This window comes from Fistularia commersonii, chromosome 10 (genome assembly GCF_037954325.1).
Source record: "Fistularia commersonii isolate RoL2024-O1a breed Wild chromosome 10, RoL_Fcom_v1.0, whole genome shotgun sequence".
Lineage (NCBI taxonomy): Eukaryota > Metazoa > Chordata > Actinopteri > Syngnathiformes > Fistulariidae > Fistularia > Fistularia commersonii.
Window position 1 is genome coordinate 15433640 of NC_141293.1, and position 109394 is coordinate 15543033.

A 109394-nucleotide genomic window follows, 5' to 3' on the forward strand; every position below is an offset into this window, starting at 1 on the left:
TTCTCGACCTAGTCATTTAATTTTCAGCACATTAGTAATGTGGCTCATCATATTGTTACCGAAACACACATTGCACTTTACATTTTGTATTGTTATGTGTAATGTTCCTGCCTTCTTATTGTTTGTGTGCACGTACATGTCAATAAATGTAATATAATCCTGACCGATTCTTGCGATAGCAGTTCTTCGCTTTTGCCACAAGGAGGTGTCATTAAATTGTATATTTTGGTGATTTTTTTTTCTCTTTTTTTTTGTCAATTTATGTTTTTGTATTTTATATTTTTTTATGTTTTTCGGACGTGCATGTTTGCTCGTAGGGGGAAAAGATAATATATTTCGTAACATATCAACGACTGATGGTTCTGACAGCTGCAGGGCTTTTAAAGAAAAAAAAAAAAGAAAAAAATCAGCAGAAGTATTTTAGGGACTTTAGGCACCACACACCTCAGTGCAAATAGGAAAGTCCCAAATTGACCCTGGTAATCAAACTCTCGCTGAGGCTGCAGATAGAAGATTAAATGACATGGTCTGATTTTAACTGCTTTTTTTTTGGTTGTTTTATCTTTTTTTTTTTTTTTTTTTTTTTTTTTTAATTTCACGCTGGGGGAGGTGCCTACGTAGCCTACTTTTAGACAGATAGATAGATAGATAGATAGATAGATAGATAGATAGATAGATAGATAGATAGATAGATAGATAGATAGATAGATAGATAGATAGATAGATAGATAGATAGAATCCCACGGTGAGATCTAAAAGGGACATTCCAGGTTTACGTGCGTTCACAACAAAAGACTTCATGTTTTTTTTTATCTCACTAGAATAAGTGACCCCACTAAACACACACTCACACACACTCACACACACACACACACACACACACACACACACACACACACACACACACACACACACACACACACACACATCAGCTTAAGAGATATAATTTAAAAGGTAGATGTTGTTCAAAATATAACTATTTAAAGGCTTCAGGAGTGAGTTTTGTGAGTGATTTTTTTTTTTAAAGTCATCAACATCATCATCATTCGTATTCCTTCCTCGCTCGCTCTCGGTGACGTGCACGAAAAGTCAAATGTTTTGAGAAAGCATGCAAAAATAAAAATAAAAAAGTCTCTGGTTTGAAGGGAAATCCCCGCGGGATGGATTCCACGCAGGCGCGGCGGCTGCTGCGGTCAACAGGTGAGGCTTGCTCCTCTTCCTCCTCACGCACAAAAGCCGAAAAGTGCACAGGGTGGGGGCAATCGTGCATGTGGGCGTGCTTGTGATTTCTCAAAGATGGGATTCGCTCGCAGTTGCGCAATTTCGGATTGAGCGGAGCGCCACTGAGCGCGCAGTCCCGCAAAGAAACCCGCGCACCCACGCACCTGAGAGCACCACCGAGCCGACCCCAATCCCGCACGCTTTTCTCCACACCCACACCCACACCCACACCCACCCGCGCCGGTTCATGCCGAGGTTCACGGCCATGGACGGTGACCGCCAGTCGGTCGCCACGGCGCCGCTGGATCTGAGCACCACCAAACGCGGGAGCGCCGGTTCAAGGAGCGCGGAGTGCGGCGGCTGCGTGCGGGACGGACAGATGATGACGGGCTGCTGCCCCGCACCTCCGGCGTGCACGGAGACGGACGCTTTGGGCAGACGCTGCGAACCCGCTCGGAACCGGCCGCAGGACAAATCCTCCTCCAGGCTGCCTTTCAGGAAACGACCGATCCCCTTGGAGCCGGAGACCCGGACGCAACCGGCGGCTTCCCCGGGAGACGGAGGCGGAGGGGGCGGCCAGCCGCCGGGGGACGTGCCGTTGCGGGAGAGGATGCCCGGTCGCTCGGACGATCGGAGCATCGGTGCGCCCTCGGTAAAGCGGACGCGCACGGACTCGGAGCCCGCACACGGAACCGACAAGTATCCCGCTCGGTTCCCGCACTCTGTCACTTACGGTAAGCGTCATCGGAACCCGTTTCACACTCTGATAACTTTCCACCTTTACTTTTTTCCACTTCCAGTACGAAGGATTTGGACCATTTCATTGTTATTTCGACCAATTACCAATTATGCTCACAACTAATTGTGTTATTACGCTGTAATAACAACTAATTGCGTTATAACGTTGTAATAACTATGTCATTACTATTACTATACCCCCCACCGTGTGCAGGTGCCTGTCAGGGTTTCTGTTGAGTCACTGAGAAAATGTGTAGTCAGCTTTTTTCACTTACTCATGAAAACCGTCATTGGGTCAACTCATAACTCTCTCTCACACACACACACACACCCACATATACACACTCACAGAGGCACTTCCGCGTTACAGGCGTTATCTGCTTCCTCTTCCAGGTCCCTGCCCGGTGTACGGTTCGCCGTGGGAGACCCACGGCTCCGCTCTCCACCCGAGCCTGTTTGCAAGCATCTCCATGGCAACGCGTCAGGATGAGGACGGAGACACGTAGGTTCCTTGTTATTTAAGTCTCAGTGTTGGGGGTTTGCTGACCTACAATGAAATCAGCCACATCCTCTCTTAACCAAACCTGCTGCTGTAATGACTTAGCAGGTCAAATTACTGTGATATTAGTTAATTACTGTGTCATAAACTGCAAAAAAAAACTCTCACATCTCAAATTAAATCAGGAATCATCATCATCAGGATCAATGGGATGCTTTGCCCACAGTTCCCATGGGAACTGTTTTAATTTATGCTTTTTCTGAGCCACTTCGGAGTTTTAACTGCACGGAAAAACGTACCAATCCAGGGATTTTTGGGAAATAAGTGACATGCAGGCGTTGTAGGTTTGAAAAGACTGTATCTCACAAACGCTGCAGGAAACGCAATGGCAAAAGCATGAAACATGTCATATATGACAAAGACACACTTGCATCGCAGAAGTTGTTCAAGTTTTCTCAGACTTTGAAAAAACAGATAACATTAAAAGTAACTAAAGCAGTAGTTTTGTCATCACTTTTCTGATTTCATCAAGATCTGAGAAGTGTTAAGACGTCGTTTCCGTAGAGCCAATGCCATTGGCTTCAGATTCACATGGCATCATCTGAACGTGAGAAAAACAGTTTGTTAGAGAGCGCGTTTGTTTGAGATGAAAATAAGAAACTGTCTTCAAACATTTATTGATATTTTTTTTTGTCCCTGTTCGATTTTACAATATCAGTCAGCATTTTATTCAACATGTTTTTTCTGATATTTAAGCCTCTCTTTTATTGTTTTTTAATTAAAAAAAATGGTAAAATGCTGAAAAAATACAGTAATTATGATTATTTTCAGGTAAATAAAATAATGACCCCCCCTCAAAAGAAAAAAAAAAAAGTGTAAATGTGGTGCGTGCAATGAAAATACTTCTCGGTCCCCGACCCGAAAGTTCCTAGACATTTGGAAAGTACTTCATGGGACTTTTTGTGTCAATCAACAAGCCTGGTTCCTCAAAAAAGAAAAAAATAAGACAAACAGTTCTGGGAAACATCCCTTGTGTCGAAATGCACCTCTAGTGACTATAAGGTGCGATAATAAGTGTGAAAGTAGAACAAATGACTCGGTTGAATGGCTCCGGACCATTTCCTGGAGGATTTTTTTTTCAGCTTATTTCGCCGAACTGCTTAGACCTGGCGAAGTCACACGGACTTTTGACTTGACTGCAATAGTGAATTTCTCAACATAGACAGAGACTTGCAAAAGTACATGGTGACGAACAGATCAATTTTGCTATTTTGAGCTTTCCTAAAATACCCACTCCAAGACGCGAATGGAATTTTGATACTCACGCTAAACCGTACGATGCCTTTGGCAAACATGTCGGTTTGGTTTTTCCACCTTCTCCCATCTGTCATTGCTGTCATTGTCCTCTAGTGGACCAGCAGCCGTGAACAGGCCATAAAAATTTAAAACCAGTACGACTCCCAATAGCTCCATAAATTATATGTCACATTTTTCAATGAGCCACTTTAATCCGCCGAGAAGGAGATTTACAGTTTAACCTCTTTGATGGCATTGGCATACTCATTTTACTTAATGTGTATTATGTATTCTAGTAAGTTTCAATACTTTTGGCTCCTAAATAAGTTTTTTTTTTTTTTTGAACATTTATTAGAACAGGTTCCTTGACAGAATCACACACATTCTTACAAAACCTCATAACAAGATACACATTATACAATATTCTTTATAGGTCACTTATTTCCTCACTAGCAAGTGAAAAATAAAATAAAAAAAAAAAAAAAAAAAAAAGAAAGAAAACAAAAAAAAAAAAGGAAAAGAAAAAAAACAAAAACCAAAAAAAACAAAAACAAAAACAAAAAAAAATAAAATAAAATAAATAAGTATTTTGATGATTGTCAGGTGCGATATGGCCCCTTCTCCTGATAAGGCAAATTCCATCTCAGAAACATTGCTACGATCAGGCCTGGCTTGTCATGAAGGAGCGCCAAGATCTTAATCAATGCAGTTGTGACGCAGGGTTTGGATCATTGCAATGGTATTTTATCCAGTAGCTGATGCAGCACGAGTGCATTTTAACAAATTTCACTCCGGTGGCTCTCTGTTTGTGTGAGAGCAGACCGCAAGGTGTTTCTCCTCAAACAGTCAGCGACATTTTCCCATCAGGTCGTGTGTTTCTGGCTGGTTATTGCGCTCCGAGGGTTTATCTCCAAGGAAAAAAAAAAACTTTAGTGAGAATCCATTTCTTTTTGCGCACCAACTCCGTGGAACGGTCTGCCTCTCAGCATAACGCGGGCCTGTTCTGTTTTCATTTGTAAAGCAAAACTTTAAAAAAAACTTTGGATTCCAACAGGGGGCCTTTCCGTGTGGATTTTAATGTTTTAACCCTGTCTGTGTCGCTTTTCTCCAATGTCCTCCTGCCGTCAGATACCCAGCGATACAGTAGGCAGGCAGGACAGGCCAAATGGTGGATGATTGATTGAATATATTTATTATTATTATCTTTATTATTATTATAATTATTATTATAATTACAATTATTGTTATTATTATTATTATTATTATCATTATTATTATAATTACAATTATTATTATTATTATCATTATTATTATTATCACTATCTTCGTCATGACCCCAGGCGAGTCAGTATGTTTTTTTTTTTATTTTATTCAACCATTATATCCTCTGACTGACAAAGTTGTGTAAGCATGCCCTGCCCCGCTTGGGATTATTTTGCAACGTAAGTGTTTTGCGAGACGGAATGCGGACAGATTCATGAGATGCTCCTGGCTCGGTTCCGTAGCTTGGATACAGTAGCTACTGTTAGAAAGACTGAGCTCTGTACTGTTGATTCTGTTAAACCAGGATAATATCGGGTTTACCAGGTATTATGTTGTATTATTATAATACAACATGGATTGATGAAGATGACCTTGTTACTATAGTTAAAACTGACATCAATATATGTTTAAGTATACAAATGTGCAAAACATATTTTTCAAAGCTATCAAACGTGTCAACATTGGCTGCACATGTACAAACTAAAACATCGAAATTGTCTCGTGTCTTTGTCAGTGATAACAAAAATAGTATTTATTATATGATAATTAGATCAGTATTATGAGTACTTTCACTCTGGCATGCTTTAAGAAGATAATACTTTTGTACTATGAACTATCCAGACCTTCACTCATGGCAGTATTTCAAGGAGCTGAATATTTCCTTCATCAGTGCACGTGCATCTAAGCTGAGTCGTAGCTACTTTGCATTTGCCTGTTACGGTATGCTGAATTTCATGTGACCTCTCTTTTCACAGGCGGGGGCTGGTTCTGTCATTTTGGGGTGGGCGGGGTGGCTTTCAGCGCCCTCAAGGGTAATGTGACCGAGAACACTGCTTGTCCGAGATTGGGAATGGCAATTTTTTTGCATTCATAAAATTTGCATCCGAACAAAATCACACCTCTGAAGACTGGCATTTTTTTTTGCGAAGTCACAAGCCGTGTGACACTGAGCCACCAAAACTTTCTACCCACACATGGCCATAAAAGGATTTTGAGTTTTGAAAGCCACTTCAAAAGTGCTCTCATTAAAACAGGAAATTAAAAATGCATCACATTCGATCTCTCATCGTCTTAAAAATTCATTTATTTTGCATCTTACATATCTGACGTGCATTTGCAGACGAAAAACCTGAATTTATTAGTCGCAATCAGCCATGCAAAAAATATGCAAAGATATTTTTTTCTCAACAACTTTCGGCTTTGCGGTCGCTTGAAATGTGGTGTGAATTCAGCAGTGAAATGTTCTCAGTCCCCCCCTTGTCGCACTTTTACCATGCAGCCAACAGTGTTACCGTATGCCCGAATTCACTGTTGCGTCAATCCGGGGTTCATCTTCGGTTCTCAGCGCCTCTGAAGCCCCTCAGTTTCGGGAAAAACAGTGCGGCTCAGTGTAAAACATGCTTGTGGTTTTTCTCAGGTGTCTGTCTCCATTCTTCTCTGTGTTTTTAAATGAATGGGCTAAAAAAACCCAAACATCCGCTACCCACTTCCTCTTTCACTGTTCTCTGTCGATTGGTCCAATCGCTCTGCACCAACCTTTGTACCTTTGACTCCTCGAGTTCCATTTCCACCTGCATGTCACCCGTCTGCGTGTCATTTTTAGAAATATTAGCCAAAAGTACAGGTCAAGCTCATGAATTAATCCTGAAAGACGACAAGAAAATTCCAATCCCTTTCAATTGTACCCTCATGTTAGTTTTCCCAGCCACTACTATGTTGACCAGCTAGCGGCTGAATTAGCGGCTGAATTATTCCCATATATATATATATATATGCACTGCTCAAAAAAATAAAGGGAACACTTAAAAAACACATCCTAGATCTAAATGAATGAAATATTCTTATGAAATACTTTGCTCTTTACACAGTTGAATGTGCTGACAACAAAATCACACAAAAATGATCAATGGAAATCAATTGTATCAACCCATGGAGGTCTGGATAAGAATCACACTCAAAATTAAAGTGTAAAAACAAACTCCAGGCTGATCCAACTTTGATGTAATGTCCTTAAAACAAGTCAAAATGAATCTGTGTTGCTTCCTGAGTGGACACTATGATTTCACAGAAGTGTGATTGCCTTGGAGTTACATTGTGTTGTTCAAGTGTTCCCTTTATTCTTTTGAGCAGTATATATATATATACATATACATTATCATTTTCAGCACTTTGGCATTTGCGTCTGTTTAAGTCTAAGCCAAATGCTTGAAATTAAGCTAGAAGTTCCAAAAAAAAAAAAAAAAGAACATAGTTGCGATTTGCAAAGGTGTGGTATCAGGAGGGGGGGTACGTCACCATTCACGTCACATTCTTGTTGCCCGGCGACCGTCGTACAGCTTCATCTGCAGTAAATGCAACAGGGACGAATTTAAACCTCTTCCCTTTCATTTGGTATGATGTTTTTGAACAGTTTTGCTTATAAATCATCTATTGGCCTCTCAGTCCTCCTTGGGGTCTTGACCTCCGGTTTTGGAAACCACCGCTTGGCTGGTTCCGTTCACCTAGATTAGGGCTCCAAAATAAAGATTTACTGATCCCATACTTGCATCAAGTTGAATGGCATCATTTGGAACCAGATATATTTTCTAAATATGAGAGCCCTTTAACCTTTACACACTGGTCTTTGCTGGCTGTTTAGATAAAGGCGCCAGCAGTGACAGGATGGATGAATGCCATATATGAAAAAAAAAATTACATTTTTATGAATGGCATTGAATAATTAAGACCAGTCACAGAGTAACTAAGAGCACATGTTATTTGATTGAGTTCATTCCTGGTTTGATTCCTGCGCTCTTCCAAGCCTGTCAAAGTGTTGTTGAGCAAGACACTGAAACCCAAACTGCTCCCCTGGCGCCGCTAACTGGCAGCCTTCTGCTCATGGTTCATCCATGATAGCTTCAATGCAGTGGCCAAATTTCGCTGATGTTGTGCTGCGTGGATTACGGAACGTGACGGATAAAGGGATTTCTATCTTCTATTCCATTTCTAAATACACAAACACTGATGGCGGCAGAGCAGTCATGCAAGGCGCTAACCAGACCACCAGGTGCAACTGGGGTCTCGGTGTCTTGCCTAAGTACACTTTGGCATGGATGGATCCGCCAACCATCTGATTTTACGGACACCTGGTCTGCTAACTCAGAGAGGATGAAAAGTGATTTGGGGGAGATGTAGAGCTGAGTGTCATCCACGTAACAATGAAAGCTGAGGTCATGTTTAAGGAATCTGCAGCTGAGATGAAGCAGGTAAATGATGAGTAGAAGTGGCCCCAGAACTGAGCCCTGGGGCACACCAGCAGGGCCAAATAAGGAATGGGAAGAGTGGGATTTAAGTTGGATGAACAGGGTGATGGGAGTGTGGCTGAAGCTGATCTGTTAATGAGAATAACGTGAAGAATCATGAAAAACGGGACGTTATGGTAAACGTTTGCCTTTACGTTGAATGTGAGAGTTGTATCTCAGGCGTGTACATTTCAGGACACATCATCGGTAATGCGCCATTGAATCATTGTGTGTTTCGGCTTTTCAAAACTGGCTTCCCTCATCAAAGGTGGCCGGCGACAGGGTGATCACTCCTGAGCTTGTGTCCCGTGCCCAAACTTGAGAATTGCCTGGTTGTATAAATGGCTCAGCCCACAGGACTATGCAAGGCAGGGAACTTGCTCCTCTCTGAGTCAAGCTTCAGAGCTGATCGCATACCCGGTTCGTCCTCGCCGTCGAGGGTTCTGGACTGGGTTCCCGAGTGGGGGATGTGGTGGTGGGTGGGTTTAGTGAGCGGGTCATGTTGAGGCTCTTTGATCCCAGCAAGGGTCTTTTCGCACGGTCCATATCCACTGGCTGCTTCTTTTGGCCACTTCAGCGAATGATCTAATTGTCTGTCGTAGAGCCTGTCCACGGATGCCAAGGTCTGTCATAAGCCTGGCGGTGGAAGAAGCCACAAAACCTTCGCATCCCACTTTAACCCGATAGATTTTCACAATCCGTCCTCGTTGTTATGCAGCTGCTACCAGATCTTTGTAGCGCAGTTTCTTGCGCTAGTAGGCCTCTACTGTTGAGCTCTCTCATGGGACCGTGATGTAAACAGACTTCAGTGACAGAGACCCGAGAACCAGGCCTGGTCCAAGGAAGACAGCTGCAATCTCAGGTGGAAAGATTAGTTACTGGGTAATATCAACTAGCATCTTCCTGTTCCGGGCCATCACTAGTTGGCCAACTTCTGGTTTGGTAAGGGGATGGTGAGTCTTTTTCAGTGATGGAATCGGCTGCTCACAGGGGCAAGGATTCGGTGGTAGGCCTCCCGCGCTCAAGAAATAAGGACACTTTGGCATGCAAAGAGGAAAAGCCGTGAATCGAGGATGAGGATGGTGAGAAAGCCACAGTTGGCTGCCATCTGAAGGTAACCGGTAACTTTTAGCCGAACTGTTTTCTGTACCATGAAGGGAATGGAAACCAGGAACTGTTTGTAGAGGCTGTCATGACGGACAGGTGTGAAGTTGGAGCCGACAAACTTTGCAAATAACTTAGAAATTAAAGGGTGATTGGAGACGGTCAGAGAGGGGAATGGGAAGAGGGCTTTAGAGACAGCAGTTACTTCAGAGGCAAGTTAGTAGTGGAGGACAGAGATTTTGGAAGTGAGGATGAGAATGAGGCAATTACAAAAGTCTGGAAGCCTGTAAATATTGTTAAACAGAGAAAAAAAAAAGTCACATGGAGTTAGATTCATTGGAGGAGATTAAACCGGAGGAGTCCGTGGATTCTGCTGAGGAAATGCATTCGTTATACGTAAAACACAATACGGTCATTGTACAGTTCTTTGTGTACGGTGATTCCTGTTTTCTTTCTTTGGCTTCGAGCTTTGAGGAGACGTACAGTGGGTGCAAACCAGAGGAAGCAGACGGATCGGTGTTTGAGCGCTGCAAATGGATTGGGAAGATCACTGAGGCTGTCATTGTGGTGAGAAACCAGTTTGAGAGGCTGTGGATGTGAGGGAGGTCATTTACGGCAGATGAGAAGTTGTCAAGGCTGGTATGTTTTCCTCAGTATGATATTGCAAGGAGTGCTGGATCCATGATAAAGGAGAGTTGGCTTTGCAGTCAAAGGGTTTGACACCTTCATGAATCTTATTCCGGACGCTCCCTTCATGAGTCGCCACAGGAAATCAACTCCCCCCACCTAACCCCATTCTCTGTATCCTATCTGACCAACTAACTTCAGATCCTCTCGCTCTGCCTCTGAATGTGAATTCCTCCTCTCCTTCTCCGGCCCATAGTTGCCTCCCCGGCATCATCCCAGAATTCCAAGTCTCTACTCTCAGACCCAGACTCTTGCCTTTTCTCTTCTCTCTGCCTCTGAATATATCTTTTTTCTCTTCTGTTTTGACCCACAGTTGCCCAATTTCCACCGGTACCCTGTTTGTCCAACTAGACGCCTGGGGGTCAAATCTGGTGGGATTATCTTCGGCCTGCAGGATAATATTTAATTACTATTACTATTACAACTACTATTAGCGCTGGCCCGCCGATATGTCGCAAGCACCATTAATACTACAAGTCCCACAATGCACTACGAGTGCTGTGGCAGGCCAATCGAGTGCCAGATAGAGCGAGTCCCACATGCTCATCAGCTGGCCTTGCTGAGTCACCTGTTGTCAACTGTCAGCCACCCCTCCCTCCCCCAAAAATGGCTAAACAAAAAGTGGACTTTGAAAACAGGTGGTTTCACGACAGGTGGGAGGCAGAGTGTATGTCCGTGGAGTGAGCAGCGACACTTCTGATACTGCGCAGCTGTCGATTTTTATCTGTGTGGACTCAGATCTGTGCATAACAGAGGAACTTTTGGGGTTAAGATCAATGCATGGCACAACTATGGGAAAGGACATCTTTGAAGCGGTATGCGAATAAATGAAAAATGGCCTGCCTTGGGATAACTTTGTGGCACTGACCGCAATGTGTGTTCAAAAGAGTGAACTGGTAGTAATTACTAGTGATATTTCTCAGGAAAAGCTGCTCTAAGCGTCCCATTCTCATCCCAATGTGTCAACCGTCTGACAAATATTAACGGCTTCCTTTTGCATAACTTACCGACACATTAGGGACCCCTCTCTTGTCATTTTTCGATGAACCTGAAGCGTCATGTCTACATCGACACTTGAATTTCTCTCCAAGCCTATCAAAAATTTAAGCGGCTCGTATTATGCACATGTTTTTGTTCCAAAGGAAAAATTGTGGTCCTCCACTGACGTGACACCCGAGGAGAAGGGGTGCCTAATGCGCCAGTATGTGACTCATGGGAATGTGGTGTCAAAAAAAAAAAAAAAAAAAATTGACGTTTCTCCGGGTTTGTCGAAAAATTATGAAAGGGAGGCGTCTGATGCGTCGGTATGTGACGCCGAGGGAAGTTTCACCATTCGTCAGGCGGTTTACACATCGGAATGAGAATGTGTTGCTTATAACGTCATAAATTCTGTAAACAGATTTTTCTTGTATTTAATGTTTATATGCAAGATCTTTTAAGCTCGGGGTTCTGACTGTGACTAAAGAGCTGTAATTTGTTTTGTTTTTGTACTTTTTTCTTTCTACCAAAAGGTGTGTCGGATTTTTCTTCAAAGGAAATTCTTTTTTGGCTGCGGAAAAATATTTTCATTCGAAATGACCCTGGAACTGCTGCAGATAGAGCCATGTTGCAAATAATTTTTAATTTATTACTTATGATGTTTTTTTAATCGGCAATAATTTAAAAGCTTTTATAATTTCAGGATCAATATGTGCAATAAGTTCACCTCAATAAGTTTTGCGATAAACATGAACCACTGCAAGCCTCGACTTGTACCGACTTTAAATTTTTGGCTTGCTGTGTATTTGAGTTTGACACCCCTGCTGAAAGGTATCGGCACCAGTAGCGGTCGTTGTTAGCCCAGGCCTTGATTATTAAGTTTGATCGCCATATTTAGTAAATTTACACAGTAAATCTATCCGTAGACAGGGAAATAGAATAAAATAAACATTTAATCTTATTAGAAATACATTGGTGCTTGAAAGTCTAAGAACGTTTTCAAGTTTCTGGTATTTTTGCATGAATGTGACATAAAGCATTGTCTGATTGCAAACAAGTCCTTGAAGTAGATAAAGAAAACCAGGCTAAACAAACAAGACAAAAATATGATATTGGTTGTGTGTTTATAGGGCAACCGATCTGATTACATGTCTACTACATATCTACTGCATGTGGAGAAAGAAAGGGAACCATGCTCTCAGTTCATTGTGTGACTTCCCAAAACCACAAAAACTGTATTCCGTACAGAACGGCTTCGACTTCTGGATTTCGGTGGGATTCCTCACATGAGCCGCTCGCGTCAAGTCTTCCCACTCCCACCACATTTCAAAAAGTTCTATTTTGAATTTGTCCATCTACAAAACATTCCTCTAGTGTCCTTCTGGTTTGTCCACATGGTCTTTAGCAAATGTTAGACACAATGTTTTCCTGTGAGAACAGTGGCTTTCTCGTTGCTACACCAGTGCTTGATAGTCTTCTAGGTCACGAGGACAAAGGCAGAGCAGAGGACTAAGTGGTGGAAGCTGAAAAGGGAGGAGTGTTGTATGGTTTTCAGGGAGGAGTTGGGAAAGGCTCTGGGTGGTAAGGGAGAGCTTCCAGATGATTGGACAACTACAGCTAATGTTATCAGGGAGACAGGTAGGAGAGCACTTGGTGTGTCATTTGGAAGGAAAGTAGATAAGGTGACTTGGTAGTGGAATAAGGAAGTGAAGGAGAATATACAGAGAAAGAGCTTAGCAAAGAACAAGTGAGACACTGAGAGGACTGAGAAGAACAGACAGGAATACAGGGAGATAGAGCGTAAGGTTAAGATAGGGGTAGCAAAAGCAAAACGAAGGGCGTACGATGACTTGTATGCTCGGTTTGACAGTAAGGAGGGAGAGAATGATCTATACAGGTTGGCAAAACAGAAATAAAGATGGAAAGGATGTGCAACAGGCCGGGGTGATTGAGGATAGAGAGGGAAATGTATTGACAGATGCTAGAAGAGTGATGGGAAGATGGAAAGAGTCCTTTGACGAGCTGATGAATGTTGAAAATGAAAGAGAGGCAAGGGTAGAAGAGGTGACTATGGTAGACCACAAAGTAGCAGAGATTGGTAAAAGTGAAGTGAGGAAGGCATTGAAGAGGATGAGGGGTGGAAAGGCAGTTGGTCCTGATGACATATCTGCGGAGGTGTGGAAGTGTCTAGGAGAGGCAGCGGTAGAGTTTCTGACTAGATTATTCATCGGGTTCTTAGAGAGAGAGAAGATGCCTGAAGAGTGGAGACGAAGTGTGATGGTGCCCATTTTCAAGAATAAGGGGGGTATGTAGAATAGCGGCATCTAAAGAGGGATAAAGCTGATGAGCCAGACAATGAAGTTATGGGAATGAGTAGTGGAAACTAGACTGAGAGCAGAAGACAGCTTTTGTGAACAGCAGTATGGCTTCATGCCTAGAAAGCGTACTACAGATGCAGTATTTGCGTTGAGAATGCTATAGAAAAGTATAGAGAAGGCCAGAGGGAGTCGCATTGTGTTTTTGTAGACCTAGAAAAAGCATATGACAGGGTGCCGAGAGAGGAACTCGGGTATTGTATGAGGAAGTCTGGAGTGGCAGAGAAGTATATTGAACTGGTGCAGGACATGTATGCTAGCTGTGAGACAGTGGTACAGTGTGCTGTAGGGGTAACAGAGAAGTTTCAAGGTGGAGGTGGGACTCCATCAGGGATCAGCTCTAAGCCCCTTCTTGTTTGCAGTGGTGATGGACAGGCTGACAGATGAGGTTAGACAGGAATCTCCATGGACTATGATGTTTGCAGATGACATTGTGATCTGTAGTGAGAGCAGAGAACAGGTTGAGGAAAATCTAGAGAGGTGAAGGTATGCGCCGGAAAGGAGAGGAATGACAGAGTATACATGTGTGAATAAGAGGAAACCGGGTGGAACATGGGGCTGGTATCGAGAAGTTTGAGGATTTCAGGTATTTGGGATCAATAGTCCAGAGCAACAGAGAGTGTGGAAAAGAGGTGAAGAGACGGATTCAAGCTGGTTGGAATGGGTGGAGAAAAGTGTCAGGGGTGCTACAGTCATGGCCAAAAGTTGTGAGAAAAGTTGTGCCATTTGTATGTGATCTGTCTGACTGTGGATTGGCAGAGTCTAAATTCTTTCTAGATGGTCTTGTAATCCTTTTCCAGCTTCACGGGCATCGGCAACTCTTTTTCAGAGGTCCTCGAGGTCAAATGGTACGCAACCACCAATGTGTTGCCTGTGTGCTCAGACTCTGCTGGATTCCTGCTATTTAGATAAAACATGGCCTCCTCCATCCTTATAGTCATTCCACCAAAACAGCAGACTGTGGTTTTACCTTTAAAATATATAATCCCAAGGATTAATTTATTTTTGCCACACACAATTTTTTTTTTTTTAATTATTATTTTCAATAAATCCATGACCAATTCCAATTATTTTTTTTTCATATTTATCAGGATTTTCTTTGTCTAATTTTAGGACTTGTTTGGAAATCAGAGGATGTTTTAAGTCACATTCACAGAAAAACACAGAAAATTTTAATGTGTTCACAAACAAAATAGATATATTTCAGAGACTGTTGCCTCTTTTATTTTTTTAAACCGCGGTACGTCTGCTTCCACTTTTATTTACTTTTCACACGTTCGTGTGACACAAGTCTTTCAGCTGGTTCACAAACCACAAGGCATGCTCTGTCTGATCATTCCCTTTCCTCCTCGCCAAACAAGACACCACATATGTTGCATATGCTGCACTCACACACTTTTTTTAAACACACACACACATACACACACACACACACACACACTCACACACTCGCTGTGACAGCCTGTCAAAGGATGGGAGTCCTGTCTGCGTCACTGCCTCGAGCCTGAGGCGGAGTTGTGGTCTGCCCCACTTCCAGACTTCCAGGAACTGGAAACTACAGTGTTTCATGTAAATAGAAAGGGATAGCGCGCGCGAGAGAGAAAGAGTAGATTGTGAGAGATAGACAATGAAAGATGGACTTGAACCGCATGCAACAGTTTATTTCCCATCAGAACTCAGGGGTGACTGTTCACCGCACCTTTGGGAAAGATCCAGAGTTTTGGACCCTTTTACTGTGAACCCAAGAGGTTTTTATAGGTCAGTTTGGCACCTACATAACATGTTCTGAGGGATTGATATCATCTGCAGTTTTATGCTTTTTCAGGCAGGAAATTGCAGTGTCTAACAACTACTTGGATTAGTTTCAAAGGAAGTGTTTGTGTCGCATTAGGACTGTCTTTTTTTTTTTTTTTTTTTTTTTTTTCTCGTCCGGGGCTCTGTGCGTAAACGTTGTTTCACGTTTTTCTCAAGAACAGTCATGGTGACACCGGAGGGTTGAGGCTGGGAGAAAAGCCCCAATCAAAAACCAACAAAAAGATAGAAGGGACTGAAGGCTGCTTCTGTTGCTGACAACAGGAAGTGACATAAAAAAAGGAAATTATAAAAAAAAAAAAAAAAACGAAAACTCTTACTGGAAGCGTCCTCTAGCAGCTCAAAAAAAGTGAAAATTGCTATATGGTTCACTAAAACCCTCCCCTTCACACACACACACACACACACACACACACACACACACTGCTCTGTTTCCTGCCCTTCCCTGTCCTAAACTTTGGCCGGGTTTAGTACTTTCATTTCACATATACAACACAGATAGTCATTTCCCTTATAATCTTGATAAGGGTGCAATAATAGCAGTGAGTCATCTGAGAAAGCCAACATTTAACTTGTATTCTAATCTATATGTTTTTTCTTTCTCACCATTTAAATGCTTTACTTCATTATTTATAGCTCCAGAAATTCTAGCAGCATTTTTTTTTTTTTTTACAAAAAACAACCTAATATGAACAGATATTTACAAATACATCAGTAAATAACTTCCAAAGGGCCTGAATGGGATCCAAGTTTTAAGACGAAAAAGAAGCTTGTTTGAGACTATTTTTCAGTTTTTCAACATCATTCGGCCTGATCTTTAGAAGAAGTCTCACTTCACTACAGTTTCTTTGAAATTTGTTGCAAAAGACGGGATTATGTCTTTTGGAGTATTTAGCAGAAAAAAAGAGAATTTTGATGGAATATAGTTCTGAGCCTGGCTTTTGTGTTTATGTGTGTGTGTGTGTGTGTGTGTGTTTGTGTGTGTGTGTCACGTAAGCTTATGTTGATAGTGAATCATTCATTCAGTTGTCAGAGAGCCAAGAATCTGATTGTACCGGTGATGTGGTTTTACAGCCTCTGGCTACGATGCATGGCGTAACCTCGGCCTTGGTCACAGCGGGGAGGCCAGTATCGTTTTGAAATACGGCAGATTTTTTTTTCCTGCAATGTTTCTCTCTGAGTTGACTCCACGTCCATCTTCCGTCTCTTTCTTTACAGAGCTCTGCATATAGCAGTGGTGCAGGGGAGGTTAGCTGTTGTCTACAACCTGATCTATATCCTGCAATGGACTCCAAACAGCCTTAATATCTACAACAACCTACGCCAGGTGAAAAAATTCACGTGATGATAATGTTTTATGCAAGGAATGTGGAAATGCAGCAAAAGTCAAGGCGAATGTTGAGAATTTGCATGAAAATTACTACATATCTGTTCACATATGCGTGTACTGCACATATGCATTTGTGCCAGATCTATATAACATGGGACAAATTCACATGAAAAGGCTCCAAATTCATGTGCACCGATTGCAAATTCATGTGAAGGCTTTCAAAATCCTGTGAAACCAAAGAAAAAATGTCAAATCAGTCAAAATCTCCAGAAAATGTCCCAAACTTATGTTTGAAATGTTTCAAATTCATGAAAAAAATTGTCCGCATTTATCTATATAAGTTTTTCATTTATATGTTACAGATCTGCAACATGACAAATGCATGAGAATGCTCCAAATTTATGTGAAACTGTTACAAATGTACATGAAATCTTCCCAAATTGTTGCAAATTATGTTAAGAAGTTACTAATTCACTTGGCAAAGTCTCAATCTCAATATGAAAGAGTCCCATGGAAATGTAGAAAAACCATATGAGGCTGTTGAAAATAATTTGGGAAAGTCAGAAATTCATATGGAAATCTCTGCGATTCATATAAAAATGGTACTACTTCAAATAAAAATCCTCCAAAACTGTGTTAGAATGTTGTGTATACACGTGAAAATGCTTAAATATGTGATATGTGCTTATATATGTGATATGTGCATAACTCTTGTAAATTCACATGAAATCTGCAGAAATCATGTAAAACTGATTCAAATCTTGTGAAACATTCAGTCCTCATGAAAAAGAGTTCTCAATTCATGTTTGAAATGTTTCAAATTCATGACAAATTTTGCTTCATTAAGTTCATGGTCCAGATCTATAAGACATTTAATGAATGCTAATAAGAATGTACCAAATTCATGGTAAACTGTTGCAAATAACATGAAAAAAAACACAGATTTGTAAAAAAAAATCCAAATTCAACATGAAAATGTTGCATATACAAATAAAAATGTAAAAAAAAACCTATAAGAAACCATGAAATAGTATGAGGAAGTCAAAAATTCACATGGAAATCTCTCAAACAAACCCTCCTAAGAGAGGGTTGAAATGTTAGAAAGTTGCATGTACATGTGAAAATGACTCAATATCATGGGAAACTGATGTAAATTATGTGAAAAAAATGTCCCAAATTCATGTTCGAAATGTTTCAACGCCATTGAAAGATCTACTGCATTATTTAAAAATGTTGCTTGTTCACATGAAATCTTCCAAAATAATGTCAAACTGTTGCAAATCATGTGAAAAAGTTCTCATGAAAATGTATAAAACCATATGACACCATAAAAACGTGCAGAAAGTCCGAAATTCACATGGGCATCTCTAAGATTCACAAGAAAACATTATTTGTGCTACTTCACATAACAACCCACCAAATCTATATTAGGATGTTGCATATACTCATTAAAATGAACGGCATTTATGTGAAGCCGTTGAAAATTCACATGATATTTTCTAAAATCACTCGAAAGAAAAGCAAATCATGTGAAATCACATTCTTGTTTGAAATTTTTCAAATTCATGGAAAAAAATCTCTTTTATCATGTGAAAATGTTGCTTATTCACATGTTCAAGATCTACTGTGTAAATCGAGAACAATTCACACGAGAATGCTCCAAATTCAAATGAAACTGTTGCAAAATCACATGAAATCTTCCAAACTCATGTGAAACTGATGCGACCCATACAAATTGCAAATTGTATGGAAGCGGTCAAATTTCCTCCAGAAATTGTTCCAATTTCACATGAACCTGTTGCTTGTGCACATGAAATCTTCCAAGATGATGGAAAACTGTTACAAATCATGTGCGCAAGTCATATGTTTACATGGGGATGTTGCAAATTCACATAAAAATGTTCTAAATTTTAGATGAAAACGTTGCAGAAACAGCTTAAAATGTAGAAAAACCACATGACACCATAAAATTGTGAGGAAAAAGTCACTTAGAAATCTTATGTTTACATGTAAAAATGTTACTTCTTCACATAAAAACCTTCCTAAACCATGTGAGGAAATTGAAGCTTCCCTGAAAGGAAGAACCCAAGATCTGAACAGTTAGGATTTACTGCAAGGTGAAAGGGAAGAGGGCCAAAAAAATGACTGCAACAGGGGGTTAAAAAAACCAAACAAAAACAAGCAGACTTGTTTTCTTAAGTGAGCAGGAGCTGCTCCAGGCTGTTACTTTAGATGTCCAGCATAAACCTCATGTTACAACGCATTATGTGACGCTTTCATAGCGCGGCAGGTTCGGTTTACAAGAAATGACACCAGCGCTATCTCCCTCGCCGAAGACGCGTGCTCAACCCTTCCCTCACCGCGCATCACGGCCACGCGTGGTTATTACCGAAAGGGAAGTCGTTCTTCAGGCCCGGCTCTCGTTGATGTCATTTGCCAACCAGAAAGTGTGGTTTTTCATTTGAGCTCTACAATAGACTCGACTCTTAAAGAAAAATGCTGGGAAGTTCTCAAGTCGAGTCCAGGCTTCATGTGCGGTTTTTGGCATCAGGAGCATTTTGACTCGAGCGTTACTATAAGTGGCTGATCGATACACACGCAAGGTAATGCCTGTGTGTGTGTGGTGCAAATTCAGACTCAGGTACAAATTTGTGCATAAATAAATACATTTTTTTCTGATATATATTTATATATGTATGTATAACCAATCGGTAATATGTATCCGTGCACAAATTTGCATCTGAATTTCATGGCCCATCTGCATCTGTGTCCCTGCAGCGCCACGGCAATGCACACAGATGGCCGTGCACGAATCAGCTGGTGATAACAGTCTCTCACAGAGTCATGCGCACACACACACACACACACACACATACCCACACATACACATATACAGAGCACAAACATTTTCTGTGCATGCATGTGTGTGTGTGTGTGTATTTCTGTGTGTTGGCATGCATCGTGTGCATCTGTGCGTGTTTTCCGCGCACATTCGTATCCTCGTTCCGAGAAGTCACATGACCACTCCCTCCCCCCCCCCCGCCGTCGCGTGTTCCCTCGCTGTTTCACAACATACCTGAGGTTCACAGGGTAGTTTTGAGGGACTTTCCCTAGCTGCACGTCTCCTTCCGTGCGCGTGCGTGTCTCTTGACAGTTTTTTTTTTTTTGAATACTCTATATGAAGAATAGGTTAGGGGTCAGAGGTCCTCACTGCGTACTCACTGTTACGTCATTGGTTTAACTGTTGATGACGTAAGTATAACGTCAGTACATTTGAGCAACACTACTTGTTTCTCCCACTAGTGTCTCGAATTATGTTTTTACCGGCCTTTTAGCCACGTCCAGACCCCGCAGCCTCCTCTCCTCCTCTCCTCTCCTCTCCTTTCGGTCCCATCTATTCACCTCCCTCCTCGCCAATCCACTCATTTTGCAGGAATGCAGAAGCACAGGGCCAGAGCCAGGGGGAAGCGAAGGGATTTTCCCTTATTATCCTCTTTTCCCTGGACTCCCCTCCCGCGGCTTCCGTTTGCCCCCCTAAACCGTAATAAAAAAAAACACATGAGTGTGCACGCTTCCTCTTATCTGTATTTTTTTTTCTTTTTTCAAAATGTTTTACTTTCCCCGAAATCTTTGACAGGATGTCAGAAGTAATCTGTAAAACCGAAGGGGTCTACTTTCAAGGCACTATCCGTTCCTAGCAAATCCGTGAAAACTAATAGTGGGTTCTCAGTCAAAAATTTCAGATGTTTCATAATAAGAATAAGAATAAGAACAACTTTATTTATCCCGAAGGAAATTGTTGTGCCAGAGTTTCAAGTAAAACATAAAAATAATAAATAATGGCAGGAAATTGTATAAACAGTATAAAAAAGTGGGGAGAATAAGAAATACAAATAAAACTATAAAGTGTCTCAGTAACAAGTCAAGGCTATAAAGTGTCTTATGGTCTTAAGTACCAGGTGAAAGATAAGGAGTGCACAAGAGTATGAAAAAATATAGCATATGCAGCTGTTATAAAATGAAATATTGCACAGTTATGAATGGTGTTACTGGTTATCTTAACAGTGGTAAATGCAAATGAGAAGGGGGTATGACTTGTAGTATGTTCATGCTTGTGAGTTTGTTGAGGAGTGTGCTTGTGTGTGTGTATGAGTAGGCATGTGTGTGTGTGTGTGTGTGACTCACAGGATTCAGGGAAACAGAGGCCAACAGTTGCGTTAATTTGATAAATTCCATAAATACAGTCTCGGTATCCTGTCAGCATTTTTCTTTATTACCGTAACCCAGTGCCTAGAAACTCATTTGGTCATGTCTCGTCACACTGGAGTTTATAATGATCCAGGAAACACACAAAGTAATCCACCGCAGGTGAAACTGGCATGTATTATTTCCCTTTTAATGTTATTTTTTTTTCTATTAGTTGAGCAACTCAAAGACAAACTAAAATGTCCAGATGAAAGGTTTCCCCTTCCTGCTTTATTTAAACAACCAGTTGCTGGTGTTCTTACTGCTCAGAGTTCATAAAGTTATCAACAGGGTGACTTCACCCGAAGGAATATCCCGGATTGCGAAAGCAAGTTTCATTCTGAAAACAGTGTATTTATCCCACCAACCACCTGGATGCCGTTTTTGTTGTTCCTGTCACTTTAGACTGTGTGTCAGAAGCGACTCTCTCTACCATATTAAATGAATCACAAGGTGCCCCAACAAGTCAGGCCCATGTCAATGGCGTTCACTATCTAAAACAAAAATGATTTTTCAAGGTCCTTGTTTTGTTACCTTTTCTCCTTTCAACCTGTGAAAAAAGATGAGGGGTGGAAGGATGGATGTTGGGGATATTTTCATCTGAAATTATTTGGAAACAGGACAAACCAATGTTCTTTATTAATGCTTGAGAACAATCTAATACCTTTCCAGTGTCTTCAAGTAAATAGATGGCCAAATCCCCAATTCTTGGGTTTTAAGAAATGAAATATAATGTGTCAGTTGATTAAAGGGATGCGTCGGGGGTGTTTTTAAGGCCGAGTTGGCTTTTCTTTGTTTCCACTGAACACAATCAGCTGGCTATCGGTCTCTTAATTATGGCTTAAAAGTGACCATCGGAGACATATTGCTTATTTTTTTCTAGCTCTTCACAAAAATGATGGTTTAATGAAGCCCGAAAGGGTGTCCTGACCAAGAGATTTGATATTTGGCTGAAAAAAAAAAAAGACCCTTCATCTGAGCATGTTAATGTTAGTCATATTTGCATTGGGACAACAAGTACCACTGATCTCAAATGTTGTGATTTATTCCAAGACAGTTGAATTTGGTGTGTTTTTTTCATCCCTCTTACCTCAATGTTGTCTTGTCCCCCATTCTTTTTTCCAGACTGCTCTTCATCTGGCCGTGATAACCCAGCAGGCAACCATGGTGCAGACCTTGATGAGCGCAGGAGCTGACCCATCTATCCTCGATCGGAATGGCCAGACCGCTCTGCACCTATGCTGCGAATACAACCAACGTGATTGCATGGCCGTGGTGCTCTCCTCACCCTTATCCCACCCTTGTCTGGAAATAAAAAACTACCAGGGTGAGCCTATAATGGATAACATGCGAGATGTTTATGGCTGGAACTACCCAGATGAATTTTTTTAAAGACGTAATCAACAGCTACAACATTCAAGATCCACTAACTACTTTCCCATTGAAATTACATACAGTAAGCTGAGATACAATTGTCCATCATGTAGATAAAATGGGATTAAACATTTACAGAAAAGCACATTATGCCAAATGGTAAAATTAAAATGAACAGTTGAGAAAGCCGCATTATTTTAAAGACGTCCAAATAAAAACTGGGCTTTTTTTTTTTTATTTTTATTTTTTTATCCTGACATCCAGGTCTGGGCTCTCTGCATCTGGCTGTGTTTCGGGGTCAGAAGGATTTGGCTCAAATGCTGCTGGATGCAGGAGCAGATATCAATGCCATGGTCAGTTTTGCAACTTTCCTGACTCATTGTCATTTTTTTACATTCACTGTCTGCGGCTGCTGATTTTTCCTGTGGTACTTTTCATTTGTCCGATCAGGACATCAAAAGTGGCCACACTCCTCTGATGCATGCAGTGGAGAACAAAAGGGCAGACATGGTTCACTTCCTTATTGAGGTAAATAAAGTGTATGGGGAAAAACTGGGAGGAGGGAAGGATTGTGACGTAGCTCAGTTGACAGGTCTTGATGGTTTTATCAGTATATCAGCTGGTCAGTCACTCTTTAAACAAAATTTTTACCTCAGTCAACCCTTCCCTTCTGTTAAAGTCAACCGATTCCTCCTCTTAACAGGGACACACCGACTAGAATGCCATTTAACCCGATTTAGGATTTAGCCAGTTGTGCCACTCAAAATGATCCAAAATGATCTACGGAGCATCGACAACTTGAACAGAAGATTTAGAAACAACATCCCATTGCCTTGCCAACCTGTGACTTGAAACTCCATTGTGATTGATAATTTACTCAGTATGTTTTCCCCACACAAACTGCATTGTGTTATTTTTTTTTTTCCCCTTTCTGAGAAATTGTGGTTTCACAAAGCCCCACCCAGCACGGTCGATTCCTGCTTTGTTTTAGCTCGTAGTTATCTAAACACGTTGCACGTGTGGCCTCGGAGACGGAGACAGACAATCACAAGACAGCAAGAAGCCTGCCGCTTCGGGCTCAAGGCCGATGCGCCACGCATCATTTCCCATTCTCCGTTCAGCTTTGAGCCTACTGACTGTACTGTGTCCAAGCCCGCTGCAGAAAATTGATTATTCCGCAGAACAAACGCTGGGAGACTTGTCTGCTCAAAGCTCTCTGTTCTTTGTGACAGAGATATTACCAACCTGGGGTAGTCTCACCACTGGGAACTACTGCTTTACAGCTAGTGCCGGGGGGTTGACAGTGACTGGCATCAAAAATCGCAACACATCATGTCTAGTGTGCATGTGATGCGCATTGATCTCAGATGTGGAAGAGATGCACAGACAGCCCTGTGAAAACTACAGTGGCAAACACCGAACGGACGCACCCAATCCTTTTCAGCTTTTATTGATAGATAGAAAAAAGGATTATGTTGTTTTTTTCATGAAAGTCCACCACGTAAGTCGAATTTGGACATTTTCAGTCAGCCCGTATTTGTGGAAGCTCAAATGGTAACGCTTAACAATACATTTTGAGACTTGTTAAAACGAAAGCCTGTCATGTTTCTATCAAAGATTGCTCTCGGTGTGTCCATCGATATTTGGAAATAAGGAGTTTCATTTTACTTCCTGCCTTTTTGCGTCATCTGTGAGTTAATTGTCCTCTTCCGCTACAGAACGGCTGCGATGTCAACAGCCTGTCGTACAGCAGGAACACGGCCCTGCACTACGCATGTGGCCGCGGACAGGTGGACACGGTGCGGCTGTTGCTGAAGAACGGAGCTGACACCAGCATCAAGAACTACCACAACGACACACCGGTGATGGTAGCCAAAAATAAGAAGGTGAGTGAGGACAGAAGTGGCTGATTTTGCCTTTCCATTTTAATTGGGAGGGACTTGCAATTCGAAGGAAAGTTGTGAGTCATAAAGACTTTCTGTGATGATCCAAACTTACTACATGCCGCTGCGATCATATGACGAGTACCTGAGTCATAATGACTCAAATCCATTTCAAAATCTATGCTGCTGAGATTTGCTCTGGAAAAGTTGGAGGAGACGGTTGGAGCTGGACATGTATGTGTCTCTCCTTCCATCTAGAGGCCAGACCTAAATGGTGCACTGTGTCTTGTTCATCTGTATCAAACTTTCCTCCGGACCTTGTAGCCGATGAAAAAGAACATTACTTTAAGGCATGAACTATTCCTTTTTTTCCAGATAGCAGATGTTTTACGAGGGCGAGGGCCCAAGCACATAAGGTTTCAGGAGCAGTCGTGTGTGTCAGGCTCAACGTCTGGTAGCAAGTGGTTGGAAAACAGTGAGTTTGTGACAAAATTCCCATATCGGTACACCCAGTTAGGAATCGGACAGCTTTTCATTTGAATTCTGTTCTTCTGTTTTAGGATCCCCATCTCCCTGCCATAGTCGAGATTGTTCACCTGCAACAACACAACACACCCCTCACCCCTGCAGTTCCCAGTCTCCATCTGTATTTCAGTTTTACTAGCACAGAATGATTGTAAAATTGCAAATACCTCTGCAAAGCCAACAAACACTGGGACATAATGGACACTCGGGAGAAGCCAGCTGGAGTAGCAAGAGCCAGGGCTCTTCTACTTCCTATACGAAACAGCATTACCTGTCGTCTCTCCGCCTTGAGGCCTTGTGTCTGGACTTGCAACCTCTCTGCTGACAGGTCTTGTGACGTTTTCACTTCCACTTGCTGCCGCCGCAGCGGGACAACGCTGTCGGATGGACTCTCTGCAGGCATCGATAAGGACTGAACCAGCAGAACTGTTTGGATGCTGCCAAAATATTGCAGTCAATGATAGACATGGAGCTAAGTAGTGGATTCATTATGATGCCAAATGGTCATAGAGAGCCAGCCATTTGGAAAGGCCACTTAGCAGCGGTCGTTTCAACATGATAGACAGAAGACGGTATGTCTAACCTGCTTGTAAGAAGACGGGACTTTAAAAACTAATAGTTTGCAAAGTACAAACTGCAAAGTACTGCAAAGCACAAGATATGGCTAGCTATGCAAAGTACAAGATATTGGCATTTTCAGCGCGTATGTACCATCAAGGCACATGTGATGTGAATTACATTTGTTTGTCATTATGTTATTGTCAAAAGTATTTCATATTTTTTTATATAAAAAGTGATAAACGAACTATTGTTCTGTTTTAGTGGACCGGAGAGAGTATGGGAACTGGGAAGAGGTGGTGGTTTTTCACAGCGGTACTTTCATTCGCCGGTTAACTTGCACGTTTGAAAGCAGGGCTTTGATTGGTCAGTTTCAGGTCCCCCCGGCAACCAACCAGCGTAAAAACGAGCGCGCGGCCATGTTGAATTGTCAATAATTTGTAAGAAAGAGACAAAAGCGTATAAACTCTGTGGATTTTTCGGAAAGCCGACGACTATCGCAATTCGACCAAGAAATAAAGCAAAAATAAAGCGCTTAGATACTCCTTTACCGACGCCACTACGCAGGGACGGACTTTTGATGAATTTAACACACTGAAGGTAAGCTAATGGAGTAACTTCCAGTAGGATAGCGTTTAACTCCCGATGAATTCGTACAACGGTTATGCTAAAATCTGCGTGCTAAAATGTCGAACGGACCATTTGGATAAATTTCTGCATAATAATTTCAAGTCGAGAAGACGAGGGCATGAGACTGGGATGGGCTTTCGGGTACACCCCAAACCGGGGTCTGCCCAATAAACAGACACAAGACGCGAGTTGACCGTTAGCGTGAGTTTTGCTAACTTAGCTGAGGGGTCAGAGCCACGTTGCTTACACATAAAGTGAAAACAATTCATACTTTAGGGCGTTCAAAGGGCGTTGCTTCAGTGTATTAGCATACAACAAGTTCAATGGGATTTTACTCCTACCGTACTGGTTACAAAAAAAAAGTTGTTTATGAAAATGCTGAGTTAAATAAACAGCGTTTAGTTAGAACGGGCACTTTGTGTCAGGGTGATGGGGAGTTGGAGTTAGCATTTTATGTGCAAACATTTGACATAGCAGCAATCACAGAGGGAGTTTGCTGCAATAAAATGCTTATTCTAATTTCAGCATAAAACTTTACAACCGGGACGTTAACAAGCCTTTTTCCTGTGTGTGTGTGTTAACTCAAACCATCGAATCCAAAGCGCACAATACAATTGGCGATGAATGTGATCATTCTCCTGGCACCTAATAAGAGTGTCAAATTAGAGTGAAATTAGGCACTACTTCTCACCGTTTAGCATGATTTTACTGAAATTAAATTAATCCAAAAATTCCAATGCCTCTTATGTTGTATTCATTTTGAAAAGAATGCGAAAAACACGTTGGACTGCTTTTCTGGTAATTTAAACCCCTCTCCAATAGGCGTTTGCAATTTGGCTACACTTTGCCAGAAGCATGATTTAAACATTGTTTCAGGATATATTTAGCCTTCTTTGTTATGTTAAGTTCTCATTTGCCCCACTTTTTTTGAACCGCTTCCAGGCACAGATACATTACAATTTCTGTCTTTTTGATGACAGGTAGCCTGGACTCAGCTATTTCGAAAGCATTTTGCATCTCGTCTATTTCAAAGAGAGGAGAAAAAGGGAACCTGGAAGAAGACTTTTGCATACAGTAAAAGAGGACAGGGTCTTTATCAGTGACATTTACAGGGCATTTTAGTGGGGATTTCTCAGTGTTGAGGAAAAATTGGAGACTGATAAAGGATTATATTTTGCCACGGGACTGTTTCAATGTTCAGACATCCTCAGACACACAGAATTACCATTACCAAAATAATAATAATAATAGCGAAAGATATTTTGAATACAGGATCAAAAGGTGTGTCGTTCGTTTATCCATTCATATGAATGTTAATTTCTCCCTTTTTTGGGAGGAGTTTTTTGTAAATAATAGATTTCACAGGCAGGTTCTTCTTTTCAAGAGGTCTGAATATCAGATTTTGTACACACTGCATTCTAAAAAAAAAAGACAAGAGGCAGTGAAGAACTGATATATATATATAATTTTTTTTTAAATTTTTTTTTGTCCAGGATTTAGGGTTTATTATTCAGTGTAAGAAACAGACCTATCACTTCCTTTTAAGGGAATTGTCAGGTTGTATTTTTTTGTTTTTTAACCCAAAACCATGGATATAGCAAGAACTGCTAACTCAGCCCTATTGATCGGACTGAACAAGCCACCCAACGGGCAGCTCCAAGGCCAGACCAAGCTGGCCACCCAACAAACGGGACCCCTTGCAACTGTGCAGCAGCCCAATAGCCCCCAGAAAAAAAACACCATTCCTCAAAGCAGTGGTGGCATCAAGTAAGACACAGCTTACCCTTGCTTCTCTGCAACTCAGCCCATTGCCATGTTTATCTCTTACAAATTGGTTAGATAATGGCTGAATTAGATTCTATCTTAGTCTGTGGTGTAAAGTCTCAGAAAGTGAAAATGTTTGTATTTCTTCATCAAAAAAAATCAAACAGATTTATTTTTTACCGCAGGAAATTGAAGTGCCAGCATGTTCAAAATTTTAGTTGCCAAAAAAAAGCAGAAAAAGGACATCAATTTTGAATCAAATACAGGCCGAATAAAGATAAAAAATGACAATATTCAGCTTGATAAAAGCAGGGAACGACCTGAATGACGATGAAATATTTCAGCCTGAGACTTGCATATACCCACCTATCAGGACATTTGAAAATAAAAGTATATCTGCATCTGCTTTTAGTAATTTGGCTGTTTTGTAGGATTAAATGCAGCTATTTGGAAATTGTTCCTTTAAAAAAAGACTGTCAGGTTTGTGCAACCTGACTTTGCAAGTTCACACCTCAGGTTTGGTGATGACTGGAAACAGTGCCTCGAGCTTCCGGTGAAAGACAACAGGATCAAAACCACGGTAAGGTCAATTCTAGCAACAGCTTATTATTGTCTCAGTTAATCTGGCCATGTATGTATTCCAAAGCTTAAAACGCTGTTCCAAATGTGTCGAAGAATTTGATTCAACTTTGTTCTTTGCTAGAGTTTGTATCATCAAGGGTTGCGGGGATCCTAGCAAATGGCCACCAGCTGTACTTCTGTGTATCTTTTTTAGGATGTTACGTCTACTAAGGGAAATGAATTTGAGGACTACTGCCTGAAGCGGGAACTCCTCATGGGCATATTTGAAATGGGATGGGAGAAACCCTCACCTATTCAGGTGAATTCTACAATGCCTGATGCAGCACTCCACGTTTGAGATCATGGAAAGCACACTTGACCTTTCATGGCCTTTCTGTGTTCCCATGACACTTTTTATTTCATGTTTTCCACTTGAGAATATTAACTATATATAATTGCTATTCTATTTTTAAGATTTATACTAATTAAAATCTGGTTAGTTGGTCTGGCACAGATCTATAGGTTGTCTTGTCGAATCCTCACTTTTTTACTTGTTTATATCTACTTTTGAATATTCTGTCCTGTAAAGTCAAATGTTTACATGTTGTGTTTATTAGACTTTCCTCTATGCCAACAGGAGGAGAGTATCCCCATTACTTTATCAGGCAGAGATATCCTGGCTCGGGCCAAGAATGGTACAGGGAAAAGCGGCGCCTACCTCATTCCCGTCCTGGAGCGGATCGTCCTCAAAAAGGATCATATTCAGGGTGTGTTTGTACTCTTGCTCCAGGAAAGTTATAAAAAGAACCAGGAGTGGCCTGGCCACCTGGTGCTTGTAAAAGAAGCACCTATTGATTCATTGTCTCTTAAGCGAAAGTAGCAAGTTGCTACATGTCGTGTCCACAGGCACTTGAATGCCTTTGGCTTGATGATTTTTACCAAAAGCAAAGCAGACCTGTATTACAAGTTGAGAGATTTGTATGTGCAAAAACAAATAAAGCCACGAGGAAGGTGGAGCCATCAATGTGCTGGACATAGCAAATTCCAAAAGGTAGAAGTGTGGTTACTTGGATGCTTTTTTTTTTTTTTTTTTTTTTTTAAAGAAAAATACATGTCTAAAATAACTAACATTATCTCTTTTCCAAATTTTAACAGCATTATGAATTGCTCTGTTTATGGGGGCTTTTATCTTGATTTTTCTTTGACTACCTGAATATTATTTTGCAACTTTTTTTTTTCCTGTCCCTAGTCTTACTTGTTCCCATTTTGCATGCCTCCCTCTTTCTCCTTCTGTGTTTGCCTAATCATTGTTACCCCTTCTTACATCCTCATTTATGCCTGCATTCTTCCTTTGTCATTATTGTCTTTTCCTCTGTCATTTCACACAGTCATTCTCTTCCTTCATCTGGTGTTCCATCACTTGTCTGTCTCACCCATCTATCTTCCTTTTCTCTTGCGCTGGTAGCACCCCCCACTCCCTCCATATTTCTTTCATCCTCACCCTGATCATATTGTCTTCACCCTTTTGTATCTCACACAGACCCCCATCCCTTTTCTCTTTCTGTTTTTTTAACCATTGATGCTTATTGTTTGTCTGCAAACCTTTTCATCTTGTCGCTCTGTACTTGTATGCTGAGTGACAAGTCACATGCTTCATAATGGGAAGGTCTGGTGTCCAAATGTTGTCCTGTTCCACCACAATGCTGTGTACAGTATAAAGTAGTTTGTCTTGAGTAGAATTAGTAAAGTAGTATTTCATAAACAAAGTTAGCACAGTAATTTTTAGTTTTCAATCCGAAATCAGTTTTTTCAGCGAAAGGAGGCTGAAATGTCACATTATGGAGTCCCCCCCCTCCCCCCAACTATGGAACATGACAAATTTGCACACTTTTGTGAATATCCTAGCATTGGGTCATATATTCTTTGAGTAACAGGACAGTAGAATATCTATGTAGTTAGTATGCGCCATCTGGTGTTTGCAATTAAGTATTGCAGGAAAAACACCCTGAAATGGATACTACAAATTATGACAGCATTGTTGCTAATGTAAACGCCTGGCAAGGAGAGTTAAGCAATGCTACTTTGCACATGCTTTGTGTATAGTGCCTTGAGGGGAACCCCTTAAATAAAATTCTACAGCCCTGGTCCGTTTTGTGGCCCAGAAGGCTGTTGGACTTAAAAGATATTGCTCCTGTACCAAATGAGCTCATTCTCACACCTGCCTTGTCGGTCTTTCTGCAGCTATAGTTGTGGTGCCAACGAGGGAGCTGGCCCTGCAGGTGAGCCAAATCAGTATTCAGCTCAGCAAGCACCTCGGAGGGGTCAAAGTCATGGCAACCACAGGTGGCACCAACCTACGGGACGATATCATGCGTCTTGATGAGCTCGGTACGTTAAATTCCACTTCTATTTAACAGTTCTCCCCACCTTTTAATAAGTCATCTTTAAAAAAAAAATAAGTAAAAGGTATTTCTCTATTAGTCTCACAGCATGAATGTTTGTGCTGTACCAGCAGCTTAGTGGACAGGCAAAAATTAAGCAAAAACAACAGCAGAAAAACTATGAAAGATAAGTAATATGTAGACCAAAAAAAAAACAATATCCATTCATTTAATATGTATAGTTATGTAGGGATTATGAATATGTTTGGGGATTTTCTGTGTCATGTGAATAACTGCTTTGGAAACCACTGAAGTGGTTTATAAGTTCCTTACCCTTTGAGAGATAGTTGCAAGATCACCAGTCGCATTTTCCAGTCGGCATGACTGAGGCAAAGCCAGTGTGAGTACAAAGCTGCACAGCAGACATAAATCCACAGCCCTGCATGCATGTAGAAAAACTGATCTCTGAGCAACGCTGGCTGTGTATAACACCATGAAAACATGGACTATCCAACAATTAAAAAGAGAGCTGCACGAGAGAATACTGGCTAATTCATTTTTTTTCCTGTCTCTTTTTAAAACCCACCGAGACGTGAATTCAAACCTCTCCCAATACTTCCAAACTTGACTTTGTGGGGAAACTCTTTACATGAGCACTCAACTGTAGTGAATGAAATACCGCTAATACAGCTTAACCTTGGCCCAAGTTGTATCGAACAAATGAGCTGTCTTGCATCCTTGTACCTCTGAATGTGTTTTATATCCACTTGTATTGCAACAGTGCATTTGATAATCGCTACGCCAGGCAGATTACTAGATCTGATCAAGAAAGGTGTGGCAAAAGTGGAGAACACACAAATGTTGGTGATGGATGAGGTGGGTCTTGGTTTTCATGAGATACTGAACTTTAGAACTCTCCTCCATGGACGTCTTTTCAACACTTTATTTTAAATCCCTCCTTTCAGGCAGATAAGCTCCTGTCCCAGGATTTTCTAGTCCTTCTTGAAGATATCATTAGTTTCTTGCCAAAGTCTCGTCAGATTCTGCTTTATTCCGCCACTTTCCCCATCAGCGTACAAAAGTTCATGGTGAGTACTCCCTCGTTTTGACTTCTCAAACCAATAGGAACCAGAGAACCTTTATTGCACTAAACTGAACATGCTCTCCGCCCAGACCAAGCACTTACAGAAGCCTTATGAGATCAACCTGATGGAAGAGCTGACATTGAAGGGAATCACACAGTACTACGCCTATGTGACAGAAAGACAGAAAGTCCACTGTCTCAACACCCTCTTCTCCAAGGTAAGCATATTAGTCTTTCAGCAAGAGTAGTTCTCAAAATAGTCCAGCTTATATTTCATTCTAGGAACTCCCTTTCTCCAGGGGAACCATGTTAGTTTTGCATTTGCACCGGCAGTAAGGGACTACAGTAGAGACTGGTATAATGCAAGCATCTGCAACGTGTGTGATGGTATATGACGTTAACACAGCATTCATGTTCTAAATGACGGGGATAATAACCATGGATTATCAAAATGGTTATGTTTTTTTTTTTTCTCTACCACTTCAGTGTGAAAACTGCCATGAGCCAACTCTGTACTTATTTAGGCAAAAATGTTGGTTCTGCTGACCTTTAAGGCCCTTAAAACCCCTCTGTGGTTCATCAGGACAGAAGAGCTTGAACCTCTTATTGGTCAATTTCTTGCTGGTTCTGTCCATTGTCACAAGAAAACAGCTGACCACACTGCAAGAAGTATCTGGCAATAGGCATGGCATAAGAGCCCCACCAATCACCTAGGCCATTGAAGCACCTGTTGAACTGCAAAAAGACCTGCCTTGGAGGAGAAGCTAAAATGCCTCAAGGAACTGAGACCATGGCCCCTGGTTCCTCTGCTGTTTGAATGCATGAAAAAACAGCCTAGTACCTGAAAAAGTTCTAGTAGCTGCAAAAAGTTCCTAATGTGTGAAAGGGGCTATAATTGGGACCAAAATGAACAGTACTGCTACCTGAATGATGGTAGATTAGCAGGGGTTTTCATTTGTTTAAAATATGTATATTACTGTGGTGGGGATAGAGCAACCACAAACCCATGTCTTTTCTTCAATGCTGGAACTGATCTGAAACTGTTCTCATTTAGAACAAAAATGGCAGGCATTTCAGAATGTTCATTTACCAGCAAGGATTATAGGATAAACATACTAAATAATTCTAGAATTTGTCCTTCAGGAGACTGGCAGACTTTATAAGCCCTGGTCTAAATGCTTGATTTAGTCTCATTACTTAGTTTATTGATTTGCATAATCCATGCTCGTCAAAAGGAAAACTGGACTGGAAGATTTACAAGGAGAAAGGAGGCGGGGGGGTTCCAAACACATCTGGAAAGTTAATCTCCACTATATTTACTCTTCTCCCTAAGCTCCAGATCAACCAGTCAATCATCTTTTGTAAGTCCACCCAGAGGGTTGAGCTCCTGGCTAAGAAAATCACCCAGCTGGGCTACTCATGCTTCTACATTCACGCAAAGATGATGCAGGAGTACAGGAACCGTGTGTTCCATGACTTCAGGAACGGACTATGCCGAAACCTCGTGTGCACCGGTGAGGCAGCTGACTCGCGTGTCTCCATTTGATAGACCAATTCGCAGGTTTGGCTAACGTCCATGCTCTCCCCTAGACCTGTTCACTCGAGGAATCGACATCCAGGCCGTCAATGTGGTCATCAATTTTGACTTCCCGAAAAGCGCAGAGACGTACTTGCACCGCATCGGAAGATCAGGTGATGATCATACCCGCATCTAAACTCTTAGTATGTGGCACTTTAAACTCACCAAACAGCGCATTTCTGGCATAACTACATTTCATCACAGACATAATGTGGCATAGTGTGTGCAGTTTTCAGATCACCAAAAAGAATTCAAAGGAAACAGTGCCATTAGATCACTCACTCCATAATTCAAACCACGTCAGTTGACATTTCATTTTTATTTATTTTATGGTGAACTAATAGTTTTCCTACTTGACCCAAATATTGTTGCTAGTAACACTAAATATATTATGGGGTGGTGTGGCTCAGGGTTCGATTCCTGTGCTCCTCCAAGACTCTCCAAATGTTGTTTGGCAAGACACTGAACACCTGCACTGCTCAGTAGCTACCTTCTGGTCATCTAGCTCATCCGTGCCTGGTCGAATTTCACTGACGTTCTGCGGTATATATAACTGAACAAAGGTCTTTCTTTTGCTTATCTCACTCAGGGCGTTTTGGTCATCTGGGCCTGGCCGTCAATCTGATCACGTCCGATGACCGTTTCAGCCTGAAGAGTATTGAGGATCAGCTCATGACTGACATCAAGCCCATTCCAAGCTGCATTGATAAGAGTCTCTACGTTGCAGAGTTCCACTCAGTCAACCCCGAAGACAACGATGACCGCACAAAAAAAGACCCGGGAGCAGCCTGAAGGGATGGTCAGTCCTCGTGGTTTCACACAGTGTTACCCATTAAAAAGATTCGACTAAGCCATCAGCATATTTAATTTACGGTTTTTGTAACTGCATATTAATTTGGGCATCCTCACTCCTTTTGCAATCATTCTATGTGATCATGCCCTGCAACCATGACCTTTATGCATCTAAAATAAGAGTAAGAAATAAGAGTAAATAAGTAATAATAATAATTATTTAATAAGTAAATAAGAGTAAGAAAGACCCACATGCATGAGACATCTGATGTACTGAATGCTGACAACAGGTGGAAAACCAGTGTATTCACGCTCCATCACACTGATCAGCGGTATGCTTGTACCAGCCAAGCAGCACAAGAGAGCGCAGTTGCTCCACCGATGGATTTGCCACTCATTAATGGATAATGAAGAGCTGTGGAGCCCCAGACTCAAAGCTGACTAAGATTTACTTCTGGTCTTTAAAAAAAGAAAAGAGAAAAAAAAGTTGGGATTAAGCTCAGATGGTGTAACTCGTGCAACAGAAAGGCAAGACTTGCAACGTAAGCCATGTTTGTGCAGCTGGGCCCCTGGAATTAAGGGCGTCTTTGCTCTTTTTCTCCCCACTTACCTCCACCGATAACACATCCACACATTCAGTCACCTGTTTTTAACTCCGGAGGTCAGCGCTCAGCTCTCTGTGCTTGACAGGATTTAAAGTTCTTTGTGAAGGAGAGGCAAGTCTTAGTCTAGCATTTACATTAAGAATAAACCGTCGCTTCATGAACCCTATTTTCGGTTCACCTACAAGGAAATGAGCTGAGATCTTACTACCTGTACATTCAGCTCCCCTTTGTTGTACATACTGTATTATAACACAAACATACTTATCAGAAACATTGCAGATACTATGAACTTCCCCCAGTGGACAGTATTCTCCCTCAAGACAATTAAGTAGGGTTGTGCAGGATTTAAAGGTGAAGAGTTTACGCTGTCCTCTTCAATCAACACACCTCACTAGGTGGCTGTAAGTCATTAAGTGCTTTTTTTTTCCCCTTCTTTCTCCTTAACATTTGTTTTTCAGGAGAACGCCTGGCAGTCGTCACAAAAAAAGTTGCCAACACATTGCACAAGATGAAGGTTTTGGTTTCCCCAACTTTGTTCCTGGTCCAGTTTCCCAGTTTTTGGAGTTGGGGAGAGGGGGGAGGTCATCGTCAGATACAGCCCAAACACAACTCGCTGAATTGATGTCTACTCTGATCAGTTTGGAAAAAAACAACCTATGTTCCTGTCTATTGTAACAATATCTGGAAAAGTTTTTTTTTTTTTTTTGTTTTTTTTTCACTGTACTGATGTATGAATTAAAATGTGATCCCACAGGTGGGTTTTAAAAGGTAAAGCCCAGCTCACATCACGCTGGACACAAAGACCCTACCGATATGGCCTTTTCCCACGGACACTTCAAGGGTTGAAGAGGCTGCCCTCTCTTTCACTCAAACCTGGCCTTGGTCAGAAATAGCAATGAGCTATTGTCCACAGTTCTCAGCTCTGGAGATACAGATTACAAATTTCTCCACCCACCTCTCACGTACATAAATGTAGATGTCCTTTAAGGCCATTTACGGATATTGAATTGGTTAGTGACGGTTTCTCCTATGATGCTCCAGCATAAGAAACTATTGTATGCCACTGAACTGCATTAATAATTTAAAGCTAAGCATCATGGTAGTGATGCTACGGTTTTCTTTATCTGGGTCTTTAAAGCCAACAACAACAAGCTCAGGGGCTGTTGTTAGCACTGTTTCGTTCACTGTACTTTCTGTGCCCCCCTCCCAGTGCCTAATCTGAAGCCAAAGCGCAAATTCACCCATACCCACCTATGTGAACTATCCTCCGAAAGGGCTTACAGCTTGGTTTTTTTTTTTTTTTTTTTTAAACCACCACCACCCCAATGCCATTCTATATGTTTGCACTGTGAATATGACCAGCTAGAAGCTCTCAAACAAACTCCTTGACCAACAATTCACCAAAAAGAGAAAACTCAACACTAGCTGTTCAGGTTCTCACGTCAACAGGCTCTGCATGTCTGCACACAGGATCCACAATTCTTTTTGTGTTCGCTTTTGAACCCAACCTCCATGTCACTGTCGTCAGAGAACCCTTTACCTTCATGAACAGGTGTTTTGTGTAAATATTTTTCCCTCTTTTTGTGTCAAGTTTGTTAATGCTAAGTTCTTCAAAAAAATAAAGGACAACTAATGATGATTTCAGCTCTCTTGTCTCTGGCCATGTATCCAGCTTTATTTCTATTCAAGATGAAAAGAAAGATCAGATTGGTTTCGTTACCTCTGAAATCGCTATAATGGAGACGCTAATCCACACTGATTCTATACACGAACACCTGGAAACCCCACACAAAACAGCCAGGTCCTTTTTGCAGACTTCTGCTTTTAAAACCTTGCAACCTTACTGGTGCAGAAGCTGATGACCCGTTTCCACCTCATCCACCGGCTCACCCAATGAATTATCAGCTTCCTCACCAACAGATCCCAGGGGGTTCTGGCGAACAACATCCTCTCCAACTCCACCAATTCAACGCAAGGCTGCATTCGGACTCCCTTGCTCTTCGTCCTCTATACTGATGACAGCAGGTCCATCCAACAGGACCTACCTGGTGAGGCACTCTGTCAACACTGTCCTCCCGTCCCTATTGTCTGGTCCTGCACTCCACCACAGCTCAGTCCTCCAGGACTTTGCACTGTGGTGCAAATCCTCCTTCCTGAAGCTGAATGTGAGAAAGACCAAGAAAATGGTCATCACCTTCTCAAGGCGATAACCTCCACCATACAGGGAGCCTGTGGAAACAGTGAAGAAGTACAGATACCTGGGCACTGTCTTTGAGAACCTCCTGAAGTTCTAACACTGAGATCATCAGGAAATGTCACCAACGACTGTACCTACTCAGGAAGCTGAGGTCATTTGAGGTTAGCAGCACGATCTTAACCATGTTCTATCATGCCCTCATTGAGAATGTAATGACCTCCTTAAGCTGCTGGTTCCATTCCATCACCTAAAACGACAGGAATCGCCTGGAGCGCACCACCTTGGTTTGCTCCAAAATGATCGGCCAACCCCCCCAGACCTCTTTCCTGCTTCATTGCCGGTCAAATATTAAAATCAGCCAAAGAGGTCCTTGCAGACCAGTCCCACATCTTACACCCGGCTTTTGAGTGTCTCTGCTCCGGGCGCAGACTCCACTTCCCCGCCTGCAAAACCCAGAGAAGAAGGGCAACCTTTGTCCCCAAAGCTGTACAACTCCTGAATTCCCATCAACCCTGCAAACCCTTCATCGCCACACCTTATCAATGATGCAGAGTGAGTGGAACTAGAAGTGGAACTATAGTAATTTATTTATACACGTGTATATAACCTCTATATACATACATATACAGTAGGGCAAAAAGTATTTAGTCAGCTACCATTGTGCAAGTTCTCCCACTTGAAAAGATTAGGGAGGCCTACAATTTTCATCATAGGTACACTTCAACTATGAGAGACTGAATGGGGAGAAAAAAATCCAGAAAATCACATTGTCTGATTTTTAAAGTATTTATTTGCAAGTTATGATGGAAAATAAGTATTTGGTCACCTACAAACAAGCATGATTTCTAGCTCTCACAGACCCGTAACTCCTTTTGTAAGAGGCGCCTTAATCCTCCACACGTTACCTGTATTAATGGCACAATGTTTGTACTGGTTATCGGAATAAAAGATGCAATTTGTTCACAATTTTTATGCTGCTACCTCATGTGCCCCCAAATTGTCCTTCGGGGACAAATAAAGTTTTTCTGATTCTAATTTTTTCTCATAACATTCAAGGGTCTTGCTCACACAGTAGTTACCTGTTGGTAAGTATTGATTATTGATTATAGTGTTCATACTCTATAGTCATACTAATTAAAGTGACCAACGGGGGATTTATAGTAAAAACGAATGTTTCGTGTTTTTCGTAATCCTATTCCGCCGATTTATAAACTACCGATGCGTCCAAAATAGAAGTACCCTTGGAATGTCATTCAGTAGATTGAATGAACCAACTGATGACCCCGGTGGCGCGTCATCAAAAGTGGGTGGGTCCACGTGTAAAATAGACCAATGGGATTGACAGTAATTTCTACATTAGCCAATGGTCGAACGGCAAAAGGGGCGGTGGGCGGGTAGTTGTCAATTACGGTCACGGACGGCACCGTGAACTTTGCCGGTGTTGATTCAACTATCCCGGACCCAGCCCGTCATCGTGAGTAAAACCCCGATAAATCGTACGAATTTGATGAATACGTGAAGCGGGAGTAAATAGCCGCATCTGCCGCGTCCCCACGCTTCCCTACGTTCATGTGGGCACGTCTCGTGCTCGAGTCCACATGGCTAGCTAGCTAGCTAGCGAAATTTGCTCGCATTAGCCTTTCCTGGTTTGCTAGCGAACACTTGGGGCGGCTGACTCACCCTCTATATCTCTTACAGCGAGCCGAATATGTCAGGGCGGTATTGTGTTAGCCTTTTTAATTCCTACCGCTACAAACTCGACCTCCCTTCATTACGCTAAACTTGGGCCTTCCATGCAGCCGGTGCCGACCAGGACCGGCACCTCAAGTCAAAGATAGCCGGTCTCCTGCAAGTGCGGCTAACATTCCATAGCTAAGTGCGAGTCCTTGAGGTTTCCAGAGTATTTTGACATAAACCCATACGGAATAAAAATAATGTATTTTAACTTCAATCAATATGTCTTTTCCCCCCCAAAGACTAAATGAAGTCTTTCACTGATAAAAGTTGCCATAATTGTCACATACGTTCAATGTAGATAAATGGGGAAGGACAGGACGATATGTCTACGCATACCGTTTCAGAGAGACACATTTTAAACAAAATTAATCATGCAGGATGTCGGCGTTTCCATTTTTAAATTTCCAGTTATCCCAGGTCATCCCCATCGCCCCCTGCCATATTCAAGTGTCCCCAATCAAACGAGGAAGAAGGATGTGTGAATTCTTGGTTTTTTTATTAAAAGAACACTAATTACCCGTAGATGAACAATAAAATGACCTGAAAATCAGTCGGGCTTCCACAACGAGGAAAGCATACAAGCACACAAACCTGCAAAACCTGTGGTGAAGCCAGCCAACAACAGATTTTCAAACACGTTCATAAGAAATAGCCTGAAGATTTTTAAGAACAGTGAACTGGAAATTTACATAAAAACGAACTATACGTGAAAGTCTGCAGGGCTTCATGCGGCAGGAACTGATGTAGAAAAGCAAGAAGAAGCGAACTGCAAAAATGCAGAGAGTATTTGCAAAACATTACTGTAGAATTACCTACAAAATTGAAGAAGGAAAAAGAAAAATCTGTAAAATGATCAGAATTCACAAAAGAGAAATTGTAAATCATTATCTGGTCATAAAAAGTAATTACTCAGAAAAATCAGAAAGGGTCTCCCAGCTTTAAATGGACATTTATATGAAAATAATAAAAGAAGAAAGATTCACATTAGTAAGTGGTTTCAAGAATCTGGTGAGGTTGTTTTAGGATGTGGAATTATTGTAACTTTGTTGAAAAAGGATGGATCATTGGTCAGTGTGGGTCAGTGTGTGAGTGGCCTCAACTTTATTTTGAAAGGTCCGATCAGTGTGGCTGTGATAGATTGACTTAACCCAGTTTGAATTGTTGAAGGTTTTCTGAAAATTTCACGACTATTTCGGTTAATGTAATAGCACAACTCACGTGAACAGAAGTTGACTAAATGTCCGCCGTCTTTTTTGCCGATTTTGAGATGAACATTAACTTTTCCAGTTCACAATGTATTAATTAACACTCTGAATCTTATACAGTCTGTAAGTATGGGCAGTGTGTTGGCTGCCGCCTCCCCCAGTCCGGCATCGGCCGCAGCCGGAGGCAGTCAAGCGGTGCCTGGGTTGGTGCCGGTCCCTCCAGGGTTCACCATGCCCTCAGTGTCTTCCGTCCCTCCGTCCGAGCAGCAGTCGACAGATGCGGGATCCTCGCTCCCGAACCCAGGCACCTATGAGGAGTGCCACCGCAAATGCAAAGGTAGCAATAGTGTAAAGGCAACATCCTATTATTACACAGTATGAACAACACTGCTCTCTTTTTTTACACCCTATAAAACCCTATCTCAAATTCAGGTTGTTGTTTTTTTTCTATCAGTTAGAAAGGAGAATATTATATCTTAAATATCTTAAATTAATTTTCTGTTTTGTATTTACCTTGATCATATCTACTAAACGTTAATTCAATCTCAAAATCGTAACACCCTAAATTCCTTGCATTTATGAAAGATGCAAAAATTATGCAAAAATATAAAGAAATCCAAAATAAACTTTCTAAACTCAACATGATTTGGATGGATTTCTTTCTTTCTTTCTTTCTCAACACACACACACACACACACACACACACACACACACACACACACACACACACACACACACACACACAACTTGCACCCTGAGCACCAACATGTGAACATTGTTTAATAAATCTTTTCATTTTGTGTGGACCCTTAAGGAGAAGCAAGGCTAAGGAAATGAAGCTGAAGCTACAGGTTTGGTGATCCCTTGCGTTGCGTCAGAATAACGCCCCCCTTTCTCTCCTGCTTTCAGAGGTATTCCCCCTGCAGATGGAAGGAGTGCGGCTCATGGTTAACAAGGGCTTGAGTAACCACTTCCAGGTCAGCCATACCATTACCCTCAGCACTCTTGGAGACTCCGGATATCGCTTTGGCTCCACCTACGTAGGCAGCAAACAGACCGGACCAGCAGAGGTAAAAAACCATTACAAACACACCATTCTGAACCACATGGGAAAATGTTATATACATGCCAACAGTGTGTCCCTGCCACCTTACAAACATAAATTCCTATTTATAACCAGAGTCAAAAATAGCTTACCACAGTTTACTTGGCAAGGTAATTGAGAAAAGATAATGTAAGATATACTATTACTTGATTGATTAGTTACATAATTTAAGACTATTGTATACCATTTCCACTGCAGTTTGTGCAGGGCTGTTCAAAATAATCACCATCTGATCTGCACTGATATATCTGTGGGTTCCTGTTTGGAGCTGCATATTCAAAGGCCCCTGAAAGCCTTGTCATTCATTTATTTATCTATTTAATTTTTTATTTATCTATTTAATTTTGCCCTCTTGCTCTGTACTGACATCGCTGTCTTTCATTGATCTCATTAATGGTGACGATGTCTCTTTAAGATATGTGGATCAAATGCTGACGTGTGTGTGTGTGTGTGTGTGTGTGTGTGTGTGTGTGTGTGTGTGTGTGTGTGTGTGTGTGTGTGTGTGTGTGCGTGTGCGTGTGCGTGTGCGCGCGTGCGCGCGTGCGTGCGTGCGTGCGCGTGTGTGTGCGTTTCCCAGTCATTCCCTGTCATGGTGGGAGACATGGACAACACAGGTAGCCTCAACGCCCAGATCATCCACCAACTCACAACCGCTGTTCGCTCCAAAGTAGCCATCCAGGTGTGTTCAGCAGTAGTCTTTTTTTTTTTTTTTTTTTTTTACATGTCGGTGTGTACATTATTTTTCAGTTTATTGACACAAAGGGTTCTCATGTCGTATGTCTTCATATTTCAGACTCAGCAGCATAAGTTTGTGAACTGGCAGTGTGACATGGAGTACCGTGGCGAGGACTTCACTTCCGCGGTGACAGTTGGAAACCCAGATATACTTGTTGGTTCTGGTATGATTTTTTTTTTCTGTCCTGAATCAGTATACGCCAATTTTTGACTATTGAGCCCTAGTTTGGTGTCAATATGAGATAGTTGGTTACCTCCATTTGAAGCCATAAGAAACATATTCCAACACCCCAAAACACTTCTAAGTACAAGTTGTGACTCTTTCAGCTGGAAATATAGCTGTAATTTTCCTGACAAAGGGCAGTTTCATGCTGCGCCCCAGTCAGGAGAAGGTTCACATGGGGAAAAAACACCATGTGTTCCAAAATATAACAATCTTCATCATCATATCAAAACACTGGGTGACAAGCAAGCAATTTTTGTAAATGGTTGTTTTCTAGGCTTGTTAAGACCAGTCGCTGTAAGATAAATCAATTCTTGTAAGAAGTCTAAGTTTTAGTACTGGCTTGCTAGCTGTTGTGGTTTGAAAGAATTATATCACAAAGTACACTTTGTGCTGTTCTCCCTCAGGCATTCTGGTTGCCCACTATCTCCAGTCCATCACACCATCGCTAGCGCTGGGCGGCGAGCTCGTGTACCACAGGAGGCCGGGCGAAGAGGGTGCCGTCACCTCCCTCCTGGGCAGGTACACAGGTAAACATATGCCCTGTACCTCACTTCATACCTCGCATTCAAATGTTATACCCTATTACTCAGCTGCCAGCTTCCCAAATGTTCAATGTGTATCACGAAGTGTATCATATCCGGGTTCTTTGTCGTGAAGGTGGATCTGGGCCAGTGATGCGGGCTAAGTTCTCAAGCAAGATTGTCGAAGAGAGAGTCTTGTATGCGAACGAACTGTTGCTGGGTATAAATCTGAGGAGTAAAGATTCACAAGTGTAATAGTGCACAAAAACATGGAAGCGCCAGTCAGTGGGCACGGAGGGAGGGCATTTCATAAAAAAATATTTTTTTAACAAACTTTGCAAGGCTTTTAGCGCTTCAATTAGTATGAAAATAAATACCACAAATTCAGCAACACTGACCCTGAAGAAAAATGAGACACATGTACCGAATCATTTTTTTGGAGCAGGAAAATTTGTGGTGGTCAGGACTTTGGCTTCAGAGAATTAAAGTCCTGGGTCTAAGGTAGACTGAGTTGTTTTTGTGACAAATTCGCAGGTGTGGGCTCTCGTCGGGCTCCTCTGTCTTCCATAAACAGTTGGTAGGCTCCCCAGCCTTTTTTTTTTTGTGCCACGGACCTAGAACAGGTGGGCTACGGACCCAGTTGTAACACCAGGAAAGCAAAAAAAAATAAGAGTTCAACATAAATTTACTGAGGCTCATGGCAGCGGGTGAAAAGATCAAAACAGCAGAATGCAGATGAAGCAGGAAGCAGGGGAGTCGAACACAGGCATGGTTTACTACTGTTAGGAGAGGTGGGAAGATGCGGGGGCTCTGGATGTCCATTGAGAGAGAAGGGGGGTTCCCGAAATCCAGTGGGAGAGCGCGGGGGATCCTGCAGTCCAATTGGAGAGCGTGGAGGTTCTTGAAATCCAGCAAAAGAGCGCGGGGCCCCTCAAGTTGATTGGAGAGTGCAGGGGCTCCTGAAGAGAGAGACAGTGCAGAGACAGGCCGGATCAGTTCCGCCAGGTCTCTAATGGCAAGCAAAGCGCTCGCAAAGGAAGGAAATACAGCTTGGCAACTAGTGGGATTGGAGCTCGGGCTTTTAAGTCCTCACTGATGGAGCTAATTGCCCTACTGTGCAATTCTGAACTCAAAGCCAAGTTTGGGGAGGTGAGTAGAAAAGCAGACAAGCTTGGATGATTTTTTGAGAGAATTGCTCCCCACCTTCCCTGAGCTTTCCAGGATGCTCAGGCGGACCATATGCCTTTTTGGGAGCATACATCTGTGTGAAAAGCTCTTCTCTTCCTTGAACTTTAAGTTAAAATACAGGTCAAAATTTTCTGATGAGCACCTTCAAGATCTATTGTAGATCTCAATTACTTCGTCCCTTCAGCCAAATGTGGCTCAGTTGCAAGGAGTAGGCAAGACAAGTAGCAGAAGTAGTAGGTAAGTCTAAATTCTGAAGAAATTATATTAATAAAGATTTTGACCTTTGCACAGTTGCACTGGTTTTTGGAATACTTGAAACCTTTTTTTGTGGAATGCCTGATACAGGCCAACTGCATCAAATCTTAGTATGTCGCTCTCTTCACAGGTCTACCCTTAAAAATCTCAAGGTTGTGTAAACCTTTTTTTTTTCTCCCCTCAGGTAATAATTATGTCGCTACATTGACTTTGGGAGGAGCAGGAGCTCATGCAACATACTATCACAAAGCCAATGATCAGGTACCTACAATAAATGTTAAAATGTCTACCACACTTACTGTTCTTGAAAGATTTACAAAGTTAATCATGATAAAATGGAGGAATGTCACACACTCACTTGGAATGCAAGACAGGGGCTTGATAATATTTTATACTACAATTCAAATTAAAATCTTCAAGAAGTGACATCACCGTCAACATGGAACCACCTACATCAAAATGTTAAGAAGTTATTTAAAAATCAGTAGTTAACATAAAAGTCCTTAAAAAAATTCCCTGGAAAGTAAATGTAAAATAACAACTGAAAATATAGTCTGGAAGATTTAAGGGGGTCGGGCTAAACAATTAGATGTAAGGTTTCTGGCCCGTGTCGAAGTAAAGGAGAGTCTGTCAATCACCCCATCCCTCTTAGAAAGCACAACTCATCATGCTTGTCGATCTTGTAATTTCACTTAAAAAAAAAAAAAAAATCCCACATTTTGTTCATCTCCCGGTGCAGTTGCAGATAGGGGTGGAATTCGAAGCCAGCACGCGGATGCAGGACACCACGGCATCCTTCGGTTACCAGGTCGACCTTCCCAAAGCCAACCTGCTCTTCAAAGGTAAGGGTCCTTCTAACAGGCATGATTCCACTAACAAAGAAAAAAAAAAACCACTTTGATTCCCTCCACCTTGTCTCCACAGGCACGGTGGACAGCAACTGGGTAGTCGGGGCAACCCTCGAAAAGAAACTGCTGCCGCTGCCTCTCACGCTGGCCCTCGGGGCTTTCCTCAACCACCGCAAGAACAAATTCCAGTGCGGCTTCAGTGTCACCATCGGCTAAAGGAGCCGGAGCCACCTAGCGCTGGCTCGATGGTCAAAGCTTGGACCAGCACGGAGACACACAGAAACCTGGAGCTGAATCGTCTATTTTTTATTGTTTTTCTTTTTTCTTTTTTTTCCTAGAAAATTGAATTCAGAGACTCTCTTACAACTGTGATTTCTGAAACAGACAGAGAGACAAAGACAACTACTAAGAAGCCGGGACTGGCGAAGCCATGCCTACGTTCTGTAGCACAAATGTCTTTCCTTTAACGGTGTGTCGGAGACACCGAGAGGCTAGAGTCGGCGTGTGTCAGAGGGCATCGGGCGATGCATGAAAACATGTGACGTGAAAACACAAGTCAGTGGTTAGACATAATATATGGTGATGTACAACGGATTCAAATAAATGTGATTACTTTTTGTACAGCCGTTTGTGGAAGCTGTCTATAAAAGTGGCTACGGTGCAGACGAAGGGCCGGAGAGATTGACGTTTCAGATAATCATACATATGTGGAATGACACACCTTAATTTTTCTCGCAAAACAACAGTAAAATGTGCAAAACCCACTCTAATTCTTATCCCCAAAAGAAAAAAACACATGGAAATTACAGGGTGTGGTTTTGTGCCAGTTCTTAAATACACATTTACAAAAAACTGCACATAAAAATTGAGCTACTCTAAAAATGAAATAAGACTTTGTAGCAACAGTAGTATTGAATACTCTTAGGACTTTGTCTTTCTGTCATCTTGTTTTTTTACAGATCTAAGTATCTGCACAACTGTACACTGCAAATCCCAAGGTCAGAATGAAGGCGGTTGAGATGGCCAGGCTAACGTCTTGGGCAGATTCTGTTTGTGTTTGTGTGTAAACTCCTAAGGTGCCCAACAAACAAGACTCAGTATCACAATTGCAACACTTGTTTTCAGTATCCAGGTTACTGACTTATTTATGTTTATATATATATAATCCAAAACAGATCAAAGTCTCCTAATAGCAGTGACAGGCCTTGCTGAAAAGTTACCATGCTGAGCCAAAGATAGTCTTTTTTCGTTTTAGACCCTTTGGTCACCACCTCACATGTAACTGGCAGATTCCAACATGTGACTCATTTGACAAAGAGACTAATCGTACATTCCACTTCCCATTCATTTGTATGGGATTTTGTTACAAGACGCATGCCTTGATATTTTCATATTCACATTTTAACTGTTAGTATAAATGTACAATGTACTTAAGCATTCATTGGTACAGGATTTTTTTTTTTTAGACATGGTCTTTGTTACCATGGTTTTTCAAAATATCAGCGCAGCCTCAGTGAGACAGAAGCCAGTGTGCTTTTGAGCCGGTCCACAGCCTGAGTAAATGCGGAGGACTTAGCTGCCAAGGGCATATGATGTAAAAACTTGTGCCAAAACCAAATATGTGAATTGAACATGCAACTTCCATGATCGGTCAAGGCACAGGGTTAACAACGACTGCCAATGGTGTCGATAACCTAGGGTACCGGTGGAAAATGGGCTACTCTGGGTCAAAGAAGGAGAAGAGGAAGGCGTGTTCAGAAGCAGAGAGAGGAGAGAAAAGGCAAGAGTCTGGGACTGAGAGAAGGGACTTTGAATATTTGGACAGTTTACAACAAAAGCTAAAGTTGGTTTTAAGTGATCCAGAGATCTGGACCTTGGAAGCAGGTTTTATGTTTTATTATGGAATTGGCTGGAAGATAAATTAAATAGGAGTTATTTTGGTGGAGGACTTTGTCCGCAATGTTCATGAGGTGAAAAGTGTCAGATGGAGTGACGAGTCTGTATATCAATATTGAAGATGTGACGCTAAATATTGTTAGCGGCTCTGCCCTGCAGGTGGGATGTGAGTTAGAGGAGAAGGAAAAATTCTGGTGCGAGTTAGATGAAGTGATGTAGAATATTCCCAGAGGTGAGAGAGGGGTAATTGGTGTAGACAAAAGAGGTGATGATGAATTGATGGACAGGTTTGGTATCCAGGATTGGAACACAGAGGGACAGATGGTGGTAGACTTTGCAAAAATGATGGAAATGGCTGTGGTGATACTTTTTTCCGGAAGAGGCAGAAACATAGGGTAACTTATAAGAGTGGATATAGGAGAACACAGGTAGATTAGATACATAAATGTAGTTACTGCAAAGTATTGATTGGTGAGAGTGTCACCAGACAGCACTGGATGTTGGATTGTTGGATGAATCTGATGACAAGGACGACAAACAGGACAAAATAGAGTAGAGGACAAAGTGAAGAAAGAGAGGTGTTTTATTGTTTTCAGGGAGGAGTTGAGAAAGGCTCTGGGTGGTCGGGGAGAACTTCCAGATGACGGGACAGGTCGGAAAGTACTAAGTCTTCTGGAAGGAAAGTAGATAAGGGGACTTGGTGGTGGAATGAGGAAGTGAAGGAGAATAACAGAGAAAGAGCTTAGCAAAGATAAATGGGACACTGAGGGGATTTATGGGAGCAGACAGAGGAAGAGGGAGATACAGTGCAAGGTGAGGATTGGTCTAACTGGATGTATAATGACTGATATACTAGGTTAGACAGTAAAGTGGGGGAGAATGATTTATACAGGTTGACAAGCAGAGCGATAGAGTTGGGGAGTTGCAGGACCTACTTGGAAGGATCTACTTCTTTTTCCACTAGTACTGGTGGGGAGAATCTCAGGTGGGCTTTAGGTGTTGGGCGAGGAATCCTTATCCCCACTCTCTCTCCCTCCTGGAATGGAGGGTCATTTATACCACGTTCTGAATCAATACAGTACATCATCTGGCTCTCGTTCCTCGACTGTGTACCGTACTTTTGCAGGTGGAGGCAGCACAGTAGGAGGCTGAGGTAGAATGTCCATTTTAGTGTGCATTTTACAGCCAAAGAGCAGTTCATGGGGTGAAGCAGAGGTGGTGGCATGTGGTGTCACTCGGCACACCTCAAGCCAGGGCGGCACAGGCTCTTTCCTTGGCTGCGACTGCAGGACGCCTGTCTGTTAGCAGCTTCTCAGGGAGCGATGAACTCTTTTGACATTAGCATTAGCTGGAGGGTAGCACACAAATGTTCATCTTGTGCATCCCTGAACTCTGCAAACTCAGCAGAGGTGAGCTGAGGTATCGCACCCAGTCCGTAGTGACCTCATCTGTGGAGACAACGTATTGATGTGACATACAAATAAAGGTAAGATCGCAAATGGTTTTCAATTTCATGAAAAATTTGGACAAGACTTAAAAATTGACCTTAAGTGACTTATTCCGGTGTTTTTCTGAACATCTTGATGAGCAACCTGTGTTAAAATTGACTGAAGCACCAGATTTTGAAGTTTTAAACAACTAAAAGTATAACTGAGGGTCAAAATTGAAATTGTTCTGTGCTCTGTGCTATATTGTCATTTGTTTACAATGATTATGACAATGATTATGACTTGCACATTTGCTCTACTCGTTGTCTTTTGCCACGAAAAAAAAAAAAGTGGGCCAAATATGTTCCTGTGTATGTGCTTGTGTTCATGGCTGACATGAGAGTAAGATTTACAAATTTATGAGCCAAACAGACTGACATATTTTTTATATCCTTTTTTTTTTCTTATCATACTTTATTGATCCCTTGCGGGATATTTTTTCTGTGCATTTAATTCAATCTTGGATGAGGCATGAGCAGTTGGCAGTTTTTTTTGCCATCAAATTAGCAGTTGGACATTAAAAACTTATAAAAAAATATATATATATCTGCATTCTTTTCACACACATATATTTGTCCATAAGGAGCATTGCATTTACAGCTGTTTTGAGAGAGCGTATTAGCCGCTGCAATTTCTTACTTATTCAATAGGCTACTCATTAAAGAAGTGATGTTGTTAAAAAAAATTAATTTAAATGTACGCCCTTACCGAAATATTCTGTTCCATTTTTGAAAATATTTTACTATCATGCCCAAATGTTTTTAAGTCTGCGTAGACTAGTCAACAAAATAATATTCAAGTTCGACATCTAGTTTTGAATTTGAATTATGGATTATTTGGATAAAAAAACAAGTTTTATTATGGTAGCTTAACTAGTAAATGAAGTCCATGCACCTCTCCCACTGAACAAAAATCTCCTTTACTTTTTTTTTTAAAAGTCCTCATTTTCTTCTTTGAGCTTATAAAGCCTCTCTGTCTCAGTAGAGGTTATTTCCAGTGAAGAACTGGAACTTTGTCCCCTCTGGCGCAGTCTGTATCAAATCATATTTGGCCACAAGAATCAGAGCCTTTTTGGGAGTCTTGCATTCATTCCTGAAGACATCATCTTCCACCTTCAGCTTTCCTTTGGAGTTAAACTTTGGAATGAACGGACTAAAGGTGCACACTTGATTTTGGAATTGCAGCTGGCTACTTCTCTGCGTACTGTGCGTAGAAGAACGGCAGCAACATGAACACGTGTGCTCTTGTCATCCCTTCAGTGAGGCAGAGTACTGTCTGCTTCACCTTTCGCTAAATTTCTAGCACTCAAATATTAAATACATTAGCCTTCTTCTTCTTCCTTTCGGCTAGAAATCGACTTTCTCCATCTAACCCTATTCTCTGTATCTTCCTCTCTCACACCAGCTACCTTCATATCCTCTCTCACTACGTCCATAAATCTTCTCTTTGGTCTTCCTTGAGACCTCCTGCCTGGCAGCTCCAATTCCAGCATCTGTCTACCAATGTATTCACTATCCCTCCTCTGTATATGACCCAACCATCTCAGTCTGGCTTCTCTGACTTTCTCTCCAAATCATCTAAGATGTGCTATCCCTGTGATGGACTCATTCCTGATCCTATCCATCCTGGTCACTCCAAAAGAGAACCTTAGCATCTTCATCTTTGCGACCTCTAGCTCTGCCTCCTGTCTTTTTCGTCATTGTAACTGTTTCTAGTCCATACAGCATCGCAGGTCTCACCATTGTTTTGTACACGTTTCCTTTCATTTTGGCTGATAGTCTTCTATCACATTGTACCCCTGACACTTTTCTCCACCCATTCCAACCTGCTTGAACCTGTCTCTTCACCCCTTTTCCACACTGTCCGTTGCTCTGGACTGTTGACCCCAAGTACCTGAAATCCTCCAACTTCTTGATCTCCACCCTGTAGCCTCACCGTTTCACCTGAGTTCCTCTCAATCACACACATATGCTCGGTCTTGCTGTGACTAACCTTCATTCCTCTCCTTTCCAGAGCATACCTCCACATCTCTTGACTTTCCCCAACAGATCACAATGTCATCTGCAAACATCATTGTCCATGGACATTCCTGTCTAACCTCATCTGTCAGTTTGTCCATCACCACTGCAAACAAGAAGGGGCTCAGAGCTGATCCCTGATGAAGCCCCTCCTCCACCTTGAACTTCTCTGTTACCCTTATAGCACACCTCACCACTGCCTCACAGCGAGCATACATGTCCTGCACCACTTTAACATACTTCTCTGTTACTCCAGAGTTCCTCCTATAGTACCAGAGTTCCTCTCTTGGCACCCTGTTCATTAAATACTCATTAAAAGTGTCTGAATTCACTATATTGGAGAGGTGGAGAGAGACAGAAACAGGCATTTGCCAATTACAAGCCTCAGCCCAGTTAGTGAGGGATCTTTTCTTGTCAAAATCTTCTTCTCGTAGCAACATGTCCTTTCAAAGGAAAGTACACAATGTGTTTGTCAGTTGCTATAAGAAAAAGATTTTGAAAGAATTGACCATGACCTGGATGATTGAGAACCTCCACTCAGAACCTTTTGGCAATAAAATCATGGACATTTTTGGAGCAAAAAAGAAAATCTACATAAAGCACAGACCAGAGAATTAAAATTGAAAATAATTTTATTTAATCATTATTTGATTTTTTTATATATATTTTTTTTTATTTTTCATGATGAGAGGAATGGTGATGAGACAATTCTAGAAGTCAATAATCATGTCACTGGGGTTCAGGAAGTGGAGAGAAAGAAAGTGGAGGATTTTTAGTACTAAGGGTCAACAGTCCAAATCAAGGGAGATGATGGAAAATGAAGTAGCTAGGGAATGCTAATTGTGTCAATGTTTGAATTTTTCGCTAGGGTGAAGCATTGGCCTAGCGATAGTAACCCTGTTTTACGAAGGATGATTTTACACTTTAATAATTGATGTATGGTGGGTGGTGCTCTCCTGACGCTTCCTGGTAAACTACTCAAGGGTGTCTGCAAATCTTTCATAGAAGAGACAAGATATTACAGAAAAGGGGTAAAGAAATGCATGCATGCAGGTTGGAACGCATGAAGAAAAGTGTCAGAGATAATGTGTGATGAAAGGGTATCGGCCAGAATGAAAGGAAAAGTATAGCAGAGGTGTCAACAGCAAGCAGAACATTCAAATTTAAAAAATCATTTTCCAACCGAAGAGCTGACGGTTCGATCAAATTGAATACAAACCATTCAACAAACAGACAAGAAGAAAAAGGAAGGGAAATGTGAATTTAGGATTTGCTTTGTTATTGACTAGCGACCCGCAAACCCCTCCTCTCACCCAGTGTTACCTGACCCCTTCGACGACCAGGGGTCAGAGTTAAAATTGTCAATCAACAGTCAAAACATTTGTTCTTCTGTGGAATAAAAAGGAAAAAGATGGTATTCAAACTATCCATCATTACTTTTTACGTTGTCAACATATGACTTAACTAGCGACACAAAAGAAGGAATATGCTGGTTTTTCAAATAGGAAGGTTTTCTCATCACAGAATCATTATTTTAGAAAATACAATTGTCCAAACTCCTGCACACACTAAAAAATAAGAACCAAAATATTACGGACGCAAAGCGATTGTTGTGTTTGGATCCTGCAATCCTCAGGAGCTCCAACCCTGCTTCTAGAACAAGTGTTTATTAATCTTATCTTTTTTTTTTTTTACCAAATCAAAAACGTTAATCTAAATCCAATACAAATTATGTCATTTATTAAGAGGGACTTTTTATTTGGAACATATCTGTGCTTGTATAAGGACATGCTCCAGGAATCTGAGGCAGCTCCTGTTCGCCATCATGAGGAGCTGCAGCTCTTGTCCTGCCTCGGGCGCTCTATCACTGGGAAGCTTCCAGAATGTTCGGCTCACCTCAGAGTCACTGTCATTTGTGTGTGAAAAAATAAGCGATTAGTGCTTCCATCTTCCGCATGAAGGTCACTGGTTCAATTCTTACAGGCAGTCTTTTTCTGTGTTTGCACGTTCTCTCCATGTGTGTGTTTGTTTCTTCCAGGTTCTGCAGAGTAAGCTGTGTGGACAATCGACAATTGAATCAATGTTATTGGTATTTATAGTATTCCTGAGTTTTTAAGCCCCACATGAGTGACAACATTTTTTTGTAACACCCACCTCCATCTTTTCACTCCTGTCTTGAAAAAGCCATGTGATGGATTCACTCCCAGCATGCTTGTTGTTAATTTCACCACTTGATGGCAGTGTGTCCTCTTTTTAGGCGACTTTGCATCCAAAGAGTTTTGGATTTTTTTTTCCCCAAGACATATACACTTTGCCACTTTGTGTCACACAGTGAAAAACAAGCCCCTCTATTTTAGACTTTCATGTATACGTAGATGACGTGACATTTTTTGAATTATTTTTCAGAAAAAAATTCTTCATTGGAGTTTTTTTTTTTTTTTAATGTCAACCTTGGGGTTTTATTAAAAAAAAAAAAAAAAACAGCAGCAAATCAGCTCGTCTAATCCCGAGATACTGGATAATATCGCACCGTGGACTCGCATTTTGTTTCGTCAGCCATGTGTTTTTTCAAAACATGGCAGCCACCCTGCTCAGAAACGACACCAGAGCCTCGGGGGACAGCGGAGCAAAATAATAAAAGCTTGAACAGATTTACAAGGAGCGGGGGCACTATCTCTCAATCTGCTTATCAAACCTGGCAATTTACCGAAAAAAAAAAAAAAAAAAGGAGAAATCTTTTGTTTCGGCAACAACGACAAGATGTGTCTTGTTCAAAGAAAGTCCCCCGGAAAAAAAAACAAAAAACCAAATGAAAAATATGATCGTGCAGCGTGAGTGGCGTGTTGCTACGGCGTGACCACATCTGCATATTCAAAGATCCGATGTTCTCCCGACCTTTAGCGTCTCACCGGTTTGTGAGAACATTTCAAGACGAAGATTCAAAATAATCCAGGAAGTCATGATGAGCGACAGATCACCGGTCAATATTTCAACTTTGACCCAGTGACATTTTTTTTTAAATGTGGCCCATCGGCAAGTGTGCGTCATGCGCACCTTGCATGCATGTGCCGTTGGACTCTGGCCCTCCACGCTGGACACCAATACAGGGAAGTGGAGATGGAGGAGGCTCTGGGTGGTTGGATGTTTACAACATCGGGTGGTTGTGCAATGCCTCGATTTTCAATTCAATAGTGGAATCATTTTAAACCAGTGCAAAAACCTGCGTATTATTTTCTCCATCGACCTGAAAACCCAAAACAAAACAAAAGACGCATGTGATAACTGGATCGTTTCAACCCCTGACGTGACATTGGTCACAGATGATGCTCGCAAACGTGCCCTGACATCGAGCGCTGAAAAAAAAACAAAACTGTCACACGAGTCCCGGTAGCGTGTTGAGACAAAAACGTGGATGGCGAGAAATCGGATAAAGTCAGAACATGTCATACTATTTTAGCTGACTTTCAGGGTGTTCCATGGTTGCATTAACATTACGGATGTGTTTTTTTTTGGTTTTTTTTTCGATTGTTTATTTTTTTGGAAATAAAGTAAACTGGTAAGAACACAAAGGCTGTTTTAGATTCTTATCTTTATTTGGATAACTTATTAAATTCACACACAAAAAAAAAACAAAAAAAACAACAAAAACAAACTAAAAAGATATAGCTTTCAACTTACAGCACAGTAAAAACTTTATATACATCGGAAGTGCAGGGGCGCGTTTCCACTTTTTGCGCTATAAGTAATAAATATGATGCTGCGGGCGCCCTTGGTTGCATTTATGTATTTAAATCATAATGTTTTATATTACATGCAGAGAAATCACACCTGCGTTTTGGTGTTGATTCGGAAATGTGGTACGGCCTAGTTAGCACTGATGAATGACTCGTATAGGGAGGTGATGTGGGACTGCAGGTCCAGGGTGTAGGGGTCCAGCTTTTCCCTCAGGTCTTCAGCGTACGGGGCCACTATTTGTTTGACCAGGTTGGCTCGCTGGCTCACCTCAGCCTGAAGCTTCTCAGCCACGGGGGACACTCTGTCCTGGAAATCCCGCAGGTGCTGGTCCACCTTTAGCCTCAGGTCTTCGGTGTAGGGCCCCAGTTGGGTCTGCAGGTCTTTCACGCTCTGCTCCAGGCTGGCCTTCAGCTCCTCGCTCCTCTGCACCAGGGCGCTCCTCAGGGCCTCCGAGTCCATGGAGTCGGCGTAAGGCCCCAGCTCCTGTTTGAGCTGCTCCACCCTCTGCTGGATCTGGATCCTCATATCCTCAGTAAAGGGCTCCAGCTGCTGCCTGACGGAGCTCAGTTCCTGGGTCACGCGCTCCCTCAGCACGTCGGCTTCGGTGGTGACCTTGGCGATCAGGCTGTGGGCCGCGGGAGGAAGCTGCTCCTGCAGGCGGAGGGCGTACTTGCCAGCCAAGTCAGCACTTTCTGCCAGACGGGCACTGGAAAACAACAACAAAAAAAAAATCGGTTGACCGTTTGACACAATACACTACAAATCCAAGTCCTGGCGTGTCCGCTATTGACCCACTCACTTGACTTCCTCCCCAAACTGTGAGTTTCTGATCAGATCGAGTGTGTCGTCAGCCGTCTGAGTGGCCTTGGCAATGTAATCCCAGAATGCATCCGTCAACACTTCCAGCTGCGGTTTGGGTGCATCGGCGTAGAAGAGGTTGCCGTGGCAGCCTGTTCGATTTAGACAGAAAGAGCAGAAAAAAAAAACAAAAAAACAATTCCAGTTTATTTTTATCCCTCGTTTGCCAAATCCACGATTGATTAATTTTGCCGAGTGGAATAAAATCTTGATACGATAACGTAAAAATGTTAAAACACAAAAAGCTTACCAGAGAGCACAGCGACTGCGAGTATCACAAATACCTTCATGACTGCCTCCTCCTGAAAAAGCCAATAATCAATAATTGGAAATGAAAAATACTTAGATATTTTTTATTTCAAATTTTCCATTGAGGACTCACCTGCTTTTAGCTCGAGAATTTCTCACTTGTCTATTTGAGCGTCGAGTGTGTCCCGGTCGTTCATGCATATATACCAACGTGTGAGGACAGTTGTAGTCATGAGCCAAAGTCCAGGAGTCCTTGCCATGTTGTCACTTAAGTTTTTGTCACTTCTTCCTGGTCGCGGTCATGTGACCACTGAGGCTTCGGCGCAGCACAGCCTCTGAAAACATATAGTTTGAAAAAGTTAGAAATGACCCATGAGAACGTTCTAAGCGTGTTATTACAACTCGTGGAAAAGGGTTGCATCGGTTGAATCGCGGTGTCAGCCAGCGACCCCTTGATAGAAAGGACACAGAACACACACACACACACACTTTTCCTGTGTATATATACATAGGAAAAGCGTATCAGTGATTTTCATACCCTGTTCCCAATTTCATCTAGAGTCTTATTATGTTTTGAACATTTTACCTACTGGCACTACTGAGGTCCATAGTCTGGTTTAATTCAGTCGGGATAATTTGTTTTGAGTCGTGTTGTTTTGCCATCCACTTTCCCCCCTCTTCTGTTTTTTTTTTTTGTTTTGTTTCGAATTTGTGAGCTTTTCCTATTTCTGTGCAGGAAAAAAAAAGGAAAATAAACACAAATTGATGATTCCTTCTGTTTTCCTCATCTGAAATGACAACATAAGGCAGTCTAAGAGAAATAATTAAATACCTTGGGTGATATATAGTAAGGATATTTAAATAAAGCACCATATGGGGAAAAAAAACAAACAATTACAGATGCAAAGCAGTACCAGGCTTTGGAATGATGTCAAAAATAGTAAATCGAGCAAGCTGCTTTTTTTAATCAATGCTTGGCCCGAAACGTTGAGCATCTTTGTGCTGCTGGATGAGTCTTCTGACCTTTGGCCACGCCGACACACGGACGCCGTTGACCTTGGTCGCGACAGTGGCCTCATAGTGATGTTGGCCGACATGATGTAAACTCTGTTTCAGGAGCAATCAAAGTCGCAGACGTTGCCTAAAGCGTGGGCGGCGCCGCCTCTCCTCAGGTGACATCTGGGGACAAGGTTTCTTTAAGTCCAAGCATCATGCCTTCTTCCCTGTCAAGCATAAGAATAAGAATAAGAATGAGAATAAAAATTAGAATTAGAACAACTTTATTTATCCCGAAGGAAATTGTTGTGCCAGAGCTCCAAGTAGAACATAACAATAATAAATAATAGTAGGAAATTGTATAAACAGTAAAAAATAAAAAAAATAAAAAAAACATGAACTGTGTTGTTTGAAATTGACCGTAAATACAGGACTGTCACAGAAAATTAGAATATTGTGATAAAGTTCTTTATCTTCTGTAATGCAATTACAAAAACAAAAATGTCATACATTCTGGATTCATTACAAATCAACTGAAATATTGCAAACCTTTTATTATTTTAATATTGCTGATTATAGCTTACATCTTAAGAAAACTCAAAAATCCTATCTCAAAATATTAGAATATCATAAAAAAGTAATTTTTGTTTTCTGAATTGCATTGCAGAACATAAACAACTTCATCACGATATTCTAATTTTCTGAGACAGTCCTGTACCTAACTGGGGAAATAATCCCTATGGGGGAAAAATAAAGAAATAAAAAATAATGACAAACTCTAGCAGATTATTCCTGATATGTGACGCTGTCGAAACCCTGGCTTGAGGTCAGTCTGTCATCGGGGGATGGACGGCAGGGTGAGGCAGGGTGACAACGAGGCACAATCACATGGACTTTGGGATCATAAACATCTGGTCGCCTATATAAACAGCATGGTCTCCCATCCCGGAGGCACGAGCATCGAAAATAGAAGCTCCTCGCAAGAACCCAGGTAAGGAAGGAGATGTAGAAGGTGGTGTTCTGGCTTCCGGACACCATTTGAGCTTTTTCCGTTGATTAAACTGTTAACGAAGTTGCTTTTCTAACCCCGATGTGTGTCTTTTCGTTGTGACCGAACAGCCATGAAGGTCCTCGCTGTGCTTGTCCTCGCCGTTTTCAGCGGTAAGTGTAAATTTACGTCTACTTGCGCGTTTCGCGGACGAGGAGCCCCCCGCCTCTCGGCGAGGGAGGTTATTACATGTTAATTACACGTGTTATATCACATTACTTACGCCGCCATCCAACAGGCAGCCACGCCAACCTCTTCTACGCGGATGCGCCCAAGCCGCAGCTGGAAGTGTTGACTGATGCATTCTGGGATTATGTTGCTAAAGCCACTCAGACAGCTGATGAAACTCTCGCCATAATCAGGAAGTCTCAGTTCGGACAGGATGTGAGGTACTGCGTGGATCATTTTAGTGGAGTTTAAAATAGTGGTAATAAAGGGATTGGAATTAAGAAGGGATTATTTTGTCATCGTCCAATTTTTTTTTTTTTTTTTTTCCAGTGCCCGTCTGACAGAAAGCACCGAGCTTGCCAGAAGTTATGCCGGCACGTTGCAGGAGCAGCTTCACCCGACGGCCCAGGAGCTGATCGCCAAGGTTACCACCGAAGCCGACGTGCTGAGGGAACGCGTGACCCAGGAGCTGAGCTCCGTCAGGCAGCGTCTGGAGCCCTTCGCCGAGGAGATGAAGATCCAGATCCAGCAGAGGGTGGAGCAGCTCAAACAGGAGCTGGAGCCGTACACCGACTCGGTGGACACGGAGGCCCTGAGGGCCACCCTCCTGCAGAAGACCGACGAGCTGAGGGTCAGCCTGGAGCAGAGCTTCAGGGACCTGCAGACTCAGCTGGAGCCCTACACCGATGGCATGAAGGTGAAGGTGGACCAGCACCTGGAGGACTTCAAGATCCGCATGACCCCCTTGGCCGATAGAGTCCAGGGCGAGCTGACTCAGAGAGCCCAGCAGATAAAGGATCTGGCTTCCCCCTACGTCGGAGAGATCAGGGACAAGCTGAACCCCTACGCTCAGGACCTGCAGGCTCGTCTCACCGCCCTGTACGACTCCTTCATCAACGCCAACTAAGTCACATCTCCACATTTCTGCAAAAAAAAAAAAAAAAAAAAAACCCAAGACATTCATGCAAACACGCTGCTCCCTGGATATTAAGGCTAACTGTCATACATGTTTACAGTGCAATTATTACAATCTGGTCTATAACCGCTTCCCGTGATTCCTTATTTAAATAAAACCAAAGAAAAAGTCGAAACTCACGAGTTTCATTGTTTCACCGTGACTCATTGATATTTCAAGCAATGAAGTAAGATCGCGTTTATGACAAGTAGGGTCGTCTTTCTTGAGTTCACGCTCCTTTAGTATCATCCAGCACTTTTATACTCATATCGAAACACGCTTTCACCATCAAATGCATTAATTGGTCAAAAAAAAAAAAAAAAAAAAGACAAACCTTGTGATGCTCGACGGATTTAATCACCGTGCTGACACAATTCTAGTCATTATTACACCGCCATCTAGTGGAATGGAAGTTTAAATATGCATCAATAAATAAAGAGAGAAAGAAAAACATTATAATACAATGAACCGAAACCCCTTTCCTTCACACGTACGGCACCCTCCCCGGCACTCCCGCCGCCCTGTCAGATGGGGTGGCGGGTATCGGACGGGGCACGTCGGGTCATGCCTCGGCATGTCGGGGAGTTCACACAAAACAACATCCTGCGCCCTCCCTGCTTTTTCTTTTTTTTTTTTTTTGGCTCCGTCCCGGTGCCAGTCGCTCCCACTCTGCGGCAAACAACATTCTTCTGTTGTGCTTCCAGCTGTTGTGGGCTCATTAACCTTCCAAGCACACACTGTTTCTTCATCACGTCTTATTAAGGAAAGGTCTCCGGGGATCCCCCCCAACACACACACACACACACACAAAAGCCAGCTATCTTTTGATTTCCTTCTATTTTATAATTTTGCATGTCAAGCACACACGTTATTCTTCACAATTCTCTGTTTGTCACGAAATGATCCTTCCCTGATATTCACCTCAATTGTCAAAGATTTATTTTTTTTCTTCTTCCATGTTCAGGTCTTTCGAGGAAGCTGATTGATCTCCTGTTTTTATGAATGACGTGTCCTCAGACGTGGACGATGCACGGCGAAACGATGTTTCGTTTAATCTTAATTGAATAATCCAAAAATACTTATTTAATGCATATACACATTTCTAAATCTGGTCATTTTTTTTCTCGTCTCATTTCAAAATCAAAATGAAGCGAGCACACAACCGCGGTGAGAAAAGCAATTTATAGCGTGTGCCAAAAACATGAAAACAAAGTTTATTAGTAGAGCCAAAATGCACATTCACATCCTAAAAATGAAATTAGCTTGCAGTAAAAATCACAAAATAACGTAAAAGAAGAAATCACACTGAAAGAAATATTGTAAACCGCCCTTCGGTGTGACGTCCGAGACTGGCCTTGATTCAACTTTGAAACTACCAAACAGCTTTAATCCCCTTAATTGTAAATCTGACGAACAAATCCTGACAACGACGTGCACATTCATGGAAATTCATAGACGACTGACTGATACGTGACCTCTGGCACCCTCGACCGCGTGGCCGCCGGACCCGTCGCTTTAACGCGTCTCCTCAGAAGCTCGGCCTATTGACCGATGCAGACGACGTGGTGATGGGATACAAAAAAAAAAAAAAAAAAAATCAAAGTTAAAACGCGCATTACGCGCTGGAATGTTCTGTCCTCGGCAGGGGGTTCGAAAAAACATCAACCCTTTGTTAGTTAGCCGTAATTACTAAATTACTACACGGTAATAATAACCCTGGGGTCCCCATGAGGGGACTTTGCTTTTTTTTTTTTTCAACAAGAATAATCAGCTTCTCCGCCAGATACCTGGGAAGAACAGAAAATCTTAGATACAGCAGCTCGGTGGGGTTAAGAGGATACTTAAGAGATAAGGATAAGTAAAGAATTTGCTTGACCTCTGACTCAGAGCTTTGTGCGGAGAATGAAACAGCCGAAGGGGCTCTGATGCAAATTGGCTTTTCCGCCGAGACCTGTCCGCCACGGCGGCCTCGCTCGGGTATTTGAACCTCCCCATCGGCCGATACGGACGAACGAGGGGAATATAATCAAGAGAAGAAAAAAAAAAGACTCAAAGTTCAACGGCTTTTACTCCACAAACCGTAACGGAGCTGCTGACTCGTCTAAAGGGGACGAACGCGCTCATCTCGGGATGACCGGGCGCTTCCGAACTGCTTCGTCGTGTCGGGAAGGTTTACTTTAGTTCGGATGCCCTTCGCACACACACGCACGTCGATGCGCATCAGTGCGTGATTTCTTGTTGTGCAGAAAATAATTACAAAAAAAGGAGAAGCTGATGGCGTTTAGACAGCTTTGTCAGATATTTGACTGTATTACCTCATCGCTCGCCTTTTTTTTTTGGGGGGGAGCTCTGTTTCGGTTCCTCGTGGGTGAGATATGCTGACCGCCGTCTGACCGGTTCAATCTTGAGGAATAATCCGTAATTACACGTCATGTTTTATGGTCCGAACGAACCAGAAAGGAGGATATTTAGACCGCGGGTAGAGATAACGGTGAGGAGACAGAAAACCGGAGGCGTTGATGTTCCGACGGGACGCTCCGAAGGGGTTATCATTTCGCCATCTTTATTGTCGGATACCGAGGAAAAAAAGAAAAAAAGGCTATTTAAACTTTGTTCTAGTGTCATAGTGAAAAGGACTGGACGGACGTAACTGGTCGTTATCGATTCACAAGGAGGGGCAAGTCTCAGAAGGCCAAAGGCCAATCCACATTGGCAGTGATTAAATCTCAAAGGCTCCAAGGCTCCCCCCCCCCCCCCCTTCTTTTATAGTCTGCTCCTCCAAAAAAAAAAGAAAAAAAAAGAAAAGCAGTCCCAGAATGAAACCCCCCAGTTTCTGAGCACAAAAAAAAAAAAATTATCTTTCTCAAATGAAATCAATGTGGAATATGGGAAAATCAAAGAATTCAGATGAAAAAGGTGTTTGAAGATGGATAAGATGCTTTGTCTTATTTCAACTTTTATATCCCATTCAGCTGTGAGAGCCATTAAATGTACATTAAAAATATTTTTACCTGTGATGATCTATGCAATTTTATTTAAAAAACAAAAACCCACATTATTATAAAAACAGCCTGAAATGCTCCTATTAAAGTGATCGTACACAAAAGGTCCAAATTGTACACACATGGTTTCATAATAAGTATAAAGTTTCACTGAGCCAAGACTTGTTTCTCAATAGTCATGAAAACTACACACTCTTACTTTATCCTTAACTTCCCTTTTTTTTTTCTGAAACACAAAACAAAATAGAACTTCTCGGGTTTCTTTTCATTCCGCACAGCTGTGTGTTTTTATTTCTCACTATAATATATTCCTTCAGGTTCTTTACATCATGTCCTGTGTTTCTTTCTTTTATTCAGCGGGCTTGTTTTGTCTCCAAGCCTCAACATGCCCGCCTTAAACTCATTTTTTTTTTTTTCTTCTCCCTGACAGGATGAACGGAACATTACACGGGAACCTGTTTATCTGAGATTGTGCGTCTGCTGATGGGATGTCACGTTGGACGGCGTGCTTCCACTGGCAAACCCGTGTGAACGACCGCTCTTATTTGCATCCCTGCACCTGGATTTGTATTCGGATGAGGCCGGGTGATCAATAGGCCTGCAAAAGCTGCCTGTGTGGCCTGACGGTCCATTTACCCACATCAAAAGCCAAAATTTGGGTATACTACATGGTAATAACATGTTAATTACGCTAAAAAAATCAGCACCTTAGTTAAAGAAAGCTCAAATCAAAAATCCTCAATCTGCTTGATACCCTAAGATTGCTAAATAATCAAAACAATGTGATATTTCTAAATTAATTAGATGACCTTCCTTGAAGGAGTGCGTAAAGAAATGTTTAAACAGTTGATGACGATGTCAGGTGAGAGAAAGACCAGGCAATAAAAAAGAGAAAAAGGGATACACGCACTACAAAAGGCAGTATATTATATATATATATATTATATAAGGGTAATTTATTGAATTTATTTCAAATGTCAAGAGGTGATTTTTTTTTCTTCATCACAAACTAAGTAGAAAATTCAACTTTCTCACACAACTTTCCGCTCAATAACCAATAAAACACGTTAAATGAGAGTTAAGACTTGAAAAAAAAAACAACTTTAAGTTGATGTCTCATGATATAAGAATTCATTTTTGCAAAATTTCATCCTCACGTTGAACGCCTACGGGGGACCTTGAACGCCACACGAGAGCGCACGGAAAATAATACAAAAAAAAAAAGAAGAAAGAAAGAAATAATAATTAAGAATTATAAGCGTGACGCTGAAGGCGGACTTTCCACGTTTTCCACGTTGCGCAATCGCGCCGGTGAAACCACGAGGAACTTCGGACGCGGCGTGGACACGGACGGCGCATAGAGCGACGGCGCAGCGTGAACGCGCAATGACCCCTCCTCCCGCACTTCCACTCCCTCTCTTCCACGCGCATTAGTCCTCCGCGGGACTATAAATCCTCCCTGTCTCAGTCGTGGGACCTCAGAGGAATCTCAACCTCCCCAAGGTGAGTGACGGCACTCCAATCTCGACTTTAAATCACCTTCCTACGACGTGACGCGCTCCAAAAAATGAACTTTTCCCGCTCTTCCAGGTGTAACCGTCGCAAGCAACCATGAAGGCTGTGTTTCTCGTCCTCGCCCTGGCAGTCATCAGCGGTAAGCCACCCTAAAAAAAAATCAAACGTCTCCGAATGAATTTCCCCCGCGGTCGAACGGGCGATGCAAACCGGCGCGTCTCCTCACGGCAGGCTGCAACGCCCGGGCCGTCCGCCAGGCCGACGCCACCCCCTACCGCTGGGAGGACAGCGTGGAGCGCTTCTGGCAGTATGTCTCCGAGCTCAGCGAGAAGGCCGACGACGCGGTGCAGAGCCTCAAGACCTCTCAGCTCAGGAGAGAGTTGAAGTGAGCGACCGGCGACGGGCGAAAGGCGTCCTCCGCGAAAACAACACCTGTCCGACCTTCTCCTTTCTTTTTTTTGTTCTTTCCAGCACCCTGATCTCCGAAACCATGACCGAGCTGACGGAGTACAAAGACGGCATCCAGACCAAGCTGACCCCCTACGTCGACATATCCGGCGGGCAGCTGGCTCGGGACCTGGAGCTTCTGTTCGGCAAACTCCAGAAGGACATGGTGGACGCTAAGGAGCGCAGCACCGAGTACCTGGGCGAGCTGAAGACCATGGTGGAGCAGAACACCGACGACGTCCGCGGCCGCATCACCACCTACACCAACAAACTGAGGAAACGCTTGAACAAGGACACCGAGGAGATCCGCGAGTAAGTGCGGCGTTCCGGTCCCGGCGTTCCGGTCCGGCTCCTCCCTCTCCTCCTATAACGTCTCTTTCCTCCCGCAGCACCATCACCACCTACCTTGGAGAGCTCCAGTCCCGCACCTCCCAGAACCTGGGCGCGGTGAGGGAGCAGGTGGAGCCCTACGTGCAGCAGGCCGGAGACGTGGCCTCCAAGAGGATGAGCGATCTGTCCACCATGCTGAGGAGCCAGGCGGAAGGTCTGGGCCTGCAGCTGGAGACCCAAGCCGAGGGCTTGAGGAGCCAGCTGGAAATCACCGCCCAGGACCTGCGCAACACCCTGGAGGGGAAGATCGGCGAGCTGACCGACATGCTGACCCCTCTCGCCACCCAGATCCGCGAGAAGTTCGAGGACATCGTCGAGAAGGTCAAGGAGAAAAGCGCTTAAAGATTGACTCTGAGGCTTTTCGGGGGTCGAAAGAGGGGGGGAATCGGCGAACGAGTGATTTGCTTACTTGCGTCGGCGAGGGGGAGAATGTCGATTGTTACTGTTTTGGTCACGAGGCGGTCGCTCCCGTGTTTGGGTCGAAGGGGCTCGGCGAGAGGGAGGAGCGAGGGCTCCTTCCGATCGACGCGTTCCTTCGTCGCCGACCGCGACGTGCTTTTTAAAAAAAGAAAATTAAAAAAAGACAACTATTTGTAATACGCTTCACTTTTCTACTGTTGCTAGCTGCTCTGACCGACTTTCGAACCCCGCCCACCCTCCCGCCCCTCCGCAGTTTTTGTATCGAGCGTCCGAACGGTTTTGTCTGGATGTAAATATAACTTTATCCCCCTGAACGCACCACGCGCACACACACACACACACACACACACACACACACACACACCCACGCCCCCTACGAACAAAGTCTTTCATTTCAATAAATGCACTGAATGACGTCATAAAGGGTGTGTGTTGTGTCCGATCCTTTCTTTTATTTGAGATTGACCTTCTTTGCTACCACATTGAATAATTTTTTTAATCCACGGCCGGCGAGGGGGTTAAAGCGGAAAGCGTCCAGTTGAGCATCTGTGTGTGATGGCAATAAAGAAACCAGAAAAACAACGCGTCCTTGTTTCAATCTCATTTTCACAGAATAAACCGTAGCATTCATTTCCAAGGGGGGGCCGACGCCACCTCCCGGTGAGGTTCGGGATTTCCATCCAACCCAGAATTCTGCAATTACAAGTTTCGAAGCAGTTTGCATGACGGTGCGACGCATGCATCTTCACTTTGTTAGACGGAATAAAGCTACACATTCAAGAAAACAGGGAATGTAAGCAATGAAAATGCAACATTTTTAAATGTGATCAAGTGAAAGACCGGCTGTTAAAAACTGCATTATATGTCAACCAAAGCATTGTCCCATCTGAGCTGTTTACCATCTGAAACAGGCCCTTTTTTTTTTTTTTTTTTTTTTGGAAAACTGAGGATACCCTAAGGGTCAATTCTTGGCCCTCTGCTATTTAGGCTTTTGTTTAATATTAAATAATATTTTTTTTAATATTAAATAACACCTCTTAGATCTGACTGAATGAAATATTCTCATTGAATAAGAATAAGAATAAGAATAAGAATAAGAATAAGAATAAGAATAAGAATAAGAATAAGAATAAGAATAAGAATAAGAATAAGAATAAGAATAAGAATAGGAATAAGAATAAGAATAACTTTATTTATCCCGAAGAAAATTTTTGTGCCAGAGTTTCAAGTCAAACATAACAATAATAAATAACAGTAGGAAGGAGGGAGAATACTTTGCTCTTTACATACTTGGATGTAAACAACAAAATCACACAAAAATGATCGATGTAAATCAATTGTATGAACCCATGGAGGTCTGGATTTAGAGTCACATTAAAAATTAAAGTGCAAAAACACACTACAGGTTGATCCAGCTTTTAATGTAATGTCCTTAAAACAAGTCTAAATGATTCAGTGATGTTTTCTAAGTGGACAGTTTGATTTCACAGAAGTGTGATTGATTTGGGGATACATTTTTGAGGTTACCTTTATTATTTTGAGCCGTATATATGACTTCAATTAAAGGTTTTTTGCAGATGCTTTGGTTATCACTCCATCCGGTAAGACATAATAACCATATGCCTGCAAGTTGTCCATCCAGTTGCAACACCGTCTTGCACTTCGAAAAAAAAAACAACAAAGTTTCTATGTGTTTTGATGAGAAAATAATGTTCCATGTGGAAACAAAAAAAAAAACACTTTGAAAAATTGAATTTCCCCTCTTGGAATTAATAAAGTAGTACCTTATCTTAAATTTACCAGATTTTGTTTAGTAAATGAAAAATTATATACCTATACAGTCAGCTCAAATGTTTTATTTTCTTCAAATTTTTCCAGTTATGTAACAGTTAAAATATCGATATAAATCACATCTCATCGCTGAAAATACGGAAAATTAACCTTTAGAAAGGCCATCTGTTGGCATCTCTGTCAAATACTAAAAAGCTATGATTTACTTAATTTTGAGAGTTTCATCAATGTTTGTTTTCCCAAAATTAATTTCTAAATGGACTGTGATTATCTATATGTATTTTATCACATTTTCTGACATATTACTACGATTCTATTGTATTTTATTCTACTCTTTTTTTTTTCAGGTTTCCACGAAGATCACCTGCCACACAACAGCGTGCCCACTGGAGAACTCAAACCATCGCAATCTTCCTGATGAAGATAGCAACACAAATACGTGTATTTTTTGTGCGCTCGATCAAGATTGTTATCCCTCAAATGACAGCCCTTCCCTTCTATTTTATCTTTTCTCTGTGTTTTTCCACCCCTGTTCCCCCAGCAGAGCTGATCTCGCTGACCGAGCTTCTCGCATATTCAATCATTTATCTATTACATTCCATTTCCAGTCCTCAAATATAACCTCTTGTGTTTTAGTAAATAAAAAAAAAAAAAAAAAAAAAAAAAAACCTATAACCATACAGTGTGATTTGTTATCAGTACCTGTTGAACTGTACCTCCACCACCACCCTTTTTTTTTTTCTTTTTTTTTCTGCTCACCCCATCCGGACTTGTTAGGACCCGCAGTGAAATTCTTCCGCGTTGATCCCAGCAGGTACGCAGGAACATTCTGTGCACCCGCTGCCACCTCCAACCCCAAACCCCATCACCCACCCCCAACCCGCCCCCGATTGAAATCACCCTCCAGTGGACAATCTTCTCCCACCTTTTACCCCGGTACCTGCACGCGTTGTCCATGCACTGTTTCTTTTCAGCTGTTTTTTGACCCCCCCCGCCCTCGTTCTCCCTCTCTCTCGCGCTCACCGTGCTATTATGGCAAAGCCGATGAGGAAAAAAAAAAAAAGCTGATGAAAACCTGCACATCAAGCGATGTGGAGATTCGGTCAGTTGAGGTGTTTGAGAGTTATGCAACGGCAAGAATGGGGAGCTGGGAGGTCACAATTTCATTTTCCCAGTGTTGGCAGACACTGGGAAAATGAAATCTCGTCTTAAAACCTGTCAAATTAAGTATTAGATTATTAAAAACGAACTAAAACTAGGAATACATCAGCTGTTTGCGAGGTGCTAGCATTATTAGCTGGCGCGTTGCGTCGGCAGGTGAGACGCCAAGGTTTGTACCGGCGCTAAACACGAACCGATATCCTCGCATCGACACACATCTGGACCAAATTGAGGGTCCGAAAGGGTGCGATTGTCCTGAGGGAAAAAATTAAAAATAAAAGAAAAGCTGTGCTTGGAAAACGCGGCATGGTTTCCCTTTGAAGTGCAGAGCCGAGGCCAGCAGAGGACACCGTTTGTCCCCACGCATCCTCGTCTCTCCTCGGACCCTCCACTGGGTCCGGCCAGCATCTGTGCACAGCTGTGTTTTCCTTCTGGGACGTTGTATAAAAGTACATTTGCCCGATCGAGAAACACTCACCAGATGAGTGGTTCTCACTGCGCTTGGTGATTCATCGTTTATAGACGGTTAATAACTGTGTTATAAAGCTGACTTAGTGCTGGTGCAATTTAACTGTTTTTTTTTTTTGTTGTTGTCTGATGCTGTCATTGTATTTTCACCTTTCATTTCACAACCATTCAACCGTCTTTCCTCATTGCCATTTATCTCGCTCAGCTAGTCGCATTCAACATTGCCTCACTAAATTACCAGCGAGGGATCTATTTTGCCGGTGAGACCTGAATGAAATTCAAAATGCAATGCCTTGATAATGTTGTGTGAAAATGTTCCGTCAGCCCTGCAGCATTCTGACGTCCGCTATTTTCTTTTTTTTTTTTTTTTTTTACATTGTTTTGGGAGACGTTTAGTGTCTGGCAATTTGTTTATTTACTTTATTTATTTATGGGAAAGGTTTGAAAAAATCTTTTAAATTTGGCACGAGTGTGCACCTTGAGCACCACGCGCATAAACAAACCACCGCGAGATTGAAGTTGTTGCAGCATTCATGTTCTGCACGGTGGGACAAATAACCACGACTATCAAATGGGATTTTTTTGGATATTTTCTCCCCGCGCTGCTTCATCGCGTGACGTTGCTAACGTGGGTTTTTTTTGGGGGTGAAAGACTTTTGTTTTAAGTCTTGGAGATCCATCGCTGGCGTTGCAGGCCGGAGGGGCTCGAACCTCTTCCTCAGTCCATTTCTCACTGGTTCTCTTCATTTCGGTCGCAAGAAAACATTTAACCAGTGACTACAATCGTTTTTTAAAAAATGGCGCGGGGAGCAACCTGCAAAAAGTAGCTGGTTTATGAGTTCTATCAATCACCTACATCACATGGTGTAAATAGTAAATGATAAAACACCCGCAGTCTTTAGAATGGGCAAATATTATGATGTGTGAAACCTCATCCATCCTCTACAAAACAAACCTTGCGTGTTAAATTTAAGGGAGAGGGAAAAAAAAACATGTTTACCACTTGTGTGTGTGTGTCAAAGGGTATCGCACGCGCAGTCAGGAAGTCTGACTCAAGCTTCGCACTCATTTTCAAGAATCAGCGATTATAATTAAACTCCCGTTTAACAGGCAAACCTTTCATTAAATCCCCCTTTAGTGCCAAAACCGGTCATGGGACATTTAAAAATATCGGACCTGTCATGGGAATCGTGCTTAGCGCAGCATTCCTGCTCCATCTGGTTGCACCACCTTCCCCGAAAAGAAGAAAAAAAAGACAAATTATCAGGTATTAGCTAGTTAGCTGTTAGCTGAAAGCTCATGACTGCTAGTTACCCCTTCAAAAGCCACCCCCACCCACCCCCCTGCAGTGATTTTACCTCAAAATCAAACCTTTTCTCCACTTCATCCCGCCACCCGCTGTTATTTGTTATTACAAATTGGGAGCACACAGGATGTGCACTTTCACGCCCCGTGCCTCCTGCAATTATTCAAAAGCAGCTCGCAAGCACGCAAGTACAAGCTCATACATAAAAAAAAAAAAAAAAAACACCACTTCACGACAAAGGCGATTGAGATTAACTCTTTGGAAGGCAACACGCGGGCCGTGCCGCGACGAGTGAAGCTCGTTTAGCTCAATTGTCTGCTATTCATCCACCTTTTTCTTTTCTTATTTTTACGGCCTGGTCTTGGGTGACAAACGGGCGTTAGGTTCTTTTGTCGCAGACCGCCGGGTGTGAAGACCGAGGCCTTTCCAGCGCACGGAGGGAGACGTCCTGGCTCCCGCTCGGATCTGAAGTCGTAACGGGAGGGGGCGAGAGCAGGGGGAGGAGGTTATTACAGTTCATCCCAACGCTGCCTGTTGTTTCCCTCTCTGCATGCCAGCAGACAAGAAGGACCCGGCTCGTCTGACTTGTTTCCCCCTCAGAAAAAGGGAACGTCTGTCTAAGAGAGATGTCGAATGAGGTAATGAAATTCAGGGGAGTAAAGATATATATTGAAATATGCGTGTATATAAATAAAATACAAAGCGAGAAAACAGACCCAAAACAGAAGAGAGCAAGTATCTTATCTGCTGACAGCAGATTCTGACATCTGAAAGCAACATTTTATAGATGTGTTATTATGTATCATTATCCCCAAAATGATACAGAAGGGAAAGGAGATACAAAACCCAAAAGTGACAGGGGTATGAAATACAAAAAAAGTCGACTGAAAGTTTTTTTTAGAAGCCTATAAACGCGAGGTTGATAGAAATGCAGTGAGAACCATATTAAGATACAAAGGGGGGACTTTTAGGGACATTTCAAAACTGCTAAGAAAGATGGGAGCAAAGGTGAACTGCCAATGCTGTCAATACAAGGTCCTTGATTGAAAACACAGCGGGTGGAACGTATCTGGCTGGCACCGAGGGTCCAAAGGAGCATCCATGTTGCAGGAGTCTGTTAGTCTGTTGAACTAGGTCACTGTTTATCAACCCCACTGTCCTGCGGTGTCAAAGCGCAAATAAAACCCGATTAAAACCAATGCATGACCTTTGTGCCCAGTACCCTATCACCGGGCTTAAGATTAGGTCATCAAATGTATTTTCCATCAGTCTCCCCTTCAAAAAAAAAAAACACAAATAACTGTAAATTTCCTTTGAATGGACAAGATGTGAAGTAGAACATCGACCCATTATTGACAAAATCTACAAAAACACAATTCACACAACTATTTGAAATACATAGCGCAAAATAAAAAATTTTGCACATAAATAAAGGAAAATCCAAAATTCCATGGATATTAATTGTAAATTCTTTACGCTTCTTCTGTTCTCGACGAAGGAAGCCTCTCAGATTTTGACAACAGAAATATAAATAGCAGTAACATGACTGCAATGAGATTACCCTTATCTCTTATATGGAGACAAAAACTGTGATTTAATTCTCTTAATTTATTTCTTTTTTTTTTATGACGTGAATGAGATGTGCCCCCCTTAATACGTCTCTAAAGCACTTTTTCGGGGCTGTCGGTAAACAAAAGAGCATCAGTAATACTGCAAGGTCACCACTTGTGTGTCTGTCTGTCCGTGTGTGTGTGTGTGTGTGTGTGTGTGTGTGTGTGTGTGTGTGTATGTGTGTGTCGTTCTGGCCCTCAATCACGTCACCCACGCAGCTCTTATAAAAAGACGCGCTCACGCCGCCCAGACTGTCGAAGGCACTCAGTTGTTGTCCCCTCCTCCCCCTCTTGAAACCAACAAGCAGGTAGGTCTTCATCACCGATTGATTGGAAACTTTATTTAATTACTTCTGTCTCATTGATATCATACTTGATCAATAAGACGGGTGCGCCGTGCGTGTTTCTTTACTCAGCCAAGATGAAACTGTACCTTGCAATCGCCGCGTTGGTGCTGGTTCTGATTGCGAGCGCAGGTAAAAACAAAAACAAAAACAAAAACAAACAAACTCTCGCGAGATTTCCCCCCCCCATCCCGCGTTAATTGACCTCCCCCCCCTCCTCTTCCTCCTCCTCGCAGAGGCGACTGACGAAACCTTGCAGGAGAAAATCGCCAAAGTGGGAAAGCAAATCAACGATTTCGGTGAACAGGTGGCCCAGAAAACCTCCGCCGCCTTCGAAGACCTGAATTCGAGCCAGTTTGCGGTGGAAACCAGGTGAGTGCGCGTACAGGATCGATCACGCAAACACATACGCCCGCGCAAAGTGGATCACGCATGCGCTGTCATCCTCAGGCGGTGGTGGGCAGAGCTGGTAGAAACTACAAGAGAGAGGTTCGGCGTGCAGCGGTAAAGATGAAGATCTGGAAAAAACTGACCCATCTGACGGATAAATAAATAAAATAAGTGCGCGTGCGTGTGCCAGTGTGTGTGTGTGTTTTTAATATATGTAAATTCACTGGATTTAACTTCCAAGCGTGGAAATGACAGTTGAATATGTATGATATAAATAAATGAAGATTTAACTCCTATGTGCAAGGCCTGGTGTTCCTGTGATTATCCCCTCCCTCTATCTCTGTCTCTGTCTCTCTCTCTCTCTCTCTCTCACACACACACACACACACACACACACACACACACACACACACACACACACACACACGCACACACACAGTTAAAAGTAAACAACAGGTTTATCAATAATCATGTATGTCACACTATGGCTTTATTTCTTAAAGCAGTAAAAAAAAAAAAAAGACTAGATATGATGAATGGCGGGAGTTCTTTAATTTATAGAGGTGGAATGCAATTACACAAATTCAACATATCAAAATATAATACTTTTTTAATGAATTTAACGGTAAATCCTTTGGCCATAAACATTGAAATATGGGCAAAGCATATTTCCTTCTTTTATATTTTGTAAGGAAGATTAAATAGCGGGCTGCGACCTCTGAAAAGCGTAATAAATAATAATCCAAAAAAATTTGATGAGGCATTCATTACCATGACAATGAATCTTGTTAATATATTTTGGAGTCATCTGACATAATGTAGACGGCAAATTAAAAACACATAAAGTTTCTATATAATCTGGTGGCACACAGATACACACACACGCACACACACACACACACACACACACACACACACACACACACGCACTTTATTTGTGTCACTTGTTGGCATCAAAGGTCAAGCGCCAACACGACTGCTTTTCAGACATTTCACAACCCCAAGACTAAAGTCACTATTTATGATGGGTTAATAATCCACCGCTCATCCCAGTTCATCGAAAAAACTCTTGTTCTCGTGAAGAGAACAGGGACGGGGTTGCAGGGATCGCAGGGGTCACGGCCTCACGTTGAGACGTCTACAGCCAGATGTTTCGGGCTGAAATGTGGAGTGTTTTTTCTTAAAACAAGGAGGATGAGGAGTTTTTTTTAATAATTATAAAAGATTGAAATTTACATGCAAAAATAAAAAAATAGCTGTTCTTGAACAACAGTGCTCACAGGGGAAAGATCCTTACAAAAGCTTGATAAGAATAGTTATTATTATTATTGTTGTATTGATTTTGTTTATTGATTGGACTTATTATTATATAACTTGAATTACAGTAAAAATAATAAAAACACTATTTTATATTTGTATTTATTTCATAATTCAATGTGCTTCATTGTAACCATGTCTGCTTCTTGAATTTCAAAAACATGTTTAAATACATATGTAACCACCATAATACAAAGATTATGGATTAAATAAAATGCAAATAAGTGGTGTTCATATTTACGGTGATAGTGACACATAGCAACAAAAGCAGGACGTAAATATATACATTTAAATCAATACATCCCCACCTTGGCTATGAATAAAATAAAGGTAAGATAAAATGAAATAAAAAGTTCAATTATCTTTGCATTTATCTAGAAATAACTAGGAGTAAAAGTAGATAACATGAAATAAAGAAAAAAACAAAATGAATGCCATTAATATACGCAAAGCATGACCATTTTTGTAATTTTTATTGAAATCTGCAAGTGTGAATATAAATGATGATTGGGACTGAAATAAGATGAGATTATAAAATGTATGATATGTTATATTTCATGTATTTATGTAAACCATTCAAATAATACATGGAATATATAATCATAAATTAGGATAAAAAACATTCTAAAATCTGCAAGACTATATTTGAAATAAATTGATGGCTGGGAATGAAATCAAATAAAATGTCATATTCTACGTATTTATTTAAATCCCAACAATAATGAATGGAAAAATTGCATTGAAAATAAGATGAAAAATGTCCATTACATTTTTTTTCATTGTTTAATATACCCTTTTGAATATACATTTTTACCACATGACCACAAATATAGACGGGAATAAAGTTTTTTTTTTTTTTTTTCTACCACAATAATGATATGTAGGAAATTAAACTTTTAAATCCTCACATTCAATAAAAATGCCGGATTATGGAATTTTAAAAGGCCATTGATTACAATTGGCATTTACTGGAGAATCAAGAGAAAATCTAAATGCTTACCATTACCATGTTGCCATTCATAACACATTAAGATTTTTTTTTCTTATTTTACACATGCGTCGCTATACTGTGATACTTATAATTGTGTATTTATCCAGCGGTGGGCATCCATATCAAGCTGATCAGGTTTAGATTGATCTGGCGATGGACTCTGCCCACAGAAATGCTTTGCGTTGCTGAAAGTGTTTATCTAATCCGCGTCCCGTTCTTACCGAAGCCATATCTCTGCTGCTGGAACACAGACTTTGACTGACCTGTATACACATCTGTTTCTGCCAGCTGGGGAAATAGGGGGGGGCCATGATCCAAAGGGCATTAACTGGTCCAATGTTGATTTTGAACAAAAAGATATCCAGAGTTCAAGATTAATGTATGTGAATAAGCTGTATATATTTTATTGAAGTATTGATGCAGAAATATCAAAATGCCATGAAATAAACATAAACAGAAACAATGCGGCTAGCAGTGTCGGATATGCAGCAATGATTGCCCCACTGGGCTCGATGCTTGGTTGTCACTGTTTTGGTTTAAGTTTTTTTTTTTTTTTTCAAAGCAAAGAAAGAAAAAAAATTGGTCATCCAATCATGTCCAATGTTCAATCCCCCCCGGTCACCTCATACAAATAGAAAGGCTCCATGTTATCTTGTTTCATTTGGCCTCAGTTGACCAAAGCTGCGGTGACGAAAAAAAAAAAAAAAGGTGTAATTCCTTTTTTTGCCACATTTATGATGTTCACGGCCCATTTGATATATTCATTTTTTTCAAAATTTTAAAATCAATCTGGTTATACATGATTTTTGTAGTATGGGGTTAATGTCGAGACTCCGAACGAGAACCACCATCAAGCAGTCCAACGTGTAAAAATGAATCCGTTTTTTTTTTAATCACTGATGATTTTCAATAAAAAAAAAATGCTTTTATTTTTTTGCAGATGCACCTGAGACTTTTAAGCCTCATTTTGCTGCTTAAGGGTACGTTCAGACAAACTTATGATTTTGGTTTGTTGATGTCAAGTTACATCTTTGTCACCCTCTGACGGACACCATCGTCTCCTGCAGTGTGTGGGACGCCCCTCGCCCTGCCGACCCCCGGGGACCCCGAGACCTCTGGATTCCTGCAGAAAGAGATCAGGTATCTTGATGATGAATCCAGCCTTAAATTAAGCTACTCTGTTTTATTTATCTTATTACACAGCTATTGATGTGTTATTACAGGATTATACATGGTTTATTGCGCATGTGTCATTTTTCTCCCCGTAGTATGTTAAAGAGTGGTTTCCAGAATGTGAAGGAGCTGGCGCTGGGCATCCTCGCCATTTACTATGAGGACCTAATCCTAGGGGCTGACTATTACATCGAACAGGCCCTCAAAAACGCCGCAAGCTTCCATGCCTACATTTCTGGGCCGTCTGCTCAAAACTGAGGAGAAGCTGAAAATAAATACACTTATTACCAACAAGTCATATCTGGAGTTTCTTTTTCTCTTCCCGAACTCGCTGATATAATCGGGGCTGTTAAGTCATCGAATTTGTAGAATTACCTGTTGAAGGAATCCAACCGGATCACGCAGTAAAGAGTTATTTGATCACCGACGATCGGATATATTTTGTGACCGCTCGACTAAAGTTCCCCATCTGCCGATTAAAATCAAAAAGCCTGCATGAATTTGGCTTTGTGCGCCCCCTTCACATCTAGTTAAAAATTGTTCACTCACTTATTACTGTGCCAACATCGGTGACTCATTTTTTTTCAATGAAAAAGATAAATAAATAAATACAATTACAGACGACTGGGACGAGTAGAGGACACGGCGCGGTCGAAAAAGTGAAAAATCACATCCTTTTCTGTGTCCGTGTGTGTATCGGGGTCAAAGGTAGGGGCATATTTGAGTCTAGACGCATCGTCCTGGTTGACTGACCTTCTGACCATCATGACGGGGTGTCAAAGAAACGGCGATTAGCTGGAGATAATCTAATCAAGGCTGCGTTTTACTGCAACGGTTAACATTCGGTCCACGCTGGATGCGAGGATCGCTCGGGACGCACCGCCGTGACAAAATAGACACTTTCATTCAAGCGCTGTTACATAACACCCGAACTGCATTTCCACATTTGGTATCTAAAGCGAATATCATGTACAGTGGACTTTGTTTAGGGAAACGTGTATGCGCGTTCATGTGAGTGTGCTCGCACACGTGGGTGTGTGTGTGTGTGTGTAGGTGTGCATATGCTCATCAGATGACGTGTGTTTGCAGTCCCCCCCTATATCATCCTGTCCAGATGTGAGCTCAGAGTTACAGACAACTCGCCTCCAGAGAAGACTGTCACTTCTTGGATCTGTACATCCGACGCAACAGCAGGTAAACATTCCTCTCGCCGCTGGTTTTACCCGAACCTGACGTCTTTTTGCTAAAAATGCATGGATTTATTCCAGTGCATTTCTCAGTTTATGTCACTTAATGTCACTGCAGGTTCAACTAATAGCCAGTGATTAATCAGATAACTAACTTTTTTCCTTTCCTTTTTGCTTTGCTGTTGTTATTTCAGAGATGAATGCCAAATACGCCGTGGCACTGATCCTCGCCCTGCAGGGTAAGGCGACTTTTTTTTTTTTTTTCCCAGGCTGATTGAGCGCAGCGTGGATTTGATTTAAACCTGAACCCAGCTGGCGACAGGGACAAACGCAAACTGTGAGAGGGTCTTAGCGAGTCACCCATGCAGAAAAAGCTTGCGGCGGCTCACGTGTAGTCGCTGGTATTTGCTTTTCGTTTGCTAGTGAAACGCAGAATCGAAAATGTTCCCATCTAAAGAAAACCTGTCGCCGTCAACTTTTAGAAACAGCTGGAGAATTCACCACTTACGTCGTCGTCTCATCTTGGACTTCGCTGAAAGCGTGACGCTTTCACAATTTCTCTCTTCCAGTGTCCATGACCCTGTGCTCCATCCCAGAGCCTGAGCAGGAGCTGGTTGAAAAATACAATCAACTCAAATCGGTTTTCTACAAGAGGCTGTTGAACGCTTTCAGCAAGGTGCAAGCCGCCAGCGCCCCCCTGATTGAGCAGTTCGGCGAAAGCCAACAAGGCCAGCAGGCCAAGGAAGTCATTGAGAATCTGCAAAGCAGAGACGAGATCGACATCATTGTGAGAATGTTCAAGTAAGAGATTAACCCCTTCTGCTTCCGTGCTTGCAATATTACTTATGTGTTATTACCATTTAGTGAACTAATTTGGAACGATATTGTGTTTTTTTTTTTCAAACGCCTATTATCTGCAGCACCCTGGGTGAAGAGATGACCCCCCTGGTGGACAGGACTCGTTCCTCAGTGCTGGGTGCTTACGGACACTACTTGCGCCCCTACATAGGCTCGTCCCTGAGCGACACCATCGACTACATCAAGGTCTACCTGGACAAATTCCTCCCAGCTGAGTAAAAGACCACAGACTGCAGCAACTCATCTTCGAGCGGCCTGCGATAGATGATAACGCATAGAAACTACACTTCAAAATTGGTATCTTGGCTGAAAAGGGAACAAGCGACAAACATGAAAAGACCACAAGTGCAAAAGATAAAAGGAAAAAAAAAGAGCAAACCAAAACGTGCATGTACAATATTTAGTGTTTGATACGCTAATCATAGTCTTTGTGATATTGTGTATGTATATGTGTGAATGGGTTCAATAAAGTGAACTGGAAACAAATGACGGTGTGTTAACTGAGAAAATGGTCAACAATAAAGTATTTGACGTTAGCGGCAATACTTATTAAACATTGTTCATTAGCTTAAAGGGCTAGTAAGCATTAGCCGACCGGAGGTTTCCTTACACCGGATCAGGACATCCAATAATACTCCAGGACATGAATTGACCAAAATCTTATGAAGCTGGCCTTTTTCAAATCATTTTTGATTTTTACCTGAAGTAACAAACACTCACAGTGATACAGATGGACAAACAAAGGGATGCAAATGTACATTGATAAAAAAACAAAAGTGGGTTTTAATCCAGATACAAAAAAAAAAATGAACAAGGAATTATCATAAAACAAAAAAAAAGGTTTTATTGATAAATAATCAACCTTGATGATTCATCTCCTTATTGAGCTGCATCATGTGGCAGGATGACATGACTGATGTTTAACCCAGAGATAAAAGAAACAAAGACAGGTTATGTTGAAAATAAAATATATCAATCTTAGATTCCGTATATTATATTAGTTTTCTGTTTAATATATCCAGCGCTATATATATATGTACATATACACTTGTCATTAGACATGTAAGTATGCATGCAAATATTCATTTATCATTTATTTCTAATGATATAACATTTATTCTATCATGAAAAAAACACTATAGCATAAACATTATAGCATTAATAAATCAACACTATATGAATATTTTATATTGACCTGAGTGGAATATACAGATCAGTCCAGACGCAATTTATAATACAATTAAATAATTGTAAACTGAATGAAGGCAAGTGTGTAAACACAGATGGTGTTGAAGCAAAGGTTGTGAACTTTGCTCTCCCACCCCCACAACACACACGCACCCACGCACGCTGGCAGGCGCGCACAAGGTATCACAGTTTGACCTGTACCAAAATCACATTAAGGAGACCTTATTTTTTACTTTTTTCGAAGAAAACCCCCCGTGCAAAAACTTTTTCGGTGAAACAACTGTGTTGCATCTATTCTACAATTTTCAAGTCCAAAATACAAGTGAGAAGAACCTCTGACCTCTCGCACTCCCCCGCATGCCATCTCACCGCAAATTCTTTTTTGATTTTTTTATAGATCTTTTTAGCAGATTTTCAATAGATTTCTCTTGACTTTTCTGATGAAGTCTTTGGTAGGGACAGCGGATGGGAAAGAAAAAAATGCAAAAGAAGTCTCTGTTACACCTCATTGGATAATATCTTAATGTAATTCTTAATTAATTATTTTCTTGCCATTGGTTACCGCTTTGTTTTTTAATGAAATATTATTACATACTTACTCTTTAATATGAATTTGCTCATTTCTGTATGTATATAATACATTTATTTTTCTTGCCATCTTTTGCTGTTTTTGTCAGATTTCTGGTTCCGTTTGATCGTTTGATTTTTATTTTTCAATAATCTCACATGCCTTGATACAGTACATAGACGTACCCATATACATATACATATTTGTGTATATGTATGAGTGTATGTGTACATTTTTATGGGGATCATGCTGATTTTGTTTGACTATTAGTCAATCATTTATTTTTTATTTTTTGATTTCAATTTAATAAATGTTTTTAATACATTTTATAGATACAGTACATCCACATCCACATCCACATCCACATCCACATCCACGTCCACATCCATGTCCACATCCACATACACATACACATACACATACACATACACATACACATACACATACACATACACATACACAGACACAGACACATGCACATACGCATACACGTACACGTACACGTACACATACACAAACAGATACATAAACACGTGTGTGTGTGTGTGTGTGTGTGTGTGTGTGTGTGTGTGTGTGTGTTGCACATTTTTCATGAGGGTTGTGCTGACTTTTAATACATTTTGCTTATTATTCAATCATTTATTACTGGGTTTTGAAATATTCAATGTATTTATTTTAAGTGAAAATGTCCAATCAGGTAATTAGTACACTTTTTAAACTATAAAGTGGATTTGATTCATAAAAGACAAGAAAACATTTTTATTATAAAGAAGCAAGATTTATGAGCAAAAAAAAAAAAAAGAAAGTTTTTTTCTAATATTTCCATATTTTATATGACTGATGATTTCAGAACCTCCACTCCAAAAAAAAGATCCAAGAAATCTAAAATGGTTAATTTGTTATACGAGATATTGCAAAATCTTTAGAACATTGAAAATAGAGGGTGATCAATGTAATCTGGCCTAAATATTTCATAATCTTAATTGGCAGGACGACGTGTTCAACACACTCTAGACTTCGGGCCTACGCGCAGGACTTGGGACTGTCGTGACTGGAAACGAACTCATCACCGTCTTATGCAATTGACTGCGCCTCCGTGGAGGGGAGTGGGGTAAGGGAGTAATCACGGAGGGGGGGAAAACAAGGGGCCAGACGGGAGAAAAAATTTATCTCCCACGGAGTGCACTTTGGCTCTGGGAGCGACGAGTTGACACACCCATACTCCTATATAAAGGCACCCTTGCGTCTTGGGCTCTTGCGCCTGGTCATTTTCTTTTCTTTTTTTTTTGCAGAGAGAACAGGGTGAGTACGGGCACTTCATGCGGCCACCGGAAATAGAAGGCGACGGGTCTGTGCGGGGGGGATGTTTAGGATGGGGGGGAGAGAATATTGATGCAATATCACACCCTGGTGGATGGTGAGTGTCTAAACACTTTTTATTACCCCACCCCTGTTCTGTTCTCCCCCCACCCTTCCCCGCACAGATCTGAGCGTCGACGATGAACAAGCTGCTGGTCGCCTCCATCGTGGTCACGCTTCTCGCTCTCAGTAAGTCAGATCGCGCTAGATTCTTTCTGTAACGCTGTTAAAGAGCTCTGACCTCCGACCCCTGACACCCCCTCTTCTGTGGATGCAGGTGCTGACGGGTTCCGTGTGGCAAGGCAGGCTGTGGAAGAGGACGACACGGGCACGTTGACCAAGATGACCAACTCACTCAAGTCTTATTACAGCATCGCGATCAACAAAGTCAAAAATTTCGTTGACAGTGTCCAGGGACTGAAGCTGGAAGAGAAGATGAAGTAAGTGGTCGAGCAAACAAACAAACAAACAAACAAACAAACAAACATCAAACAAACAAACAAACAAACAAACAAACAAACATCATTATTAGCATACAAATATTTCTTCATCTTCTTCTTCAGATAATAACAATAACAATAACAATAACAATAACAATAACAATAACAGCAGGCATCCATGTGCCTGTGCACGCAGACACATATGCACACATACACACACACAGGCACACACAAACACACATGCACAAACACACATGCACACATACACACACACATACACGCACACACACAAACACACAAATCATGCCACTGTGTCCACTGAATGACTCATATTCCCTTTTTTATTTCTTTCCACAAGATCATTGTTAAATATGTGAGCGAAACTTTCCATCAAGAAAGAAATTACAGGCAGCAACATTATTGTTTTTATTATTATATTATTATTGTTATTATTGTTGTTGTTGTTGTTGTTGTTGTTGCTGATGTTCAAATGTTCTAAGAATTAGAAAGAAATGTGATTGTGATTTTATTACGTGTCAAATATGAATATTTTTCTTTTATAAGTCGCAAAAAATGTCCAACACATAACGTATATTTGTTGATGTGACAATGAAGTCCGAGGCGGATGAGGTTCGTGGTCGGGTTGGAATATTTTGGCACAATCTTTTGCCACTAGAAGGTCGTAGAATAAAAGCTTCATTGTCATCGTCTAACGTCAGAGATTAAGGATATACACCGACAATAGAAAAAGCAAAAATTGAAAAATTGGAATTTTTGGAATTCTGTCCAAAATTTAATACAATGGTCTGAAAATAAGTTTTTTTTTTTTTTTTTTAAGGAACTTCTATGATGACACCACCAACGCCGTGAGCACATATGTGGGAATAGCTCATGACCAGATTTACCACACCATTTACAACCAGCAATAAAGTCGTCTCAGAGTGCACAGAATCACACCCAAACACACACATGCAAATAACATCCCCCCGATACCAGACCCAGATAAGTCATTCAATGGGCTGTCACCTCAGCCAGGACTGCAATGGACTTTTGTCACATCCAGAATAAATGTATTTATGGGAACCACACTCAGTGTGCATGCTTGGCGATTTCAATACTGGAGGATGGGGTAAATGCACATGGTAAAATGTATGAAAATTGTATGAAAAAAGTCGTTATTATATAACTGACATTTTAAAGAGTTCTTTTTTGTCAAATTCTGAGATTTGGGCGCTGTTTTTCATGGCAACACTTGAGTTCTCATATCAATTTCAGTTTACCAGCCTCCCCACCATTTTAACTTTTTTTTTTCTACTGTCCAAAATCAAGGACTGTTAAGATGACGGTAAATTAGTCCAATGATAGTACTACGACTACTACTACTAATGATATTTATAATAATAATGATGACAATAATCATAGTAATAATAATATCAACATGACTAACCCATACTTTTTTTTCTCCAAATTTCCAAAAAGGAAAAAATTATAAAATAATAATTTCTAGTTATTCTGTTTTTCGATGTATTCAGGAGTTGTATAATAAGTGTAATATCTGGGTGTTGTTTGAAGAAGAGGTGACTATGGATTCTTTGTTTTTTAACTTTTATTTAATTCTATTTTATTTTATTTTATTGGCTACATTTTGCATTGGCGATGATTTTGAGAGGAGTAACCTGTGCTGTTTAGGCTCTTGAAGAATCAAGAATCCTGCTCTTGATTAGCCTCTCCTCTAATAAGTCAATGAGAAAATATACCAGCAATGCAAACAACATCCCTTCATAGTTGTAGTCCTTTTGTCTGTTTGCACCGAGGTGAACTTTGGCCATTAATTATAGTGTTGACGTCAACAATTTACTTTTCTGTCACTTTAGCCAAGACAAGTGTGTTTTGCATGATGACTTATGCAACATGCGTTACTCAATATTTGATATCTGTGGTGAAATATTAACTTATCCCAACTGTGATTCCTCACTCCTGTCAATGAGAGATCATTACTTTAAAAAAATAGTAAAACAAAAAAAACTGAATGACGCCCTAATAAGATGAAATATATAGGGTGCTGTGCTTCTGGCTCACAACACAAAGGACCGTGGTTCAAGTTCCACAGGGAGCTTTTCTGTGTGGGGTTTGCATGTTCTCCCCGTGTCTGCGTGGCTTTCCAAAAAAATGCGCGAGGTTAACTGGCAAAAATTGGGAAAATTGCCCCAATGTGTGAATGAAAGAGTGAATGGTTCTCTGTCTATATGTGGCCCGTGATTCATTGGCGACTGGTCCAGGGTGATGCCGCCTCTCGCCTGATGACAGCTGGGATAAGCGGTAGATAATGGCCATACATGGAAGAATGGATGGATGCGGAGTGCTGATTTTATAGTTCTAAAATACCGGCTCACCATAAGAAACAATAGAAAATGAAAAATTAAAATGCTCAAAAAAAATTGAATATTGAGTGTGACAAAATGATATGACCAAAATAGTAATTGTTGCTAATAATAATAATTATTATAGTAGGAAATTATACAGCTACCATCATGGTTCTGAAATTTCAACGGTCGCAATGAATTAAAAAAAAAAAGAAAAGAAAAGAAACAGATAAATAAGCAGTGTTAAATGTACAGTTCGGACTTCATGTTCTGAAATTTATTACACTTGCAAAAATAAAATGTTGAATTACAATCACAGATGTCATGTGAACAAACAAATATCCACACAAGTAAATAAAATGAGAATAATTAGATAATAATAAACCGACTCTGCCGAGGAGTGTGCAGGGCTCTACTCTGGATGTTTTATGACACCGTGTTGGCCTCTGCAGTACAATATGCCATCGAGTGCCTGGAAGACACGCTCAACAGGCTGGTTACGAAAGGATCTAAACTCTATCGAGGAAATGACGGACAGCAAGATGCTGGGCAAGCTGAAGCAGATGCTCCACAGATGTGTTACTATGCGTGATACTTTCACTATTGTATTATTCATTCAGAGTAAATTATATGGGTAAATCCCTATTGTGTTGTAATTGTTCTTGTAAATATTGTTGTCCGCTGCATGCCTAACCTGTCTCCTGCACTGTGCCTTTTGCTGCTGCAACACCTGAATTTCCCCACCGTGGGAACAATAAAGTTGCATCTTATCTTATCGTCCAATGAGAAAATCATTTGCTTGCAATAAAGGCCTCTAAAAAATAACCAAACAGAATAACTGTTTCTAATATAAATGTATATAAATGAATATAAAGTGTGCCACTATTATCCTGAAGTAATACTTGTTGAATTAATACAACATGGAGATATTACACTATAATATAAACTACAATATATTGCATGGGTTTTTTCTGCTTTCTCCAGTTTCTTCCAACAGCCCAAAAACATGCAGTAGGTTCACTGGAAGCCCTAAATTGCACAGATGTGTGAATTAGTTAATGGTTGCAAGTTATACCTATGATTGATCGATTCTGAAATCTTAGCTCTTGCAAAAAAATAAAAATAAAAATATGTCTTATTTGGCCAATACATTCAGGCCGACACAAAGGGTGTTTGTGTTTCAAAAGAAATGTAACACTTGATGGAAAAGAAGAAAGTGCCGCCCTCAGTGGTTATTGTGAAAGTGTCCCTGATAAAGGTCAATAAAGGTTTTTACAGCCGAGCGGGAAATGCCGCCACTTCTTCATTGATTGTTCCTGTTCCGGTCTGTTCCAGCCTCCGGTTAAAAGAAGCACAGCCGGATCCGAAATTCTCACAGAGAACTCAGAAGAAGATACACCATGAACCACCACCTCCTCCTCCTCTTCATCTTCCTGGTGGCCCTGGCCATAGCCGGTACGAGATTTTCCGCCAGATTTGAGGAAGTTTACAAAGAGTTTCTGATCGTCTTCTTCTTCCCTCCCCCTTTTTTTTTTCTCAGGAGCTTCTCCCCTGGAAGACAACAAGATCTGCAGGCCTCACTCTAGACCCTGGCAGGTGCACCTACGAGGGAGCAGCACCTCCTGCAGCGCCGCTCTTATCAGCAAGTGGTGGCTGGTCACCTCCTTCGAATGTGCTCCAAAGTAGGTGCCTCCAATGCAAATTAAGTTTCCATTGCGTTCAAACCCAGATAGCGTTTATTGCAAACACAAGATACATAAAACATATTATGTTTACATACTGTTAATCTACTAAAATCATCTCCATGTCGGTTTGATAAGTATTTTGATACTGCTCTTATGTGTATTTATTAGCCCTGAAAATTAATCTATTACATTCTGTTTTGAGATTTTTTTATTCTTGCAGTTTCTGAGAATAAAATAAAACAAGCTGGTAGATATAAGCAGCTGGCAAATTGTTGAAAAAAATTGGTTCTTATATTTTTGGCAGGAGAGGAGTGTTGAACTGATATTGTCTCATTGTGTCTAAAGCGTGAATTTTCTGTTGCTGTGAAAATAATTATTTGTTTTCCAGCCCTGCAGAGCCTCTGCAGGGCTGGAGCTTAAGTGGCATAGAAACTGAATAAATGAATGAGGGAAGGACAGAAACAACTAAGAAGTCAATTTTTGTTTGTTTGGGACTACATTTGACAACACAGAGGATTGAGGAAGGTCAAGGTGATGGCTGCTGAGTATGACTTCACTCCGACTCCATTTTCATTCATTTTCTGTAGCGCCTATCCTTCACAAATGTCATAGGAGACTTACATTAGATTGAGAGAGAGGGTTTAACCTGGATCGATCACCTGTCAATCAAAGGGCAACATACAGTAGCCGTCCAACCATCCACTCTCTCATTCAGACAGTTACATACAGACAGTTTAGCCTTCTCTCTAGCTACTACTGTAGCTGGATGTGAATTGATGGTAAAACCTCACTGCAGGAGAAGAATACCATGTTTAAGTTATTTTTCTTTGTCACATACCTTTCTTTGCAAATAGGCTGTGTGTAGGATAGAATAAGACAAGAATAACACTTTTTGTTTACTTTCTAAACTCACTCAGTACTCTTTGGTCAATGATGTATTCCTCTGTTGATGCTAGAACATTCTGCTTGACTTTGACAAATGATAGTCTTTCTCCTTTTTGTTTCACCCCAATTCATCCGTACCTCCCCGCTGTCCCAAGTTCATACAACGCCGTGGCAACACTTGGCGTAACCGACGTGAATGCAGAAGAAGGCACAGAGCAGCACATTCAGGTTGCCGAAGTCATCCGTCACAGTCCGTACCGCTCACCGCTCCACAGCCTGGCCATGGTGCGCCTGGCTGAACCCGCCCGCTTTAACCAGTTTGTGCAGCCCGTCCCTCTGCCTGCCAGCTGCCCACAGCCTGGTGAGATCTGCCAGGTCAGTGGGTGGGGCTCCACCACCCCAAACCATTGTAAGTGCATTTACAGAAGACACAGAAATACCCCAGATTTCCGACACACCGAGTTTTGCTTTCTCTTAACTTGCGCAGTATAAGTAAAATAACATAAAATGTTGCAGTGTGATGGATGGAGCAAGAATAGGGTCAGGGACAACAGGAACTTTGTATTTAGAACTTGCCCAAATGAAAAACTGAAAGAACAACAAGTGTAGATTTAGGATATACGATGTTTTAATAAATAATAAACTGCCATAATGGATATAATGTTGCACGCAGACTCCAAGAGGACACCAACCGCGACTTAGCTAAAAACACTATCACGCTAACACACAATGGACGCTAACAGAAATAAGTGTATTAGCTAACAACAGTAGCATGCTAACCCACAATGGACCCAAGCAGTAATTTGCTAATTACAGTACCATGGCAGTACTCAGTTCAGACAAAAACGTGAAACATTTGCAGAAACAAGTGTTTTTAAATAACAGTAGCATGCTAACACACAGTTCACAGATGTTGTTGCAAGATTGTGGCAAATTAGCAAAATGCTGCAGCGCGCAGATACACAGTGACCAAAGTCTCAATAGCTGGCGCGCACACACACACACACACACACACACACACACACACACACACACACACACGCGCAAATTCATACATGTATTTATGTTGATGTATAACATGGATTTTCTAACAGCTAATTCATCCCTTTTTCTTGTAATCAACCTTTTTCTATGCAGACAGTCTCTCCACAACCCCACTTCTCCTGAGAGCAGTGAGAAATATAATTTTGTCTTCACTTCTCATTATATCAACTATAGCCCCAGACAATGTTATAGTTTCCAAAGAACTGCAAGAAAATTTTCTGTCTGTTTGACAGCCGGAGCCGTGCTAAAATTCCGGTCACAGCAGCTCTATCAAGGCATGAAACGCTAATTTTAATCACGTGGAAAATATACTTGGGCATTTTTAATTGCCTGTCAAAATGCCAAGTCAGTCGTCAACCCTAATTAAAAGAGGTAGACCTTGAAAACAGTACTTAAAAAAAAGGTTCAGACCTCACGCTGCAGACACAAATGATCACTGTCACGCTTCATTTGAACATTTTTAGGAGTGTCTATATGTTCATCACACTTCCTGAAGTGTTGCAGCTTAATGAGAAACCCTTTTTAAAATAGATATTACCAGTCACCTGTCTGTTGCTGTGTACTTGCTGTTAGTAATATAGCAATTACAATACCGTACTGTGTGTTTCTTGAAAACATCAAGATCTTATGTATCGAACAGACACGTAATGAACAGACAGGGTTGCTTTTCATGCTAATTGGGAATGAAGACACTACGAGAGCTGAACATTGAAATAGAAAAAGAAAAAGACATGTTTTCATGTTTAAACCAAAGAGTTACAAAAAAGGGGAAGAAAACCAACAGAAAAAAGCTGAAAGAATCACACAGAGTCACATGAAAACTGTCAGTGAATATACAAATTCCTCAAGATTTCAGCTTTATATCGTTCATTTGCAAGAAAACTGTATTTCTTCTTTATCGATGCACAGTTTCTTTTTTTTTATTTTTACCAACCTTGCAAAATGTCAGCCATTACCTCGAGTTCTTCATGTTACATTTGCCACAGTGTCCTTCAATGACGGTGCTTTTGGGAGAAAATCTAGCGTCTTCAATATTGACATTTTGAACTGGCATAGACACTGCAGTTGGTGGAAGCTAATGAAACCTCATAGAATAATCAAGTCATTATGTGGGGTAATTGTGTAAAGGAAATGACTTGTCTATGCTTATGCTTATTTGAAACGGCTCCCCTCCCCCAACAGATGAGTCTCCATCGCAGTTGAAGTGTATAACTGTGCCCATTGTGGATGACCAGACTTGCATGAACACATTACCTGAGTACCTGTACTGGAGTCATGGGATGGTGTGTGCTGGGAGCGCTAACATGGACAACTGTCTGGTGAGCCTTCCGCCCGCAGTTGGTTGCAGCGTTGTGCATTGGTTGAACATTAAAACAGAACTCAGCTTCACTCTATCTTCTCTCTCTATCTTTCAGAACGACGGTGGCAGCGTGCTGGTGTGCAACGGCCACCTGCAGGGTGTGCAGTGGTTCAGCAACGGCTGCGATGACCCCAGTCACCCCAGTGTGTACACGAAGATTTGCTTGTACATGGACTGGATCACACGCGTGTTAAACAGCTACACCCCCACCACCACCACCACCATGGCCACCACTACTTCGAGGCCACGAGGGAGCAGAAACTAAATAGATTTGTTTTAATAGTGTTTGTAACATTTATTTGAAAGCTAAATCATACTTTGTTCTGCCATGAATGGTGGAAAATATTAATTTGAAATAGAAGAACAATCTGACAAAAAGAAAAATGCCTCAAATGTTTCATTTGTAAGTTTTCACTTTTAATCTTGTATACCTCCTCGACCCTCATTTGCTTCAGCAATAGTTTTCACAGCTGGCTAATAGCTGCTGCTAATTATCCCTTTCACACACATCACAACCTCACCCACTCTGCTGTGTGTGTGCGCGGGCGTTCGTGTGTGTGACGTTGAATTAGACACGGCAGTGACAGGTTGCTCTGGTTCCACGTGTTGAACATCAGAATCAATAGACCTGCTGGTTCCTTGATTAAACAGATTTTGGATGTCAATCGCGAATACGAGTTCATGTTGTCACGGTTGTCACGAACGAACGGCAAATGAGCATGTTCCCTAAATGGTGCTCTAAAAGCCAGTCTGATCAATATTTGACGCAACAGTGGATGCACAAAAGCCATATGGCCATAAAGTTAACACACTGGTCCATTATTACAACTGTTGCTGCGAGGTCGAAATCTTTCATTTTGGTCACAGTTGGATGAAAACAGACATTAGCCAGCATTCACAGCGGTAACTCCCTACCTTTTAGCGTTTATATTCGGCCTGTACAACATCAGCAAGTGGAAAGGATGCACGGGTTTTATAGGTTTTTGATTCCTGTGGCACAGATGGTAGTACGCATAGATTCACAGATTCAACAAAGTGCCCTTGGAAGAATAACTGGTCCAAAACTGAAACTTCTGTCCTGAACCCGGAGGGATTTTTTTGCCCACAAAATCGTCTGGATAAAAAAAAGCATTAGTTGCCCCTTCTGTGTATGTGCATTCGCAAACAAAGTTTCCATTAATAGGTACAATATTCCAACTCCTGATCTTTCTCATCATGCACATTTAATGTTGCTGATGCATCTCACCCAAAATATATATAGCCTAGAAAGTCATACTTCTCTACGCTGGATGTAACCCAGGTGAAGATTGCCACAAGTTAATAAATACTTGAATAAGTAAGAATAAATATTGAGAAGAATGTCATCATTTTTTTTCAAACAGTGATATAAGTGATATAAAAGTGATGCAACAATGTCTAAATGAGATAAATAGGATTGAAAATATTATTTTTAATTGTTAGTTTGATAGTACTGTTGCTTCAGGAAGTAAATCTATCAGGAAGTAGATCTATCAGCCAATCAGAACGCTGATAGCGATTTGTTCCAGAAGTTACGAGAACGAGAAAGAACAAAAAAACATAACAGGATAAAGAAAGTCACGCTAATCGAGTAAGTGAACGAAGAAGGGAATAGATATTAAGAATTTCTGACATTTATTTTATCTTTCGGAGTGTTTTATTTAATTTTCTCTCTATTTTGAAAGACTGTGGTTACTTTGAACATTTTCCTGCTAAGTTTAATAAGTGTATTGGAGAAATGGTGAACCGCGCATGGACATGAATGCTTGACGGCGAGTCACCACAACAAGAGCCTCGACTCGACTGGATGTGACATCGGTAGGAGAACCTTCCTTCTCCTCTGTTACATTTGCTTTGGGAAACATGGATTTTGAACTGTCAAGCTGGTTTAGTACAGTTTTTTTTTTTTTCCAACTGTTTACCGAGAGTGGATCTCAACACGATCGTAAGAAGAGATAACTTTGTAGTCACTTGCTAACTCGTATTTACTTGCAAAAAGACTGGTTGAGGTGCAAGATTTTGATAATTGTAGAACTGTATATTCACTTTATGTTTCCTTTTTTTGGAGAATATCTTGAACATGTTGACCTGTGAATCTGAAGTGTTATTGCAATTGAAGGTGTGTGTTTCCTATTGGGTTAATTGCGATGCTAATGTAACTCAATGGTTACTATAGTTAAAATCGCCCAGTAACACCCAGTAATCGCCCAAGGTAACACCAATACTGGATTTTTTTTACACTAAAATAGGCCTATGTTTATTTAAAAAAAGAAAGACAGCTAGTTAAAGCAAAATAACTTCTTACTTAGATGTTTAAAAGTAGGAAATGAAAACGAACCTACGATGGACAAACACAAATGGACCACAAAATTTGAACAAAGCTTAATACTAGATACAAAATCAAAATAAGTTTAGGTCTATGGAAGAATAAGAAATTCATATTTGTTTATTTACTTCAACTGAAACAGGGGCTGAAACTGAAACTCATATTTGTATGTCTACGCAAATAGTTTTTATGTACTTAATGTTGTGTCTGTTTAAATGTCTATATGGTACCGATTTGTAATTACCACTATTTCTAACTACTTAAATTCTTTTGATAAACAAGCTGGCATTGAAACTAATTGTAGTCTGTGGTGTGTCCTTATCTTTTAACCAATTTAACTGCTCTTCCTCCGAATCTAGTTCTGGTCCAAACCCTATTCTATTTGAAGTAATTGCTACATGGACAATGGCTCATACAATCAGACCCATGCAGATAAGTTAGATTGAGCATGGGCTATTGTAAGTAATGTGTATCTTGGTAGCATTTCCAGACCATCAGCACCACAGAGCTATGATGGCCATCTCACTTTGACCATTGCCAAGTTGTGTTCTGTGTTAAGGAAAAGTTAACACCGTTTCCAGCATATTCTGGAAATGAAGCCACCATTTAGATGCACTGTGTTCAAGATGACCAAAGAGAGTAATCAAGTTGCTTTATTTATTAAATTAATGAATGATGGACTACGGAAAGACTCCAATAACAGTTGGGTAGCTCCATTGCCCTTTAGGAGTACATGTCAGCAGACAATAGACCCTCAAACCTCTACAAGAGGCAGGTTCAGCACTTATCCAATATCTTCCAGACAGTTCCTTCTAATTTGCACGCACATGGGAAAAGGAAAGGTGTACAAGATGATTGTGAGACCAGTGGCACTGAGGAAAAGACAGGAAGCAGAGCTGGAGGTAGCGGAGAAGAAACTGCTGAGGTTCTCAATTGGAGGGATGAGGTTGGATAGGAATGGGAATGAGTCCACCGGTGGGACAGCACATGTTAGACATGTCTGCGGAGGTCCTCGGTCATCCAGGCCATGGTGAATTCTTGTCAAAATCTTTGCGTTGTGGCAACTGTACAACAACAATAATTCACATGTTTGAAATATTTTTGAAATAAGGTCAGAGAGAGCAGTTAGAGAGGGTTATAGATGTAAACAGTGCAATAGAACAGTAGCAGTGCAGTAAGACATTTGAGTGCAGCATGGGGTGGTAAGACTGAATCTGCAATAGTTAAGCAGCCTGGTGTACAGAAATCAACTATAGGAGCAATTATCAAAAAATGGAATACGTGTAAGACTACTGATAATCTCCCTCAATCTGGGGCTCCATGCAAGATCTCACTCCGTGGGGTCAAAATGATCACACGAACGGTGAGCAAAAATCCCAGAACCACATGGGGGGACCTAGTTAATGACGTGCAGAGAGCTGGGACCAAAGTAACAAAGGCTACCATCAGTAACACACTCCGCCGCCAGGGAATCAAATCCTGCAGTGCCTGACGTGTCCACCCGCTTGCTTAAGCTATTAAATGTCCAGGCCTGTCTGAAGTTTGCTGGAGATTATTTGGATGATCTAGAAGAGGATTGAGAGAATATTCTATGGTCCCATGAAACCAAAATAGAACTTTTTGGTAAAAACTCAACTTGTCGTGTATGGAAGAGAAGGAATGCTGAGTTGTATCCAAATAACACCATACCTACTGTGAAGGATGGCGGTGGAAACATCACGCTTTGGGACAGTTTTTCTGCACAGGGACCAAGACAACTGATCCGTGTAAAGGAAAGAATGAACAGGACCATGTATCGTGAGATTTTGAGTGAAAACCTCCTTCCATCAGCAAGGGCATTGAAGATGAAATGTGGCTGGGTCTTTCAGCATGCCAATGATCCCAAACACACCGCCTGGGCAACAAAGGAGTGGCTTTTTAGAAGCTTTTCAAGGTCCTGGAGAGCCCTAGCCAGTCTCCAGATCTCAACCCCATTGAAAATCTTTGGAGGGAGCTGAAAGTCTGTTGCCCAGAGACAGCCCCAAAACATCACTGCTCTAGAGCTCATCTGCATGGAGGAAAATGGCAAAATACCAGCAATAGTCTTATAAGTCTTATGAAGACTTAAAGAAAATGTTTGACCTCTGTCATTGCCAACAAAAGGTATAAATCAAGTATTGTAATGAACCTTTGTTTTTGACCGAATACTTCTTTTCCACCATAATTTGCAAATAAATTCTTTAAAAATCAGACAATGTGATTTTCTGGATTTTTTTTCTCATTCTGTCTCTCATAGTTGAAATGTACCTATGATGGAAATGGCAGGCCTCTTTCATCTTTTTAAGTGGGAGAACTTGCACAATTGGTGGCTGACTAAATACTTTTTTTGCCCCTGTGTGTGTGTGTGTGTGTGTGTGTGTGTGCCTGTGTGTTTGTGTGTGTGTATAAATATATCTTGTCATTTTTAAATTACCTCACAAGTTACCCCTGGTCCAATGTAATAGAATGAACACCCACTTTAGTTACAAAGTGCTTCATACTAAATAGCATTCATTCTAAACTAACACTGATGGTGGCAGAGCTGTCATGCAAAGTGCTTACCAGGCCACTGGGCACGACTTGGGGTTCAGTATCATGGCTGAGGAAGCTTCAACATGCAGACAAGATGAGCTGGTTACCAAAAACCACCCATACATCATAAGACTTTGGTAAAAAACTTGGAAAACTATCATCTGACACCTGCTCACATCTAGAGACTACCATCGTTTTTAAGAGTTTTAAGTCTCAGAACGACCTAGTCTCAGACTAGCCAAGTCTCTGACTACCCTCTGCTATTACAGTTCATTGCTTTTCATTCTCCTCTCCTGGTCGTGATACATTAAGGAGTTGATATTCTACAAGCTGGCCTGTTCTGCCCACAGCTCCACCATCAACCCCTCTTTCTGGATGCTCCATATTGATCAGGACGTCCTTCTCCATTTCCGTTCACCCATACTGCCAACCAATACTGTCTCTGCCACCAGCACTGCTCAGGTGATTGTTTGTCTACCAGGTTTCCTGTTTCTGGTTTTGTTAGACTTAATCTATTGGTCATTGATTGTGTTACGTCACCATAAAGAGTGAAAGACCTGCAACAATATCAAACATGTTTGATATTGTCGTAATTCTAAGACAGGGAAAAAACAGATCTAAAACAGCTCAGATTACCACACTACACTTATTGATCAAGATGACAGGAGCACACTGTGACTCCGACTTTCACTTTTTAGTCTGTGCCGATGAAAATGGCTAAGTGTAAGCCCAGAGTATGTCGAATGGCATGCAATCACACTAAGGTGGATGTCTTCTCGCTATTTAAAGTTGAATTTATCTTGCTGTTAAGTGTTATTATTTTAGATGTCTTAGAGAGGTAAGCGTTGTAGTTTGTTATCTAAAAATCAGCATAGTGACTTAAAATCAGCATAGTTTGCAACAAAAGATGATTCACCAGTAAACAAAGAAGTCGGTTGGAGGATGGAGTAGAGAGCTAGCACAACACAGTGACTCCAGCTAGTTGAATCCAGAGACATCCACATTCATCTTATGCCCTCTATCTATCTATCCATCCATCCATCCTTCCTTCCTTCCTTCCTTCTGCTCCCTTCAGTGGTCGCCACAGCGTTATATGACATGTTAAGCCATAATGCTGTGCTACATCTTGTCTTGGATGCGTTTATCCTACACAGCCTGTCCTGTCAAATTCTGCAGGGTGGTTATTTTTGCTTTACCGGTATACACCACTAGATGGCGGGATAGCCTAATTCTGGGCGGCAAGAGTCGTCAAAGGTGGCTGCAGAATAATTAAAAACAAAACAAAGCAGCAAACTTGTGCTAGAGTGACCAGGTGATGTGAACTTATTATCTTTGCATGTTTTTTTCAAAAACACTGTTGTGGATTTGCAGAACTATCCCATGTCTAGAGACACAAGGATATAGCATAACATTTGGACATGTTGAGCTCAAAGGAAACACACTAGTGTTGGATCATAGACACACATACGCACTAACGTCCACACAGACACATATGCATAGGCACAGTTACATGAAAAGTGAGTGACAGCTGTGTACATAATCACCCGGGCAGCTGAACACGGAGGGCCAACCTCGCCATCTGCTCCAAATGCCTCCCTCCCTCTCCCTCGCCCACCTCCATGGGACAAACAGGAGGCGGACCGACGGGCTGATGCGGGTCCTTTTTTCAAAGAACGCTATGACATGAGTCGTTTCTTTTCTGCCGTGATGATTCCAAGCGTGACAATGGTGTAGTGGACGCTTCCCTTTTGACCCCTGAATTGTGGCATGATATTTCATTTCCAGGGGTCACATTTCCATCCAAGCATCCCAATGAGCCCGTAATTGCAACAGAGTTCTTTCATTTCATCTTCATTTTTGATTTTCCTGTTAAGTAAAATGAGTGTCATTTGTTCGTTCTGAATCACATGAAACTATGAAATGTTTCCTTAGAATGAGCTCATGTTCATCGAGGTCATGGGAACACTGGGTTGCGGGTAACAGGCACAGTTAAAACTCACCGGGTAGATCGATGTAGGTATTTCAGCTTTTTTCACTTTTTTTTTTTTTTTTTATGGCATTGACTCTCACATAGAACTCAGCAGTCAGGCACGCTTCCTGTTTACCTCGGATTGAACCCAGACAAAATGACTGTGACATATCTGGGACTGCCATGACAACAACAGCAGAAACAAGGTAATGAAGAAAAGATACAGAAAAACTTCTTGGGAACTGCTTATTTGAAGACAAACAGTGAGTACTCTCCAATTTGTTGCCTTCTGTTACTGCAGGCTTCCAGCCAGAATTTCAACACCTTCCAATGATTTCTGGAGGACTTATCTGTAACAGTGACTGGACACTTTCTTCCTATTTTCTTATCCTAGTTGATGTCCTGGCAGGACTGATTTTGGGTGAAAGTAAAATCACTTCCAACGTTGCACTGGAATCAGATGTACCTCCTGGTGGCAAAACAAACCATAATATATTAACAGCCCATTATTTTGTTTTGTTGACACCGTTAAGACAGTGATGACTGATTCATCCTGAGATGTTTGGACAGAATTCATTAATTCATTCACACCAGTCAATCACAGGGACATTTATACACACTCTGGACTGCTTCCTTACTCATTCACTCATTCAGAGTAACCAGCTAACTAATTAATGTAAATATAAATGAATTTTATTGAATACTGGATACTACATACAGGCTACCTTAGGTCTTCTTGGGCAAAGGGTCGGTCGTGGGGATGCCTTGTCCGACTAGATCATCTAGTTAGTTGCCAGATTCCACATAAGATTGTCGAGGGGACTGTTTTGGGTAAGTCGGTACTCGTTACATGCCAGGCCAAAGCTAAAATGCTAGAAATGGGTATTGTGGCATTTAAGGAGGGAAAAACATGTATCATTTTCCAGCACATTTTCTCTTGACATTCTTGATATCAACACGGGTTCTCAGAACATCTGCTCATACTTCTGAAATCACTGGGACGTGGTATGATCTACCGCAGCGGTCTCAAAGTGATTATTGTATAATTTCAGCTATTACCGTGTAACTGTCAGCACTACTAGTATTAATAGTAATAGATTATTTGAGCCTGTCCCTTCCAGCCCCCCTTTGTCCCCATCTCACTCTTGCTCTCGATCTCTCTTGTCCTTCACTCTCGGGTTCTTCTCTTGTTGTTCTTACCAGCTGATCGAGACAGAAGGTTGCCGGTATCGTGCTCAGATCTATCCAAGATTTCTGCCAACCTTAAAATCCAGGAACCCTGGGAAAAGAAAAACAATTTGACTCTTGTCCAAAATGTTGGAAGACTCTCTGCTGTTTTCCCCCTTATTGCAGTGTTTTACAAGAAATGGTCCGCTCCTTGGATAAACCTGAGATCCAAAAGAAAGAACGATTGTCGTATAAATCTCTGTTATTAAATCGAGTTTCAGCTTTTTGTTGTATCTGTTCTCCGACGAAAAAAAGAAAAGAGGCAGAGAGAAAGAAAATGACTTTTTATTTTTTGTTGTTTTGCCAGTGTTATTCTCAAAGCTATGGAGGACAATTTATCTCAAATTGATTCATTCTTTTTTTTTTTTTTTTCGCCCCAAAAGCTGCTTTAAGGAGAAGCAGGTTGGAATCCACTAATCTCCAAATAAGATGATTTGTATCTGTTAAGACAAAGAAAAGTCTATTGCAAGTTAAAAAAAAAATGTTCCTCTGAGGTTGCTTCACTGCAGATGCAGCTCCCGAAACTCCCACTCTGAAATTAATGGAGCACCTCAATCACAAGCAGCAAAGACAACATGACCTTGGAGGCCAGAGGGATTTTCAGACGCTGATAAAACAAAGCAAACAAAACAAAGAAAAGCAAAAAATGTCAAGAGACAAGCCAAACTCCCACTGAGGGTTAGGTCTTTCTATCACTTGAGCAAAACAAGGGTGCCTATTGGACAAAATATACTGATATTCTAATAACCTATGACAGGCGGCCTCATACAGGAGCATTAAGATTTCCACACTTGATGCCTCATTGTAATAAACTGAGCTGTGTGTCACAGAAAATGTGCAGCATCTGCTGACGGTTGCAAAAGAAACTGTCAAGTCACGTCACACTTTATTCATATAGAAAGAAAAACTTGCTTTTACAGGCCAGAAATTTTGGATGGGTCTGAGCTTAACGCCGGCAGCCTTCTGTCTCGACCAGCTGGAGCAGAAATAGAGAGGGCGGGAGAGAAGGACGGAAAGATAGAAAGCAAGACTGATGGTGACGGTCGGGTATAAAGGTATTGAGAGACAGCTGCAAATGATAGCATACTAATGATAACAGTAGCGCTAACATGATACAGTAATAGCCGAAATATTCCTAAAAGAAATAACAGATGGCAATGTTAAAGTCGCGACTGCAGCTGCACCAACGCAAATGTGGAAAAACTTGTATTTTATCACATTATTCTAATAGATTGTAATCATTAAATATGTGCTGAGCTAACAAAGATTCAACCCTCCTAGAAAGGGAATGCCAATTTGACAACACTGGGAATTGGTCCAAATACCAAACAATGACTTTGCTAATTAGAAAGTACTTGCTTGAGGACTTTTTTTATGTCACATTATTCCATATGGATATCACAAGGATTCCACTGCTTAGCTGGAAAATGTACACTGAATTGGTAAGACATCATCAGGTATGTTTTGGTGTCCCATATGCCAATGTCCCCATTTGAGGACATTTCAAAAAATATTGTTTGCTTTCAAAAATAATGCTTTAGCTTTAAGACGTATTGAAGTTATGGTGCTAAAATACATAGAAGATGTTCAACAACAGAAGGAGGAAGGTTATTAATGATTTATCTCACTTCCTGGATCAGCCACACTGTAAATTTTGTCCAGGAGTCCTCCCTACCTCCTGCTCACTTTTCTGGCAAGCGTGCAAACACATATCATCCTGAACTGCCCAAACACCCTGAAATCAACTGATTAATGAGGGAATTAGAATGAACAATCATCCATTGGTGCAAATCTTTTTCCAGAAGTGTGACAGTGCTTATCAGTGGATGGTACAATATCTGCAGAGTAAATGCAAGGCATCTCCTTCCATCGCTCTACTCTGGCAAAGTGTCGCTATCACTCATCGCCGGCTTACATTCCCGGAATTCCCCCGTGGAACCTGCTCTTGAGGCGCCGTCTGACGTGTACATAGCGAATCTACACACACACACACACATGTGCAAACCCAACCCTCCATCATGCCATTTTTCTTCTTAACAAATGACAGGTCTTTTCACGGACATGTAAATGAATACGGGTCTTACATTCAGGGCAAACTGTGAATGCGCAACCGAGTGTTTCTGTGTGTGTGTGTGTGTGTGTGTGTGCATTGGGCTAACAGTACATTGAAAGCGGCACAGGCCAAGTCAATCATGGCTGATCTCTCCCCGTTGTCCCATTGAGACGTGAGTCTCATCAGGGAAGATAATTAGCCTGAAGAGCTTTTATGACATTAAACTAATAGCTACAAGTGCACACCGAGAGGCGGCAGTTTGTGCCATTATATGTGTTTGTGCATATAGGTGTGCAAAACACGGAGGAATAAGTAATTATTATCAAACGACGCATGGGTGATTGATGATAACATGGCAGTTGATGGGATGATGAATATTGCGGGTGCATCCCTCTCTCAGGTTGGCTTCCACTGTTGTTGCCTTCTGAGTGTGTTTGCGAGTCTGGAGGAGAAAGAGACGGGGGGAGGCATTATGGATTCATACTGGAAATTGCTGTGAATTTAAATGAGCCAGCGCACTTTGGTGGACACAGGCTGTTTAGTAAAAGCTGCTGCTAAGTGCACTGCTGTGCTAGGAGTATATACAGGGTGTGCATATGTATAGGGGCAGCAAAGGTAACTTGATAGCGTCACAACTCAACCCACAGACGGAAAAATCCCATCAGGTCGGATAAGTTCTGCCCGACACACTTTTGGATAGGACTGTATACATGCTTGAATCCATAACACCATGCTTTCTTTCTGTTTTTTTTTTTCTTTTCACACAATTAGTCACGATAACAATTGTTTTAAATCACATTCTTAAGTGTCACAGGAAATTGTGAAACAGCAAAAAAGATAAAAATCAATCCTAATCCAACAAATATCCCTGCCATGTTTACTTTATAATCAAATATGCATGACACTTTATCTGGAATAAGAGGTAATCATTCATATACATATAACAAGCGATCATCAATACACAATGAAGTCAACTGCAAGGCTTATGTGATACCTAAAACATTTATTGCCAGACGTGTTTATTTGATGTCTTTTTAAGAAGGATAATTCATTAGCTATGTACTTATTAACAATACATAACAGTGGCATATTGTCATGCAGAAGAATACATTAATAATTGTTTAATACTGGCTAATAAAGCTTTCATGTGTCACCAATGCACAAGCAGCTATCAAATGGTAGAGCATGTTAGCATGAAAGTAAAACATTACTTGATTTTCATCGCAAAGCGCTCACCAGGAGTGCTCTCTTTTTGGGGAAAAAAAGCTAAAAAGAAAAAGAGGCAGTCGGATTCATTGTTGTCAGGCAGCAAGTCATTTGCATATCCATTGCAAAACACATTCCACCTGAGACAAAGAGTTGCTTGGCTAGACAAATTGCTGTACTTACAAAAAAAAAAGCAATAGTATAACAGATGGTATCATTACATGGCCGTTATTCAGATGCTTCCCTTCGTTCACCCCGACAAAAGACACATCCTGGAAAATGCAGAAAGATAAAGCATGTCCTCCTTGAGTGTCTTGTGAATCAACGCTTCTATGTTATTCACTTTCACTTGAAGGTCTTTCAGAGCCTCCAGATAGAAAAAGGGTTTTGAAAGTTTTTTTTATTTATTATCTATTTATTCCCCCCCCCCTGCAGACACTAAATGTGACGTTAATGATCTCAAAATTCTGTGTTATTATGTATAACATGTATGACTAAATGCAGGTAAGAGCACCGTAATGGCTGTCGTGTAAACTCCTCACACAGATACAAGAGCTAAAGAAAAAGGAGGTTGCTGATCTCGTGTCTGGATGATATCTTTAGCCGCTCGGTCACAGTGGGGGTGGTCTGACCCGTCTGCGTCAATACCTTGTGTTCAGCTGTACTTACACATGTACCCTAATGGAAAAGCATCGACTGCTCTTGAAGTGTTTTGTGCATCTCGTTTCTGAGAGTGTGTGTGCCTGCGTGTGTGTGTTGTGTGTGTTCGAGGGGGGGGGGGTTGAACCCTGATAAAACACTGGTCTCTCAGAAGCGTGTTATTAGGTTAAGGAAAGTCAAAGAAAAGAAGCCACAACTGTAAGTAAACACCGTCAGCGTGTTTTTTTTACGCACGCTTCTCTTAGAAATTTGCTTCAACCTGGTTTGGTTGTCATGGATACGCAGTATCGTGTTTGCGTTGTGCTGTTATTTTTCTTCCCTTAAATATAGGCGTTTTTTTTTTTTTTTTTTTTTTTTCCCACAGAAAGACCCAGTTGCTTATTACTCTGGCTACATACCAAGACATGCTGTTTCCTGTTGTAAGCATGTGTTTTAGAGTGTGTGTATGTGTGTGTGTGTGTGTGACTGTGAGAAATAGGAATGCAGTAAAAAGCTTCACCTGAGGGTACACTTTACCTCAGGGAGATGGTGATCCAACCCAAGTAGGTACACACCGTGCCTACTGCTTTGAGCAGCTGCTCACCGCAATGAACAGTCTATGAGGAATGTATATTATCTCCGACACACACATACTAAACAGACAGATGTCCCCTCTGTCTCCATCACCAGGTAAGCGTGACGAGCCCCCCTGCTCACCGAGTCCAGGTCTGGTTCATAGGTTCGCATGTCAAAGCATTGAACCCCCTAACCAGCCCCACCTCTTGTCTGCATGCCGTCCACTTGGTCCAAATGCTCCGAAATCAAACATTTTCTAAAACAATCTGTTTCAGACTTTCTGGTCTCAATTAAATAGAACGAAAAAAAAAACATGAATGAAAAAGTCCAGTGCTGGTAAAGATTAATGTCAGGAAGGTGTCAATAAACATATTAATTTAGCAAATGTGTATTATAAGCAGATTATTCGCTGTCGATCAGAAAAACTGAAAGTCATGAAGACTGGTGACAAAACTTAGATGGAAATAAGACTTTTTTTATTTTAAACTATTGGAAAAGAGATGAATGAAGTAAAATTCAAAAGTGGTTAATACATGATAGTAACGTTATGTCACTTTTGACCTAATAACAAACAATACCAAACAATGCTGGTATCCGGATGGGAATGAAGCTACAACTCAACTGATCAGATTATATATCATAATAAAAAAATTCTTGTTCAACTATTTGACTCTCATTTTGAAGGTTAATCGAACCTCTAAGAATTCCTTAATTGGGAAAATAAACAGGTCATACATCCTAAGAGTTTTAATGAAAGGGATGGCAGAAATGAAGTAAATCACGAGTTAAGAATAGTCATGTAAAAAATCGCAATGGAATATTAGTTAAACAATTCTGGCTATATTGCAAAATTGGGCTATGTCCTATTGTATGAATGTCGTAGTAAATTAGCTGAAAGAAAAAGAATGAAATTTGTACTGGCCTAGAAATTTCTTGGAACCTCCCCACAAAGAATATATATATATATATTGGACGCGGATCAAACATCCACTTTGCGGAAAGACTTGATCAAAATGTCTTTACCACACAAGTGAACGCAGAGACAGGTTTGGGTTGGGAGGTGGTGGAGGTGAAGGACAACACACACACACACACACACACGCCCACTCACAATTAGTAAGGAATGTCGGCCCATCCGACCCTGCGCTCCCATTCTGCCCTCAGAAAAGTCACGACCATGCTCATGTACAGTGCACACACAGCAAGGAGAGACTCGACTATCTAAGATTCTTTGATATGTAATTGAAAAAAAAAAGCGAGCAGGTCAAAGTCTCGGCTGAAATTGCTCACTGAACCTGAACAGGTATCTTTTTTTTGTAACCTGAAAATGTTTTTCGACATTTTCTCGACATTTTCAAACAGGTTAATGTACCTATTTTGAAAACCATCTATGCTCTCCAGACTGTAGGAAACACCAAAAAACACTGTAGTACACATGCCCGACAATGAACAAAAACATGCACATATAAGTGAAAATACCAATATTAGCTCCTTGAGAGCCTAGCATTTGTTTGATGTTTGTTTTTTTTTTTTTTAGCGGGTGGGCCAGTAGTATTTAATACACTCTAATCTAAAAATACTACATTTCAACCTTCAAGAAACAGATAAAAACGTTTCTCTTTCAGGACTTTTTACTGCGCTGATGTCCCAGATCAGGTTGGCAGCAAGTTAGGCTGTGCAGTGTGTGTGTGGGTGTGTACGTTTGTGTGTCTGTCAAAAAAAAAAAAAAAAAAAACCCTCACTAACCCAAGCTTACTGTTCTGTATATTTCCTGTGCATCGTGTATTTGCAAGTGTATTTGCAGTCCCTATGTCCTCTATTGTAAGTCGCTTTGGATAAAAGCGTCTGCCAAATGCAATGTAATGTAATGTAATGTAACTACAATAAAATACTTAAATGCTGAGCATTAAGTATGAACTTAAAGCAGCTACAAAAAAGCACAAAGTACTATCCTCAAATGTGAACAATGAGATTTTTTTTATCATATTACCACGTGACAAATATTTTACGTCAGTGACATAACTTGACATTGAAGCATTTAAAAAAAAAAAAAAAAAAAATATTAAAAAAAAAAAAAAAAAAATATATATATATATATATATACTGCATATGTATATAATGTATATATATATATATATATACTGTATTCTGTGTATATAAGAAAAATCTCAACGTCCCTAATTCAAAACCATATCAGGCTACATTTTTGGCCCTGTTTACAAAACAACCTTCCATTTTGTTCTCAGACGCAATTCAAATCAAACAGCGCCATATCCAGAAGGCCACATTTCATAAACAATCTTCATGCACACCAGGCCCTTGGAAATATCTGAAACGCTGTTGGGCACATGCCAGTCCAGCAGTAGGAGGTGTGATTTTGTCAGCCACTTCCTGTCTCAGCGCAATAGAAACATAGGTAAATTGAGTTTAAAAGATCAACAAATCTGAGCATCTGACCTTCTTCAAATCTTTCCCCAATGCAGTACCATTTCAGTCTAACATTCTGCGCTTTTGCACAAAAATGTTGCTGCATAAACAGGGCCCTGCGTCAAACCAATTCATCAAGGTCTTAACCTAATGAATTATTGCTTTTTTTTCAGTTTAGGTATATGTCAGAAGTAGCATATGTACATGTAGTAGCATATGACATAGCATATGTATATGTAAGACGTTAGCATTAGCTTCCAACATAAAAAAAAGAAAAGGAAAACCAATGTCCTCAAACATGGACAATGGGCGACTATTGCCATATGATTTGCTCCAAATTTAAGATTCAATATTTTTAATTGGCATTGTGTAGGCATAATGACATTTTGCAGTAAGAGCTTCCACCTCGGGATCTGTACAGGATTATAAATAGACAAGTTATATACATAGTGTATAGGCATGATATGTTCAGTACAGTATGAAATGACATTGTGATCTGTTGAGTGAGCAGGGAACAGGTGGAGGAAAACCTTGAGAAGTGGAAGGGTAAAAGTGTCAGGGTAATGTCCGATCAAAGAGTAACAGTCATGAGACCAACCATGTTATATAGTTTAAAGTCAGAGGCATTGAGGACAGGAAGCAGAGCTGGAGGTCGCAGAGAAGATGTTGATGTGAGAGTGAGGACGATGGGCAGGATCAGGAATGGTAATCACCATATCAATAATGTCGATGTCCCCAGACTAAGTATTTTTGTTTTCTTTTTCCACATAAGAAGCTGTGCACTTGTTCATGTGGAGGTCAGACATTTACAAGAAACAGAGGCAGGCAATGCGGGAAAGCCTCCACCCCTCCCGTCTCAGTTTTTACTGCCTCTTTTGTGTATATGTGTGTGTGTGTGTGTGTGTGTGTGTGTGTGTGAGTGAGTGAGTGAGTCACTGCAGTGCTACAGCCTCTGATCCACCATCTAATAAAGGATGTCTGATAAGCCGATAAGGCTGCGGCTGAGAGAAATACCAGGGCTCCTTACTTACACGCACAAAGATGGAAAACCTCGGTGCAGGTAGACACACTGGAACAGCAGCTGTCAGCAACTAAATGCGGCGTTGTGTTTTCTATTACCGCGCAGCGCGCCAGATAAGACCCTCCGGCTCTGTAATAAGCAGCGCTCTCTCTCATCACTCGATAGCTGCATTTTTTTTTTCCATTAAGTTAAGGCCAGGAAAGGAAGGTCAAACGAGTGAATGAGCGGAATAAAATGGAGATGGAGGTGAAAAAGGGGGAAATTGAAAATGGAAAAGCAACAATAAATTAAGAGGAAGCTCCCATCCAGGCTGTCCCTAAACACTGTCGCCCTCGTTTAACGAAAGTGATACGCACCAGATTCTGTTTCTTCTGACAGTGTGGGAGATGGAGGGGAAGGGGATGCGGGGAGGGAAGAAAAAGGAGGCCAGGGTGGGATGAAGCAGTAAAGCTCTATTAGCAATTCAGTGGAGCATAAGATAGTAATTATCAGGTGTATGCTTGGGTTGCCCCTGAGTCACCGCTGAACTACTGTTAAAACACGCCAGGGAAACACCTCATCTGGTGTCCCAGATGTTGAGATCGATAAAAAACAGTGATATCAGGTTGTCGGGACAAGCCGGACACAACACCGGTTTCCCTCCCAATGTCTGCTTCTGGCACAAAACATGTATGCTCGTGTGCTGTACAGTGTGAATTTCAGCGTTAAGGTCAAGCGTTAGGACGGCCTTCTTGGCAATTTTGGTTGGAGAAACTCCAACATGTGTGTGGTAGGGGGGTCGGGTGGGGGGGTGGTGTTTAGATGTTTCAAGAGAATTGAAGCCGTGACTCACCATTGCTGAAGAGCGTGTATAAACATCTGCTGATGCTCACAGCAGCTGCGTTACCGAAGCGGCTCAGTAACTAAATCCCGTGTTAACAGTGAAAACCAACTGACTATGAAGTCTCCTTGCAGACCCTGGAACAGAATTTCCTGGATCCATTTTATTTGGATACTTTGTCACAAGTCATGCTGCTTTCTTTAAAAAAACATAATTGTAGAGACAACGATATTTGCCTTATCCTGGCCAGTGAGAGGTAACCTACCAGTTTTCTTTCCTGCTAACATGTTATGTCAGCAGATCAGTCCTGTAACTGCGGCTTCAAAACGGCTGCTTCCAACTCAACAGCAACCTCACAAAACTTCTGTCTTGAAAGCATCAAATACACCTCATGTAAGGAAGAGGACTTAGTTGTTGGCGAAGACCCATCCCCTCCCCCCTCTATCAGCTGCTGTCCTGTAATACTAGCCAGGGCAGCACTCAACAGCTGCTTCTCCCTCTTTCCTCTTCTTTTAACACCAACTTTTCTCTCAGATCCACCCTCTCTATCTTTCTTTCTCGCCGAGCCCCCGGGGGGTTTTCTCCTGCCTTTGGCTTTGCTTTGAATCCAGCACTCGGCTGTGTGTTCGCACACGGTGAACTCCTCGGAATATTTTCCCTCTAATGACACTCAAACAGGACGTGTGACTGAACTTCCGCCGTAGGAGTTTTATGTAATAAAAAAAGGAAATATGTGCTTTAAATTCAAGACTTTGCTATCATTGCAAATGGATCCAATTCTTCACCGCTGTTTGGCCACAGTGATCCTTGAAAAACCAAAAGCAGTGTAATATGTTTTCTGCTTAATGGTACTAATTATTGTGTTATAATAAAAGGGGGGTCTGGAGAAGCCTAGTGGTTCCTGTTTCTGCAGAACCTTTGTGTTCACGAAGGATTGAATGAGATCTGCTCAGATTGATGGGATACATCTTGAAGATGATTTTCATTTTGTAATAGTAACACCAAATTGGTTGTTTTTGCCATACAAATCCTCTGGGATCAATAAAGTATTTCTCATGCTATTTTGATTCTGACCGGCCTCCGGTGGATCTCTGTACATGCACTACTGTTATTATTGATATGAAGCAACAATATTTATTCATATTTAGACATGAGATTCTATTACTATTAATAACTCTACAATTATTTACCAATGAATTATCTTGACATATATCCAAGATGAAATGTTACGATTATGTTATGGGATCTAAGACAGGGGTGGTCAAACTACGGCCTGCGGGCCACATCCGGCCCGTTGGTCTTTTTAATCCGGCCCGCCAAAGATTGGTAAGGAATTCATAGAATGATTGGATCAATGAATGTGGAAGCTCAAACAGGAGATTATTTCATTTTTGGAGCTACTTGAGAACACTTGAGAATTTTCCTGAGCTGAATGACACAGATTGGCTTTGGGATTTAGCTTTTACTGTGGACATACGGACTCTCATGACTGAGCTGGATGTGAAGCGACAAGGGAAAAAGCGTTTTGCGCATGAAATGCAAGCAAGCGTCAGAGCCCTCAAAATCAAGCTGGTTTTATTTTTCAAAGTGAATGTCAAACGAGTCTGATATGTACTGTTAACAAATGCATTTTTATTTTTTTATTTTTTATACGTGTTGTATCGTGTGGTGACCCGGCCCGTCTGACAAAATTTTAAAAGTCAATGTGGCCCCTGAGCCAAAAAGTTTGCCCACCCCTGATCTAAGAAAAAAAAAAAAAAAATTTTGTAATGTTTTATTCAAAATAGTCCCAATGTCCCCAATTTAGACCCATTTCAAGCTACATTTTAGGTCCCCTTTGCACGACAACATTCCTTTGCGATTTAGAACAGTTATACATGCAGACGACACCATCTTGGAAATGATCTGCGTTCACAAAAGACCGCAGGGAACACCAAGAACACTGCAGTACAAATGGCAGGCCAGCGGTGGGCGGTTGATTTTGTGACGAGCTAAAGCAGGCGCGTGCTTGGAGACACTTCCTGTCTTTGTGCAATAAAAATGCAACAAGTATAAACATCAATAATGGCGAGCAATTGAGTATTTGTATTAACCGACGATGAGGTGGCGTTATTACTTGGAGTCGACCGAATCTACAAGGGTGCGCAAATTCCAAAAGAATGGAAATTGGGAGTTGTGCCATTGGGAATACTCTTGGGTACTACAGATTCCACCATTGTTGTTATTGTCAAGTGTTTTGTTTTCATATCTTCCCCCCTTTGGAGCACCATTTCTGTAAACGGCATTCTCTCTGAGAGAAACAGCCAAACGTTGCGTAAACAGAGCGTTGGATCATGGATTAAATTGTCCTCGACGAGAGACACATTTTTTATTTTAGGTCACGAACACAAGTTGGAGTTTTTACTTTCGGCCCATTACTGTTTCCCTACAATAGTCAAAATTATTATTATTAGTACAATTTATTATTACAATTATTACTCTAATAAACCTTACAGAATGAAATGTGGGTGACAGCTGCTGATGTTTGACATATAGTTTTGTTACGTGTTATATATTGCTATTTGATTTCAAGGAATCTCGGTGCTTCCATCAGCCTGTCAACGTGAATTACCTTGGCCTTTGACCCTTTCAAATTGATTAACACACTGCATCATTGCATTAACCGCATGAACTATTGGTGTTGGGGGTGGGGAGAGGATTCCTCTGTCTCCAATTACATTTCTGCGTCAGCGCTTTGTGTTGTTTTTACAATCTTTAGCGTATAAACTCTGCGGGAAAACTTGGCTCCCACTGTTTTATTCGCCACGCGTTCCCTCAGACACACCATAATAACCAATTAAAATTAAAATACATCCAGCAGGGCCTTAATAACCACACGTCCCGCGGGTGGTCCAGCTCTCCGGCAGAGAGACACACACACACACACACACACACACACACACACACACACACACACACACACACACGTGTGCAAAACTTGACTGCCACTCAGCATAATAGCCAGCTCACAGATGCAATCAATGAAACAGATCTTTCATGCTGAGAGATGGATATCAGAAATACAGCAAAGCTCACACAGGTAGACACACGCATGCATGCACACACACACACACACATACTCGCTGAGGAACCATCTCTCTCTTCTGTCTCCTAACGCGCCCGGAAAGTAAACACACTAAAGCCTCACAGGATATTAAACTGTAGAACTGAGGTAGATAAACACATTTATCACACAAGTGCTCTTTCATTCTTTATCTCTTCCCTCCATACTGCCGCCTCTACACCTTCACTCCCTAAGTCCCGTCTTCCTCACGCGGCCTCACCTTTTATTTCTGTGAAGCACGATATTTATTTCAATCTGAGCCCAAATGCAGATTTATGACATCTGAACGAGGCATCTTCCGTTCCCGCCGTTTTGACAGTAACCGTAGCAACCGCATCTCCCCCACCATCCTTGCCTTTCATCCGTTCCTCTTTTATCCCTTTCAATTAATCCTTCTTCCTGTCCTGATGCAACTAGTCCTCCATTAACCCCCCCCCCAACACGGGTGCGCACACACACACACACACACACACACACACATACGCACATTGTGCTCCGTCCAGCCTCGTCTCTCTCTCTCGAGGCTGCGTCCACAAACCGAATGCCCATTATGCCGAAATGATGGAGCGTGTCTTGTCAGCGAGGATCTTCATACTCCCCGGATCCGTCTCAGCATGAGGGTTGATTCCATGTGCATGTGCGTGCACTTGCTTCCGACTGGACTCGAGCCAGCCGGATCCAAGCGGTCATCAGATTCGGGCCAGGCCGGGCAGGCAAAAGGGGACAGACATCCCTCAGGAGGCCGACACTAAATGGCTAAATACGTTTTAAGCTCCAGTAACTGGAGGCAGCGGGGAGGAAGTGAAGGATGCTGGTGGAAGTGACACTAAGCTTCTCTCTGTTTGACTGAAAAGCGCTGATCCTCTTATTGTCAGTGAACCCACACAGACACACAGCGAGATGCACAAAACCCCGATATAATAATACTGATCCATGTCGCACTGACAGAATGTCACAAAGCTTACGATGATATTATAATTGTCTCTAATGCTCGCCTTGACCTTGACCTTTCCTTGTGTGTGTGTGCGTGTGTGTGTGATATCTTTTACCGAGAAAACGCTGCTTCTGCTACTAATCTGTTACTGAGTACCCGTGTTGATAACATTGTAATAAATATGTTATAAATGAACAATTTGCATTTAAATAATAACTGTGCCAGCTTAACCCCGGTATTTTTGCAGGAATGTAATGAGGCTCAAATTAAAATGCGCTGCGTTGATATTTCAATGTATTCGCCATATGTTGCTCTTTTCCAGGACTTCTGTGGAAAAAGGTCGATCTGTTAAAAGTGAAACTGGATTCCTTTTCATGCTCCTCACTCTCAGTTTTTCTTCTTATGATTTTCTTTTGCTTTGTTGTTTTTTGTTATTTTTTTTACTTTTTTCAAGTTGGGCACAGTATGATTTCTCCATTATTTTGAGATGTAGTTTCAATAATCCCCCTTGAAATTCTCGTTAATGTTCTTGTGTTCGGTAAATACTGCTACTATTATTAGTACCGCTACTATGAGTAATAATATTCTCATTTGTATTCTTCTTTTTTTTTTTTTATGTTAATTAAAAAAATAAATATTTGAATGGTGAGGAGTTTTTGTGGGTTAGTAAAATGTGATTCCAAACATATTATAAGCATTACATTTTTAAATTAAGGCTGATATGATTTAGCAGTTAAAAGTGAAAAGGAGTTAGGGACATTGAAACAAATTCAAACTACAGTAATTCCATGTTAACTACCCTGTTCAGTTCCTTTTTTCATTTGACTGAATTCCTGAAATTTTAATTGAAAAAATTTGTTTCTTATTTTTTGACATTCACCGATTATGAAAACAATTTAATGTCATATTGATCCCTCTGTAAGAAAATGCCATAAGAACATCCTTGTGAATTACCGTTCAGTTTGGGAAAAAAAATTCCTGGTGAATTTTCAAATTCATTTTTTATACAGCAGTATTTCGCATATGTTGATTTCTAATTTTTGTCTGCTGCGGAACGTTTTTTTTTTTTTTACTTGAAAAAAATGTTTTTGGTGTTTTTTAAACACATTTGTTGGCTATTTATTCTTAATTTCAAGTTTTTTTGATAAATGGATTAAATATGAATTCTTTCTTCATTTACTTAGTCATTTTTAACTGATCCTCAAGCATGTATTGATCAGTGACGTTTGGTGAGGTTCATGACTGGTGAGGCATTGACGTCATCACCACAC

At 41.3% G+C, this 109394-nt stretch overlaps 10 protein-coding genes and 1 long non-coding RNA gene across 14 annotated transcripts; 10 read left to right on the top strand and 1 right to left on the bottom strand.

The window, feature by feature from the left end:
- Positions 1-1321: 1321 nt before the first annotated feature.
- bcl3 (BCL3 transcription coactivator) lies at positions 1322-26530 on the top strand. Its single transcript, XM_086154018.1, has 9 exons — positions 1322-1955; positions 2353-2461; positions 16473-16581; positions 21955-22156; positions 22468-22556; positions 22654-22731; positions 23922-24089; positions 24462-24561; positions 24647-26530. The coding sequence occupies exons 1-9, from the start codon at positions 1469-1471 to the stop codon at positions 24748-24750; spliced, it is 1446 nt and encodes a 481-aa protein (XP_086010144.1). The 5' UTR covers positions 1322-1468; the 3' UTR covers positions 24751-26530.
- Positions 25627-35796, top strand: ddx61 (DEAD (Asp-Glu-Ala-Asp) box helicase 61). 2 transcript variants are annotated; one of them, XM_086154016.1, is made up of 13 exons: positions 25627-25769; positions 26780-27566; positions 28080-28143; positions 28339-28443; positions 28762-28891; positions 30366-30512; positions 31287-31381; positions 31471-31593; positions 31679-31807; positions 32923-33103; positions 33180-33281; positions 33758-33967; positions 35024-35796. In XM_086154016.1, exons 2-12 carry the CDS (start codon positions 27388-27390, stop codon positions 33958-33960), a joined length of 1458 nt encoding a protein of 485 aa, XP_086010142.1. In that variant the 5' UTR covers positions 25627-25769; positions 26780-27387; the 3' UTR covers positions 33961-33967; positions 35024-35796. The 2 variants fall into 2 exon arrangements, with proteins under 2 accessions (XP_086010142.1, XP_086010143.1); XM_086154017.1 differs by lacking the exon at positions 26780-27566 and having other exon boundaries at positions 25707-25769.
- A 2362-nt stretch (positions 35797-38158) lies between these two features.
- Positions 38159-45771, top strand: tomm40 (translocase of outer mitochondrial membrane 40 homolog (yeast)). Its single transcript, XM_086154021.1, has 9 exons — positions 38159-38236; positions 39825-40041; positions 40614-40774; positions 41387-41488; positions 41603-41708; positions 42175-42297; positions 43919-43995; positions 44474-44576; positions 44659-45771. Exons 2-9 carry the CDS (start codon positions 39834-39836, stop codon positions 44796-44798), a joined length of 1020 nt encoding a protein of 339 aa, XP_086010147.1. The 5' UTR covers positions 38159-38236; positions 39825-39833; the 3' UTR covers positions 44799-45771.
- A 7786-nt stretch (positions 45772-53557) lies between these two features.
- Positions 53558-55160, bottom strand: LOC147230584 (uncharacterized). Its single transcript, XM_086154024.1, has 4 exons — positions 54959-55160; positions 54827-54878; positions 54518-54668; positions 53558-54424 (listed from the first exon to the last, which is right to left on the bottom strand). Exons 2-4 carry the CDS (start codon positions 54864-54866, stop codon positions 53848-53850), a joined length of 768 nt encoding a protein of 255 aa, XP_086010150.1. The 5' UTR covers positions 54867-54878; positions 54959-55160; the 3' UTR covers positions 53558-53847.
- A 1559-nt stretch (positions 55161-56719) lies between these two features.
- LOC147230585 (uncharacterized) lies at positions 56720-58135 on the top strand. Its single transcript, XM_086154025.1, has 4 exons — positions 56720-56812; positions 56941-56982; positions 57108-57258; positions 57368-58135. Exons 2-4 carry the CDS (start codon positions 56943-56945, stop codon positions 57942-57944), a joined length of 768 nt encoding a protein of 255 aa, XP_086010151.1. The 5' UTR covers positions 56720-56812; positions 56941-56942; the 3' UTR covers positions 57945-58135.
- A 4270-nt stretch (positions 58136-62405) lies between these two features.
- On the top strand, positions 62406-64189 carry apoeb (apolipoprotein Eb). The gene is made up of 5 exons (XM_086154022.1): positions 62406-62497; positions 62585-62648; positions 62741-62894; positions 62981-63268; positions 63346-64189. The coding sequence occupies exons 2-5, from the start codon at positions 62606-62608 to the stop codon at positions 63686-63688; spliced, it is 828 nt and encodes a 275-aa protein (XP_086010148.1). The 5' UTR covers positions 62406-62497; positions 62585-62605; the 3' UTR covers positions 63689-64189.
- A 6122-nt stretch (positions 64190-70311) lies between these two features.
- apoc1 (apolipoprotein C-I) lies at positions 70312-71132 on the top strand. The gene is made up of 4 exons (XM_086154019.1): positions 70312-70410; positions 70519-70578; positions 70683-70818; positions 70897-71132. The coding sequence occupies exons 2-4, from the start codon at positions 70524-70526 to the stop codon at positions 70952-70954; spliced, it is 249 nt and encodes an 82-aa protein (XP_086010145.1). The 5' UTR covers positions 70312-70410; positions 70519-70523; the 3' UTR covers positions 70955-71132.
- A 2677-nt stretch (positions 71133-73809) lies between these two features.
- LOC147230588 (uncharacterized) lies at positions 73810-74605 on the top strand. 3 transcript variants are annotated; one of them, XR_015106752.1, is made up of 4 exons: positions 73810-73852; positions 74085-74124; positions 74212-74284; positions 74413-74605. It is a non-coding gene; the product is annotated as an uncharacterized LOC147230588 (long non-coding RNA). The 3 variants fall into 3 exon arrangements; XR_015106754.1 differs by having other exon boundaries at positions 73816-73848; positions 74083-74124; XR_015106753.1 differs by lacking the exon at positions 73810-73852 and having other exon boundaries at positions 73859-74124.
- An 809-nt stretch (positions 74606-75414) lies between these two features.
- apoa2 (apolipoprotein A-II) lies at positions 75415-76848 on the top strand. Its single transcript, XM_086154026.1, has 4 exons — positions 75415-75511; positions 75699-75743; positions 76074-76305; positions 76425-76848. Exons 2-4 carry the CDS (start codon positions 75701-75703, stop codon positions 76579-76581), a joined length of 432 nt encoding a protein of 143 aa, XP_086010152.1. The 5' UTR covers positions 75415-75511; positions 75699-75700; the 3' UTR covers positions 76582-76848.
- Positions 76849-79265: 2417 nt separating this feature from the next.
- Positions 79266-83055, top strand: apoc2 (apolipoprotein C-II). Its single transcript, XM_086154458.1, has 4 exons — positions 79266-79420; positions 79603-79666; positions 79755-79917; positions 80756-83055. The coding sequence occupies exons 2-4, from the start codon at positions 79618-79620 to the stop codon at positions 80844-80846; spliced, it is 303 nt and encodes a 100-aa protein (XP_086010584.1). The 5' UTR covers positions 79266-79420; positions 79603-79617; the 3' UTR covers positions 80847-83055.
- A 532-nt stretch (positions 83056-83587) lies between these two features.
- On the top strand, positions 83588-88691 carry LOC147230591 (trypsinogen-like protein 3). Its single transcript, XM_086154027.1, has 5 exons — positions 83588-83735; positions 83821-83962; positions 85006-85259; positions 87077-87213; positions 87310-88691. Exons 1-5 carry the CDS (start codon positions 83681-83683, stop codon positions 87517-87519), a joined length of 798 nt encoding a protein of 265 aa, XP_086010153.1. The 5' UTR covers positions 83588-83680; the 3' UTR covers positions 87520-88691.
- Positions 88692-109394: the final 20703 nt, after the last annotated feature.

What these genes read in the sequence shown, in the direction of transcription:
- bcl3 (XM_086154018.1), top strand. Translation starts at nt 1,469, where the DNA reads ATGCCGAGGTTCACGGCCATGGACGGTGACCGCCAGTCGGTCGCCACG. An exon ending in TGGTTCACTTCCTTATTGAG is followed by an intron (nt 22,732 to 23,921) that starts GTAAATAAAGTG and finishes CTTCCGCTACAG; the next exon opens with AACGGCTGCGATGTCAACAG. An exon ending in TGGTAGCCAAAAATAAGAAG is followed by an intron (nt 24,090 to 24,461) that starts GTGAGTGAGGAC and finishes CTTTTTTTCCAG; the next exon opens with ATAGCAGATGTTTTACGAGG.
- ddx61 (XM_086154016.1), top strand. Translation starts at nt 27,388, where the DNA reads ATGGATATAGCAAGAACTGCTAACTCAGCCCTATTGATCGGACTGAAC. An exon ending in ACAACAGGATCAAAACCACG is followed by an intron (nt 28,144 to 28,338) that starts GTAAGGTCAATT and finishes TATCTTTTTTAG; the next exon opens with GATGTTACGTCTACTAAGGG. An exon ending in TCAACACCCTCTTCTCCAAG is followed by an intron (nt 31,808 to 32,922) that starts GTAAGCATATTA and finishes CTTCTCCCTAAG; the next exon opens with CTCCAGATCAACCAGTCAAT.
- tomm40 (XM_086154021.1), top strand. Translation starts at nt 39,834, where the DNA reads ATGGGCAGTGTGTTGGCTGCCGCCTCCCCCAGTCCGGCATCGGCCGCA. An exon ending in GTGCCACCGCAAATGCAAAG is followed by an intron (nt 40,042 to 40,613) that starts GTAGCAATAGTG and finishes TCCTGCTTTCAG; the next exon opens with AGGTATTCCCCCTGCAGATG. An exon ending in ATCACAAAGCCAATGATCAG is followed by an intron (nt 43,996 to 44,473) that starts GTACCTACAATA and finishes CTCCCGGTGCAG; the next exon opens with TTGCAGATAGGGGTGGAATT.
- LOC147230584 (XM_086154024.1), bottom strand. Translation starts at nt 54,866, where the DNA reads ATGAAGGTATTTGTGATACTCGCAGTCGCTGTGCTCTCTG. An exon ending in CGCAGTCGCTGTGCTCTCTG is followed by an intron (nt 54,669 to 54,826) that starts GTAAGCTTTTTG and finishes TAAATCGAACAG; the next exon opens with GCTGCCACGGCAACCTCTTC. An exon ending in CAGTTTGGGGAGGAAGTCAA is followed by an intron (nt 54,425 to 54,517) that starts GTGAGTGGGTCA and finishes GTTGTTTTCCAG; the next exon opens with TGCCCGTCTGGCAGAAAGTG.
- LOC147230585 (XM_086154025.1), top strand. Translation starts at nt 56,943, where the DNA reads ATGAAGGTCCTCGCTGTGCTTGTCCTCGCCGTTTTCAGCG. An exon ending in TGTCCTCGCCGTTTTCAGCG is followed by an intron (nt 56,983 to 57,107) that starts GTAAGTGTAAAT and finishes GCCATCCAACAG; the next exon opens with GCAGCCACGCCAACCTCTTC. An exon ending in CAGTTCGGACAGGATGTGAG is followed by an intron (nt 57,259 to 57,367) that starts GTACTGCGTGGA and finishes TTTTTTTTCCAG; the next exon opens with TGCCCGTCTGACAGAAAGCA.
- apoeb (XM_086154022.1), top strand. Translation starts at nt 62,606, where the DNA reads ATGAAGGCTGTGTTTCTCGTCCTCGCCCTGGCAGTCATCAGCG. An exon ending in CAGCTCAGGAGAGAGTTGAA is followed by an intron (nt 62,895 to 62,980) that starts GTGAGCGACCGG and finishes TGTTCTTTCCAG; the next exon opens with CACCCTGATCTCCGAAACCA. An exon ending in GACACCGAGGAGATCCGCGA is followed by an intron (nt 63,269 to 63,345) that starts GTAAGTGCGGCG and finishes TTCCTCCCGCAG; the next exon opens with CACCATCACCACCTACCTTG.
- apoc1 (XM_086154019.1), top strand. Translation starts at nt 70,524, where the DNA reads ATGAAACTGTACCTTGCAATCGCCGCGTTGGTGCTGGTTCTGATTGCG. An exon ending in GGTTCTGATTGCGAGCGCAG is followed by an intron (nt 70,579 to 70,682) that starts GTAAAAACAAAA and finishes TCCTCCTCGCAG; the next exon opens with AGGCGACTGACGAAACCTTG. An exon ending in CAGTTTGCGGTGGAAACCAG is followed by an intron (nt 70,819 to 70,896) that starts GTGAGTGCGCGT and finishes TGTCATCCTCAG; the next exon opens with GCGGTGGTGGGCAGAGCTGG.
- apoa2 (XM_086154026.1), top strand. Translation starts at nt 75,701, where the DNA reads ATGAATGCCAAATACGCCGTGGCACTGATCCTCGCCCTGCAGG. An exon ending in ACTGATCCTCGCCCTGCAGG is followed by an intron (nt 75,744 to 76,073) that starts GTAAGGCGACTT and finishes TCTCTCTTCCAG; the next exon opens with TGTCCATGACCCTGTGCTCC. An exon ending in ATCATTGTGAGAATGTTCAA is followed by an intron (nt 76,306 to 76,424) that starts GTAAGAGATTAA and finishes TATTATCTGCAG; the next exon opens with CACCCTGGGTGAAGAGATGA.
- apoc2 (XM_086154458.1), top strand. Translation starts at nt 79,618, where the DNA reads ATGAACAAGCTGCTGGTCGCCTCCATCGTGGTCACGCTTCTCGCTCTC. An exon ending in GGTCACGCTTCTCGCTCTCA is followed by an intron (nt 79,667 to 79,754) that starts GTAAGTCAGATC and finishes CTGTGGATGCAG; the next exon opens with GTGCTGACGGGTTCCGTGTG. An exon ending in AAGCTGGAAGAGAAGATGAA is followed by an intron (nt 79,918 to 80,755) that starts GTAAGTGGTCGA and finishes TTTTTTTTTAAG; the next exon opens with GAACTTCTATGATGACACCA.
- LOC147230591 (XM_086154027.1), top strand. Translation starts at nt 83,681, where the DNA reads ATGAACCACCACCTCCTCCTCCTCTTCATCTTCCTGGTGGCCCTGGCC. An exon ending in GGTGGCCCTGGCCATAGCCG is followed by an intron (nt 83,736 to 83,820) that starts GTACGAGATTTT and finishes TTTTTTTCTCAG; the next exon opens with GAGCTTCTCCCCTGGAAGAC. An exon ending in TCCTTCGAATGTGCTCCAAA is followed by an intron (nt 83,963 to 85,005) that starts GTAGGTGCCTCC and finishes CGCTGTCCCAAG; the next exon opens with TTCATACAACGCCGTGGCAA.